Raw genomic sequence first — 144179 nt, 5'->3', positions numbered from 1 at the left:
ACATTGTTGCTGATGTGAGAAAGTGCATAAATAAAAAGACAATATACCTAAATGAAAAGATTCTGTTGCTCTCATCCTAAAACATTCCACATGGTGAGCCAAAATAATAAATACCTAATGCATATTTCATCATATTTGCTAAATATATAAATGTCATTTTCATAAAGATCATTACCAATGAAGGAAGAATAATTGCATTTCATCTCCCAATAGGCCCACAGATTACTATTATGATAATAATTATTATTGGACAGTATGTACCAGGATACTGTACTAAATGTAGTTGTCAGAATCAGGTAGGTTCTGCTGCAGTAACAAATTCGGAAATATCAGGGACTTACTACTATGAAAATTTATTTTTCATTTATGAAAAATTCAAGGCACCTAGGTAGGAATTTCCCTCCATTTCCTGATGTCTGCCTCCCATGGTTTCTAGGATTGCCAAGGCAGGCAAGAGAGAGATGGAAGAGAGGAAGAAACACACTAATTCTTAAATTCCTCAGACTAGAGGTGATATATTATATCCTCTCACACTCCCATTTTCCAGAACACAGTCCTGTGGTCCTCTACTAACTCTGAATTAGGCTCATAAATGTTGTCATTCTATCTGCCCAGAAGTGAAAATAGCCAGCAGAAATTTAGAATTGTTTCACTACATAAATAAAATGTTATCTTTTGAACCCATTCAGATTCATATTAACTTACTTTCATGATTACTAATTGCAAGCAAACTCAGGCTTTTATTCCAAAATCAAGACTACCTTCTCCACCTGCCATCAACTGAGTAATCATGGGATTGTTGGCATAGTTCTAAAATATAATGTGGTTACAGAAACAGATGAGCTAATTAGCCATGATTATGTGACCCAAGTACATTTGGCCCCTCTCCAATATTTGCTTTAAGGAAACTTCTTTCCTTGTTGGAGGGCCACCATGCCCAGAATTAAAAAGGTTATGGTGTTCACAAGTTCAGCAGTCTTTACCATCCATTGGAAATAGGAATAAGTAGCAAAGTTTTAGCAGTCATTATTAGGATAATAATTGTAAAGTGAAGCATAGGGGCTTTTGTAAAATGGAAGTTAAGAAAGAAAACTAAGACAACAGGAATGACAGACAAGAATGCCCGGCCAGTGTGGCTCAGTAATTGAGTATCGACTATGAACCAAGAGGTCAAGGCATATGCCAGGGTTGCAGGCTCGATCCCCAGTAGGGTGCATGTAAGAGGTAGCTGACCAATGTTTCTCTCTTTTCGATGTTTCTATCCCTCTCCCATCCTCTATTTCTAAAATCAATAAAAACTTTTTTTTTAAAAAAGGAAAGACAAAATGAACAATAATAGCTAAAGAAAGAAGTTAATAGATTAACTAAATTGAAGAAAAGCAGAGAGGCCCTCACCATCTCTAACGATACAGAAACTTAGAAGACTTTTTACTGTATCATATTTCTTCCTCTCTTCCTGTCTTTTATCTTGCTTTGTTTTTTCTTTTCTCTTGCTTTAAAAAGCTTTAAAGGGTTAACTCAGTCATCAAATTTAGCAAACTTGCTAGATTAATCTTTAAGAGTTAAAAAAAACTAACAAAAAAATCCAAGTGTCTCTCTATTTCTAGCTTCCTCCTTCATTCTTCCACCATGACCTTCTTTCTTTCAAACACTCTCCCTTTGTCATCTTCATAAAAGCAATCGAATGAACATCAGTCAATGACCTTCCCTTACTGTGAGGGATGAAACACATACATAATCAGGCCTTTAATCTAAGCATCAAAAGAAGGACTGTTCAAGCAAGCATGTGCCAAGCTGCTGCAGGCGGAATGCCAGGCACACCTATGTATCTAGCTATTTTTAGTGACAACATCCAAAGTAATTTCAACAGTTGATAAAAACTAAATGACTTCCCACAAAATTACCATTAGAGAATTTCTTGCTACCATAAAAGAGGCACTAATTACCACAGGAATTCGGGCACAGCTTCATATTTTTCTTCTAAATGACACAAAACACTGTAAGCTCTAGTTAGTATCATTTTGTCATGAGTTCTTTTAAAATTTAAATATAGACCATTTCCAAGCTCATTTTGCAAAGCTCATGTTTGAAGAATCATGAATGGCATATTTACGCCATAAGCAATTCTTAAAAATACATATACGGGGTTTATTTCAGTCCCAAATCAAAGATGTGTGTGCTAAACTTGTGCTGAACAATCACCAGAGAGTTTCATATCCAAGCCTCTGATTTTATACTTGACTTCCTATCAACAACAAAGAAGTTTTTCTGTAAATGGAAAGAATTTAAACATGCAACTTCCAATGGTAGGGCTACAAAGTTGTCTTCCTACTGAAGGCACCAAACTGAATAGAAGAGAAGGAAAGTTTTATTTTATTGGATTATTACAGACTAGGGGCCCAGTGCACAAATGTGTGCACCTTGAAAGGAACTGTGGGCTGTGAGACTGCGATGGGTACAGGGACAGGTCTCAGCCCATCCTCCGTGCCCCTGCCCAGTTCCCTGTCTGCTGACAACCCGGCTCCCGCCACTGCCTTTCCCATGTGCTAACAGCACCAGCCCCACTCGCACCTGCTGAGGGCGTGGAACAATTGCGGCCAGCGCCAGCAGCCAGTGTGAGTGGTGACTGCTGCCCTGATCAACCCTCAGGAGCAGGGGGAGGTGGAGAAGCCCTCAGGGGCAATTGGGGCTGACAGCCACCGCTTGCACCTGACAGCACTGAACAATCAGGGCCAGCGCTGGACACTGGTAGTGGGTGCGAGCACTGGGCGGGACTGTGGCACATGGGAGCAAAGAATTTTCAGTAACCACCAGAGGCTTGCCCTGATGACAGCGACCAGTGCCCTGCCTTGGTCTGGTGTCCCTGCTCACCTGCTCCACCATCCCACAATAGCCAACACCCACCATGTTCTGCACTCTGCCACCTGCTGCCAAAGCCCGTCATGTTCCGTGCATGCCCCCTGGTGGTCAGCACACATCATAGCAACTAGTTCGGTTGTTCCACCATTCGCTCTGTTTGCATATTAGCCTTTTATTATATAGGACTAGGGGCCCGGTGCACGAAATTCGTGCACTGGGTGTGGGGGGGGGAGTGTCCCTCAGCCCAGCCTGCCCCCTCTCACATACTGGGAGCCCTCAGGCGTTGACCTCCATCACCCTCCAATCACAAGATCGGCCCCTTGCCCAGGCCTGACGCCTCTGACAGAGGCGTCAGGCCTGGGCAGGGGACCCTCATTTCCCCCCATCACTGGCTCTGCCCCTTGCCCAGGCCTGATGCCTTGGCCAGAGGCGTAGACCCCCATCACCCTCTGATCACCTGGTCGGCCCCTTGCCCAGGCCTGACGCCTCCGCCAGAGGTGTCAGGCTTGGACAGGGGACCCCCATCTCCCCCCGATTACTGGCTCTGGCCCCCGCCCAGGCCTGAGGCCTCTGGCCCAGGAATCATGCCTAGGCAGGGGACCCCCATCTCCCTCTGATCGCTGGCTCCACCCCCCGCCCAAGCCTGACGCCTCTGACCCAGGCTTCAGGCCTGGGCAAGGGGACCATCATATCCCCCCAATCCCCGGCTCAGCCCCCCGTCCAGGCCTGATGCCTCGGCCAGAGGAGTTGACCCTCATCACCCTCCGATCACCAATCACCGGATCGGCCCCTTGACCAGGCCTGAGGCCTCTGGCAGAGGTGTCAGGCCTGGGCAGGGGACCCCCAGCTCCCCGCGGTTGCAGGCTCCGCCCCTGCCCAGGCCTAACGCCTCTGGCTGAGGCGTCCGGCTCGGGCAGCGGGGACCCGCAGCTGCAGCGGCCCCACGATCGTGGGCTCCACTTTAGGCCCAGGCAAGGGACCCCTAGCTCCCGGGACTGCCAGCTTCGACCGTGTCCAGCTCCCATCGCTGGCTCCACCCCTACTTTTTGCTATCACTGGCCAGGGCAGAAAAGGCACCTGATTCTCCGGTCATGGCTGGGGGGCCGCCTTTGCCCTGCCCCCCAGCTCTTAGCTCCCCCCTGGGTTTCCGATCACTGTCAGTGGCAGGGGGCTTCTTCCTGCTTTCCCTTTCGCCTCCCTGCATTGTGCCTACATATGCAAATTAACCGCCATCTTGTTGGCAGTTAACTGCCAATCTTAGTTGGCAGTTAACTGCCAATCTTAGTTGGCAGTTAACTGCCAATCATAGTTGGCAGTTAACTGCCAATCATAGTTGGCAGTTAACTGCCAATCTTAGTTGGCAGTTAATTTGCATATAGCCCTGATTAGCCAATGAAAAGGGTATCATCGTACGCCAATTACCATTTTTCTCTTTTATTAGTGTAGATTGTTGCCTTGAGATCATGGTATTTCCGAGATATAATAAGATCAAGTTTTCATGTTTTAAAGTGTCCTTTTGCTATATTGTATTTTTAGAATAAAAATGCTATAAGGTCCTTCATATGAGAATACTTCTTATGAGATTAAAAATAGTGAGCACTACAGGCATTCCATTAACATTAACTACAACACTGGCCTTAATTGCAAGGTATGTTAAGTCATGGACTGAATACAATCATACTTTGAATACAGTCTGTTGTTTCTTGGAGTGTTTAATCCTATTATAGGCAATTTCAAATCCATTTTCCTATTTGTAAGCTGAGCTAAAATTTATCCAATTATTATAGTTTGTCACAGAACTATGTTACCAGTGGATATTCAGTAAATACTAGTACAATGATAATAATTGTGAACTGCATTGTATAGAAATTCAACAACTGCAAATGAAAATATATTCTCATATATTTGTAACATAAAGAAATATAACTCTGAGTTTAGAGTCATTAAGTAGCCACTTAATATAATATAAATGGTAATGACTGACATACATAGGATTGACACAATATCTGCACTCAAAGTCCAGGAGTAAAACAGAAGAATATTAAGATCCTTTGCATTAAAAATTTAACTATTAGTTTCAATGGTATTGTAAGGCGAAGTCTTAAAATGGAAGAGTATAGAAAACTCTTCTATGTTTGTTCATTAGAATGAATCAGCATGTTGTATTTAAAAACTTACGTCAATTCCTCTAGTTTTCCTTAAAAAAGTAAAATAGTGAAAAATAAGACATATCACACATTTCTTAAGTGCCAACTACTTGTGAGGCACTGTGCTCTTCTTTTGAAGTTCAAATATGAAATGCATTCTCCTTGCCCTTAAAAATGCTCCTTAAAAAGCATGCTCTGGAGTTAGGCAGAAAACTGTATTCCAATTAAACAAAAAAATTATTATGAAATAGATATGTAAGAAATATAGGCAAGTCTAAATACTTAAGGCTTCCATTTCTACTACCTCACAACAGCTGATTTATATTGCTTTTGAAGATATGAAGATTACAACAAAAGATATAACTTTACTATGAATTATTTAAGTTTTAAACAAGGGAAGATTCGGGGAGGGGCGGGGGGTCAAAAACAGAGTGTCTATGTCTCATTCTGTGAAATTATATTGCCAGTCTCTTCTACTTGGTCTGGACTTGAATGAAAATAGAATAATTAGCAGAAATTGAAAATTGAGTTTAGTAAGTTGTGCACTCTACAAAACTACCTTGTAAAAGGGTATGGCAAGAAAAGATGCAGCCTACATTCCACATGCAGAAACAGGCACCTTGGCATTGGGCCTTATTCATGGGCTTTGTCAAACTCAGGTAAAAGATTTTATGAAATAAAGACAGCTCTGAGTTTTAGGGCCCCTGATACTAGGCATGACATCAAAAGTCTGCTTCTAGAAAGAATCCCCAGAACTCTCTTTAGGAACATAAATATTAAAATTAAAACACTTCAGAAATATTAACATGGCTCCTGTGCAAAAATCACACAAATTTATAAAACATTCCATAATTTATATCCCATATTCATGGATCAGGAGAATATTGTTAAAATGGCCATACTACCCAAAGCCATCTACAGATTGAACACAGTCCCCAACTAGATACCAAAGGCATTCTTTACAGAAATGAAAGGAACAATCCTAAAATTGGTGTGGAACCACAAAAGAACCCAATAGCCAAAGCAATCCTGAGAAAGAAAAGAACAAAACTAGAAGTATCACATTTCCTGATGTTGAACTATATTACAAAGCTAGAGTAATAAAAACAGCATGGTACTGGCACAAAAGTAAACATTTAGACCAGTGGAACAGAATAGAGAGCCCAGAATTAAGTCCTGGCATACACAGTCATCTAACATTTTACCAGGGAGCCAACTACACCCAATGGGGAAAGAATAATCTCTCCAATAAATGATGCTGGGAAAGCTGAAGAAATAGGTGCATGAAAATGAAATTGGATTCCTATCTCATCCTGCACAAAAAGTAACTCAAAATTAATCAAAGACTTAAACATAAGAATTGATACCATAAAAGTCCTGGGAGAACACATAGGGAATAAGCTCATTGATATTGGTCTTGGCAATGATTTTTGGATATGATGCCCAAAACACAAACAACATAAGCAAAAATCAACAAATGGCACTACATCAAACTCAAAAGCTTCTGCAGAGCAAAAGGAACAATCAACAAAATAAAAAGACAACTTACAGAATGGGATAAACATTTTCAAACATATTGGATAAGGGCTTAATATCTAAAATATATTAAGAACTCATACAACTTAATAACATAAAAACAATCCAATTAAAAATTGACATAAAAGCTAAATAGACATTTTCCCAAAGAAGACATCAAAATGGTCACAGGCACATGACAAGATGCTCAACATCACTAGTCATTAGGCTAATCCAGCGGTCGGCAAACTGCGGCTCGTGAGCCACATGCGGCTTTTTGGCCCCTTGACTGTGGCTCTTCCACAAAATACCAACTTCTGCGCAAGGACCACGAAATTTCAATCACACTGTACGTGCATGCCCGCACGTGGTATTTTGTGGAAGAGCCACAGTCAAGGGGCCAAAAAGCTGCATGTGGCTCGCAAGCCGCGGTTTGCCGACCACAGGCTAATCCAAATAAAAACCATGATGAGATATCCCCTCCTACCTGTTAGAATGGCTACCCTTAAGGAACTAAGAGATAATAATATGCTGATGTATGGAAAAAGAGAATCTTTATACACTGTTGGTGGGGTTGCAAACTGGTCCAGTCACTATGGAAAACAATATGGAAGTTCCTAAAAAATTAAAAACAGATTGACCATAAAATCCAGCAATTTTGCTTCTGGATTTATACCAAAGGAAATGAAAACAGGATTTCTATTAAATACATGCACTTAGCACATGTTTATCAGAGCATTATTCACAATCTCCAAAAGATGGAAATAACCCAAATGCCTAACAATGAATTAATTAAAAAATATATGTCATATATATATATATATATATATATATATATATATATATATATACACACACACACACACACACACACACACACACACACACACACACACACACAATAGGATATTATTCAGCCATAAAGAAAGGAGATACCCTGCCATTTGTGACAACATGGATGAACCTTGAACACATTATGCTAAATAAGTCAAATAGAGAAAGACAGGTACTGTATGATATCACTTATATGTAGTTACTTTGGGATGAGGGTGAGAAGATACAACTGACAGTGTTTTAAAAGTATGTATTTTTAATAAATAGTAAATAAGACATAGAGACCTATTGTACAGTATAATGAATATATAATTTGATAAATATTGCTACAATGGCAATCATAGTATTTAAAGGTATCAAAATAACATAATGTGTATTTTACATTTACACAATGTTACATGTCAAGTTTATTTCGTTGGGAAAAAAACAAACAGATAGATCACCAGAACAGAATAGGAGCCCAGAAATCAACCCACACATATATAGTCAATTAATTTACTACAAAGGAGTCAAGAATACACAATGGAGAATGGATAGTCTTTTCAATAAATGGTGTTGGGAAAACAGGATGGCCACACACTAAAAAATGAAACTGGACTCGTTATCTTGTACCATACACAAGAATCAACCCCAATGGATTAAAGATTTTAATTATCAATGTCTACTTAGACTTAGTATCACATCTCTTAGCAAACTATAAGAACCCTGAACAGTATAATCCCATTTATACGTCCAACCGTTATACTACTGTTATCATATATTTTGCATCTAAAAACATAAATCCCACAATGCAATGTTATAAATTTCACTTTTAAAAAAAAGAGATCCTCAAAATGAGGCCAAGCATTCTAAAGAATTCATCCATCCTCAACTCATGAGGGTCACAATCCCGGTAATCAAGTTCAGAATCCCTTGGAGAATATATCTGTTCATTTCACACTTCACTTTTGGATAGGATGTACAGGAAATCTATCTTGCCTAATAAATGTAGCCCGGCTGGTGTGGCTTAGTGGTAGAGCTTTGACCTATGAACCAGGAGGTCACAGGTTCAATTCCCGATCAGGGCTCATACCCTGTTGCAGGGCTTTATCCCCAGTGTGGAGTGTACAGCAGGCAGCCAATCAAAGACGCTCTCTCATCATTGATGTTTCTATCTCTCCCTCTCCCTTCCTCTCTGAAATCAACAAAAATAGATTTTTTAAAGTAATAATAAATGTAACAGGATATTTAAATGTTAATTATTGGGGGGGGGGGGAATTTTCCAGATAGCAAATGTTTACTTATGTCAAAGTAATCCTATGAGTCTTACTTTAACCTTGGGGAATTGCATACATTGTTTTTGTGTGTGTGTGTGTTGTTCTTTTTTTTAATTTCTTTATTGATTAAGGTATTACATATGTGTCCTTATCCCATACATTGTTAAACAGTATTTCCCAAACAGTGAATACTGGAATCCCCTTCCACACACTGTTACACTCTAATCCAATTGGTCTCCAAAGTATCTTCTCTGGATTCCCTAGGTAGTGATTAGACATACTAGAAACTTTTAAAACTAAGTGCACTCCTAACCAGTTTGGCTCAGTGGATAGAGCATCGGCCTGTGGACTCAAGGGTCCCAGGTTCGATTCTGGTCAAGGGCATGTACCTTGGTTACAGGCACATACCCAGTGGGGAGTGTGCAGGAGGCAGCTGATCAATATTTCTCTCTCATCAATATTTCTAACTCTCTATCCCTCTCCCTTCCTCTCTGTAAAAAATCAATAAAATATATTTTTTAAAAGTAAGTGCAAATAACAGAATTTTTTTAGTTATGTATATTTTATTTTTTTAAATTTTATTTTATTGTTTAAAGTATGACAAATAGTAGTACATATGTCTCCTTTTTTTCCCCATTGACCTCCCCCCGGCCTTCCCTAACCCCCAGCATATGCCCTCACACACACCCCCAGTGTCTTGTGTCCATTGGTTATGCTTATACGCATTCATACAAGCCCTTCAGTTGATCTCTTATTCCCTTCTCCTCTCCCCTGCCTTCCCGCTGTAGTTTGACAGTCTGTTCGATGCTTCTTTGCCCCCGCATCTATTTTTGTTCATCAGTTTATAATGTTCTTTGTATTCCACAAATGAATGAGATCATGTGATATTTATCTTTAACTGATTAGCTTATTTTGCTTAGCATAATGTTCTCCAGTTACTACGCTTCTATAAAAGAGAAGGAATTCTTACCATTTGCAACAGATGGATGGAACTGGATAACAGAATTTTTAAACAAAAAACTGCCCTGTTGTCCCAGAGTGTAAAGGCCCTATCTTGTAATTATGTAGTCCTGAGATAGTCAAACACCAGATCCAAAGATTGGCAGGCCCTCAGAAGCAACTTTTCTGGATCTCTCATTTTCTTCCTTTACTTCACCGACTCCTTCTCAGATACTACTTCATATTCCACCATCGAGGGGTCCTCCTTGTGAATATCTATATATATAAAAGGCTAATATGCTAAGTGTCCCTCTGCTCATCCAACTGGTCACTATGATGTACACTGACCACCAGAGAGCAGATGCTCAATGCAGGAGCTGCCGTGATGCACACTGGCCATTTACAGAGAAACAGCAATGTGGACCTGGCACTGACAAAGCAACACTCATCTTCCCCCAAGTAGGACACAGGCCCCGCCGTCACTGCGGAGCAACACCCTACCAAATCGCACCCGATACTGCCGAGACCCCATGGCACAAAATGCGGCCCACAGCCCAGCCCAGCCCAGCCTGGAAACAGTGGCTGTGAGTGCTGGGTAATGACGTCACGTAGCAATGCCTAGCTTCCTCTCCCTAGTGACTAGCCTCCTTGCAGTTTCCTCAGCCCAGGAATACGACTTGCTTTATAGCCAGGTGGAAACATTTACACTTTAACAGAATGTCTGTGAAGCTTTTTCCCATGCCTCATCTCATTTGATCCTTACAGAAGTCCTGGAGTAGGTAGATAGGAGACTCGATGGAATCCTATTTTCTTTTCATTAGTCAGAAAATGGACATTTAAAAAGCTTAGAAACTTGACCCGACTGAAAAGAAGTAAGAAATGGTGGACCTTGAAAATGACTTCACATTTTCTCACTGTGCAGAATATAGTCAAACACTGCTGCAGTTAAATATTTTACCCTTTGTTCTCCCTGCATGGTCTACAATAATAATCTGCTTCATGTTGCTATTTACTGCTGTGTTGCTGACAATTACCTGAAAGAGTTGGGGTGCTTCACTGGGCTGGAAAAACTTTAGCTAAATCAGAAAGCAGGTGTAATTAAGCAAGTTTATTCTAAATGTAGAAAAGGCTAAGTTGACTCGTGCATGTGTGATACATATAAAGCTCTCGCTGGCGCCAATTGCATGCGTGTGTTTCCATCTATCATTATTGATCGTGAATTTGGTTGACACTTCTGTTATAGAGAAAGGGCGAATAGCGATATTAAAATATTTATTCTAATTAATTTCCTTTTAATGTGCACAAATCCATGCACTGGGCCACTAGTTAAATATAAAAATCCTTCGAAGCATGTGCTCAAAAAGACTGAGAGATTTCCATTCTATATTCTACCTAGGCTTTCCCTGGTTTCCCGTTTCTAGCATGAGAAACGTTCCCTGTACTCTCCGCCCACTGTGAGGTAATTGTCGCAGTGATGGATCACCTCAACCATCTGCACATAATCACCACAGGGACTAGACCTTTCCATTCCCACAGAAATCACTTTCATCTTTATCAAGAGGATTTGGGAAGAACATGACTCACAAGGTTTTCCTAGGAGTCCAACTCTAAATGGAAATAATTAGGGAATACCTAAAGTGTCCCTAATTTAGTATCACACCTCTTAGCAAACTGTAAGAACAAAATATATGATAACAGTAGTACAAAAGCTGGGAGTATAAAGTGTCTCTAAAAAGGAAGAAAATACTATGAGAACTTTTCCACCAATAGCTTGAAAACATCTTAAAAACAAACTCAGTTCTTTGTGCTATTAGTCCATTCTCCAAGCTCCAGCCCTGGTGTGTCTGCTAATCCTCCCTGGGCCCTGCCTCAGGACATAATTTGAAGCCTTTCTTAGATCGTATCCTTCTCTGAGAAGCTGATTTTTTTTAATTAATGGTCTCTCCAGAACTCCGACCCTAATCTCTGCTGAACAGACCACATTTCTCACCTCAGTTTTTTGTTAGTTAGCTTGGTTGATTTTTTGGCAATAGCAACAGCTTAACCAAAACCAACATTTCCATACTGGCGAAGGCCATTACAGTACAGCAAATGTATCCCTGAAAGTACTAAAGGGATTTTAAATTCTACAAAGAATTTAATCTAGATATATTCATTAGGCCCACATGTGCAGAGCCCTACATAAGGTTGCTGAATTACAGTCTCACATTGGAATCACAAAAGCGAGGACAGTGACTAGTTAATCTGACAGTTTTTGAAAATAGAACACAAAGAGTCAGCAGGAGAAATCTGTGGACATATTAGCCTTAGATTTGAGACCTCTTTCGATAGAGTACAACCCAGAAAAAAAACTAATCTATAGGGTCAGAAAATAATGTGTGATGAGCATTGGGAACAATCACAGGTAAATATAGGAAGGCAAATAGTTTTTGGCAGTGAAATTGCCTTAAAATGAGTAGAGAATTATTGCCCAGATGGTGATTTAGTTTTAGGAAACTTAACTTTAATACCTAGGGTAAGGATATGGCATGAAATAATAAAATGTGCAACCATGGAATAGTGATACATCAGTGAAAGGTAAAGTAGAATGATTTGAGTAAAATTAATTTGAGCCGAGTTTAGTGATTACTACTATTTAAATCAATACTTATGGAGCAAACATTTCAATAGGAAATATGTTAAGAGTAATACATATAGGATAAGAATGAATAAACCAAGAGAAACTAAGAAATGGGTGTTATCTTTCTTGAATGTTTACAATACAAAGAGATGGTTCTCAGGTATATTTAAGCTTTCTTAATAACCAATATCAGCAAACAAAGGAGTATACATGATTAATATTATCATACTTACCTGGTATAACTTCTGTGCTTTTGAGGAAGTAAGTGAGAAAGAGTTGAAAAGGGAAGAGAATATAAGGAGAAAAGCTACCTCATGTGAATGCCTGCAAAATATCAATTTTACACATGATCATGGCTTTAAAATAGAATCCCAGACTCAATTTTGCAGGGAACCAAGTGGTAATACCAGGAACACGCAATTAATGTCTAATGTCAATTCTACTATATATACGGCCTCTAGAAGCGTTTGTGGGGTATTTTTATGTCACCTTGGGTGAAGACATGCAAATGATGGCTAAGATTAAGCAACTCAAGCCCACTCATCCATTCTGACTCCTGCATGCTCAACAGGCTGCCTCACATGGTCAGAGTTGTACTTAGCTGACAGCTGGGATTTAAAGAAAACTAACAGAGGGCACAAGCTCCAAGTGGCGCAGCTCTGAGACCAGCTCACTGTGCTGCTGGGTCCTGCCTGGCTCTACCTTGGCTTTATCCTCCTCCTTGTGATCAGCCCCCAAACACCACTGAGCAGAGGGTGGGGCAGCAGTCTGTCACCCCTGAGAAAGCCGGGGATTTAAGCTTCTCTGGACCATGAAGCTCTCAAGCGTGTTTTTCTGTGGACAGCTTGATCTCTTCCCCATCTCAGCGAGGCTTTCTGTTTCATTCTGTACTCAGAGACTTTGTACCAAAACCCAGAAAAGGAATCCTTTTAAGAGTCTGAGCTAGATCTTTGTTTTATTTTTCAAACCTAAATGGTCTCTCTGTAGGTGTATTTGATATTTTGTGGTTAGTGTACAGTGTGCCCAAACACCTGTGGTTAACAGATGTCTGGGTGGAATAAAAAACACAGGCTTTCTTACTTCACATAATTCATCAAAACAACCCAATTTTCTTATGAGGGCTAGGATATACTAAATATTTTACATATTATTTACTCCAAATTTTTCTATAGACTTTATGAAAACCAGTACCCTTTCTTATACATAAATAGATTAAATGACTTGTTTTGACACTATTTTTAGGTATCACAAAGAATTTTTTTTTTAAAAAAAATAGGGCCATTTGATATGATTAAAGATGAAATAAAGATTCTGGTCCTCTGAGAATATATTCATGGAAGTGTCCTATTTTTCTTGAACATAGGGAACTGTATCACTCAAGTAAATGTGATCAACCAGCCAGGTTGTTGTTTTCAGCAATGTTTTGGATTAGACTGATCTGCTATGTGTCAAAAATGATCCATGAGTCCACACATGTCTTCCAGCCTGGGAAGCAAAATCAAGTCTTGGAGTGAATCCCTGCTCCATGACACAGAACATCCAGACCCTCCCAGGTCCTAGCCTGATGGTTTCAAACATCATTTATCTCACCCCAACCTCCATACAGACTGGATCCTTGCCCTGAATAGTAAATATCCTTTCTCCTCTAGTGAACCAAGGCACACATTAAGTCAAATCCAGCACATGTCCTCCCTCCTCAATCAAACTCTTTTGACATTTCTAGTAATGGAAGCCTTTCTCCATTATTCATTCTCTAAACTTATTTTGAACTTACTATCTCAAACAACTTGACAATTAAGTATGTATTACTGAATGTTCTGAATCATACATATTTTCTCCAAAGTATTGTGTTTTACTGGAATACATGAACCACAACCTTGTTTCCTAATACACACCAAAGTGACTACCATAAGGCTAAGCACATAGTGAGAGCCCAGCAAATGCCTATTCATTTGATCATTGTAAAGTTGGTAAACAAATGGTGGCTCCATTATCAATAACTTAATGGTCAAGGACTAAATGCTGCTTTAAAAATTCTACTTTAATCTTTATACAGAACTCTCTCTATATATATATGGACCTACCCAAGAACCCTGCCATGTATTAAAAATCTATTTTTATGAATCATCGTAGATGAAATTGTGGATAAATGGCTTTGTGCTCAGTTGTTCTGGGAAATGCTTAACATTTTAAAACAGTGCAATTCACTGTTCCAATTCATAGCAGGCTTTTAAAAAGCTACTGTCAAAAAATTGTTTACATAAAACTGCTTTGTCCTTAAAAAAACATGATGTTCAATCAGAAACACATGTTTCTCTTGGTCTCCATTAGCAGCTCTTAACCCAAAAATGTTCATCTGATTCCTTAAATGTTTGTACTGGGCACTTGACATTCTTCTCCTAAATCATTATTTTATATTCCAAAGATTATAATGACCCCAACCCTCATATTTTAAAATTGTCTTGAATAAATACAGAAATCATATTCTCTCCTCTCTCGACTAAGTGACATGACTGCTGCTAAAAAATTCTGTAGATACATGCAGGTATCATGTCAATTCGATAGCTTAATTTTATTCAATTTCTTGATACTTTAGCATATTGATTGCACAAGTCACTTTGATATCATTCTCAAAGCAACCCTTATTTTTCCTTTGTTATATTTATCTTTTTGTTATATTTAGTGTTTTATATATATGTGTATATATATGTAAAGATTGATTAGATATGTATAATTACTTATTTAAGGTTTTTTTTCAACACTAGGGTCTACAAAGGTACAATTCATGCTTATTTTGTTTCCCTTCACATTCTTAGTGCTTCAGAGTTACATGTACAAAATGGGTTCTCAACAAATATTTTTTGAAAAATGAATAAGAAGAGAAATTCTGGTTTCAGTTTCAACTGTAAAGAGTTTGTAAGTTATTACTACTATCCTTCCAAAAATAAATAGTTGCAGGAATTGAAAATCAATGATTATGGATCCATCAGAAAACTGAGGTCGCGGAGCAAATTGCCACCCAAGTCTGAAGATACATGCACATTCAGACAGATGCACATCCAACCAAGATCTGCTCAGCAGAAGACAGTAAAGTCATAAACTGGTAGGGATATTTAAATGATCATTTTGACAGGTTACTGGAAGCTCAAGACTAGCATAAGAGTGAACTATTTCTAGGGGCTGCACCCTTGGGGCAGGCAGGAGGTGTTCACTTATCTGTGTTTTCCTTCTGAAATCCTACCATGTTTTTACAGTGAGGATTCCCAAGATATTCTCTTTTGGCCCAGGCAGGGAGAGAAGTGTAACCATTGGGCAACATACTTAGACTTATCGGTACAAAAGGACTTCATCAGAATACAATTCTGAACCTTAGCCCAGCTGTAGGAAGGTAACTCTTGCCCTCTGCACCCCCCTTCAGCCTTCCTGTCCTGTTCAAGAGGGCAAAAAAATAAAACAGAAAAACGGGCTTTAAAATAGATTTGGAACACTGTAGGGCAGGGGGAAAAACTATATATCACTGGAGGAATAACAGTAACACTTGTAAAGGCTACAGCTCCAAGACACAGGCCCATTAAATAACAGACTAAATTGAAATATTTTAAAATGTTCATCCTCACCTCCATCCTACCGCCCTACCAACAAGCCTCTAATACAATAACAGTGTATTATGGAAGAGAGTTGCAAGAAACATTCTTTGAGTAACAGTACATTGCAAAGTCCAAAAGCCAAGAAAGTAGGCACAAACAAGGACATGAGAGCAATTTGGAGACTCTGGTACCTATGACTGAAGTAATAATTAAACACAGCCCGGCTCCCTGCCAGATCCTGATTCATGAAAGAATATAGATAAACTGAATTTTATGAAAGTTTTTAAGTTGATATACAAAAGACACTGTTTACAGACTAAAGAGCCACAATCCAAGAGACAATGTTTGCAAATCAGATACCAGAGTAATGATCTGTATCCAATACATGCAAAGAATTCTGAATCTCAACAATAAGAAAACAAAACACCTAACTGAAAAATGGGTAAAAGAAATGCACACACACTCCACCAAAGGATACACAGATGGCAAATAAGTTTATGAAAAGAAGTTTACCATACTTCCTCATTAGGAAATTTCAAATTACCGACACCATTAGATAACACCACACACCTGTTAGCAGGCTAAACCCAAAACACTGACAATAGCAAGTCCCAGAAAGCACATGGTGCAACAGGAACTGTCATTCCTTGCTGGTGGGAATGCAAAATGGCACAGCCACTCTGGAAGACAGTTTGGCGTTTTTTTTTATGAAGATAAACAAAATCTTAACATATGATTCAGCAACTGTGCTTTCAGATATTTATCCAACGTTTTTAAAAATGTAAGTTCATAGAAATACACATTGTAAACTTTATTCATAATCACCAAAAACTGAAAACAACCAAGATATCCTTCAAAAGGTAAATGAACAATAGAATATTATTCAATAATAAAATGAATAAGCTATCAAGCATTGTAGGAACATAGATGAATCTTAAACACATAGTACTAAGTGAAAGAAGTTTGAAAATTTTTATATTGTTTAATTCCATTTGTATGACATTCTGGAAAAGGTAAAACTAAAATGATTGCAAGCAGACCATGATTTTACCAGAAGTTTTGAGAGGTGGCGGTGGAATGAAATCAATGAAAGAGGATTTTTTAGATTGGGTAACTGGTGAACACATGCCACTATGTATTTGTCAGCACCCATGGAACTTTATTGCACATAAAAAAAAATGAATATTATAAGGATGTTTAAATTTATTTAGGAGGTCAAAGGCTCCAAGGATAAAATTTAGACTGTGACAAAACAGTCTAACAATATTACAGGTCTACAGAAAAGCCTTACTAAAGGGATGAGGAAAAGGTGCTGATCTAAGAAACTCTGGAAATGATTGGTGACTGTAAGACCAAGGGAAAAGGAACTGTATGAAAGCAATGTTCTCTAGCTTGTAAAATTCTCCCCCCTCCCCAGGGTTGGTTTAACAATGCTGAAACTACTATACATCTATCTGCATTAAAAATTAATTTAATGCATACTGATGGTGCAAGCCAGGTTGTTCAGTCATGGGAGGTTATAGACAAGCAAGGGGGAAAGGGAAAATTGTCCATATGGTACTGATACAGTGGAAAACAGTAGGAACGCATGTTTAGCTTAATGTAGATTCAGAGAGATACAGAAATATTCATACATCTGTATGTATACATTTATACATATGTATGGGTTAATATGTATACATATCTTCTTGCTCTGTGAACTGAGAGGCTTAGAAGCAATGATATCTAAGTAGTACTAAGCACACCTAGAGTCCAGATCTTGTTTTTTAATACCATCCTCCAATAAGAGAAACCCATGTTCTTTGGAGCAATGCTCAGTCCAGGACTGGGACAAGGGCATATATAAGGTTTGAACATCTTATAGTAGCAGGAAAAATAGAAGTGCTTAAAATGCAAACACAGTGACGATATAGGTATTTCAAAGGAGACAGGAGTCAAATGAAAGAGCTACCAGTAGCCAAATCAAAAACAATTTGGGCAACAAAAATTAATATAAAGTAGCATTAGACAGTAACCCAAAATATAGTGTATATAACCAAAAGTCCAAACTGATATTAGTGACTGAATAAGCAAATAAGTGGGGAGAATAAACTTTTTCAGAGAATTCAAAATAATTCATATAGATACTCATCCCTCAAGGAGGTGAACTATAACTCCTATTCCATAAATATTGGCTACACACAGTGATTTTCTTTCAAAGGTTATAGTAAGAAAGGAGCAGGAGTGGAGGAGAAACCTGATACACATTACTTTGGCCAGGTATCAATGCTTCTTCAACATTAGGACAGCATGCTGGTAGCATATACCCTTCATATGATGTGATGAAAAAGGTGCAATCTTTACTCCTGCGATCTTTTTCATAAAAACCCATAAGCTCAGTCTGATAATAGAAAAACATCAATACATCCCAAATGAAAACCCATTTTACAATACCTGGCCAGTACTTCTCAATGTCATCAAAAACAAAGAAAACCTGAGGACTGTAACAATCTAGAGCAGTGGTTCTCAACCTGTGGGTCGCGACCCCTTTGGGGGTCGAACGACTCTTTCACAGGGGTCGCCTAAATACATCCTGCATATCAAATATTACATTACAATTCATAACAGTGGCAAAATTACAGATATGAAGTAGCAACGAAAATAATTTTATGGTTGGGGTCACCACAACATGAGGAACTGTATTAAAGCAGCCGTGGGCAAACTACGGCCCGCGGGCCGGATCCGGCCCGTTTGAAATGAATAAAACTAAAAAAAAAAAAAAAAAGACCGTACTGTTTTATGTAATGATGTTTACTTTGAATTTATATTAGTTCACACAAACACTCCATCCATGCTTTTGTTCCGGCCCTCCGGTCCAGGTTAAGAACCCATTGTGGCCCTCGAGTCAAAAAGTTTGCCCACCCCTGGAAAGGGTCGCAGCATTAGGAACGTTGAGAACCACTGATCTAGAGAAACCTGAGGAGACATAAATACTAAGGGTAATGTAGTATCTTGCATGGCACTCTCATTAAAAACCTTTTTTAATGATGATTAGATAAAAACTAAGGAAACTTGAATCATGTATGGATTTTAGTTAATGATGTGTCAGTAGTGATTAATTATGTCTGACATATATACTAATATAACAGGTTAACCAGAGGAAAATATGAGAACTCTGTATAATCATCTCAATTTTTATATCATAAAAGTTTATTTTAAAATGAAGTTTGCAAGGCAGTGTTAACTGTAGTTACATTGCTGTACATTAAATCTCCAGAATTTTGTTGATGTCTTTTGACACATGAAAATGGTATAGCATTCCACTTATCTAAGTCTTCTTTAATTTATTTTAGCGTTGTTTTATAGTATTCAAGATATAAGTGTTTTACTCCCTTTTTGGTAGATTTATTTTTAAGTATTTTATTTCTTGATGCTATTTTAAATGGTATTTTTAAATTTTAGTTTCTCATTGTTCCTTCTTAGTATAGAGAAATGCATTTGATTTTTGCATATTAATACTGCAAACTTGCTACACTCACAAAATAGTTTAGAAATTTTGGTTTTTTAAGAACCCATTGGATTTTCTACATAGATGATTGCATGAGGGGGGAAAAGGCAACCTCAAGTCTTACATTCCAATTTAGATGCCTTTTTTTTTCTTCATTGCACTGGATAACATCTCCAGTATAGTGTTTAAAATAAGGGGTGCAATCAGACATCTTTTTGTCTTTTCTGATCTTCAGGAGAAAGCATTTGTTCTTCTACTAGTAAGATGTTAGTTGTAGGATTTTTGTAGATGTTCTTTATCAAGATGGACAAGGTTCTTTATTCCTACTTTGCTGACAGTTTTTATCAAGAATGGTTGTTATAATTTTTCCAGATAGAGGAAGGGGAACAATTAAGAAAATGGCTAAGTGGAAGTAGTGAAATTTTTATGGTTCTTTATGTAGATTTTATAGCTTTGGCTTTCATTGTTTAGTTAAAGTCATAGGAACAGCTTTAATTTAGAACTTCCTAATCATCAATGTCAACAAGTTAATTAGGAAAATGAAAGGCATAAGCAGCTCTATCCAGTAAAGTGTCTGATTTTCAGCAAGTGAAACACTGCTGTTTATTATCCAGAAATGAGACTTAGTCGTGAAACAAAACTAAAGGGAAGAGTAATATCTGGAAATGAAAGTAACTGGAAATATGCCTGCAATGATCAAAAGCACATTTAAAAACTGGAAACAAAATTGGGTCAGTTGGCGCTTTTTTAAACTGTATTATTTTTGTCAGCCTACTTTAATTCTCTTGGAAACAATTCAGAATACAACTTCATTATGTTGAAGACTGGACCAATAGTATAAAAGCTACTGTTCTTAAAGAAAACAAATTTGAGTTGTTGAGTTAGAAGAACTAGCTCAATTTGAGAATTTTTTCACAGTAAAATAGCAGTACTATCATGTCCAACATTTGTGATTGTGGAAAATAACCCCCCCACCAAAAAAAGGAACCCTCGTTTGACAGGCTCTTAATCATAGACCATGAGAGTACTGACAAAATTTTAAATGGCTGTTACACTTACATAGCTGTCTTCCTCAGTCCTATAGTCTAAATTACTTGGGTTTATGTCCTGAGATTTTATTTAGATATCTTGAAGACAGTGTAGAACATTGAGATTAAGCACAGTAAATATCAACACTAAATTTAAATTAGGAAGTATGCTTAAATGACCAGACAGATGTTTGACAAATAGTTTACTGACCCAACAGACTTAATTCTGCTCTCATTGGAAAAGAATTGGTCTTGGTATTTCTGGCTTTATACTGGTTGTAAAAGAAACAGAATGATAGAATTTTCTTCGTTTATTTGAATATAGAACACTAGAGGCCCTGTGCATGAATTCGAGCACAAGTGGGGTCCCTCGGCCTGGCCAGAGATCAAGGTTGGCCAGCCAGCCCTGATTGGGGCCAATCGGGGCTGGCCGGGGGAAGGGACTGCCGGAGGTTGGCCGTGGGAGTGCATGGATCACCAGAGGGCAGCTCCTGCATTGAGCTTCTTCCCCCTGGTGGTCAGTGTGTGTCATAGTGACCTCATTCAGTCATTCAGTCACTTAGGCTTTTATATATAGAGTTAGGTATTATAGATCACTTTTCTCTTTTTGAAATGTTTTCTTTTGAAACTTAAAAAATATGTAAAAAAGAATGAATGTTGTACTTTGTCAAATGTATTTTCTGATTCTACTGAGCTAATTCTGATTCTATTCTTTATTGGTTTGTTGACATAATACATCACATTGAATGACTTTTCAGATAAACTCCATTAATCATCTAGAATTATCTTTTGTTGGATTTACTAAAATTTTATTAGAATTTTTGCATCTATATTCATGGCAGACAGTAAACTATAGTTTTCTTTTCTCATCTCATCATATCTTTGATGGGTTTTAGTATCAGGGTAATACTGACCTCATGGAATAATATGGAACTCTCCTGAGGCAAAAGTTTAAGAAGGGTTAGAGCCACAAATTTTATCAGGATTTAATCACAAATCTACCTACTCAAGAACAACATGTTAAATAGTCTTTAGTAGAAGGTGAAAATTTTACTCTTCCAAATAATTGCACTTGTCCAAATATTTTGTCAGTTGTGTCTCCCTTACCATATGATAGATAACATTTCTTTAGGAATTTCACCTTTTCCCCCATTATTTAGTAATTATAATCTGTTTTACTAGCCAATTACATACAAATTATAAGGATGGCACCATACTATTACAGAATGAGATAGAACCAGAAACTTAAAAAAAACAACTCTCCTATTTGTAATGCAAGGCCCCATTACTGCTGACTCCAAGGTGAGCTTTATTTTAAGTGGGACAAACTTAAGTCAAAGAAAAACTTAAGTCAAGGAAAAGTTAATTAAAGCCTTCTGTAAATTTTTCATTCAATTTATTGAACTTCAACTTCCAATAGAACCAGAAAACTTCTCCATATGTGAATCTCTACAAGTATCTTATAAAATATCTAATATGTATTTGTTTTAACACTAATTAGTGCCTTGCTGGAAACATTAGTTAAAGGTGTACATATTAGAAAGCATTGCCCTAGCTGGGTTGACTCAGGGCTTAGAGCATCGGCCCATGGACTGAAGGGTCATGGGTTCGATTCCCGTCAAGGGCACATACCTTAGTTGTAGGCTCAATCCTCAGCCACATCCAGACATGTTCAGGAGGCAGCCAATACATGTCTCTCACATCTCAATGTTTCTCTCTCTGTCTCTCCCCCTCCCTTTCACTCTCTCTAAAAATCAATAGGAAAAAATATCCCCAGGTGAGGATTAGCAAAAAATCAAATAAAAGAGCACTAGACACAGTGCCTGACTCCATTCTGCTACCCTCTCCCCATTCCATGCACTCATGGCTATGATTCCTAGTCTGACTATTCCTAGGATGTCTATGATTCCTAGACATCCTTCCATGGAGTCTTCTATACACTGTACTTCTTTCTCTATCTCTTCTACGTGCAATCAAATATTCTGGCCACTAGATACTATTTAAAAGGAACTCAAAATTCACATTATGGTATTAACAGTTATAAACATGTAAACTTTTTCAACCCAACAACCATGTAATGAAGTTCTGTAATGAAGTGCTAGTAGTGAAAATTTTTGCATCAACATTAAATAGGAAAGAGATATTTGGGGCCTTTTTATGTCCCTCTAATAAAATTATTTATTTATAAACCAATTAAGTCACTTATTTTTTTCCTTTATTCAACAATTAAATGCCACTCTATAAGCTCTGATGATGAGTAAGAAACAATTTTTTAAAAAAGAAATAGGTTTCCACCATGAGCCTAAAACTAATGGGTAGAGATAGACAATGAGTAATGTATGGAATGAAATATATTATTCATAATGTGATAAATGCTATATACAATAAACAGAGACATGGAAAGAAAGCTGAATTGTGCTAATTAAGATAGAGTGGTAAAGAAAGTTAGTATCCAAGAATGTGATATTTGACCTGAAACAAGAAGTCAGCTAGCTATTCTAGTGGCTTTTCATAAGGTACCCTTCCTTTTTACTTGTAAATTCTACCCAATACACTTCTCTTCCTTCCTTCATTCATTTAAATATCTGTCAAATAGTAACCTGAGTAGAATATAATATTGATGTGAGCCACATAATAGGATGAAAATTTGATTTTACTTTTTAAAAACATATTGACATATAGAAGAAATGAGCCGAGTCTTTGTCTCATTGTCTTAGCGGCTGGTCTTTTCAAGGCTTTATCTCTTCAGAAACAATATAGTTTTCAGACCCTTCTTATGTCCATTATACATTATTAACCAAATTATTAATGCCCTTCTGTTGGTAATAGCAGGAGTACTCAATTTACAGTGTCTCTCAGAATCTTCTAAGGACCTTGTCCAAAAAGAAGACTTTCAGAACCTACCCCTAAAATATTCTAATATAGTTGGTTTTGAGTGTAACCCAAGAAACTGCAGTTTCAACAAACACCTCAGGTGACTCTGATGGAGGGTGTCCTCAGAAATTACATTAATAAAAATGGGTCATGCCATTTTTCACCCAAATGCCATAATTATTCTTTTGCTGTTTTGTTCTGGCAGATATCAAAATTTTAAAGAACTTCTATAAAAAGTCAACCTAGACCTTTATGTATTTATTTCATTACTGTAACTCTTAAGGCTATGCCTCATCTCTAGGTACTTGGGCGGGAGCATGAATCCCCAATGTACACAGTACATTTCCTACATGAGCACCTGAAACCTCTCATCTGAACAAACATACTTCAAGTCTGCACATGTCTGGGTGTTAGTCAATATCATATTCCTTACTTGTTTCTCTTCTTCAGACTTTGCCTTTTCAAATAATGCATTATACATTTCTATTCCTTCATAAAGTGTGGCCTGAGATAACATTTCATGCAATTCCTGTAATTCTAGAGATTAGAAAAATTTTAACATATTGGAATCAGTTGGAGTCTTAGGGATCATTTAGTTTAACCCAAATATTTGAGAAAACTGAGACTCGTGAGATTAAATATGTGGTCCCACATAACTCACTTATGAGTGGCCCATCAGCTATCCTAATTCATGACATAGTGCCTTCTGGAGCAAACCCTACTTACCAACAACGGCTCATGTGTAGAACTAAACAACATATTTCACATTTTTGTAATTTCTTTTTCCTTCCTGACTTACATCTGAAACCAGTTTATAAGCTACTCCAGACCATGGTCAAAACTTCTTTGTAGTCCCCTCAGAGCAACTAGCACATATTGGTTACTCCAAAATGGTGTATGGCAAATTTCTTCTTTTTGCCCTCACTTTTTTCCTTAAAATACATAGGTGAACCCATGTGCATGAGTAGGAAAAGCAATTATTTGGAAAGAGAGAAAGAGAAAGAGAAAGAGAAAGAGAAAGAGAGAGAGAGAGAGAGAGAGAGAGAGAGAGAGAGAGAGAGAGAGAGAGAGAGAGAGAGAAATGAGCATAAGGAAAACCAAGCTAAGCAGGTTGCTTTAGTAACACTAACTAGGTTCAAGGCTTTTGTTCTTTCAGAAGCAATCATTTCTTATAGTCATGAGATACAGAGCACCATCTAGTGGTTTTATTGACTCAAACAATCCACACTTTCATGCTCAATTTCCAGTCAAGCAATATTACAATGATAGTTTTTATAGGATGCAATAATTCAGTTTTTAAATAGATACTTAAAGACTCAGTAACAGAGTCAGAAATTGTTTTGTATGTGCAAATGCATATTGGAAAGGTTTATATTATAATTTGCTTTTTAGAGTTTAAGATAATGATTATTTATAGTTATAAAGGACTAATTATATAGCATTTCTATGAAATATTTGAAGAATAGGAGCATCATATAAAAATAAATTTACATGTAAAATTATAAGTGTATAGAAATCACAAGTTCTATTCATGAAAAGTACTCATTTTGATCAATTTACATTAGAGTAGGAGAGAGAGAAAAGGAAGGAGGGAGGGAGGGAGTGAGGGAAAGAAGGAAACAGAATGAAGGAAAGTGAGAGAAAAACCCTTTATTCTATACAAATCTTGGTGCATTTGTAAGGGAGACAGAGATTCAACTATAGTGGGGCCTTGATTTACGAGTGTCCCGACTAACGAGTTTTTCGAGATACGAGCTGTCTCTCGGCTGATTTTTTGCTTTGAGTTGCGAGCTAAAATTTGGGTTACCAGCCAGCTTCAGCTACCCCACTGCTAGTTGGCGCAGCGAACGTCACAGTGAACGCCACAACATCAGCCCAGCATCACGTGTCTCACTCGTTCACTTTAAGATTTGACATATGAGTAATCTGAGTTACGAGCTCCGTCACAGAACAAATTAAACTTATAAGTCAAGGCCCCACTATACTTAATTACTTGCTTTTTCCTTCAAGCCAATAAAACTCAGACTGGTTTGGAAAAAATATACTCAAAGTAAAAATTATTATATTCCGTGAATATACTCACAATAAAAACTTGGCCATGATTATTCATATTACACATTGGATTTAAACAATACCTATTTTCTGAAACCCACATAAATTATGTGTATGCCAAAAGAATAAAACTTTCTTAAAGTATTGGGGTGAAGATTTTCAGGGATTATATTTTGGGATTCTTACATTTTCAGAAATATTTGTGTTTTTAATTTCAAAACTGTCAATATGTCATGTATTCAGGAATCCCTGCTGGAGAAATACTAACAAGAAATAGAGCAAGAGGCTTGCAAAGATTATTTAGCAACTGGGTATATTTCTATCTCATGATCTTCAATTTTAGGTGCACATTGGAAACACCTATGGTGGGGTGGGGGAGGCGGGGGGGGTGGGGCTTTGAAAAGTACCAAAGGTGTTTTTTTTATTTAGTTGGTTATTTTAAAGCCTGGATATCAGTATTATTAAAAGCTCTTTAGAGATTTCAAAGTAGAGACAATATTAAGTACAACTACTCTGTAATATCCCTTCCATGTTAAACTGAGGTCATGAGTTTATGTGTGAGTCTGTCGCCACTGATTGTAAAGATTTTCAAGGAAGAAATCTGTGGTATTTTACCTACAGCCCTTGGGAGAGTGTTGGTATATATTTAATTATAAATAGTATTGAACTGAATTAACAATCTTGACAGGAATTTAATTTTATATGAGACAAAGAATTCGGAATCAGTGAATCTTAGGGTTGAGGCATCTGGCATAGGGTGTTACTTAGGGAAATGTGGAGGGAGCTAGAAGCTCAGAGATCCTGAAAGTCATACTGGTGAGCTAAGACAAAGGCCAGGAATATCAGTGAGAACTGTAGAGAAAGCAGGACTTCCTAGGCAATTTGTTACATGTTTAAACATCAAGTACAGAGGAGATTGACATTAGATGTTTATCTGTTGCTTTGCCCCACTTAATGCTAATTTGTGCTAAGGGAGGCCTGGCCCCTGACTGCGCCCATTTCTTCCAGGTTCTCTCCCCACAGACCCTGTGGTACAGAGAAGAAAATTAAACGGATCAGGATTATAGATCCAGCAGCCACCCCCTCCTGCAGGTCACCAGCACATGGGGTACTGCGCATGAGAAACGAAATGTTCAGGATGAGACATTTAATCACACTTTATTATAGGAACATGAAATCTGGCACTGTCTCGTGTTACTAAGATGCCTGCTCACTTGACATTTACACAAGCATAGCTAAGATGTACTACTTCTGAAGCTTAGTGCAAATTAAGTTAACACTTTTCCTATTTCTTTTTAAGTGAGAGTTTTCTAAACTATATTAAACATGGGTTTTTTCTTAACATATTTTCTTTATCACTAAAGTTATTAGTATTCTGCAGAACTGTTCTATCATCTCAGAGTGTTTACTAACTTGTGGATGCCAACCTTATGTACCCTAACTGATTTCAGCTTCTTGAGAACAAGATCTAAGTTTTATGTTTCTTTGGCAAAATATGGCCAATTCTACCTCTGAAGCTCATGTCCTTAAATATACTGACATTAGGGACTGAACTCGCAGCTCAGTAGAATGGTTACAGGCACACCTGCTGGGCTGTTCCATAACTACCCCCCTGAAACCATTAACAAGAAATGTAATCAAAAGTTAAAAAAATAATAGTTACACTAATTTCTATAGTGACAGAGTTGGACGAGCATTGGCCTCAAGGTATAGGGCTTTAGAAAAGTAACCCCTACTTTTAAATATTGAGAAGAAAACGGTATCCTAAAGCAAATAACTTAAAAATTATGGTCATTTGTCCTTTCATTTATGCCAAAAATGAAATTGGGTGGTTGTGAATAAAGACCAAGTAAAATAACAGAAGTACAGGCCCTTTGAAAAACTTACAAAATGCTATGAAATTTCCACTGAAATGTGAAGGATCGTTGAAGATGAAGATCTTTCTTCAAGCTGTAATTGATTTATTGAACCTGATATTTCAGATCATTAAAATGATAAATGCTAATTCTATATAGTCATTAAGTCATTTTAGAAAAAAACTAACCTAAAGAAAAATGGCTCCAGTCAGTAGCCAACTAGCCATAGGACTCTTGATGTGTCTAAAAACAATACAATACTAACGCTAACTTTTTTTCAAGTTCCTAATACTTGCCAGGTTGTACTAAACTCTGTATGGCTATCATATAATACCAATAAAATGCCCCAACGTGTAAATATATGGTGTTGGGCTTATATAATACCAATAAAATGCCCCAACGTGTAAATATATGGTGTTGGGCTTTGCATATGTGAGGAATTCCTTTTCGTCGTTTATAATCATTGAGAGGTTACTATGGGCAAAGACTTCTGGAGGGCTAGAGATTCTGTAGTGACTTACTTCCTCTTCATGGAGCTGCTGGGGACAAACAATATAAATAAGCGAACGTGCAGGCCGAGAAGAAAAGTAGCAAATACAGACAAGCTGTTGAGAAATTAGCTTGGCTACACCATGGTGTTATTGCCTCAGCAAGTATTTGGTTTGACCTTCAGGACCATTATTTAACACTAACCCCCAAATGCAAACGCAGCCCCTAGATAACAACCCAAAGTGGCAGGTAAATGTAAGTTTCTCATATGACCTCCCCAATGACCTCTGTGATTAAAAGTCTCCCCACCTCCCAAGGCCATTTGTGCACCCTCAATTAAAGCCTCTTTAGAGCTTGCCAAAACCCAGCTCCCTCTGGTTTGAGTCAACCAATCTGGCCCTCTTAGCCCGAAACCCCAGAACACTCCACTCAGGACCCTAATAAAGCCATGTGCCCCAGACCCTGCCTCTCACTGCCCTCACTTTGCCTTGATCTCCACATGTGGCCCCCCCTGAGGCCTACTGTGGTGTACTTTTTCCAGGACATGTGAGGAACAAACCTCTCTATTTCAGTTTCTTTTATGGCCTTTTGTTGAACTGTAGCTTGCTATCTGACACCCTGGGACTCTACTGGCAAGGCTAATTTAACAAAGTCATACCACAAGTACTATACAAAGAATCAAAATATACAATTAACCTAATTGACAAACGAGGAAGATTTATTTGAGAAAGTGGCCTTTTAACTGAGATGTGAACAACTAGATAAAATAAGACCTGTAGAGGTCAGGAGAAATCAATTTTCAGAGGGGAAGGGGGGGAGAAGCAATTTAAAGGCCACGGCTATAAACTGAGAGAAAAATGCTAAAGTCATGGACTACAGCAGCAGAAATGGAGATGAGAAGAAAACAGATTGAAGATAAATTGTGGATTTAGAAGCAATAGGATCGTGGACAGATGACTCCTGGAGGGAGAGGCAAAGAAGGTCATTGGGAATGACGCTGGAAATGTTGGCTTTGAGCATCTGGGTAGATGGGTTTACCTACTGATTTGTGACGACTAGAAAGAGGGTGGCCTTATGCATTGAAAGTATATTTCACAGCTGGGACTTGAACTCTCTTACCTTTTTATACCAGGGTACACACCACTGATTAATAGGAAGGCCGTGTAAGAGACCAAATATTCTTTTCAAATTTATATAACTTCAGCGAATTTTTAACGCATTAATGTTATGTCTTTTCTTCTCCTCCTGTCTGCATCCAGTTGATCACTCAATTATTCAAAGTACAAAAAATATTTTGTTATTGCAATGCACTGCAAATAATTCATATGTTGAAACCCTAATCCCAAAGTGATGATATTTGGAAGTGGGGCCTTTGGGGAGAAATTGGGTTAGGAGGGTGGAGCCGATATGAATGGGATTAGTGCCCTTAAAAGTGGCCAGAGAGCTAGCTAGCTCTCTTTCCACCATGCGAAGACACAGCAAGAAGACAGCCATCTGTAAACCAGGAAGAGGGCACTCACCAAGGACCCAACCATGCTAGCCCTTCATCTCAGACTTCTAGCTTCCAGAACTGTAAGAAATAGGTATTTGTTGTTTAAACCACAAATCCATGGTAACTTGTCATAGCAATCTGAGCTAGAATAATTCTAATCTCCTTTACAAGCCTATATAATAATTACAACAACAACAACAACAAAAACACACACAAAAAAACACCATAAGAAACATCTCACAATTCTCAAGGAATAAATCAACAAGCATATCTGAAAGCTTAAAGAGCATGAAAACTTCATAAAATGTAATACTTTTGTAAAAATACAGTAAAAGTAAAAGAAGAAGCATACCTTAGCACAATGGTTCTCAACTTTCTGGCCCTTTAAATACAGTTCATGTTGTGACCCAACCATAAAATTATTTTCGTTGCTACTTCATAACTGTAATGTTGCTACTGTTATGAATCGTAATGTAAATATCTGATATGCAGGATGGTCTTAGACGACCCCTGTGAAAGGGTCGTTCGACCGCCAAAGGGGTCGCGACCCACAGGTTGAGAACTGCTGCCTTAGCAGCATGCCTGAAACATATTAAGGATTCAATGACATTTGTAGAATTTAACTAAGAACAAGAGTTACTTGTGTTAGAAAGTAATTATCAGTGTCATCAAAACTGATATTTATTAAAAATGTGAGGTTATAAGCCACCACTTCTCAAAATGTGTAGCAGAGTCCTTGGGCTCTGTAGACCTTATTAGGGAAGACGAGTGTCTACTGGGCTGCTCCAGGTGCCCTGCTGTCTGACACATAATGAATTCCCACGAGAAGTTCATATCTGCAAAAGTTTGTGAAACTTAAAATTAAGGTGTTTTTTTTAAAATATATTTTATTGATTTTTTACAGAGAGGAAGGAAGAGGGATAGAGAGTTAGAAACATCGATGAGAGAGAAACATCCATCAGCTGCCTCCTGCACACCTCCTACTGGGGATGTGCCTGCAACCAAGGTACATGCCCTTGACTGGAATCGAACCTGGGACCCTTCAGTCCACAGGCTGACGCTCTATCCACTGAGCCAAACCGGTTAGGGCTTAAAATTAAGGTTTGAAAACCGTTGCTTTAAGCTAAAATGATAATTTTATTTTTCTTTAAACATTTATTTTTCCAAGTTTGCTACCTCACCCTCCTTATATTGTCATATTTAAAATAAGGAAAATTTACACTGATGCTCATCAATCACTATAATTGTTTATTAGAATCTGCACCATTTAATATTACTGCATATTTTATTGGCTTCAGCAGTTCATCCTTAAAAATTAACCAAATAGAATAAAAGAAAATGTGTATGGGTGTATAACAGGTAGGGGGAGCCAAAAATGGTTTAGGAATGCTTTTTCTCTTTGGGGGGTCACATCTAGGGCTTGAGTAACTTTCCGCCAGAAAAAGATATACCACGGAGTTGCTGAGATTCAATGCTTTTGTAACATTTCTTTACTTAACCAACTGAGTCTTTATCATGACTCCAGCCTATGGCAACTCCTTTTTTATTCCTAATAAAAACAAATGTATTGCTCCTTCTACTCTGGCAATATGACTTTATATTTAGAAAGAGCATAAACAACATGATAGTACATATAAAAATGTGTTTCCCTAATTCATTGTTTCTAATGTAAGTAGAAGATATTTGGGGAAGGAAGATATGTAACTATATAAAGGGGCATGCTGGTCCTAACCCATTAGAAGTAAAGCAAATATGGGCTATCTAGTTAGAATTTATTTTCTGAGTGAAATCATGTAAATTTTAACTAGCAATTAAAATCATACTTTGCTATTACCCATGTAATCAGCATATATTGTCCATCAGTCTCTTTAAATAACAAGGTCACTGATTTCACTGCTTTCATCACCTACCTTATCAAATAGAAAAATTCCACTTGGTAAAACAAGATTCTTAGATAGAAATATAATGGGAAAAATTATTGTACCAAAATCTGTACTAAAATTTATGACCCAGTTATGTCCAGCTAAGTGGTCTTAGTATTACATTATAATTTTATATTCCCTATGCTGAAATTGCTGATTTGGTTTTGAATGTAAATATTGAAGAGTGATGCAGACATAAGTGCTTTGATATCTTATCTGTCTATATGTACTCTCGATCATAGGGCTTTATATATTAGCTATATTTGATGATCCCAAATTTATCTAACTCTCATCTCTCCCCTGAGTGCCAATTCCAGATACCCATCAGCCTATTTGGTATCTCCACTTACATGGCCAATTCAAATATCCAGCTTATCGTGTTCCAAATAAAAGTTAGCCGGCTTCCCCTACAGTTAACCCAAAGTAAACCCAAGTCCTCACAGTAGTTTACAAGGCTGTCCACGCTCAAGTCCCCTGCTACTCCTCTGATCTCATCCCCTTCCAGGCACCCTTCTTTACCCTACTCTAGCCACAATGGCCTCCCTCCTGTCCTGCAGCTTTGCTGTGCAAGCCTTGTCCTTCGCCTTTGCACTTGTTCTTAATTACCTGGAGTGCGTTTTCTCCAATAGGTACATGACTTACTCCTTCACTTCTTTCAAGTCCCTATTCAAATGTTACCTGATCAGAGAGGTTTTCCCCGGCCACAGTATAACATGCTACCCTGCTTTTATTTTTCTTCATAGCATTTATAATTTCCCAACAGATACGCACTGATTACTTCTTTACTGTTTCTCCCCTCCACTACTATAGAGGTCTTGTGAGAGCTGAGTCTTATTATTTCTGGTTTGCTACTTTAATATATACTGCTCCTAGAACACTGCCTGCAACATAATAGGTATTTAATAAATATTTGTTGAGTGAATAAAACCCCCAATATTAAAAATGAAGACACAATTCCTTACATTCATACATCATAAATTCATGAAAAAAATATGTAATTAGAATGATATAGTGTTATGTAGGGACATAGATAGACAAGTAGATTCCAATCCCAAAGAGAAAAAAATGTCTTTTTTAAGTCCCCAACTGTAGTATGTTTTTTTAAACACTATTTTTCTGTTTTGTTAATTCTCACCTGAGAATTTTTTCCATCGATTTTGTTTTTCAAGTGAGTGGGAGGGAGAGAGAGAGAGAGAAACTATCAATGTTAGAGAGACACATGGAACGGTTGCTTCCCCACACACTCCGACCAGGGCTGGGGATGGAACCTCCAACCCAGATACAGGTCCTTGATCGGGAATCGAACCTGTGATCCTTCAGTGCAAGGGGCAATGCTCAGACCACTGACCCACAATGCCCAGGGCTGAAAATGTATTTCTAATATGTCATACACATGTTTCTTTATTTTCTTCCTGAAAATTCAATAAATAGTTTATGTTGGAATGGCATTGACATACATTACTTAATGTAGCTGTATTAATCTCTTCTTTCTCATACACAATGATTCTCAGTGCGAATCATTACTTTTAATCTTTTTGTTTTACATTCTTTTTACACCATGTGGGATAATATTATTCCCATAATATTATTGAAGGCAATAATATTCCCATAAGTACACCAGCAATGCTGTAAAAACAAACAAATTGACTCCACTAAAGCAAAACAGTTGTCTGAAAGGCAATTCCACCATACAACAGCTTTTAATATATTTCATTAGCTGATGTCCACAAGTTCAAGTCTGGTGTATAAAGGAAGTTTTATAAAATCAGTTCAAGTGTGGACTGTAGAAAGTTTTATTGTAAAGAAGGTAGAAAATTGGGGAAAATTGAGCTCACATCATGATATAATGTAATTGTGACCCACTCATTCCCAAGCTCTTCGTCAGCAGTTTTCAAACTTCAACATGTATTGAATTCCCTGGACATTTCTATTAAAACTTCACACCCTTTAGTCTCAACCCAGATAATCTCACACAACAGTCCAAAAATAGTCCACGAAACAGTATTTTTAACCAATACCTCAGGTGAGTCTGGTGTAGCCAATCTGAGGACCACACTTCGAAAAATGATTGTCTAAGTGAAGGGAAGCATCATGGCATCATATACTTCTATATCACTCTTAACCAATTTTTTTGTTTTAGAAATATATACATTTTCTTGAGGCTTTATTTTCCCTCTATTAAATTTTAAGCTTACTGATCTGATGTGAAGACTTCAGCATCTGTTTCATAACTGACTGAAACTATAGTTACACTTAATTTTTGCCTCCTTCATCTTTCTGAAATGAGGCACATGATTAATTTGCTGTCTTACCCATTTTTGGAGAGTGTAGATAATAAGAATTTGTCTAGCACTGACTTTTAAGCCTCAGGCTATTTGGTATCAACATATGACTAAAATTTCAATTATTCTGCCGGAAAATATTGTTCCATCCCAAGGAAAATACCATAATGGCAGTTTCAAAGGATAAATTTTATGTAAGGCTGAGAAAACTACTGCATTTAAAGTATGGGTAAATCTTCTCTTGGCAGGAACTAGAAAAACAATTTCAAGGTCAATGTTAAACCAAGGTTCTACATAGCTATACATTTTTATATAATTAGCATAACTTCACATAAGCGACATTATAATTAATTATTTTTCAAGACAGGTAAAAATATCAAATTAAATTCTCCTTATGGGACATTGGTATGTATATTATTTTCTTTTGATTTACTTTGAAATAATATTAAAGAGAAAACCATGAATACATGTAGCATATGAACAACACACCAAAAGAAATTTAAAAAATAATTGAATACAGAATACTCTTGGAAATTGAGTGTAAAATTTGAATTAGACAACATACAATAAAGATCTTCTAACAAACCATGTTTTTACCATAGACTAAAATTAAACTACTAGACTTATTTTGATTGTATTTTTAAGTAAATGAGTTATTTGAGAAACAAAGGATATTTTATAATCTTATCCTATATAATAAAAGCATAATATGCTAATTGTCCAGTCGTCCATTCAACCAAAGCATAATCTACACTAATAAAAGAGAAACAGGGTAATTGGCATACGACCACTACCCTTCCCATTGGCTAATCAGGGTGATATGCAAATTAACTGCCAGCCAAGATGGCGGCCGGCAGCCAGGCAGCTGATGCGAACAGGGAGGCTTGCTTGCTTCAGTGAAGGAGGACTCCAACGTTCCCCGCCTGACTTGCCAGCCTCTCAGCTGCAACTCTAAGCAACTATGTTGCAAATATAGAAGATAAACAAAACCCCAGAAACCTGCTTTACTCAGCAGGGCTTCAGCCAGCCGGACCGCAACATTGTATCAAATACAGATGGTAAACAAAGGCCAGAAACCTGTTTTCAGAAGCCGAGGCCTCAGAGCTAAAGCTGGCCCAGAATAAAAAAGAAAAAAAGAAAAAAAGGAGCGGTTTGGAGCTTCAGTCACCCGTCAGCCTGAAAAAGGCCTTCAGCCCCTCAGCCAGACACCCCAGTGGGGACTCCCACCCTAAAGGGTGTGTGACCAGCTGCAAACAGCCATCATCCCCTCACCCAGGCTGGCCAGGCACCCAAGCGGGACCCCCACCCTGATCCAGGACACCCTTCAGGGCAAACCAGCCGGCCCCCACCCGTGCACCAGGCCTCTATTCTATATAGTAAAAGGGTAATATGCCTCCCAGCACCGGGATCAGCAGAGCCGAAGCCTCCCGGCACCGGGATCAGCGTGACGGGGGCAGCGCCCAAACCCCCCGATTGCCCTGTGGCTCTGTGTGTGACAGGGGGTGGGGCCACAACCTCCCTATCCACCCTGCTCTGTTCCTGACAGGGGAAGGCGCCCCAACCCCCTGATTGGCCCTGCTCGTGTGTGTGACAGGGTGTAGCGCCCTAACCCCCTGATTGGCCCTGCTCTGTGTGTGACAGGGTGCAGTGCCCCTACCCCGATTGGCACTGCTCTGTGGGTGATAGAGGGCAGTGCCCCAACCCCCCCCCCCACGGGCCCTGCTCTGTGTGTGATGGGGTAGAGCCATAACCTCCCCATCGGCCCTGATCTGTGGGTGATAGAGGGCGGCGCCCCAACCCCCTGATCCGCCCTGCTCTGTGTGTAACGAGGGGCGGTGCCCCAACCCCCCTGATGGGCCCTGCTCTGTGAGTGACAGTGGGGAGCGCCCCAACCCCCTGATCCGCCCTGCTCTGTGTGTGACGGGGGGGGGGGTGCTCCAACTCCCCTATTGGCCCTACTCTGTGTGTGACAGGGGGGAGCTCCTCAACCCCCTGATCGGCCCTGCTCTGTGCGTGACAGGAGGGAGCTCCCCAACCCCCTGATCAACCCTGCTCTGTGTGTGACAGGGTACGCAGCCCCAACCCTCCTGATGGGCCCTGCTCTGTGCATGACAGGGGCAGCGCCCCAACCCCCTGATTCGCCCTGCTCTGTGCGTGACGGGGGTGGCCCCGCAACTTCCCTATCAACCCTGCCTTGAGTGTGACAGGGGGCGGTTCCCCAACCCCCCAATTGGCCGTACCCTGAGCGTGACTAGGGGTGGCATCGCAACCTCCAGATCCGCCCTGCTCTGTTCATGACAGGGGGCGGCGCCCCAACTCCCCAATCGGCCCTGCTCTGAGCCCAACCAGGGGCTGCACCTAGGGATTGGGCCTGCCCTCTGCCACCCGGGAGCAGGCCTAAGCCAGCAGGTCTTTATCTCCCGAGGGGTCCCAGACTGCAAGAGGGCACAGGCCGGGCTGAGGGACCCCCCTCCACCCCGAGTGCACAAATTTTTGTGCACCGGGCCTCTAGTATGCTAATAATATGCTAAGGCCACTCAACCACTCTCTATGACATGCACTGACCACCAGGGGGCAGTCACTATGACATGCACTGACCACCAAGGGGCAGATGCTCAACACAGGAGCTGCCCCCAGGTGGTTAGTGCGCTGCCATAGGGGGAGCACCACTCAGCCAGAAGCCAGATCAGGCTCACAGTTGGCGAGTGCAGCTACAGTAGCAGGAGCCTCTCTCACCTCCACAGCAATGCAAAGAGGGCTCCCGGACTGCGAGAGGGCGCAGGCCAGGCTGAGGGACCCCCCCCCAACTACGTGAATTTCATGCATTAGGCCTCTAGTCCTATATGATAAAAGCTTAATATGCTAATTCAACCAATCAAAGAGTAATATACTAATGATACGCTAAGGCCACTCAACTGCTCGCTACGACATGCTCTGACCACCAGGGGGCAGATGGTTGACCAGTCTCTATGATGTGCACTGACCACAGGGGGCAGATGCTTTGACCAATAAGTTAGCTTGCTGTTGGGGTCCAGCTGATAGGGACTGAGCAAGATGGGCCAGACACTCCCTGGAGCCCTCCCGCGGTCCCTCCCCGGCTGGCCAACCTCCCGTGTCCCTCTCTGGCCCCGATCGTGCACCAGTGGGATCCCTCCACCTGGCCTGCACCCTCTCGCAATCTGGGACCCCTTGGGGGATGTCGGAGAGCCAGTTTTTGCCTGATCCCACAGGCCAGGCCAAGGGACCCCACTGGTGCATGAATTCGTGCACTGGGCCTCTAGTCTACCAGGTGTACCAGTTAATAATGAGGATTTTTTTCAATAGATGGAGTTACACATATGTTGATATATATGCGATTTGATATGTATGCTATTTTGTTGTATTGAAACCAAGCTTCAAAACTTCATATTTCAAATTTTCTGAAGGTGTTAACGTCAGAATTTTTACGCTTAAAAGTGTCAAATTTCATGCCAAAAAAGAGCATTTGCAGGAAGTTTTAATTCATTACTTTATTTTGAAGAAAAGTGCTGCTGAAAGTTATCGTATACTCTGGGAAGCTTATGGTGAACATGCTCCATCTCAAGATACTTGTGAATGCTGGTTTAAATGCTTTAAAAATGATGATTTTGATGTGAAAGATAAAGAACATCCAGGTCAACTGAAAAGTTTGAAGACCAACAATTAGAAGCATTATTGGATGAAGATGTGTGTCAAACTCAAAAACAACTTGCAGGAAGATTAAACGTTGCTCAGCAAACAATTTCTGATCATTTATAAGCAATGGGAAAGATTTTAAAGGAAGCAAAATGGGTGCCACAGCAACTGAAAAAAAAGACAAATGGAAAACCGAAAAGTCATCAGTAAAATGTTGCTTCAGTGGCGTGAAAGAAATTCTGTGCATCGAATTGTGACTGGCAATGAAAAGTGGATTTATTTTGAGATTCCCAAACTCACAAAATCATGGGTTGATCCAGGTCAACCAGCAATATCGACTGTAAGGCCAAATCACTTTGGAAAGAAGACAATGCTCTGCATTTGGTGGGATCCGGAAGGTGTGGTGTATTATGAGCTTCTAAAACCTGGTGAAACTATTAATACTGATCGCTACCGACAACGAATAATCATTTGAACCATGCTTTGATTGCAAAATGACCAGAATAGGCCAGAAGACATGGCAAAGTAATTTTGCTTCATGATGATGCACCATCACACACTTCAAAACCAGTTAGAGACACGTTAAAAGATCTTGCCTGGGAAGTATTAACGCATCCACTGTATTCACCAGACCTTGCTCCTTCAGATTACCACTTGTTCCAATCAATGGCACACGCACTTTCTGAGCAGCACTTCAAAACATATGAAGAAGTGGAAAATTGGGTCTCTAAATGGTTTGCCTCAAAACAAGAAAAGTTCTATTGGGACGGTATCCACAAATTACCTGAAAAATGGGGGAAATGTGTAGCTAACGATGAACATTACTTTGAATAAAGCACTTTTGATGTTTCTCTTGAAATTATTGTGTTTTCTTTGATTACAAAATCCGCATTATTAACTGGTACACCTGGTATTTTATGTATGTACATATTTTGTGTGTTCTCAGTTCACAGCGACATTGGGAAAAATTTAATTTTAACAGCAGTAAGAAAACAATCTCATTCCAATAATCCACAAGTAAAGAAATATGGAGGTAAATAGAGGACAGAATTATATTAGAGTGGAGTTTTCACATGCAAATAATAAGATGCCTGTTTTTAAGTGGCTTAAAGGAAATTTTACTTTTCACTGTAAGTGAGAAGTTCAGTCATGACTGAGCTCTTTTACTCTGTTTTTTCCCATCGGAGATTAAAGGCTGACTCGCCTCCTGGGAAAGGATTTCTGCAGTACCATTGCAGACCGAGATCTTATTCTGTCAGCTACCACATGGCAAAGATAAATGCTGTCTTCACAAAAAGGACCAACAAAATCAAGGCTTTGGGGAAGCTGGCCCACAGTGGGCCAGGAGCCCTCCCTGAAACAGTCCCTGTTCCTAGGGGATCTGCTGATTGGCTTAGCTCTAGCCACAGTTGCACCTTGATGCTGGGTTTGGAGTCAACTGGCAGATAGTGAGTTCAGAGTAGGAAGAATGGCTCCCAGGAAAATCAGGGTTTTGGTCAGTGACAAAGGGAACACAGCAACTGGTAGATAGAAAGAAAAACAAACACAAAAGCTGCTTTACATTATATTTATTAACTATTAGTGAGAAAGTAACTTTGTAGGGTAACTGTTTAAGCAAGAGCAGGGTAAGCTTTCTCGTCCTATGTATAGGGATAACAGAGTAGTTCACACTGTGCTATTTTGATTAAGGCTAGAAATGTTAACTCAGAATGCCTTCAGCACTCTTTTGCTTTATGCTTAGAAAAACGGTATAATGTTTAACCAAGCATCACAGCTGCCTATTATGGTAATGGAGGCCAACGTGCAGGATGTGGAGGAAGACAGAGAGACAGACAGAAACAGACTGACTTCCCTATGCCCACCACTCTCATCTTTTTTGGTCATGCATCATGCATGCCTATTTGGGGATTATAAAACAGAATGAAATTATAAAATATTAACTCAATAAACTTAGTTCTTCCTTTATAAGTTAACATTGGATTTAGTAGCTAAGTCAATAATGAAATTGAGACACATGTAGAAATTGTCATCATTTTCTAATGGGAACTAAGAAAGAAATTTAATCTGAATATTTTACATTTGGAAAAAATATATAAAGCTAGATACATCTAACTATATGTGGGATTGACTTACACATGTTAAAAATCAGCCAGGAAGAGATGAAAAGATCATGACACAAATAAAATGGTGACCAAAATGATTCATTAATCCTCTTATTAATAGATGATGGACTGTTAATATTTAATAAAGTAATCAGTTTTAACATGGTCATAGATTGATGAGTGTAGCTTATTTAAAAATAAAGAAGAAAGTGGACAAATCATCTAGTTTAACTTCTTATTTGATAGATGAGCAGTTAAAGTACATAGCAGCTAATTGATGCATCCAATGTCTTGGCCTTAACTGAAACTATAACAAAATTGAACCTAGAATAAAGATAAGTGGCCATTTGTTATTTTTAATTATTTGTAATAGAATGATGCTCCATGCCAATCAGTAATTATCTTCTGTTATGTTCTTACCATCTTCAAACCTGGCTCAAAATATAATGGTATCCAAACCTTGTAATCCTAAGCAGGTCACAAACACAGAGACAGATGTTCAATGATATGTAAGAAGGTCAGAAAGATGTTATCATTCCAGGTTTTTATTTACTGGGCAAACCCTGCCATTTGTTCTGTGCGATTTCATTATTTTTTTTTTTTAATTAAATTTTATTGTTCAGATTATTACATTTGTTCCCTTTTTTTCCCCCCCATAACTCCCCTCCTCCCAGTTCCCGCCCCACCCTCCACCCTCACTCCCCACCCACTGTCCTCATCCATAGGTGCACGATTTTTGTCCAGTCTCTTCCCACATCTCCCACACCCCTTTCCCCCCCAAGAATAGTCAGTCCATTCCCTTTCTATGTCCCTGATTCTATTATAATCAACAGTTCATCCTGTTCATCAGATTATTTATTCACTTGATTCTTAGATTCACTTGTTGATAGATGCATATTTGTTGTTCATAATTTGTATCTTTACCTTTTTCTTCCTCTTCCTCTTCTTAAAGGATACCTTTCAGCATTTCATATAATCCTGGTTTGGTGGTGATGAACTCCTTTAGCTTTTCCTTATCTGTGAAGCTCTTTATCTGACCTTCAATTCTGAATGATAGCTTTGCTGGATAAAGTAATCTTGGTTGTAGGTTCTTGGTATTCATCACTTTGAATATTTCTTGCCACTCCCTTCTGGCCTGCAAAGTTTCTGTTGAGAAATCAGCTGACAGTCGTATGGGTATTCCCTTGTAGGTAACTGAGTTTCTTTCTCTTGCTGTTTTAAAGATTCTCTCTTTATCTTTTGCTCTTGGCATTTTAATGATGATGTGTCTTGGTGTGGTCCTCTTTGGATTCCTTTTGTTTGGGGTTCTCCGCGCTTCTTGGACCTGTAAGTCCATTTCTTTCACCAGGTGGGGGAAGTTTTCTGTCATTATTTCTTCAAATAGGTTTTCAATATCTTGCTCTCTCTCATCTTCTGGCACCCCTATAATTCTGATGTTGGTACGCTTGAAGCTGTCCCAGAGGCTCCTTACACTATCCTCGCATTTTTGGATTCTTTTTTCATTTTGCTTTTCCGGTTGGATGTTTTTTGCTTCCTCGCATTTCAAATCATTGACTTGATTCTTGCGCTCCTCTGGTCTGCTGTCGGGTGTCTGTATAATATTCGTTATTTCAGTCCGTGTGTGCTTAATTTCTAGTTGGTTCCCCAATATAAGATCGAGGGTCTTATTAGTTTTCGTGTAGATCTCATTAAGTTTATCGGCAGCTTCTAAACAGTTCTTGAGAGACCTTAAAAGTGTGGTTCTGAACTCTATTTCTTCCATTGACAATTTTGTCCTGTTTCTTTGTCTCCGCATTTTGTTATGCTTCCTTGGTGCACCCCCTAGTGGTCTTTGTTCGCAGTCTTATAGATAAATCTTGATTGTTGTAGCTAATTCCAGGGAGGGTTTGACCTCCAGGCCAAGTGGCTATGAGAATCAGCTGTGTCAGCAGTGAGAGAACTTCTGTCCTCTAGGGAGGTGCTAATCTAGCCTTTGCCTGAGGCTATCCGGCAAATGCCTCTGTGCAGAGCTTGGGCGGGGCGGGTCGCACAGGATCAACAGGGTGGGCCGGAGAGAGCAGTTATGGCGGCTCTCAGTCCTGTCCCAAGGGGCTCTGCCTCTCTGAGTCCCAGCACCCGCTGCAAAGCTCGGAGAGAAAGCTGCACTCGCTCTGACCGAAGCCAGACAGTCCCGCTTCTCCCGTTTGAGTCTGGGTCCCTAAAGACTCGCCCGGATCTGGAGCCCAGAGTCTGCGACTCCCTCCCGAATGAAAACGCCAACCGCGCCCTCCGCCGCCAGCCCGCTCCGCGCACTCCGCACCCCAGAATTTGACCTCAGCACTGCGCCTCCTCTGAGTGTCCGTATGCGCCTCTCTTTCCTCCTAGCTGTAGGACTTCCACTCAGCCAGCGTTCCTGTGGCTCTGGGCGATGTCCGTTCCGTGTTTTAGTTTCACTTTTGAAGTAGTTGTTCAAAGCAGCAAACTCCGGCGTTAACCTATGCCGCCATCTTGGTTCTCCCCCTGTGCGATTTCATTATAATTAAATGGAAAAAATTAGTATTCTAATAACTTTAATTTTAATACTTGAAGCTGAAGGTTCTTAATCTCAGAGTACTTTAAAATATGAGGTATGCCTAATATAATGTTAGGTTACATAAGAGTACAATTCTACTGTCCAAATTTTTTAATCTGTTCCAAAAGCTAAAAACTAATCAAGTCTTATTAATTGTGTGCTTAATTATTTTATGGTCAATAATACAGGGACAGTGTCACATATTTGAAATACATACATATTAAATATTTGTGTTGATTTCAGAGAGAGGAAAAGAGAGGGAGAGATAGAAACATCAATGATGAGAAAGAATCATTAATCAGCTGCCTCTTGTACGCCCTACACCGGGGATCGAGCCTGAAACCTGGGTATGTGTCCTAACCTGAAATCGAACCCCAACCTCCTGGTTCATGAGTCAATAGTCAACCACTGAGCCACACCGGCAGGCAGTTTCACAAATTTTAATAAGTACCTCAATTAGACAATAATATAGAGAAACTATCTGAAAAGAAGACAAAGTAGCACACAATAAAAGCTGCACTGTGTTACAAGTGCATGAACCATCTCCAGAAAGTCTTTTTTGCTGTTCTCAGTGCCTCTGGAGAAAACTGGTCCTCCTTTCTTCTGTGCCTGAAAAGTTTCTTTTACCTTCTCTGAATTGAATTGATGAAGCCACTCTGAAGAGGAGGAATGGAGCATCTTGGGCAGGTAAACCCCACTTATCCCCATATAGGAAAGAAGCCTGAGCCTAGGCCAGTGATGGCGAACCTTTTGAGCTTGACATGTCAGCATTTTGAAAAACCCTCACTTAACTCTGGTGCGTGTCACATACAGAAATTTTTTGATATCTGCAACCATAGTAAAACAAAGACTTATATTTTTATATTTGTTTTTATATATTTAAATGCCATTTAACAAAGAAAAATCAACCAAAAAAATGAGTTCGCGTGTCACCTCTGGCACGCGTGTCATAGGTTTGCCATCACTGGCCTAGGTTGTCTAGTGAAGGGGGGAAGTCATCAGAGCAATATATGAAGTAATTACAAGTAGCATGAGCAAGAGGAAAGAGCTAGAATAAAAGCAAGAGAACAACAGAGATGGGGGGATGGGAGGATGTGAAGACAGAGATAAAGGGAGAAAAGAAGGAGAGATATTAGGCCAACTGAACTGTGCCTGTGAACATGATATACACGTGGAAATGGTATAACAGTGGATATAATGGGAATCAGCTCAACAAACTTTCCAATATATATATTTACTTTCCTCTTGGAGACAGGTAGAAATTACACCCATTTGTTGGGTGAGGAACTAAACATCTTTTCTCTCTCTTCAAGGGCCTGGGCAAAGGTCTACTATTTCAGGGAAAGGCACATAAGCAAAGTCCGTCTATCCTTGGGTGACAGAAAGAACAACTCTTGGCTTAGGATCCTGCAGAAGTTTGCTATCGCTGAAGGAGGAGCTAATATTCTCTTCCAGCCAGGATGCATCATACATGTCAGGCAGATATCCTTCCCTAATGGTTGCAGCGTGGCTGAGACACCTTGACCCTTGAGGCCCAGGCTCAGAGAGTCAGTCTGAGACTAAGGCTAAACCAAAAGAATGGAATCCCCCTGAGCCCACTGTGACCTTACCATTTAGTAACTAGCAACAGGAATGTACTCCTGGCCCCGGGCAAGACTGAGGAGAGAGCTATGCTGTGCAACACAGGCAAGACAGGACTGCTACTGCCAGGGAAGCAGAAACACAGAAAAGCCCTCAGGCTCCACAGACAACACAACAGGCAAAAGGGAACAGCGGCTCACCACTGGAAGAATCTGCAGTCTGAGGAAATGAGAGCAACAAAACCCCAATCCATCACAAGCCCCGAATACATTGATTCAATGTCACCAGGTAGCAGCCTGATTGAGGAGGGGGGGAGCACATTTCTGCGTGAAGATTGCTTTGAAAAACAAACCTGAAAATAAGGAAGAATTAATTCTTTTTTTCTGTAAGATTTCTAATGGTACCCAGAGATGGTGAAATATATTTTAAATCCCTTTCAGGTAAATAAACATACAGAATGATTCTGATGAGTTTTTCATAAAAGAGATTTTAATTACATATACTGTACTAAAAATTTAAAAGTGTCTATAGTATAGTTTATTGATCAATATTTCTTCCTGTTTTTAGAGTAACTTTGAAGTGTGATGTTTTATTTCAGGTTGTACTTGCTATTACATAATCTATGAAAATTCTTAAAACAGTGCCTGGTATAGGGTAAGATTTCAATAAATGGTAGATATCTAACCTATTGAATACTCTTTTTTTTAAAGAGAGAGAAAGTGAGAGGGAGGGAGGGGGAGGGACGGAGAGAGAGAGAGAGATTATTGTTCCACTTATCTATGCATTCATTGGTTGCTTTTTGTATGTGCCCTGACTAAATATCAAACCTGCAACCTTAATGTATCAGGACAACACTCTAACCAACTGAGCTACCGAGCCAGGGCCTACCTTATCAATTACTCTTGATTCTATCTCATATTTATGCAAGGTATTGACTGTATATGACTGTGTCAAATTCATGGACAGCACCCCATCCATATTTACCACTGTTGTATCCCCAGCATCTAACACAGCACCTTACACACACAGAGCACTCAACTGCGAGGGGTGAATGCATAAATGAATAACTGCACAGCCGATAACAAAATCTCAACAGTGATTGATCTCTTATTATTAAAGTGGGTAAATCATCTTAAATTCTCAATGCAATATAAAATGAGTAGTAAACATACAGAGCTTTGCATAACCTCTCTATGTTATGACTTGGGACTCCTGCTTCTGCCAAGATGGTACAGCCACCTTTCTCCCAGGTCCTCCCCTTATAACTAAAACTCACGGGCATACAACAAACAAGCATAGGGAATTTCTCAAAGGCAGAGAGAACAGGTGGTCTGCCCAGGGACTGCAGGACTTAAGGAACGAATTGGTGGTGAGTTCCTTGGCTTTTCCTTCTGCCTCCCATATGCACAGGACAGAGCACTGCCTAACATTCAGCCTGCAACTTCACCTGCACAGATACAAAATCTCCAGGGGGGAAATGTTTCCCTCTGGCTAAAGAATCAACACTAAACATCTTTTTGACAATAATCACCCTCCTCCAACAAAATATTAACACAAAAACAACCTCTTCTTCACAGGAGAATATCTTCAAGATCTGGGGTTAGACAAAGATTTCTTAGACTTGACACACAAAAACACAATCCAGAAATGGGGAAAAAATGATACACTGGGCTTATAAAATGTAAAACATTGGCTTTGTGAAAGACTCACTGAAGAGGATGAAAAGACAAAATACAATCTGGTAAGAAGCGCTGGCAATCCAAAAGAGGTCTAGTACTTAGAGTACATGGAGAACTCTCAAAACTCATCATTTCAAAAACAATCAATTCATTTAGAAAATGGGCAAAACACGCGAACAGAGGTTTCACCAAAAAGAATATACAGATGAACAATAAGCACAGACAGGTGCTCCACATTGTTAGGCAATAGGGAAATACCCATCAAAACCTCTTTGTTAATGAGTGTGTTCCACTCTGTGCCCATTTTTTGATTCAGTGTTCTGTTTGTTTATTGTTGCATTGGGAGAGTTTTGGGAGAGCTTTTGATGGTTTTCTTTTCAGAATATTATGTTTTGCAACTATTTTCTCTCAGTCTGTGGCTTGTCCTTTCATTTACTTTAGTGTCCTTTAAAGAACAGAAGTTTTTAAAATTTCTTATAGTCCAATTTATCATTTTTTCTTCATAAAGCTATAATTTGAGAATTCTTGACAATATCACAAGGATTTATTTCTATATTTTGTTATAGATTTTCTATAGGATAAGTCTTGTAGTAAGTCTATTTTGTAGATGATGTGAGGTATGAATCACAGTCTTAAGACATTTTTGTTTATTTCAACATCTGTGTGAAAGAATCATTGGGAGGTTTTATCCAAGAGTATTTAACTTTCTTCTCCAGAAGAAAACCAATTTCCTTTGAATCTTATTGCTGGAAATCCTCACCAGAGAATTTTTTTTTCATTGATTTTAGAGAGAATGGAGAGGAAGGAGGAGGAAGGAAGGAAAGAAAGAGAGAGAGAAACATCAATGTGAGATAGACGCATTGACTGGTTGCTGGTTGCCTCCTGCACACACCCTGACCAGGCTCCAGGGATCCAACCTGCAACCCAGGTACCTGCCCTTGATAAGGAATCAAACCTGAGGCCCTTTGGTGTGAGGGCTGTCACTCTAACCACTGAGAACACTGACCAGGGCTGAGTCTTCATAAATATATAAAATAATCTAAACCTTTGAATGCAATGTACACCCCTTATACTATAACAAGAAAAAATACTTTTTATACTGAAACACCAGGTTCTCCTTCACTACCTTTAACAAACATTTTCAGTATTTATGTACTTAACATCATTAGATTTCCTAAAGATAAATCAGGTTGAATTTCTCTATTCAACAATGTATAGATATTTATATACACAATTTATTAATATTTATCATCCTAAAACACATTGAGTGTTTATGACAAATGTAACTGCTGTCGTGATGTATGCACATTAATTTTGTTTCATGATGTATACATGTTAATTTTGTTGCATAATACTTCCTTATTGTCCTTACTGTAATGCAGCTGACTTAGAACTGGTTCTCTCCGGGGGTATCTTTTTTTTTTTTTTTCTATCATATCAGAGAGCAAATTCTAGGTTTCCTAGACGTAGGACTTTTCTATGATATGTATTTCAGAGAAATAAGCTCAGGAATTCAAGCATGCTCAATTGCCCAAAGCTATCTGGCAGCCAGAAGTAGTAGACAGATAAGGGAGAATGTTGCGAAGATTGACTTTTATTCCAGTTCACATTTCTGAGGCATGCGTTTTCTTGATGTAGCTGGTGTCTTAATCCAGAAAGGCACCTCTTGTACTCTCTGTAGTGAAAATTTTGCTGTTTTTCTCTCTGAGGGCTAATCCACTATCTGAGTGGGGCTGATGAGTGAAACTTGAAGTAGTGCATTAAAAAAGGCACACAGTGCAACATGAAGATCATGTATCAGAAATGTATACTTGAAACCTATATAATATTATTAACTAGTGTCACCCCAATACATTTGATAAAAAAATAACATTTTAAAATAATAAAAAAGCACCTGATATATTTTTACCACTACCAAAAAAATAAAGTATGAAATAAATGGTATAACTTCAAACAGAGTTTAGTACTGATGACACAATCTTTGAAGACCAGCAGTTCATAAAAGATTTAGTGACTAAACTCTGTAATAAAATGAATTTAGTGAATGTTAATAAAATTCTTTTTGTATTCTTTATTTCACTTGATTCTTCTAGTAACAAGGCCTTTAATCAAAGTGCTGATTTGGGTCTATTTCTTTTGTTTCCCCCTCAGCGATTCCACTAAACAAACATTTTGTGATAGGCAACACCAATGACAGACCAGAAAAGTACAAGGACTGCAGAGACTAGTCAGAGGACAATGGCGTTTTCTGCAAGAAGGGCATTGAGTTTGAACTCCAAGGATAGGTTCTGGAATAACTTCCCAGTGTGTTGGCATGAATAAAGACATTCTAGGAAAAGAAAACAGGGCAAAGCCCTGAAAAGTTCTGAAATTTTTTTCGTTATCCTCAACTAAATTATCATAGATTTTTTTTAGCTAAGAAGGATCTTGGAGTCCTTCTTGGGTCACTATTCCATGGCTCATGTGACAGATCCCTGGAGTTGGCAGAAGTGACTCTGGGTCAGGGAAACAAAGGGAGGCAGATTTTGTTTCATAAAAGTATATTAAACTAAAACTAAAACTCAACAGTCTGTCCCAGTCACTTTATTTCACATGTAAAAAAGCAGCACAAGGGTAAATTTAGGAACACAGAGACCCTAAACAGAAGGACTGCATGCTATAAACTCCACTGTTAGGCCACATTTATAGATGTGCTACAATTCTAGGGAAGAAGATCCATTTTCCAGTAATTCTTAAGAAAGGGAAAATTAAAGTCCTCTCAAGGTCAAGTACCACTGTGAGAATAACAAGGAAAGACTAATTCCCCATTTATAAAAGGATAATTATGCTTTATAAAACACACAGTTCAAAATGCTACAATTCCACCATCATAAAGAAAATAAATAATGATTACTGACTAAATTAAAAGTATTCACAATGGGAAAATACATTTCTGAATATAATGAGGGAAATTAATTTATTATACATCCTTTGAAATATACTCATTATCCATCTTTTGAAAGATAATACAGGAATGGGTACTTTTTATTGGAAGTAAAGGATGGAACAACACTTCACAACTAAAGATTGGAAACTGAGAGAAATCTCCTCAGTTCCCAAAAAATTTAAGTTGACCTACATATATGATTCAGGAAATTTTATTATGGAAACATAATGAATTTCTTTTTTCCTCCCTGTGGGAGCTCTAGATTAAGCATTTCAAAAGAATCAGGTACTCAAATCTCTCCAATAAAATATCTGATTTTATTTCCTTCCAGATTTGGTTAGTGGTGGGACTAAATCGATCTTCATCAGATCAAAATAATGCACTCCTTGCTGCTCAGAGTTTCCCCTTCTTGACTCAAGATCTGATTTTGCAGTTATGAAAATGGTAGCTGGAAACAAAAAAAAGTTTAAGTCCATGCTCTCTTACAAATGCTGCAGAAAATATAAAATATTGGCTTTGAATGGTAAACATTCTGCTATGTAGCCAGCTCTGTTGAAAGGAGTGTTTAAGGTTTAACATATATTCCAGTTAGTTCAGAAAACAATAATTATATGTTGAACTGTAAATAACATGTGGGGATCTCTTCATTGTGTTTTTAAAATTTAAAAATTCAGGATATGTGTCAGTTGCTGCAAAATACTGCATTGGAAGATTTTCTCAAAGATATTTTCTTGCCATTTTCAGTTATAAGTTTTTAAAATTAAAATAAAATAAATCATGATTGCTGTGTGAATTTAGCAGAGCACCATTTAAAATCCAATACACATTTTCCTAGTGTAGTAGAAATGCAAAGGCTCCAGGATTTCCTATGTCTTTTAAATCTCAGAGCTTTACTTTCTTACCCTTAATAATACAGTTTTTGATATTTAATTTTCACTGTGTGAGAATTTGATACTTGCACCTGAACTAACATTTCTAACTGGGTTGGTTTCAAATTATAAAAATAAAAAATAAAAACTATAACACTAAATTTAGTTTAATTAGCAAAAAAAAGTTAAGCAAGCTCAAGTGACATTTATTATACCAAAAAATCTTACATATAATACCTGCTCTAATTAGTTGAATTGATTAATTTATTTATTCAGAAAGGAATCTTCCAGAGCTTTAATTAGTGAAAACTAAGTATTTTCAGATTTATGCTCTGTCAGAAAAGGTGAACCTATCTTAACTCAAATATCATCCATTTGCCATGTGCATATATTGACTCATATGGAAATATCTATGCATACTTGAGCCTTAAATATGTTAACTCCGAAAAGAAGCTATTTATAGCTGACACCTAAATTCATGATTAAGATTATTTATAAAAGGGTTGATTTTATCATCAGCTGTGGGAAAAGGGCACAAATGAACTAACTCAGTTCATATCATCGTTACTTCTCTCTCCAGGGATGACTTTTTCTTAGCTTTTCCGTGGCCTTATCAGTTACTGCATATATTTATTAGCTGCTTTGTCTCCTTGTTCTCTACCAAACTAGATATAAACCTATATGAACACAAGAAAGCATCATTATGCTTTAATATCCCATTAGACACACTTTACTCACATTAATAGTATCCAATTTAGCAATGCACCAATCAGGGAGGTAAGTTATTGCCTAATGAAACATTCATCAACTTATTATTTTCTTCCTCATTCACTCTGTTCTGCCATGTGTTTTATTTTATTCATTTGTCTTGTTTTATATATTTTATTATCAAATAATCTTGCTTCAAAACATAAAATTGTAATTAAGTTATATAATTAAATCTTCCTGGAATAGTCCATGACCAAAATGGGGGACACACTGTGATGTACTTAGGATTTATATGTTTAACCACTTATTTGTCCATGAAGAAGGCTTCCTGACTAAGTTGGTTTTCAGACAAATTTGAATTTCTCTATTAGTCTTTCTGATAGTCCTATGTACACCTTTTTGTTAGAAACTAATATTTTGTGTCAGTCAAAAAATAAGTTGTAGCTTAGTAGGAAGGTTTCTGGGGCAAAACACAGCAAAGATGGTGAAAATATATAGGATGGGAAAGATTTTTAAAAAATTATCCTAGATCTGAGTAGATTTTTTTCCCTTATTTATATTTTGAGTGTTTAAATGTTCTTGTTAAAACATTTTGTTTTCTCTCTCATTAAACAAAAATACAGTTTGAAGAGTGAAATAATTATTTCAGAATTATTTCTTCAAAAGTTGTGTCTAAGCCTTGGCTGGTGTGGCTCAGTTGGTAGAGTGTCTTCCCATACACCGAAGAATCATGGGTTAGGTTCCCAGTTAGGGCACATACCCAGGTTGTGGGTTCGATCCCCATTTGGAGCACATCTGGAAGGTAACCAATCGGTACTTCTCTCTCTCATCTATGTTTTTCTCTCTCTCCCCCTCTCCCTTTTTCTCTAGAATTAACTAAAAAACATCCTCAGGTGAGGATTAAAAAAATAAAGCTTATCTAAAATCCAGCATAAAGCAGTGAATCAAAGAACAAACACTTAGAAATTACAAGTTGAAATCCCAATTATGATACCTGCACTGAACACATGCCAGTTTGTGTGAAACTAATTAGTCTTCTATAATGGAAAACAATATAATTGAGTCTATATGGTTATGAGAGATAAAATTGAAATCAATTGCATATTTCCTGACAATTATATTTCTAAATTACAAAACATAGGAGTTTTTTTCTTTTTTTAGGTAATTGACTTGCAATTTTTATAATTTATTGGAATATATTCTTGCTTTGAAATATTGTCATCATCCATATTCCAACATTCATTTCAAAGACTTCAGAATGTGTTATAGTTTTAACCATTGGTTATCAGCAAGGAAATATTTTCTTTTACTAAAAGGGAGACACTTTATGAATAAAATAATATTTCATCACACTTTCTTATGAATGGCAACTACATTTTTATTATGAAATCAATGTAAATATTTCAGAAATATATAAAATGGGGGAGATGGAGCCTTAATTCTACCAATGTGAAATGATACTATGTTATTCTGTTATTGAAACTCTTCTGTGAGTTTTATATAACTGCATATAAAATGTGTATTATATTTGACATTTTCAAGTATGAAAATGCTAAGAAACAAAAAGAACTAGGAGGTGACCATCTATTCAAAGAGAACAAATATTTATTTTGCATTTTCTCTACCCATGTCGTGCATGTCCTGGGGGGCTCTGTCCCACACAATCAAGACTCAGGCTGATTACCACCCAGCCTTGTATTTTCATCTGGAACATGAGGTCACCTAGTTTATTGCAACATGGGAAGAAAAGAGACACTCCTAGAGCTAAAGGTTTTATCCCAGAAGTAAAGCTCACCACTTCTCACAACCTATTGCACAGAATTATCTGTTTCTGGCTTACCATCAAGAAATAGAAAAATATATTCCCTATAGATCTAGAGGAGATAAAATTTATATATTAGAGAGCACTAGTATTTTCCATTGCATAAAAATAGAGAGATTTCTGTTACATTTTAGTTGATTAATTTCTATATCTTAAAAACATTTAACCAGCTTCAAGTAATCAAATTTTAATTAAGATTACTTCATTTTAATGATGCATGCATTTTTTTTTCAGTATTCTATAAGTACTATTTCTTCTTTTTTAAAACAAACTAGAGACCCAGTACATGAAATCTGTGCACAGGAGTGGGAGTCCCTCAGCCTGGCCTGCACCCTCTCTTAATCCAGGACCCCTCAGGGGATGTCTGACTGCCAGTTTAGGCCCAATCCCTGTGGCAGTCAGACATCCCTCTCATAATCTGGGACTGCTGGCTCCTACCTGCTTGCCTGCCTACCTGCCTGATTGTCCCTAACCACTCTGCCTGCCGAATCACCGCTAACTACTCGCCTGCCTGATCGCCTTTAAGTGCTTCTGCCTGCCTCAACGCCCCTAACCAATGCCTGCCTGCCTGATTGCCCCTAACCACTCTGCCTGCCTGCCTGATCACCCCTATCCACTCATCTGCCTGACAGATCACCCCTAACCCCTCTGCCTGCCTGCCTGATTGCCCCTAACCACCTGTCTCGGCCCCTGCCACGGCGGCTTCGTCCAGAAAGACATCCGGAATGACATCCGGAAGGTCGTTTGGCTATCCAGTCTAATTAGCATATTACACTTTTATTATAGATTATGGTAAAAATATTATTGGTAGATATTTTTATTTGAATTTGCTATTTCAAACATAGGTTGTTCATTTAAAGTTGTTGCTTTTCATTTTGTAATTATTCTGGAAGGGACAATTCTCATTGTAAGTCTAAATCAATAAAAAAATCAACTCAGTGTACTATCATATCAAAAAAATTAATAGAAAGAAAAAGTTCAGCATAAATATTTCATTTACTCACTTTAAAAATGATGAAAAACTAATGAAAAGAATAAGAAGTCGTATAAATTATGACTCTACTGAATAAATCCTATTCAGCTATTAAAATTATAATAATAAAAACTTAATGGGAAATATATAATTCATTTAGAGTTAATAAGTTGGAATTAAACAAAATATGTAATTGCATGGTATGGAACAGATTTGAAAAGAAACTCAAAAAAAAAATAAAGGTATTTGATAAGTCAGAATGGTAGAGTTATAGTGAGCTTCAGTGTTTTTTAAGGGTCCTTTTGGTGTGATGCTTGTAAAAGGAAATATACTTAATATTTTTAAAATATATTTTTATTGATATTAGAGAGAAGGAAGAGGGAGAGATAGAAACATCAATGATGAGAGAGAATCATTGATCAGCTGCCTCCTGTACACACCACACTGGGGTTCAAGCCCGTAACCCAGGCATGTGCCCTGACCGGGAATCAAACCATGACCTCCTGGCTCAGGTCCATATGCAACCACTGAGCATATCAGCCAGGCTTAATAACATTTTGTTATCTCTGAGTGTATTTGCTAGGCACTGATGACAAGTCTATCAACCTTACCAGCACTTTCTTGGAAGAATAATGATGAAACCAATCTACACTAATAAAAGAGAAAAATGGTAATTGGCATACGACGATACCCTTTTCATTGGCTAATCAGGGCTATATGCAAATTAACTGCCAACTATGATTGGCAGTTAACTGCCAACTAAGATTGGCGGTTAATTTGCATATGTAGGCACAATGCAGGGAGGCGAAAGGGAAAGCAGGAAGAAGCCCCCTGCCACTGACAGTGATCGGAAACCCAGGGGGGAGCTAAGAGCTGGGGGGCAGGGCAAAGGCGGCCCTGGGGCCGCCTTTGCCCTGCCCCCCAGCCATGATCAGAGAATCAGGTGCCTTTTCTGCCCTGGCCAGTGATAGCAGGAAGTAGGGGTGGAGCCAGCGATGGGAGCTGGGCACGGTCGAAACTGGCAGTCCCAGAAGCTAGGGGTCTCTTGCCTGGGCCTAAAGCAAAGCCCACGATCGCGGGGCCGCTGCAACTGTGGGTCCCCGCTGCCCGGGCCAGACGCCTCAGCCAGAGGCATCCTGCAGAGGCAGGGGCGGAGCCCACGTGATCGCGCCCCGCCCCCCCCTGCTGCACTGCAGGTCCCTGCTGCCCGGGCCAGACGCCTAGGCCAGAGGCGTCAGGCCTGGGCAAGGGGCCGGTCCTGTGATTGGAGGGTGACGGGGGTCAACGCCTGAGGGCTCCCAGTATGTGAGAGGGGGCAGGCTGGGCTGAGGGACACTCCCCCCACACACACACACAGTGCACGAATTTCGTGCACCGGTCCCCTAGTACTATATAATACAAGTCTATGCTAAGTGTCCAGTTGTCTGGTTGTCCGTTCAACCAATCAAAGCATAATATGCTAATGATATGCTAAGGCCACTCAGCCGCTTGCTATGAAGTACACTGACGACCAGGGGGCAGTCAGTCAACTGGTCAACCAGTCGCTATTATGTGCACTGACCACCAGGGGGCATATTCTCCGATTGGTACTGTAGCTTGCTGCTGAGGTCTGGCCAATTGAGACTGAACTAGATGGGCCAGACATGCCCTGGAGCCCTCCCATGGTCTCTCCTTTGCTGGCCAACCTCTCACGTCCCACTTCAGCCCCAGTCATACACTGGTGGGGTCCCTCAGTCTGGCCTATGCCCTCTCACAATCTGGGACCCCTCAGGGGATGTTGGAGAGCCGGTTTCAGCCTGACAGCAGAACAACCAGTTGCTATGACACACAGGAGCTGCCCCCTGGTGGTCAGTGTGCTCCCACAGGGGGAGCGCCACTCAGCCAGAAGCCAAGCTCATGGCTGGAAAACACAGCAGTGGTGGGCGGGAGCCTCTCCCACCTCTGTGGCAGCACTAAGGATGTCCAACTGATGGCTTAGGCCCGCTCCTACCAGGGCTCCCGGACTGAGAAAGGTCACAGGCCGGGCTGAGGGATTTCCGTCCCCCCGCCTCGTGCATGAATTTTGTGCACCAGGCCTCTAGTTAATTATAATTACTGCATGATTACTGTCCTAAGCACTTTAAATATAGAAGCAAATATTTTTAAATTATACATTCTTTTTCCTGCCTTCTTTCTCATATATAATCAATTTTCTCACCTTATTATTAAGTCTCCTACCTGCCAAATAACAAACTAAAACAAAGCTGTCTTTGAGCCAATCTCTCACCAATGGAACTGTACTTGATGATAGAAAAGATACTGGCAAATTGTTACAAAGTATTTAGGGTTATAATTTAACCATTTAATTAAATTAATAAACTACAGCAATTTAAAAAATTAAAAATATAGAATCTTAAATATATTAACATATATTTAATATAGTGTAGTAAACTTAGCTAAATTATTACTTTCTTCATACAAATGAGAAAACAGCTACAGAGAGCTTTGCTAACATGTCTAAATTTACCAAGTTGATAGGTGCTGGATCTGGACAGAAACTCTGAATCTAGACTCTTCACCACTTTGTACACTACACTATTTCCCACAGCTTACAAAAACAGGGTGAAAGAGGAAACCAAGATGGCTACATAGGTAAACACCGGAAATGGCTGCCTCGCACAACCACTTCAAAAATACAACTAAAAGACAAAACAGACATCATCCAGAACCACAGGAAGGCTGGCTGAGTGGAAATTCTACAAATAGAAGGAAAGAGAAAAGCACACTGAGACTCAGAGGAGGTGCGGAGGTAAAGTGCATGGGTACAGAGGCGTACGTGGGAAGGGCTGGCAACTGAGGACACAGCTGTCTTTTTCAATCTGGAGGGAGTCTCAAGCTCCCGACTGCTCTGAACTCCAGTTCCGGGCGAGTCTCTGGGGACCCAGACTTATACGGGGAGAAACTGGAATGTCTGGCATTGGTTGGAACTCGAGGGCAGCTTTCTCTCAAAGGTGCTTGCAGCGATTACCAGGACACAGACGTAGGCCTCTTAGGGGAGGGCTGAGGATCAACCATAGCTGTTTGCTCCACCCTGTTGATTCCCTGAGACCCCGTCCCACCCAAGCTGTGCACAGAGGCTTTTGCATATGAAAGGCCTGGCCCTTTGCAATCTGAAAATTACCTAACAAACTGCAGCTGGGTCAGAGAGACCCAGAACTTCCAAAATAAGGCCCAAGGCCCCACAGCAGCTTGCATTGCTTCACAGCTGGGCCTCATCTAGGCACCTCCAAACCCCAAACAAAGAAGAGGAATCTGCAGATCTCTCCATAGCTCCTGCTGAGTAGCCTCAGGAAGAGGCTAAATTAGCACCTCCTTAGAGATCCAAGAGCCAGAGTACCCAGTGGTCAGAGTGGGACCATCCAGATTACAACTCCTCAGATCCATAAGGGACACACTCAGGGGGCAGACTCAGTGAGCACCAAAGCCCCACTGAAGCAAGTCTTGCCCCAGAAGGGTGTCTCCAGCACAGAAGTTCTCACACCTTAGACACAGCTGATTCTCACAGCCCATTGGCCGGGAGGTCAATTCCTCCCAGTGATACCTACAATAATCAAGGCTTAACTACAACAAGACTGTGCACAAAGCTCACAAAGGGGTGCACCAAGAGTGTCCACCTCAGGTAATTGGGAAGGCTGAGCCACTGGGCCCTATAGGACACCTAGCACAGAAAACCGCTTTATCAACACAGGGAAGCATAAAAAATGCGGAGACAAAGAAACAGGTCACAAATGACGGAAATGGAGGAAAGCAAATGACTGGATATAGAGTTCAAAACCACACTTACAAGGTTTTTCAAGAATTTTCTACAAACCACCGATAAATTTAGTGAAACTCTCAGGAAGTCTAGTGAGACCCTCAAGGATATGAAAAAGACCAACTAGAAATTCAGCATACACTGACTGAAATAAAGAATATTATACAGAGTTCCAACAGCAGGCTAGAGCAGGGGTGGGCAAACTTTTTGACTTGAGGGCCACAATGGGTTCTTAAACTGGACCGGAGGGCCGGAACAAAAGCATGGATGGAGTGTTTGTGTGAACTAATATAAATTCAAAATAAACATCAACACTAATAAAAGAGAAAAATGGTAATTGGCGTACGACGATACCCTTTTCATTGGCTAATCAGGGCTATATGCAAATTAACTGCCAACTATGATTGGCAGTTAACTGCCAACTAAGATTGGCAGTTAACTGCCAACAAGATGGCGGTTAATTTGCATATGTAGGCACAATGCAGGGAGGCGAAAGGGAAAGCAGGAAGAAGCCCCCTGCCACTGACAGTGACCGGAAACCCAGGGGGGAGCTAAGAGCTGGGGGGCAGGGCAAAGGCGGCCCTGGGGCCGCCTTTGCCCTGCCCCTCAGCCATGATCGGAGAATCAGGTGCCTTTTCTGCCCTGGCCAGTGATAGCAGGAAGTAGGGGTAGAGCCAGCGATGGGAGCTGGGCACGGTCGAAGCTGGCAGTCCCGGGAGCTAGGGGTCCCTTGCCTGGGCCTAAAGCGGAGCCCACGATCGTGGGGCTGCTGTAGCTGTGGGTCCCCGCTGCCCGGGCCGGACGCCTAGGCCAGAGGTGTTGGGCCTGGGAAGGGGCGGAGCCTGCAACCTCGGGGAGCTGGGGGTCCCCTGCCCAGGCCTGACACCTCTGCTGGAGGCCTCAGGCCTGGTCAAGGGGCCAATCCGGTGATTGGTGATCGGAGGGTGATGAGGGTCAACTCCTCTGGCCGAGGCATCAGGCCTGGGTGGGGGGCAGAGCCGGGGGTTGGGGGGATATGATGGTCCCCTTGCCCAGGCCTGAAGCCTGGGTCAGAGGCGTCAGGCTTGGGTGGGGGGTGGAGCAAGCGATCAGAGGGAGATGGGGGTCCCCTGCCCAGGCATGATTCCTGGGCCAGAGGCCTCAGGCCTGGGCAGGGGCCAGAGCCAGTGATCGGGGGGAGATGGGGGTCCCCTGTCCAAGCCTGACACCTCTGGCGGAGGCGTCAGGCCTGGGCAAGGGGCTGATCCTGCGATTGGAGGGTGATGGGGGGCAACGCCTGAGGGCTCCCAGTATGTGAGAGGGGGCAGGCTGGGCTGAGGGACACCCCCCCCCCACACACACACACACACCCAGTGCACGAATTTCATGCACCGGGCCCCTAGTCATTACATAAAAGGGTACGGTCTTTTTTTTTTTTTTTAGTTTTATTCATTTCAAACGGGCCGGATCCGGCCCGCGGGCCGTAGTTTGCCCACGGCTGGCCTAGAGGATCGCAATAATCAAGTCAAAGATTTGAAATACGAAGAAGCAGAAAACACCCAATCGGAAAAACAAAAAGAAAAAAGAATCCAAAAATATGAAGATAGTGTAAGGAGCCTCTGGGACAACTTCAAGCGTACCAACATCTGAATTATGGGGGTGCCAGAAGAAGAGAGAGAGCAAGATATTGAAAATCTATTTGAAGAAATAATGACAGAAAACTTCCCCTACCTGGTCAAAGAAATAGACTTACAAGTCCAGGAAGTGCAGAGAACCCCAAACAAAAGAAATCCAAAGAGGACCACACCAAGATACATCATAATTAAAATGCCAAAAGCAAAAGACAAAGAGAGAATCTTAAAAGCAGCAAGAGCAAAACAGTAAGTTACCTACAAGGGAGTACCCATACGACTGTCAGCAGATTTCTCAACAGAAACTTTGCAGGCAAGAAGTGAGTGGCAAGAAATATTCAAAGTGATGAATACCAAGAACCTACAACCAAGATTACTTTATCCAGCAAAGCTATCATTCAGAATTGAAGGTCAGATAAAGAGCTTCACAGATAAGAAAAAGCTAAAGGAGTTCATCACCACCAAACCAGTATTATATGAAATGCTGAAAGGTATCCTTTAAGAAGAGGAAGAAGAAGAAAAAGGTAAAGATACAAATTATGAACAACAAATACACATCTATCAACAAGTGAATCTAAAAATTAAGTGAATAAATAATCTGATGAACAGAATAAACTGGTGAATATAATAGAATCAGGGGCATAGAAAAGGAATGGACTGACTATTCTCAGGGGGAAAAGGGGTGTGCGGGTGCGGGAAGAGACTGGACAAAAATCATACACCTATGGATGAGGACAGGGCGGGTAAGGGCAGAGGGTGGCGTGGGAACCTGGTGGAGGGGAGCTATGGGGGGAAAAAAGAGGAACAACTGTAATAATCTGAACAATAATGATTTAATTTAAAAAAAATAAAAAAATAAAAACTCAAAAAAAACAAACAAAACAGGGTGACAAAACTCCATTTTGGAGACAAAAATGATGCAAAATAAAAATTTAAGCAAATAGTGACAAGTAATACTTTATAAGTATGTCAGATTTTGTCTTTTTTTATTTTAAAGAATATCAAATTTAAAAAATACATTGTTATATTAATTAGCTATTTATTTATACCAAATGACCCCAAAACTTAGTGGTTTAAAATAACAAGCATTTAAATTATCTCATAATTTTGCATTTAATTGGGGGGTTTTATAATCTACATGATCTTGGTTCTATTGTACCCTTTCATATGTACAGGATGGAGCAAAAATACATTTACATTGTGAGTACATGAAACAGTTTATTCTATTATTATTTAATAGAGGCCCAGCACGCAAAATCATGCAAGACCCTGACCCAGCGTGCGGTGGGATCCAGCATTAAATCCTGCCAGGACCCATCAATGCACCTCCTGGTGGCTGGTCTTTGGTTGTTATGGCGTTACAACCACTGGGTTTTTATTATATAGATTAATTATTGTATTATTTTTCATATGAACAACTGTAAACCTTCCCTGTATATATTATCAGCTGCTGGGTCATGAGTTCACTGGATGATTTCATGTGTCTTTTTTCTCATGTATGGCAGTTGTCAAACTTATTATTGTCCAATATGCATTAGTTTTCCTCCACTTGTCTTCTCACTCTCTATCAGGCCCTAGATTTTTCACATGATGGTCTAAGTTTTCTATATCCAACAACAACAAAGCAGCCTCAATGTGCAACATTTTTCAGGTATCTGCCTTCTCACTCTTACTGAAGTCCTTTTGGTCTAATAGGCAAATCGCATGGCCAATCCAGATTCACAGGCTAGTGAAGTAAGATTCACCTCTAGATGGAAGAGATTATGTCTGCCATTTCATCTAGGTTGTCAATTTTTCGTATGAAGATGTTCATAATAATACTTTATAATATTGGCACTATTATTATGGTGATGTATTATCCAACATCTCTACTTCAAAGATTGGTATTATCTTTATGGAAAAAAAAATTACATATAATTAATCCCATTTAGTATATTGACTGAACTTACACTGTGGGACATAAAACAAAAAAAGTTTGTTAATAGAAAGAATGCACACATGTAATAAAGACAGATAAGTTTGAGTACAAAAATACACCTTATCACCCAGCCAGTGTTAGTCAGTGGTCAATCATCAACCTATGAACCAGGAGGTCACATGCCAGGGTTTCAGGCTCAATCCCCAGTAGGGGGCATGCAGGAGGCAGTCAAGCAATGATTCTCATCATTGATGTTTCTATCTCTCTTTCCCTCTTCCTTGCTCTTTGAAATCAATTTTTTTAAAGTACACCTTATTTACAGATATAACTACCAACAGGTTCACTATCCTATATAGTAAAAGCCTAATATGCAAATTGACCAAACGGCGGAATGACCAGTCGCTATGACGCACACTGACCACCAGGGGGCAGACTCTGAACACAGGAGCTTCCCCCAGCCTGCAGGCCCCAGGCCAGCCAAGGCAGGTGCCAGCAGGGGGGCCCCTTATCACCCCACAGATCATCCCTGATCACTGAACAGGCCTAGGGACACTACCCATGCACAAATTTGGTACACCGGGCCTCTAGTGTGGTTAATAATATCGGGACTGATTCTTTAAGAGGCACCAGATAAAAATTGAAATCTGATTATGGTAATTCTCTGCTCTCTCTGAGACTACATGCTGAATGCTAAGCACATAAAAAGACAGATATGACTGCTTCAGTGAAGCAGAGCTCTCTACCTGTAGCCCACAACCAAAAATCTTTTATTAATGAATCCTCCACCTATTGTGAATCATTATTTATGTCCATATACTGTTAGGAATGAAGAATAATATTCAGTTCAAGGTGATAGTAAGCTTAATGATTTTCTAAACCAGAATAAGAACACATGGGGTTCTTACAATAAAGTCTGGCCAGTTTTATCATATTCATCTCTATTTTATAATAAGACTAGGTGTCCAGTGCACAAATCCATGCACCTTGAAGGGAACTGTGGGCTGTGAGGCTGTGGTGGGCAAAGGGATGGGTCTCAGCCCATCCTCCATGCCCCCACCAGCCCCTCCCACCACAGCCCCCAGTCCCCTCTCTGCCTGCAGCCCTGCCACCAATCCCACATGCTGACATCACAGGCCCCACTCACACCTGCTGAGGGTGCAGAGTGATTGGGGCCAGCGCCAGGAGCAGGTGTGAGTGGGGCTGGTGCCGTCAGTGGGTGCGAGCTGCAGCTGCTGCTCTGATCACCCCTCAGGAGCAGGGGGAGGTGGAGAAAGCCCTCAGGGGCGATCAAGGCTGGCAGCCACGACTCGCACCTGCTGATGGTGCCAAGCGATTGGGACCGGTACCAGGCACTGGCTGCAGGTGCGAGGGCCAAGTCCCTTGCACAAATTTCATGCATCAGGCCTCTAGTGATTCTATGAAACACTAAGATAACATGATAGCAAAGTAACCTTAACTAAATACTTAATCTTTTGGTTTATTGAGCCCTGATTACTGTAAAAAATAGATATGGTCTGAATATATATATACATATATATACTAGAGGCCTGGTGCATAAATTCATGCACAGGTGGGGTCCCTCAGCCTGGCCGGTGATTGGGGCCTATCAGGGCCATCTCACCCAGTCCCAATCCAGGCCGATAGGGGCCAGCTGGGGAGGGACCGTGGGAGGGATCTAGGGCATGTCTGGCCCTCTCGCCCAGTCCCAATCAGCCAGACCCCAGCAGCAAGCTAACCTACTGGTTTGAGCATCTGCCCCCTGGTGGTCAGTGCACATCATAGCCACTGGTCAAGCAGTCAAACGGTCGACTGATCAGTCGGACACTTACCATATGACACTTTTATTATATAGGATGGAGGATAAGGGGATGAGTGGGTATACATGTATAAAACATTTGCATATCCATTAATACAATGAAGCAATTTTGTTTGATGAATTCCGTCTAGCTGAAAACAAAGGATGTTATGTTTATATCCATACTTCATTTCCTTAAAAATAAATTATTATTGCAATTTTTAAAGGTATTTGTTATAGTGGCTCTAAAAAACTGGACTTCTGTATGATATCTATTCAGAGAAAAGTGTTTCAGTGAATCACATGAGTAAATTGACATAAAGATGCACTCTATTAGAAAAAAATCAACACTCTAGTTAAAATCATTCACAAAATATAATTCTGAATCTTCCTTGCCCAGTTCTATCTATAGTTGATAGCCATCCCCCTTAAGTTTAATGCTCATGTTACTATTTTAACTTATCTTTTGGTCATCTCTTGGGAATATCAAATTCAAACTATAAAAAGTACACTCTTCTAACCTACAAACACTACCTCACCTATTCCCAAGAATTTGTGTCAATGGCTTCACTATCTGTCTTCTCACTGAAGGTAGAAACCTCAGATGTTTAAAATCATCTGAGATCCTTCTCTATTTGAACAATAAAGTACAAAGTCCTTAAAATCTACTCCAACTATTATCTTCATTCCTATACACACACACACCCATTTTCTTCATTTCAATCAGCTAATACTACCTAAAATGATTGTATGAAGCCAGATGCTTTGTTTTGGTAGACAAAGAATATATTCATTTATTTATTGAAGGCCTACCATGCTACAGACACTGTTCAAGCAAATAAATTTAAAAAAGATTTGTGTTTAAATGACAGTAACCATTAATACCTTGTAAGGTTAATAACTTTCTAGGAAAAGTGATCTGCTAAGATTTTACCTAAGTGAATCCATCTAGGGACAAAGTACAGGAATGCTGAATTCCAGAGTGGAAAAAAGTATCCTACTCGATAACAACATTGAGTGTACTCTCTTTCTAGATAGAATGTAAACCAGATTCATTAATAATTTCAATAGGAATTAACTTTATGACTTTAGAATTTTTTACATTTAGGTTAAAGAAAAAATATTTTATAAAAATAAAACATTTTTGTATTCATAAATATATATGTGTATTTTTCCTTTTCTTTTATTACCCTAGGATATTTTTCCATTGACTTTTAAAGAGATTGGAAGTGAAGGGGAGAGACACAGAGAAGGAAACATGGATGTGAGAGAGACACATCAATTAGTTGCCTCCCGCATGCCCCCCGACCGGGGCCAGGGATCGAGCCTGCAACCAAACATGCCCTTGACCAGAATTGAACCCAGGACTCTTCAGTCCACAATCCAATGCTCCATCTACTGAGTTAAACTGACTAGAGCTATAGGAGTATTTCTACATCAATTTTAATTCAATTGGAGTATAATAAAATCAGAAAGGGTACGATGTCAAGCCGTTTATCCTTTTATGATTAAAAAACACATTTTATATATTTGTTTACAAATTTTAAGACACATGCACTGATGAAAATTTCACTGAGGTAACACCACATTATTAACATATCTTTAGCACTGTCTTAACTTGTTAATCATTACATTTCTATTAACTAGGACACAAGGGTTTTATGTCCTTTCTAATTTAATTGGTAAGCTCTTCAGAGCTTTTAGAGTCTATTTGATGTTTCCATACTTCCTATTTGTAGAATAAACCTAGTTAAAGCTTTATCTCTACTTACAACATAGAAAAATCATAAAACATTAAGTAATTAGAAATACGCATTGGTAATGGAAACCAAAATCCTTTACTCATTTTATTTAATTAAATTTGATGGATGGATTTTATAATTAATACTATGGTTTATTATTTCCTTGCTTTTTTATATGATTTTCAAAGTAGAGATATTTACAATCCCCATTAGGAAAACTAATGAAGATGAAACCTGTCTCCACACTTCCTTTCTTTCATTTAGGAGGAGAAAGTGCCTCTCCATATCTTGAACAAACTTCAGTACCTGGGCTTCAACAATCTCTCACTCCTGAAAGATGGTACAACCATACTCATTTCCTCCTTTAAATTATTCCGGAGACCTTCTGGTCAAGATGCTGCTGTAGGCAAACACTGTACTTATGTGGGAACCCTAATCAGAGAACGCCAGATGTTCAAGGCCAATTTGCCATATGCAAGTGCAAAAGCAAGGACACAGCAATCTCACTGTACACATTGCGCAGCCATACCCTTCTATAATTCAAAATATTGATGTCACTATTTGGCAAGAAGCCTCTTTTGTCTGAGTTGGTATAAGAATATGTTACTGACCAGCAGGTGGCTGGCTCCTATGTTTTCGCGGCAACTGCTTTATGAGGCTACTTTGAAGAACTGTTTTATCTGATGGCTCTTGTTAGCAATGGCTACTTGGTTTGCAATAAAGACTCTCCTATATGCCTCTGACTTCTCATATCTCCTCTGTGTAACACCCAGCATCCGAGAAGGCCTGTGCTCCCACAGTTGGCACAGTGAGCAGGGTCAAGGAGTAAGTGCTTTGACAACTTGCCTACTCCCACAACCACATCAAAATTAAACTAAATGATAGCCCAACCAGCATGGCTCAGTGGTTGAGCATTAACCTATGAACCAGGAGGTCACGGTTCAATTCCAGGTCAGGACACATGCCCAGGTTGTGGGCTTGATCCTTAGGGTGGGGCATGCAGGAGGCAGCTGATCAATGAATCTCTCTCTCCATCTCTCTTCCTGTCTGAAATCAATAAAAAAAATATTTTTTTAAAAAAATTAAACTAAATTAAAGAATAACCATCATTGAGGACCACATAATGACTAGCTGAACAGAAGTCCTATAACTAAGGATATAAAGAAGCCACATCAAGACTGGTAGGAGGAGTGGAGAAGCAGAATGAGCAGGCCCCACACATGGTGTGCTGATCAAAAATCAGGAGGGTATGTCAGCTGTGGAGGTCCACACTGAGGAGTGAGGGGTCCCAGCCCCACAGCAGGCTCCACAGCCTCAGGCAACAATGCTGGGAAGAAGAGTCCCCATAGGATCTTCCTGTGAAAACCAGTGGGGATTGTGACCAGGTGAGACAGGCAGCTGCAGGAGTCTCTAGCCTTGACTGGCCCACTCAGAAACTCAATTATTCTCAGCCTTGACAGGGGCAGGAGCTCAAAAATGCCATGACATAGGGGGAGGAACTAAATTAGCTAGCTGGAGGGGCAGATGTTGGGTACCTCTCCCCTGGGACAAAATGCTGGCGGGCTCCATTGCTCCTTTGTGAAGCCCTGCCCAAACAGAGCAGGTCCAGCATACACAGTCAGCAAATCTCTGCTCTCCACTCACCTGGCGAACACCATCTGCCCCATCCTGGTGATTTGCTGCGACCCTGCCCCACCCAACGCATGTTAAAACTCTCAGTAAAGTGGAGATAGAAGGAACCTGTATCAACATGCTAAAGGCCACAGATTACAAACCAACAGCTAATATCGTACTTAACAGTAAAAACCTGAAAGCTTTTTGTTTAATATCAGGAACAACACAAGGATGTCCGCTTTCACCACTATATTATACTATAAGGTTTTATTAATCAAAACAGCAGGAGGTCACTGTTCGATTCCCAGTCAGGGCACATGTCCGGGTTGTGGGTCATCATTGATGTTTTGCTCTCTCCCTCTCTTCCTCTCTGAAATCAGGAAAAATATATATATTTTTTAAAGTTTAAATATATATTTTTAATATATATACTTTAAAATTTGTTTTCAATTGTAGCCTCTGAACTGGAACAATGCACCTATTGATTTCATTAAACTTCATTATTGAAATAAATCATATTATGAAAGATGCTATTAAAAAAGGTATGTGACTTAAAAATATACTCTTCTAAAATCAGCAATCAACTTAATAGTTGCAAAAATACTTGAAAATCTCTCATTTTAATAAGGATTATATGGTGTACTGCCTTTAAGAACTAGTGACAGTTCTATTCATTATTTTATTAGACATGTCAAAATATATATATATTTCCCTCAAATGTCACTAGAGTCATGTTATGTCTTCCTATTATTAAAAGGAATTCAGGATAAAATAGCTATGCCTTGTCAGAAAAAAAAGAATTGAATACTCTAATGTATCAAATGATATGTATTATTATATAATCTAGATACTTTCATGGTAATGCATGTGTCTGATAGAAATTTGAAGAGTCACATACATAAATAATAGATAAAACAATACTGTAAATAACATACCTATAAATGTCCAAAAATAGAAAAGAAAACCTGAAGAGCAGTGGATAATTTAATTATTTTTTGTTCTTTATAGGAGCCTGTCAACAATGGCATTATAGAGACAAGACTCTAACTCCACAGAACTAACACAAGCTGACTGACACAAACATCCCTAATACAACTACAACAAAAAACTCCTGACAAATTTGTACAATAGCTCAGATGTCTATTTTGTGCCTTTTCAGCTTTTATCTTCTGTACACTAAATGCTAGAACAAAGATCCCACTACTATATTTCCAATTCAACAAACAAACCACAGGAAACAGGGTTCATTTTTTAAAATAAAAGAGAACAAAATTAAGCAAACCAAAGAGTCCTATGATTTTAGATAGTAGTCGCTGTAGAGTTGCAAATGCAGCTGGTAAATACAATGAGTATTAAAATTTTTTAGATATAAATATTTCCCAGCAACTTGATGCAGGCGAACCTCAGGCATTGCTAGCCATTTGATGTTCTTTGAGGTCTGGAACCCTACAAAATCTCTCTGGAGCAACACATTTAAGATTCTGGTTATTGAAGTGCATGGATCTGGGTCACATTCCCGAGAAACGTTTGCACACACATATCACTATGTTTGATATAGTTAACATTCAAGCTCCTTCTCCAACTTTTGCTACAATTCTTTTCAGCAAACTTCATTCCACTCCCCATGCTAATCTGTTTTCTCATCCAAACTTATTCAAAAGGAACGTACTCCCTACTTAAACTCTTCCAAGGTAAATTCAGTTGTGCCTATATTGTATTCTTTCGTATTTCCTCATGAAACTCATTATTAGGGGTTCTAAGTGGGTTTATTCAGAGGAAGGAAATGAGTTCAGAAAAGTGCCAGAGGAAGGTAAAGGTCTAGACAGAGTGGTCTTCAGTAAGGGCATCATCATCTGGGTATTTGAAGAAATGAGAAATCCAGGCTCTAAGCCAGACCTTCTGAATCAAAATCTCCACATCTAGTTCCTAGATGACACCAGAGTAGCACAGGCCCAAAATACAGAGATGTGCAGTCAGCCTTTTTGCTAGAAAGCTATTGAAGCAAAATCTATAATATAAACTAGAGGCCCAGTGAACAAAATTCATGCACCAGAGGGGAGGTGGTCCCTCAGCCCAGCCTGCACCCTCTCACAATCCAGGACCCCTTGGGGGATATACAACTGCCGGTTTAGGCCCAATCCCTGTGGACCTAAACCAGCAGTCAGATATCTCTCTCGCAATCCGGGACCACTGACTCCTAACTGCTTTCCTGCTGATCGCCCCTAACCACTCTGCCTGCCTTCCTAATCACCCCTAACTGCTTGCCTCCCTGCCTGATCACCCCTAACCACCTCTGTCTGCCTGCCTGATTGCCCCTAACCACTCTGTCTGTCTTCCTGATCGCCCCTATCTGCCTCTGCCTGCCTGCCTGATCACCCCTAACTGCTTGCCTGCCTAATCACCCCTAACTGCCTCTGCCTGCCTGCCTAATCACCCCTAACCACCACTGCCTCAGGCCCCCCGCCACAGCTTCATCCAGAAGGCTGTCCAGATGTCTGGAAGGTCGTCCAGCTGTCCAGTCTAATTAGTATATTACATGTTTATTATTATAGAAGGCTAAGCGACCTGCCCACTTGCAAACTGAGTGGCCAGTAGGTATGACACACACTAACCACCAGGGGGCAGACGCTCAACATAGAAGCTGCAGAGCAACAGCAACTTTGCAGAGTACCCTCTTGCAATTCCGGACCCCTCAGGGGATGTCAGACTGCCAGTTTCAGCCCAATCCCTGCAGGCTAGGCCCAGTGACCCCACCTGCTGGAGGGACCCCCGCTCACTCCACAGACGCCCTTCAAGCCCCGGTGCTGCCCCATGTGCGGCTGGCCTGGGAGGGACTGTGGGAGGTTGGTTCCAGGGCATGTCCGGCTCGTCTTGCCCAATTCTGCTCTGCTGGCCACCTTCTAACTAATTTCCTTTCAATGTGCACAAATCTGTGCACTGGACCTCTTGTGAATACATAATAATATAAAAGTATTCTTTATGTGAATACAGACAGAAACCTATTAACCTGAAAGATAATTAGGAATGTGGGGATGAGATGTTTCATAGATATATAACTGAAAGCAAAATAATAGTTTATAGAGATAACTGTAGTAGGTATATTTTAACTAATATAATACTGTTAAATAAACAAGTTTAGGTATTCCTTTTCTAATCAAACGAATAGATAGCCACAGAGCATTATATACATATGTATGATTGTATGTGTGTATACATATATGCATAGAGTTAACTAGACAGATACTTTTATAACTAAGAGCTCATTGAAGATATTATATCACTTGATCCATAAATACATGTGGCTTAAGAATGATGGTGTTCTCTTATATAACTACTAGTGGCCATTATAATAGCAAAACCCAACACATTTTGGCAGAAATAATGTTCACATAAAAGCTCCCAATATTACCTACTGACTCAAGCACATAATAGCTTTGTGACATTGGCCAACTAACCGCTCTAGGTGTCAGATGTCTCATGTAAAAGATGCTTGTGCACCCTAGCCATTTTGGCTCAATGGATAGAGCATCCACCTGTGGACTGAAAGATCCCTGCAACCGAGGGCATGTACCTCAGTTGCAGGCTCAATCGATCCCTGGCCCCCGGGTCGGGACCCATGTGGGAGGCAACTAATGGATGTGTCTCTCTCACATCGATATTTCTCTCTGTCTCTCTCCCTCCCTTCCATGCTCTCTAAAAATTAATTAAAACATATTCTTGAGTAAGGATTAACAAAACAATAAAAAGATGTGTGCGAAGTGATTAGCATGAATTTGCTATGTTGTGACTGCCTAATAAATATGATTGTTACTAATACCTGTAATACATCTAACAGCATTCTCTTTAACAACAAAACTTAAGAAGTTCTTTGTGTTTCATTCTCGAGTGTGATTTTCTTTCATCTTAAGGTTGGCACTCTTCTCAGTAAATTAAATGTAATTTCATAATCATAAAACAAATAGTATTTTAGGCATATGCTTTTGCTGCCAACTTTTTAGTAACACCTTTACTTCACTTTTTACACAGTATTTTTAAAGATGACATTCTCTTCACTCTACAAAGCTACCAACATTTTTGTAAGTATCCAGAAGAACTTCTGTTTTCATTTAACTTACAATACATGTTATCAATAATGCTATTAATGATGGCTTCTTGCATTGATATAAAACCTGCTATAAATCAGTAAAAGACTTTTCCATGTTTGCAGCAATTCTGGGACATACGTGAATTTGCAAAGCTCTCTCCTTCTTTCATATAACAGGGAGACAAGGTTACTGCTGACATGGAATGAAAGCTGATGAAGCAAATGCAAAGCTTAAAAACTGATGGAAATATTTCAAACCATTTCCTGAGGAAAAAGTCTAAAATCCAACTAAGAAAGTTACACATTCCCATTTCAAATCTAATAAATATAAAAAGCAATTTGCAAAAAATAAATAAATAAATAAGTTGCTCAGGTAATTTAAATGCAAAGACTTGTGTTCATGCAGGAAATTAAATATTTTGCTTTACATTCTTACCATGCACTATAAAACCTGATGATTTTCTACTTGAAATTTATGGAATTTCAAACCATTAGATAAACTCTACACAATAATTCACTATTATTATTAATACTTTGTGTTTTCTATGAATTATTACCACTACTCAGTTTGTTCTGGGAACAAGCAATACTATGAAAAATATCCAAGTGTGTTATAATCATTTATTATTGAAATAGAAATGTCATCCTCAGCAAACTTATTCTGGAATATCTCTATTCACGAGTTCAGTTCATCACGAAGAGAGATCCATAGATCAGACAGTAAAGACTTCAGTTTAAAACAGTTTGGCATAATATAATATAACTTATATGTGGAATCTAAATAACAAAATACAGAAAAATAAAATAGATGCAGATAACAAACTATGGAGACCAGAGGGGTGGGGGGAGGAGGTGTTAGGGATGGGTTGAAAAAAAAAGGTGATGAGATTAAGAAGTAGTAACTGGTAGTTACAAAAATAGTCAGGGGATGGGTAAAGCATAGAGGATATCCTATATAATAAAAGCCTAATATACTAAGTGTCCAGTCGTTTGGTTGTCCATTCAACCAATCAAAATGTAATATGCTAATGATATGCTAAAGCCACTCAACCACTCACTATGACATGCACTGACTACCAGGGGGCAGACAGCATATTCGTACACTTGGGGAGGGGGTCCCTCAGCCCAGCCTGTGCCCTCTTGTGGTTCAGGATCCCTCGGGGGATGTCTGACTGATGGCTGAGTCAGACATCCTTAGCGCTGCCATGGAGGCAGGAGAGGCTCCTGCCACCACTGCTGCACTCGCCAGCTGTGAGCCCGGCTTCTGGCTGGGCAGCGTTTCCCCTGTTTGAGCATGCTGACCACCCCCTGAGGCCTTCTGAGGGACATCCTCCAAGGGCTCCCAGATCACAAGAGGGCACAGGCTAGGCTGAGGGACCCCCCAAGTGTACAAATTTCATGCACCAGGGCTCTAGTAGTTAATATTGTAATAACTATTTAAAGTGCCATATGGGCACTTGAATTATTGAAGAGAATACTTTGTAATCTATATGAATGTCTATCTTCTGTGCTGTGCACCTGAATCTAATATTTTAAAAAAGTGTTGAATGTAAACTGTAATTGAAGATTAAAATTTTAAAAATTATTAGCAAAAAATCTAATCTTAGTTTGGCATAGATCTCTTGAACAAAGTAATCGTACACATACACACACCCCTGTACATATTGTTTTCTAATAAGGCACATATTTTTCTTTTTTACAGTTATTACAAATTATTTCATGTCCTTGTATATTAACTTATGTACTGATCAAAGTTCTCATTAGAATATAAATTCTAAGATGGTAAAAATCTTGTGTACTGTATTCATTAATGTTTTCACCCACCTAGCACAGTGTCCTGGCACATTTTTGGTATTCATAGTTTTTTCAATGAATTTATTAAAGTCAAATCAAAATTTTTTGTGGAAAAATGTAGATTAACTCTCTAAACCATGCAAAACTAGCTTCAGCACATTTGCTCACAGGTCTAATCCTTTTAAATTACTTAGGTCAGCCCTGACCGGTTTGGCTCAGTGGATAGAGCGTCGGTCTGCAGATATATATATATTTAACAGCCATAAATTCTGGGGAGGGAAAAAAGGAGTGCTTCCTTGAGACCCCATGGTGCTACATGGTCCCACCTGCCATCACTCCTGTTACTGGCCAAGAATAATACAAGCTGAAATAAAATAATATTGAGCACAACTTAATTGTAATAAGGTCTATCATAGCCATAACTGAACCACCCATGGATCCTCAGCTACACCTTATTATAAAATTTTGATAGTATTAAAGTCAGTTAAAATAATTTTAGTATTCATTAAAGCATTCCTTTAATTGTTTAATCATTCATTCTTTCTTGGCTGAATCGATGTTGAGAGAGGCACTTTCTAGTCATTCAGCATTTTTCTCTGGTTCTGAAATATCTAGCCTGTTGTTATACTTTCTGGTGCCCCTGAATGTTTGCACCAACAGTGATCTGCACTCAAACTTGTGAATTATTTTGAATCCATCTCCATTTGTTGTTTCAAATTTCCTTATACTCCATCAGTGTCCTTCATTTTATTTTATTTTTCTGCCTCAGATTCCTCTTTACATTGTGATTAGGAAAAAATAGACTCTTCACCATGAACTGAAGTGGAACTCCCCTAGCCTCCTGCTTCTGGTAGGTTTCACTCAACTACAGATTCTGCAGGGCAAGAGTTGCCCAACTTTGTCCTTAGCCTGCTCCTCCAGAAAGCTGAGCTGGCTGGAGTCACAGGGCCAACCTTCAGGTTAATACTAATAGATTTAAGTGTGAACAGTAAATCAAAGGTTTACATTCAAACTATGTTTTAACAAATATCTAAAAATGGAAATAGTTGATTAGTAAGTTATTTTCTATACTTCAAAAAATTTATCAGAAATTCAATTATTGGTACTTAATATTTTATGCTAGGTATTTAGTAATCTAAGCCTTAATGAAATAAACATGGGGAAATGAACTACTACAGGAAAATGCAGGTTGTTAAAGAAATAACAGCATGATATATTACAGTTTTTAAAAGAAAATTATAAAGAACAGTGAAGAGAGTTGGTATCTCTAAAAAGCAAAAATAGATTAAAGAAAGTTTACTAGTAGTACAGGAAAGGAAATGTTGTAATTTCGATTACAATAATAGATATCTACCTAAAATCCTGACCTTTTAAAAATTATCTGTTTCTTGCCTAGCCTGTGCATCTCAGTAGATGGAGCGTCATCCTATGACCGAGGTCTCTGGTTCAATTTCCAACCAGGGTACATGCCAAGGATTGTGGGCTCAATCCTTAGCAGGGGGTATGCAGGAGGCGGCCAATTGATGTTTCTACCTCTCTCTCCCCCTCTCCCTTCCTCTCTCTAAAATCAATATAAATATATATATTTTTAAATTATGTTTCTAAAGAGGCCTGGAAGCACCCTTCCCACCACCACTACTCACATAAAGCTCCCACAGCACCTAAATATGGAATTCTGTCTTCAGTCACCAAAGCTAACAGATTTAGAGAGTTTGCAGCAATATTAAAGTCTGCTATTAAAAATACCTATGTTGCTTTTTAAAATTAAATAAAAATATAAAATGCATGGAACCATTTATTAGCTAGTGCAAAAAATGTAGACACCCATTAGGTGTAAAGAAATGTATAAAAAAGCAAATACCAAACCATCAAAATTAAGGTGTCATAAAATCAAGCAAAACAAAATTCCTCAGTGTGAATTTCTAAAAGGTTCTATAAATTATAATTTTATAGAATTAAGATATAATGTTTGACTGTTTCAAGAACCAAAATATATGAATCAAAATGATGGCGGACATTTATTTAAATACTATGTTTTAGTTTTATGTCCTCCCAGGTAATAAAATTTTAGCTGTAAACATTTTATGTGTTTAGATGAGACTATATATATGTTAAATAAACTTATGTGGTAATCTGTTCACAATATCTATAAGTCAAATCATTATGCTGTACAACTTAAACTTATACAGTGCTGAGTATCAATTACATCTTAATAAAACTAGAGGGCAAATCTCAGTAGTGAAGCAGATGCTTATAATAAAGGGCATTTCCAAACAATTTGGAGCTTCATGGATTTGATCCATCACCCACAGCATGCTCAGTCTCCACTTGAGCTCGTACCACTTATACCCAACACTCATTGTCCAACATTGCTGACCCCTTCTGTCAGCTTATAGTGAGATTTCTAGTTTCTCAGAATCCAGCCCCTTACTTGGTTGGTGCACACCAACAGGTATGATGTGCTCTCCACACTCTAAGTCTTTTCTCAGTTCCTTCCCAGGAACTTAGACTAAATCGCACCCTCCCCCACAGACAATACCCTTCCGGTGTTACCTGTATGCTCAATGAAATGGAATGAGGCCCAGGACTACTAGTGGTAGCAGTGGTTATGGGATACTCCCTGAATCCACACTGGGGAATTGGCTGAAGGGACAAAGTGACCAAGTACAACTGTGTCATTTCTTGATGGTCCATTTCTACTTCAACACTTGTATTTATTTGTCTTGCATAAGTTACTCGATTGTTTTATATTTTAGAGCCTTACTTCTGAATACAATAGGCTTATTGTATGGCTTGTATGTCAAGTAAGAGAGGTAAAAATTATAAAACATTGTCATCTAACTTTCAGTTATTTCTCTACATCTTACTGGAAAATTTAATACAGTAGTCCCCCAACCCCCATCCATGGTTTCACTTTCTGACATTTGAGTTTCCTGTGGTCAAACAAGGACCCAAAATATCAAATGGAAAATAGCAGAAATTATAAATACTTGGTAACTTTTAAATTGTGCTGTTCTGAGTAGCATACTGACTTCTCAGACTGCCCTGTGCCATCCTGCATAGGTCATGAATCATTCCTTTGTCCAGCATCTCCACACTGTATACACTTTCTGTCCACTAGTCAGTAGCCATCTCGGTTATAAAATCGACTGTGATTAGATTACACTGCTTGTGTTCAAGCAACCTTTATTTTACCCAAAGTGCAAGAGTAGTGTTTAAGTGAAAAGATGAAAGTTCTCTATTTAACAAGGAAAGTGAAAAATATAGTGTGGGGTTACTAAGATCTACATAAGAATGTATCCTTTGTCTTTCAAATTATGAAGAAAGAAAAAATAATGTGTATTAGTTTTGCTGTCACACCTCAAACTGCAAACGTTACAGCTCCAGTGCCTGATAAGTTCTTTGTTTAGATGAAGAAGGCACTAAGCTTTATCATAAATATATATGTACAGGAAAAACATAGTATATGTACAGTTTGGTACTATTCATAATTTCAGGCATCCACTGAGAGTCTTGAAAGTATCTCCCAAGGATAAAGGAGGGATTACTAAAACTAACTGTGTGACAAAATTAAACACTTTATACTAAAGAAAGCAAGAGGGAAGTGTTCTATGATTCACTTAGAAAATGAGAGTGAAATAGCAATTAGAGTATGGTTCATCCCACTAAAATTTGAAATTCATATATTAAATATTTAACATAACAATGTCCCAAATATTGCATGGAACATACTAAAATTAATTATTTATTGCTTATCCGAAATCCAAATTTGACCGGGTGGCATACTAGTATATTTTATCTGGCAACCCTAAATTAGTGTAAAGACTGGAGAGAAAAATTGATATGACTATATTCTATAGAAATGTTACACTTATACTGAGGAATACAGGAAATCTAATAAACACATTCAAAAATTTATTTTCCTGAGCAGAAATAGGAGCTCTATGCATTTATTCTGGCATTTGAAAACCTGATATTTTGACTCCTGAAATGTTAAAATTGCCTTGAGAAAATATCACTGAAAAATTATTACTAACCAGATCTGTGTTATGATGAAGATTCAGTAAGGCATAGTAGTTAGTGTATTTTGTTGATTTCTGTTTTTATATTCATATATTTATAAATAATTTTAATGTGTTTTCATTAGTGATGAAAATGTACTTGGGTTACTAATGAGAATCCAGTAGTTTGAAAAACATGTAGCAAAGAAAAGGATTATAATCCTTGTGGTTTGTGATGGATATCATTATAAATTTCTCAGACCCCAAAATAAAAATGTGAGTAACATTATACATATTGAATATAACTTTTACAATAATTCTTATTCAAGAAAAGCAATTACCTCCACACAATGTCTACCACCATCACCAGAACCATCACTCCCACTGCCTGTATCACTGGACATTTCTTGAAGTCGTTTGTGCTCCAGAAGGTCAGGATTTCATTCATCTTCAAAGCCCACACTGTCCAGCACTCTGCCTCTCACTGCACTTTGCTCATTGGATAATGTCAGTAAATAATCAACTTATTACATTCACATTAATTATACTAAACCCTGACCAAAGCATACCAGTTGATGTTATTCACAAGGGGCAAGAGTACTTGGCACAATCTTGTTGAAAGATAAACAGAAAGACTGAACCACAAATCACAGATATTACTTCATGTTCTTAGATTCTAGTAACTGCAGAATGAAATATCATATCTATGCTTATCATATGTGTCTGTTAAGCATTTTTTATCAGAAAGTAATAGAAAATGGCAAATCCTATCTAATAAAGAGGGAATATGCTAATTGACTGTCACACCCTCAAAGATGGCAGCGCCACAACCACAAGATGGCGGTGCCCAGTCCCCTCAGCCCCGCCGGGTAGATAGGCACGTGGTATGGCCAGGCTCACCCCCAGGCTGGTCTGGCCGCTCCGCGCGCCTGCCTCCGGAGTTCCCTCAGCCCCCCAGCCACCCAGGGCCAGCCTGAGGCACAGGCAAGCCTTGGATGGCAGCTGCCCAGCCTCTCAGGGCCGCCAGAGGCTCAGGTAACCAGGGCCGGCTGAGGCTTGTGCTGCCAGCAGTGGCAGCAGTAGAGGTGTGATGGGGCGTCGCCTTCCCCTGATCGCCAGGGCACCTCCCGCCCCTGAGGGCTCCCGGACTGTGAGAGGGTGCAGGCCGAGCTGAGGGACCTCTCTCCAGTGCATGTATTTTCATGCACTGGGCCTCTAGTAAAGACATAATTTATGACTTCATGATAGTAGCCTGTCTTCCTGATGTGATTTTAAGAGTCAGGATTTAGAATTAGCATTGGGCCACTAAACACACTCCTTAAAAATAAGTCCCTCCTATATTAAAAAAATTATCTTTATGTATTATTTATACTTAAAGATGATTTTGACTATCCTCCCAAATGGGAAAAAAACTTCTTTTTAAACCAGATATTTAATTTAAACTATAGTATTTTATACTTTTACAAGGAAGTCCATCTTTTTTATACCTTTATTTCCACTGAGTATAACAAAATATTTAGCTAGAATATTAGAAAGATATCAATTCTTCATATCTCTTGTTTATGACAATTACAATGAATTATTTTCCATAACAATTCTGATTCTATTGTTCAAATTTATGGGTTGAGAAAGTATCTTCAAAGATTTATTAGACTGAAGTGTTCATGTGAAGTGTTATGTTTGGAATTTAGATATGTCTAAAATGCGGATTATTTTTTATAAAAGGTAAAGTACTGTTCAAGGCTCTATTGCGCTTAACCCAATAAGGACTTCACCTTTCAGCTTGACAGGACAACAAACCTTTAATGTAAAGTTCAGAACCTTTATATGAGGTCCTTTGGGAGCAAAAGGAAATACCAAACCTTCAGAACACATTTCTTTAATATTAGAGTATCAAAGGCAATGACCACTGTGTAAATACTGACTGTATTCAACCATTTAGTTATGTAACTGCAGGCAAGGTTGCAACCTTGCTAACCCATCAGGCATTACTGTAATCACAAGAATGGCAAATCTTGTTAAATTACAATTCATATTTAAGTACTTTGAAATATTAAATTACCTTACTTAGCTTTTTACACATCAGAGTGCATGTGTAAATCCATGCAACAGGAAAGAGAAAACTTCAATGTGCACAACTGAAAGCAGAATTTCTGTAGCAAAAGATCACTGATGGCAGGGTCTCCTGTCTCTCAGGGGGTTGAGCACAAAAGGTATTAATTTTCTATTGTTGTCATAACAAATTATAATAAATAGTGGCTTAAACAATGCAAATTTATTATCTTCTAGTTCTGTAAGTTAGAAATCCAACATGGGTCTCATGGTGTGGGCAGAGCTGTGTTCTCCGGAAGTCCTAGTGGAAGATCCATTTCCTGTTTATTTGGGTCATTAATTGTCAGGATAGGGCCTTCCCCACTTCTAGAAGCTGTCCGTATTTTTGCTTTATGGTTCCATTTCATAATTTCTAAGCCAACAATAGCAAGTCTAGTGCCTCAAATTCCACCTCCTTCTTTTTCCATCTCAGGTTTGTAGCCAGTGAGGAAAAGTGCTCTGCTTCAAGGACTGGGAGATTAAACTGGGACCACACAGATAATCCAGAGTAACCTCCCCATCTCAAGGTCAGTACCCTTAATCACATTTGAGAAGTCCCTCTTGCCATATAAGGTAATATTCACACTTTCTGGGGTTTAGGGCACGGAAATCTTTGTGAGAGAGGACATTATTCTGCTGATGACAACGATCATACAAATAAACATTTTGAGAGGCTGTCTCATAATCCTATATAATAAGAGGCTAATATGCAAATAGACCGAACGGCTGAACAACCAAACAACTGGTCGCTATGAAGTGCGCTGGCCACCAGGGGGTGCGCACGAAACATGGTGGACATCGGCTGAAGCGGGATGGTGGAACAGGTGAGCAGGAGCACCAGATCAAGGTGGGACGCCAGTCACTGTCATCAGGGCAAGCCTCTTGTGGTTACTGAAAATTCTTTGCTCCTGCACCCCACAGTCCCACCCAATGCTTGCACCTGCTGCCACTCGCACCCACAGCCAGCACCAGAGCTACCGCTTGCACCAGCTGCAGGCACCCGGCACTGGTGCCAATCGCTCAGTGCCATCAGCAGGTGCGAGCAGCAGCTGCTGGCCCTGATCGCCCCTGAGGGCTTCTCCACCTCTCCCTGCTCCTGAGGGGCAATTACAATAGCAGCCAGCACTCGCACCTGCTGCTGGTGCCAGCCCCAATTGCTCCGTGCTGTCAGTGGGTGTGAGCTGGGCCAGCACTGTCAGTGCGTGGGAGCGGCGGGGAGAGCGGGGCTGCTGGAAGACAGGTGATCAGGAGCTGTAGTGGGAGGGGCCAGGCGGAGGGCGCAGAGGATGGGCCGAGACCTGCCCCTGTGCCCACAGCAGCCTCACAGCCCACAATTCCTTTAAGGTGCACAAATTCGTGCACTGGGCCCCTAGTTTATACATAGTTGTATAAAATAAACAACTAAAATTTTCAGAATAAGCAAATTTAATATGTTTATCCTATGAAAATAGATTTAGGGATCCTATAAAATGCCATAAATTTGGCACAGGCAATGATACCTAATGGTGTTGATTAAAAAGGAAAAAAATATATATTATTACTCAAATATTTTTTTGAGATTCTGAGTAGGGAAGATTGTAAAAGGTGGTCTTAGTAAAATACTCCAATAGCAATTATACAGAAAAGTCTCTAATTGTCACCTTTAGGAATATTACAATAGTGCTTGGCAAAGTCTGTTGAATTTCAGTGTATTAGTCATCTACGAATCATATCTACTAGTATGAGCTAAACCCTGTTCTGTAGCATTTTCACCACATACTCATTGGGTTCTTTCCATGTCACACTCGGATAGGCAACTAATTGTTATACAGAGGTTTCAGGGTTAGCATCAAACTTCTCAGGGAGGCTGTCAGTGTAGAGGGCATGAACTATGACAGATGTATCTGGTATACCTTTTTCACAATCTCCCACTCACAGCCTGACACAAAGATCAGCACACGCTATGCAATAAATATATTGATTTTGCTTTCTCCAATACTGAGGTACATGTATCCATTGAATTTCTGTTACATATTACTCCTGCCTATTAGGCCTTTATTTAGAAATTTTTTTCTCTGAGTAATGAAGCTCCATATCCTTGGTATGCATGGATCACCAACACTGCTAACTGGGTTTGAAATTTGAAAACATTAGGATCAGTGACATGTTTATACATGCCTGGTGAATATAATTGCCATGTCTGAAGCACCTATTTTTAAAACACCTTGGCATTTAGTAGAGAGTAGGTGTGAAATTCAAATAACATATTGGTATCCTTAGTTACATATTTCACCTGAAACTATTAACAGCAGGGTGTGAGTGTGAACAGATTTGATTATAAAACCATCTGTTATAGATGGTTTGGCTAAAAAGTTTGACATCCATTTGAAAGATAGCTTTAATGGGAAGGTGGGAGGGGAAGGAGACAGGGGGAGAGGAGGAGAAAGAATGAGAAACATCAATGTGAGAGAGACACACCAACTGGGAAAATTTGGCTAAAAAGTTTGACATCCATTTGAAAGATAGCTTTAATACATTCTATTACCTTTATACTGTTTACCTTCTTCACTGCATGATTGAAATAAAAATGCTAAATGTCTTATTTGGAGAGTAAGATGTAAAATTTCTTCTTGTTTAAAGAGAGAACAAGACTAGAAAGCCATGAAGGTTATTCATAGTTGCCAAGCTGATAAATGAGACTAAAGAGAAAATAGATCCCAAGTATAAGAATCAATTGAGGATTCCTACAAAGACATTTGCTATAATTATAATGTCATTCTTGATAGATTGACTCTTTAATTCTCATCTATAACCTATCATGTTTTCCCCAAAAAACACAAAATTGCTAATTGAACAGTACAATTTGCTTAGAAAATCAGTTGTCCAAATAAATCTGTAATGTAACATCTATTTTACACATGTAAATATGTTATTTAAAGAATGCATTGCCCTGTATGGTGTTGTTCAGTGGTTAGAGCATCATCCCATGCACCAAAGGGTCGCAGGTCCGATTGCCAGTCAGGGCACATCCTAGGTTGCGGGTTTGATCCCTGGCCAGGGTTGTCTCCAATTGATGTTTCTTTCTCACAGCAGTTTCTCTCTTTCTCCCTCTCCTTTCCTCTCTCTCTCTAGAATCAATGAAAAACATATCCTCAGGTGAGGATTAAAAATAAGTAAATAAAAATACATTATAGTAATGATATTTTTATATTCACCAATAGTTTTTATACTATTTTAAACATTTCACAACAAATCTCATACATGTTTGCCTACTATCCTATCTAATAATAGACAAACATGGTAATTGACTGTACCTTCGCTATGCCTCCCATTGGCTAATCAGCGTGACATGCAAATTAACCCAACCAAGATGGCGGCCAGCAGCCACACAGCTGAAGTGAGCAGCAGGCTTGCTTGCTCCAGTGATGGAGGAAGCCAAGGTGACCCGCCTGCCGTGGCCCGGCTCTGAGCTCCACTGAAAGCAACAAAGTTTCAATTATAGAAGCTAAACAGACCCCAGATACCTGCTTTCAGCCAGCCATGGCCCCGGAGCTGGAGCGAGCAGGAGCCGGTTCTGAGCTCCACTGAAAGCAACAAAGTTTCAATTATAGAAGCTAAACAAAGCCCAGATACCTGCTTTCAGTCGGCCGTGGCCACGGAGCTGGAGCGAGCAGGAGCCGGCTGTTAGCTCCAGTGACGGCAACAAAGTTTCAATTATAGAAGCTAAACAAAGCCCAGATACCTGCTTTCAGCAGGCCATGGCCTCAGAGCTGGAGTGAGTAGGAGCCGGCTCTCAGCTCCAGTGACGACAACAAAGTTTCAATTATAGAAGCTAAATAAAGCCCAGAATTAAAAAAAAGAAAAAAAGGAGAGGCTAGGACAGGGGTGGGCAAACTTTTTGACTCGAGGGCCACAATGGGTTCTTAAACTGGACCGGAGGGCCAGAACAAAAGCATGGATGGAGTGTTTGTGTGAACTAATATAAATTCAAAGTAAACATCATTACATAAAAGGGTACGGTCTTTTTTTTTTTTAGTTTTATTCATTTCAAATGGGCCGGATCCGGCCCACCGGCCGTAGTTTGCCCACGGCTGGGCTAGGAGCTTCAGTTGCTGGCCAGCCTGAAAACGGCCCTCAGCCCCTCACCCAGACTGGCCAGGCACCCCAGTGGGGACCCCCACCCTAAAGGGGGTGTGACCAGCTGCAAACAGCCATCAGCCCCTCACCCAGGCTGGCCAGACACCCAAGCGGGACCCCCACCCTGATCCGGGACACCCTTCAGGGCAAACCAGCCGGCCCCCACCCATGCACCAGGCCTCTATCCTATATAGTAGAAGGGTAATATGCAAACTGACCCCAACAGCAGAAAGACTGGGAATGACTGGTCACTATGACACACACTGACCACCAGGGGGCAGACGCTCAATGCAGGAGCTGCCCTCTGGTGGTCAGTGCGCTCCCACATCGGGGAGCTCTGCTCAGCCACAAGCCAGGCTGATGGCTGCCAGTACAGCATTGGTAGCGGGAGCCTCTCCCACCTCCTCAGGAGCACTAAGGATGTCCGACTGCAGCTTAGGTCTGCTCCCCGCTGGCAAGTGGATATTCCCCAAGGGCTGCCAGGCTGCCAGAGGGATGTCTGATTGCCAGCTTAGGTTCAATCCCCCGGGGAGCAGGCCTAAGCCAGCAGGTGGTCATCCCCCGAGGGGTCCCAGACTGTGAGAGGGCACAGGCCGGGCTGAGGGGCCCCCACCCCCAAGTGCACAAATTTTTGTGCACCGGGCCTTTAGTTTTTTTATAAATCAAAGAGGATGCTGTTTTCTTTTAATAACTATTTTAAAGTATCACAATTAACATTTTATAGTGAATTACTAACCTCTCCGTATCATAAAAAAATCACATTTGTTAATATCACCAACAAATCTCATCAGAAAAGTTATTGAAGGGAAGTTGTCATGCTCAGGGTGACAGATTCAAGTTTTCCAAAATTCTAATTTTCCCTTGAAAGACTCCCTCCCCCTCTTTGGCTACAGTACTGTCCGTAATATTCCCTTTCCGTGATAGGCTGACTGTTCATTTTCAAGGAAATCCAGTACTGATGTGTGAATAACTGTAGTGTGCTTGTCAACTACTCTTTCAGAAAAACATAGTATACCATGAAATAAGTGGGTACTTCATATTACCACTCAGACAATTTCACGAGTGTTTTTCTTAGAGATATCACTATACTTGGTGTGCAGCACGAGTGCTTTATTAAGAGGATGGATATTCTTGCCCTGGCCAGTGTGGCTCATTGAGTTGGAGCATCAGCCTGTGCACTTGTCAAGGGTATATACCTCAGTTGTGGGTTCACTCCGCGCCCACAGTTGGGACATGTTCAGCAGGCAACCAGTTGGTGTGTCTCTCTCACATTGATGTTTCTCACTCTTTCTCCTCTCCCCCTGTCTCCTTCTCCCTCCCACCTTCCCTCCATCTCTCCATCCTTTCTACTCTCACTGAAAAGTAATGGAAAAAATATCCTCAGGTGAGGATTAACAACAACAAAAAGTAAAATGGATATTCTTATTCTTAATAAAGAATATTTATTGAATAGTTGAGGAAATATTTATATTTATTAAATGGAGCAATAGATTCAGTAACTAAAAGGCTTCCAAACAAGTGTGCTGTTCTTATAAATATTTCCATTTGTACATCGCTGATGCTCTTGCCATTTTCCAATTGTGAAACAAAGTGTAAGTTACTTAACTTCTTGTGCTTTAGTTTCTTCTTCTTTGTATAATGAAGACAAAAGTCTCTTTCTCACTGTTTTATGGAAATTAAATTATTTCATAAAATATTTAAAATGTTGTTCCCAATACAACATGTGTGCTTATGAGTATCAGACAAAATGGTTATTGTTAGTAGCAGTAATATTCTAAATAATGCTGTTGAGGGTTCTCATACATTTTTTTTTAGTATTTCCTATAATGCTTTAATGATCAGGGGTTGTTTTACATATTTTTGTTCACTTCTTTATCCCATTTTTTCAAAATTCTCAGTCTATGCTCCACTGGCTTGATTAGCATACGTTCCAGCATTAGTTGGTATAGTTGTGTTCTATTTCTTTTTTATAGCCTCATGCTAATTAGATCTAGTGTCTCTTTTACTCCTAATTTCTTTTAAAAAAATGAGTTCCATCTAATTTTTTCCTGAGTATGAATTTTAATAGTGTGCATCCTACACCTCCTAAAATTGAATATAAAAAAATTTTAAACATGATAAATTCCATTATTTTGACAAAATCATTTCTAAAATTAAATGGGCATAGGAATAACCATCGCATTGTACATAGTCTTTTCATGCACTCTCTATCCAATGTTTTCAGTACTGCCCAACATATTTTTAACTCCCTGGCTACTTATACCACTTCAACACTTATGGTAGGCCATGAATATATGAAAGATGCAAAATAAATAATAACTCTGCTTTGACTATTTCATTCGAGAGAGGAAAACAAGATCTGACAAGACAAAAACTCAATAGTCATGCTTAGCAAATAAAATAAAGTGAAAATATTTCCTATTGAAATAAATCATAAAATACCATAATTGAAAGGGATAACCAAGATGACCTATAAATTAAGAAACTTTAAGACAGATAGTAGAATCTGAAATCTAAAATCTTAGGATAGCCTGCATTTTTTTCTGGAAAGAAAATGTGTAAATATGACTTGTGTCCTGAAATAGTTAACACACTTCCAACTTCAATCAATGAGCAGTTTCAGTTCCAATCAATGCACTTTAAATTGTGTGGAACAAAAGTTTTATAATTCTCAGACATGAGCAGCAGCAACAGCATTATGAAACATGTTTTGTAAGCGGTATTGCAAATATACATCATCATAAGCCACAAATATACATGCAAACACACACACATGGATGAAATATAGAAGCATTAGCATTCTTAAATGAGCATGTGGGGAAATCACAGGAAATTTTGGAATGTTTAGGGCTCTGGAATCCTGTTATAGTTGGTATCCAGCTGTGACACACTGGTGCCTGCTTTTCATAGTAAGATGTCACGCACAGCAGGAGAACTAGACAAAAAGGGCTTAATAATCAGTAATGGCCCCAATTCAAAGATGTTAGGTTCTGCAGATCCTGGAAACATTGTTTCCCCTGGGATTTTTGTTTATTCTCAGTTTTATAAAATATTTGTTAGAAGGCAACTGATGTATTAATGGCTAATTTCCAATCAGTCAGAAGGCACAGAGCATTTAATTTTAATTTTATTTTATTTGTTTAATCCTCACCAAGGGACAGAGAGAGAAACATTAATGTGAGAGTAAAACATTGATTGGTTGTCTCCCTTGGGCACCTCAACTGGGATTAATCAGGGGTGGGCAAACTTTTTGACTCGAGGGCCACAATGGGTTCTTAAACTGGACCGGAGGGCCGGAACAAAAGCATGGATGGAGTGTTTGTGTGAACTAATATAAATTCAAAGTAAACATCATTACATAAAAGGGTATGGTCTTTTTTTTTTTTTTAGTTTTATTCATTTCAAACGGGCCGACCCGCGGGTCATCGTTTGCCCACGGCTGGATTAAACCCACAACCTCTGTATGTGCCCTGACTGGGAATAGAACCAGTGATCTTTCTGTATATGGGATGACACTCCAACCAACTGAGTCACCCCAGCCAGGGTTGTTGTTTTTTTTGTTTTTTTGTGGAGTTTTTTTCAACACAAAATATTTTAAATGAGCCTTACTTCTTAATATTAGCAGCACCCATTGTGTATTACAGGGGAATAGAAGAGGTGGTAGACAGTTTGACAGTTTAGGCTATTCCTCCAAATACAGGCTCTTCCTTACATTATTTTTCACAAACATGAAAGAATCTATGCAGAGAGATAGGGGGGAAAGCTAGTTTCTCTATATCTGTAAAATATATTTTGAAACAAAGATTTTAATTGGGTGCATTTCAGGTTACAGATAACAAAATAGTATATAACACTGCAGAAATTACAGAGAGTACACTACTACTACTGTGAACTCTATCAGCATTTGCCCTTCAAATATATTGCTTAAAGAAATAAAAAATAAATTCAGCATATATGTATACATATTATATACATATATGTCAGAATTAAAGAAATTTTATAAACACTTAACAATTAAAGAAGAGGTTACTTTTCCATGCTAAATTTTGAAATAACAATGTAGAAAATGGAACTAAAGTTTTTAAAACTATTGGTGTCAACTAGAAAAGAAATTAAAAACAGTATCAAAGTACCGAAAATGCATGTAAAATTTCATTTCTTAAAGGAGTCACAAAAAAATCACCTAGTTTTATGAAATCTGGAAGTTGGAGATAACTTCAATCTCATTGAATTCAACTGAAAATTTACTTGATTTCTCCCTATAACATCTTATCAAAATGATGGTCTAGTTTCTATTTAAGGAAGTCTCATCACAGAAATCTTACTACTAATTAGGCAATCAAAAAGCCAATAGAGACTGTAAGAGATGTGGACTCCACACATCTCTGACTATCAACTTTCCAAGGAAATTACTCTGCGCAGCAGAAAAGACAGCAAGAGCTTGCCTTCTGAGCAGGAACGCATTGCCCCAGGCATCTTTTCAAAAGCCCAAGTATCTTTGAGGGCCTGAGGTTTATTTTTTTAAATCAAAGGCATTTCACATTCTACTTCAAAATGTGTCTATTTGTGATAGTATAATGCTCACTGTCACTCTCTAAAGAAATATGATTAGTCTCTCAATTTCTAAAACTCTGTACTAAGTTGAAGAGCAACAATCATACCAGCTTGGTTCAGTATTTTATCTTTGCTTGGTGTCATGGTGCTTTCAGTCTTACACAATAGCATGTATACAGAAGCAAAATATATGTGTATGCATGAATCATAAAGATTCTATAAAGGACTGTGAACCCTGAGAAAGGACTGTGAACCCTACTAAGAAGAGCTCCTGGTGGCTAATTGGACTCACATAAAAATAAATGAAATGACAACAAAAAAGACAACCAAAAAAGAAAAACAGAGCCTGGCAGCCATCCACACAGGGCCTATCACACAAACCACTGCAGGGAGAAGCCAGCACTGAACTGCCTGCCTCTGCACTGAACTGCCTGCCTCTGCACTGAACTGCCTGCCTGCACTGCCTTTCCGCCACCTGATGTGGCCCGTGTAAAGGAGTTCCTGGGAGGCAATGGACATGTGAATTGGCTTGATTGTGGTAATCATCTCACACTATATAAATATATCAAATCATCATGTTGTACATCTTAAATATATTCAATTTTATTTGTCAAGTATACCTCAACAAAACTAGGGGGGAAATTGTAAGGCTGAAAAAAGAAAAGAAAGGAGGGCCCAGCAACTCCACTTCTGTGTACTTATCCAAAGAAACACAAAAACTAAATTGAAAAGACATGTATACATCCACATGCTTATTGCAGTATTTTTTACAATACCCGGGATATGGAAGCAATCTAAGTATCCATAAATAGATGAATGGATAAGAAGTTGTGCATATATATATACAATGGAATATAGCTTAGCCATAAAAAATAAAAGAATGAAATCTTGCCATCTACAGTGATATGGATGGACCTAGAGGGTGTTTTGCTAAGAGGAATAAGTCAGAGAACAACAAATGCCAGTTGATTTCACTAATACATGGAATCTAAAAAACATAATAAACAAATAAGCAGAACAGAAACAGACTCATCAAAACAGAGAACATTTTGACAGTTGCCAGATGTGAGAGAGATTGGGGAAATGGGTGAAAAATGTAGTTACAGAATAGTCATGAGGATGTAAAGTACAGCATAGGGAATACTGTCAACAATATTGAGACAACTATATTGGTGTAAGATGGGTACTAGATTTATCAGAGTGATCATTTTGTAAGTGAGATAAATGTCTAATGACTGAGTTGTACACCTGAAACTAATATAATATTGTACATCAACTGTAATTTGAAAATAAAAAGACATTCTCTGTAAAAAAAAAAGATTATGGTTTGTCATATCATTTTTATCTACATGATAATTTTTGGAACAAGTAATTTTTATTCAGTTCATAAAATTCTAAAAAGCAATTGCTCAAATCAAGGCAGAATAAAGCACATCTCATTCAAAACTTTTAAAATTGTGTATTCAAAAACTTTTTCTTACATTAATTTAGCAATTCACTGTTCATGAGAATTCAAAAAAAAGTCAAGAGAACGGTCTTTAAAAACACTCGTAAATAAGTGGTGGCAGCAGATGCTTTGAGGGAGCTCAGTGACCTGCAGTTTGCATTTTTACCCCCAACGAATCCTTTGCTCACAGACACACACAAACTTATTTTCTCAGAAATGTCTTCATTAATTATTTTATCATCCAATACATTGAAAAATTAGCATGTATTCATCGACATTATTATTAACATGGTTACAAAAAGATAGACCAGCCGTATTCTTCATATATAATTTCGTCCAATTCTTAGAAAAATAACTTTAGACTTTCAACTGAATTTTCAAGTTTATCTAAAAATGCATTGTTTAATATTTTTGTACAATAAGGAATCATTTGGGGCTTGAATGCCCTTTTTTGACACAAAAAGATGTTTACCAAGCTACAGGGCTTCCAAATTTTCATCCACTACATGAGATATTTGTCTCAAGGCAATTCTAGAACAGACCATAAATAATGTTTCAAACAACTTTTTACTTGCTGTTTATATGTTCTATTTATTGCAGTAGCTCCTAACTAGGACTTCTCTATTACTGAGAGCAGAAAAAAATGATATTTTCTTTGAAAATGCACCAATTACTTTTTAAATATATACAATGGAATATTTTTTAAATATATACAATTTTAAATGTAACTGCAAGAATTCCAATGTCATGCAAAGGGGCGTTCTCCTACTGATATCAAGAATTAGGCTAATTTATAGCTTCACAAAACAATCCCACAATTTTTTAATTTGTATCTGAAATCAGCCCTATTCTTTTTAGATTTGTTATTCTTCACTGCTCCTTTCACTGTGGGGAACCTCAGGATTCAATCCACCTAAGACAGCCCTTAACCTTTACAAGTTATTTTAAAATACCATCTCAGCCCTAACTGGTTTGGTTCAGTGGATAGAGCGTTGGCCTGCGGACTGAAGGGTGTCAGGTTCAATTCCGGTCAAGGGCACATGCCCAGGTTGTGGGCTCGATCCCCAGTAAGCAAGCAGGAGGCAGCCGACCAGTGATTCTCTCTGATCACTGATGTTTCTATCTCTCTCACTTCTCCCTTCCTCTCTGAAATCAATAAAAATATTTAAAATAAATAAATAAAATACTGTCTCAATCCTAAATGTTCTGCATGTTTTTGTTAGAGACCAGGTCCCACCTCCCCTGGGAAACCTCTCTCCACCCACAGGGTAAGGAACTGCTTCAGAATTACACTGGGGATTTTATTCCCACAGTGATCACATCAGACTCTGAAGACAGCTTCCCTCCTTAGATATGCCTCCAAATGATATGCCTCCTTGGGGGCATTAAAGCAGCAGGTCCTTTGGGCTGAAAGCTCATTTCTCCAGTCTAATTCCTCAGACAGCCATCTGTTAAATATAGAGATTCATGATTTAATAGTCAATGTCGGTTCTGTCCCTCAAATCACCTCTTTGGAGTAAAATAATCTCTATTTCATTACACAAGGAAAATAGCTTGAAATTATTCCAATTCAACACTTTCTTATGGAGATGGCAAAGACTTATTTGTGGCAATAGGAAATATAGCAGTAAATAAATTATAGGACTACATGGCAGTGATAAAAGACTCATTCTCCATTCCCATATGTGAAGTATTAGCATAATAAAAATAATTGTTACATCTCAACTATATATTACTCATCCACATTTCCCTACATTTAATTTGGTAAGTCTTTCTTAACTATCATTAGTTTTTAGAGTTATCAGAAAAAAGCCTTGGATAGCCTATGGCACTTGCCCATGAAAAATGTGCCCATAAACAGTATCTAGTAGCTAAAATTTATTTCATATTGGCAGGTGCTGGCATGAGCAAACATTGCTATGCTCTTCCTGTCTTGAGCAGCATTAAAGATCATCAATCTTGACAATGGGAATTGCACCTGCTTCCTGCAATTCCATAGTGTGTGTTTTACTAAATGCTCAGTGTGCTTGTTGTTGAAACTTTAAGTATTAAGTCACCATTCAGAAAACCCAACCAGGCAGGCATGATGAGCTCAGGCTGCAAAATTCAAAGTGGAGATAAATTAAAGCACAAGATAGTTACTATTTAGGACACATGTTTTAATCTAACAGCTGATATCTCTCTCTCTCTCTCTCTCTCTCTCTCTCTCTCTCTCTCTCTCTCTCTCTCTCTCATCCATCCTGAAAAGTCTGTACAAGGCAATTCAAGGGCACAAAGAAGAAAATTACAATGAAAAATGCAAGGTCAACTAACTTAGAATGTGTATATTACTTCCTGAGGAAGTCCTGAACTAACATTAAAAGCAAGAGTTCTAGGGGCTTACTTCAAGGGTGTCTATGTGAAGGGCTGCCAATTTTGAACTAGATGTTATGAAAAAACAGCAATGATACTTTTTGGATGCTCAGAAATTATCAAAGTAAAAAGTCACTTAGAATTTCCTCCAAACTGTTTTATGAAGCAAACAAAACCAAAAGTGTAAGAGGGAAGAAAGCAGACTGATATCAGAGTTGAAACTATTCTGGGACTCAGCAATAGAAAAAGGGAGGGCTTAATGGAAAGAAGGGCAGTGAGTGAGTCATCAATCACAATCTCCTTTGGAAAAAGAGAGTCTGTATATTAAATAGAATGGAGTATTATTGTTTCTAAAAAAAAAAAAAGTATGAGATATAGCTAGGAGGAGCCAGAGACTATATATATCCCTGCATTTCACTACAACCACCAGAGATCATTATATTTTTAACAAGTGCAATGTGATTCAACATTACGATTTTGTTTCTAGTGTATAATTTCATCTTCCATTAATCAATAAGAAATATAATCACTCTCTGAATCACCAATGAATAGCATGATATCATCAGTTCCCCCAAGTTATTAATAAAAGAACATACGCAAGAAACTCTGCTGTCTTGCTATTATTATAGCTAAAGGTTTATGACAGTTATTAATGAACAATGTTCAGAAGATCATTTTCTATATTAGCAACAACAAAGAAAATAAGGATTCTATTTAAGGTAATTACTAAATGTATTTTAAGCCACTGGAAACTATACATTGAAAATGAAATAATAGGATGGGATAATAATTCTATCTGGGATGTGCTATGAGGCCAAAACTGTGGTCACCATAGTGAGCTGATCATTCTCTTGGCGTTGGAATCAACATAACACTTGGCAAGATGGTATTTATTTTCCCATTTGGGAAGGTTATATATTCAGATCATTTTTCGTCCTAAATATCTCACCCTTTATTTTCTGTGTGTGTATGTGTTTAAATTTACAGGATTCAAAGTTTAATAAAAAAAGGAAATATAACACTTAGGAGCTATCAATAAATTCTGTAGGTTATACACTAGCTAAAAATCTTGGTTAACTACCTTAGTCACCTATAAATTAGAAGGATAAATCTTTATTTCCACATTGATCACAAATGTTTTTGTGTTTTGTCTAAGTTGTTTGTTGTGGTGGTTGTTGTGTTGTTTTGCTCTTGGCTTAGATTTTGCTTTCTGTACTGATTTTTTTGTTTTATTCTATTTTGTTTTACTAGCTTCATTACTATTTCTGATAACACATGTTTTTTGTTTTGGAGGAGGAATAATTCCTCTTAATTCTCATTTCATATGGCTGGGAAGGGACAGGGCTGACATATACCACCTCTCTATCCCTCAATTTTCTCACCTCCATCAAGTACAGGGTTTATAACACAGACTTGATCAATCACTATCTTCCAATTTCTGGGCTAAAGAAATTAGCTCACTGAAGGGTTGAAGCCTCAATTGGCCCAATAATAGTGAAACTTGGGGCTTTTGCTGGAATGTTGAAAAGCAGCATTCTCCTTATATAGACATAACTAGCTAGTAGAATATATACATGAACCTCTCAGTGACCTTATCATATAGTCATGGGAGGAGCCTACATGCCCATAAAAAACAACAAAGACAGAGCAGAGCAATGGAGAGAAACAGTTGAACAATTTCAAATGATACTATTATTTGACATTTTATATCTAGTCATGCCTTAAACAAATGAGATTTACTCCCTTGAACTTCCTAGTTTCATGAGCCAAAATATTCCCCTTTGAATATGTAAATTGAGTTAAGGTTTTATCACCTGTAACTGTAATAGTTCTAACTGATCCACTCTTCAAAACTTGGATAAATTAATTCCATTAATTCCATTCATGCATTTCTTAGTTGTCTGACACACAAAAAAGAAGTGATACTATGAAATAGTCCACTCTTATTTTTAAAAAACAAAACTTAAAAAAAAACTTTGTGTAGATGAAAATGAATTTATTCCTATACTTTAAATTTATTCATTTTAATATAATTTTATTTGTAAGTCTTTAAAGGCTTGGCCTTGCAATAAGTTACCACGTTAAAACCTTGCCACTCCTTAACTCAACTGCACACTACACACACAAAAATACTAAGTATTCTTTTTCCTAGTATACAACACTATGATTGGCATTTTTATTTTAAGCTCTAATGAGCTTTCTATGTTGTCTCAGTTACACATCACTCTCTCTTCATATAACATTCAGGCTTATTATTTGTTTACCCAGTTTTCTTTGTATGGAGTTCTCGCATGCATCCATCACAATATTCCATTGGTGTCACTTTTTTAAAGTTCCAGCTCAAGATTTACCTTTCTAAAAATTATTTAACCTTTCCAGTGATTATTATTTTGATTTACACAGAAGTAGAATTCATCAGGAAAATAAAAGGTCCACATAATTCAAATTCAACCAGAGATTAAACAATTTTATGTGATTTTTGTTTATTCTGTTTTGCTTTATATTAGAATGGCCACGTAGAGGCTTGATTTTAAGAGTGAGTAGGGACCCTAACGAAACTAAAAATGTGAAAAAGAGATATTCAATTGTTTACAAAATAAAAGTACAATGGAATTAGATTTAGAAATACATATAGAGAGTTATTTTTCAAAGATCAGATAAAAGGAGATGCTGATAAAGAGAATCTGGATAAATGTGTAGGAAAAGGTTAGTGGAAGTTGAAGGTGTGCATTTGATGAACTCTTTTAAAAAAATTACTACTTTATACATGAGAGAAGTGAGATTTTAAAAATTAAAACTAATTTCTAAGGCCATAGAATTGGTACCTAGCAGAAGAATGATACCAATCCAGTTTCTATTTCCCCAAACTACACTACCTCTTTGAAAATAAAGGCACAGAAGTAAAGGGTTGGAGAAACAGGATGTTTTAAAAACAGAAGGTGCCCTGTAGTATTGCAAGTAGGAAATAAAGAAAAGATTCATTCAACAATGATTAAACATGTGTCTTATCAGCATTGAGGGACACTAAGATTATATTTGAAAATATAGATATAATTCAGGCTTCCTATCAAGATGGTGGGACAGATAAATGCAGTACTGGCATCCTCACACAACCACATCAAAATTAAAACTAAATTCCAGACCAATCATCATTCATAACTAAAATATAGTTGAACAGAAGTACTACAACTAAGAATATATATAAAGAAGAAGCCGCCCTGACCGGTTTGGCTCAGTGGATAGAGTGTTGGCCTGCGGACTCAAGGGTCCTGGGTTCGATTCCGGCCAAGGGCATGTACCTTGGTTGCGGGCACATCCCCAGTCGGGGGTATGCAAGAGGCAGCTGATCGATGTTTCTCTCTCATCAACATTTCTAACTCTTGATCCCTCCCCCTTCCTCTCTGTAAAAAATCAATAAAACATTTAAAAAAAAAAAGAAGAAGAAGAAGCCACATCAATACTGGTAGAGGGGTAGAGATGCAGAATGGGCTTGTCCCACACCCAGGAGTGGTGAATAAAAATCAGGAGGGTCCTGACCCAGTGGCTCTGTTGATTGGAGCATCATTGTATCCACCAAAAGGTTGTAGGTTCAATTCCAAGTTAGGGCCCATACCTAGGCTGCAAGAGATCAATGTTTCTTTCTAACATCAATGTTTCTCTCTCTCTCTCTCTCTCTCTCTCTCTCTCTCTCTCTCTCTCTCTCTCTCTCTCTCTGAAATCAATGGAAACATATCACATATCATTCGGTGAGATTTTTTTATTAATTGGGAGGAATATCTTGGTTGAGGAGTCCACCACTCCCCCACTACCACCCCCCACCCCAAACACACACACACATACACACACACACACAAACACGCGCACACACACACATATACACTGAGGAGCAAGGAATCCCAGCTCCACATAAAAACTAGCAAGGATTGTGGCTGAGTGAATGGAGGGCTTCTTGAGTCCCAGGCAGTTCCTATTAAAGGGCCCTGGCACAGATTTACTTGGATTCACTCCCTCTGAGCTCCAGCACTAGGATAGAAGCTCAAAAGCAACACGGCCATATGGGGATGAACTTGTGGGCCCATCTAAGCTGTTTCTAGTGGCTTTTCCACACCAATGACCTGTCTGGATCTTGCGCCAGACTTTTCTAAAATCTCCCAAATGAATAGCATACAGCCTTGACATGCCTTGCACCTCTCACTAAGTGGCCCCAGGCCCAGCACTGCTAACTGGCTATGGTTCACAGCTTGGCTTCACCTGGGCAACTCCAAGCCCAGCACAAGTAGCAGCATCTGCAGATCACTTTGTAGTTCATGCTGGGTGGCAACCAACCTTGGCCTGCACCTCCCAGGGGGACCCAGAACCAACACATACGGTGGACAGCCCCAGACCACGTCAAAGCATAGCCACAAGCGACACACTCAAGTGGCAGACTCAGTGGCACAAGAGCCCTGCTGAAGTAAGTCCTGTTCTGTTAGGTAAGGCCCTGCATGGCTTATCCCCCCCAGTTATGCAGCCAGTCCTTACAGTTGACCAGTAACAACGATATAACGAGTCTCCAGTGAAAACCTGGTGAATTCCTTCAGCACATGATACCAGAATAAGGAAACCTACTATTATACCTGGTATTATCACATACAATCTCTACCCTTAGATAAGCATTTATGGGTGACTTGAGTGGGTTTCTGTTTTTTTGAAGTGTTAACCTCAAACATGTATCATAGTAAAAAAAAAAAAAAAAGTATTAAGACCACTGAATGTCTGCATATTTACTATAAAAGTAAGTTCTAAATCAAAGTTTCAATATGATGAACCTGCTAAGAAAACCTGCCACTTTCAGGAGCAAGGTAAGGATGTCTCATGTCACTTCTCCTTTTTAAGACCACACTGGGAGTCCTAGCTAACAATCAAACAAACAGAAATAAAGGGTATATAAATTGGGAAGAGAAAAAATAAAACTGTCTTTGTTTACAGATAACATGACTGTCTATATCAAAAACCCAAAATCATAAAAAAAAAAATCTTATGGCCCTGGACAGTGTGGGCCAGCAGTTAGAGTGTCAACCCAAACACCAAAGGATCTTGGGTTACATTTCCAGGCATGCACCTGGGTTGTGGGGCCCATGCAAAGCCACCAATCAATGTGTCTCTCTCACATTGCCATTTCTCTCTCTCTCCTCTGTATCTCTTCCCCTCTCCTCCCTCCTTACCACTCTCTTTGAAAAGCAATGGAAAAAATATCCTCGGGTGAGAATTAAAAACCACTAAAAACTTCTGAAACTAATAAGCAATTACAGAAAGATTTCAGGATACAAGGTTAATATGCAAAAGTCAATCATTTTCCTAAATGCCAGCAAAAAAAGAAATGGATTTGACATTAAAAACACAAAGCATTTAGCCCTAGCCAGTTTGATTCAGGGGATAGAATGTCAGCCTGCGGACTGAAGGGTCCCGGGTTCAATTCTGGTCAAGGGCACATGCCCTGCTTGTGGGCTCAATTCCCAGCAGGGGGCATGCAGGAGGCAGCTGATCAATGATTTTCATCATTGATGTTTCAATCTCTCTCTCCCTCTCCCTCCTCTCTGAAATCAATAAAAATCTATTAAAAACACACACACACACACCAGTACTCCAAGGAGAATAATTCTATTCACAAAACAAAACTCTTCTACATGGGCATTTTAACTTAACCTTGCAGATCAAGTGAGTCCCCTTAGTCTATAGTCTAGATGGCTTATGCTATTTTAATGAATTTATTCAAGTACACTTTAAGATTCCTCTACCTAGCAAATATACTAATTCAGAGTTATTATACAAACAAATACCATAATACTTGCACTTAATGTAATAGAGCCAGCTGTTGTTATGGTTAAATATTTTAGTGAGAAAACATGAAATTAGATTTGAACAGAAGCTCAAAATCATAATAACCACCTTAATAGTACAAAGTGTAGATTATCAACTCTCGGTTTACTGGTTTTTGTTATTTTTCTCCTCTGCATTTGGACACCAAAGTTTCTTCATGAATATTCATAAGGATTGTTCCCAAAATCTTATCTGTCCACTCAGGTAGCTGACCAAAGAGAATGTTAGATTCTGGTCACTTACTGGTCATGCTCAAATTCAACATGGCCTGTGTGAGTATATAATAACTCTGAATAAAGGCAGGCATCGGCTCTGAGTATTCCAAAATCTGAAATTTGTACACTGATTGACTTATCAAATCTTTATAAGCTCCTAACTATGTATTAAGTTGCAAAGCTATGGACTGATGATAAAAAAAATGAATAATGCATTTTTATTGTTAATTTCCTTGTCCTCCAGTAAATTAGACTGTGTCAGTGACCAGCATGTAAATAGACATCAGTAACAGTGCCCTGTTACTATAACATGTTCCAGCAAAGGCATGGGTGGGAGGTGTCAGCCTGTCTATGGAGGAGATATTTGAATTGGTTTTTCATGTATATGTAAGAGCTCACCAGGCAAATAAGGGGAACCTACTTACAAGAAATAATAAGTACAAAAAGCCCTAAAACAACTTCAAGAATTCAACGGATTGCCAGAAGTTTGGTCGATATGTAGTGAGGTGCTAAGACACAGGACATGAGGTAGAAGAAGTGGAAGCAAGGTCATCAGGGGAGCCTCGGAACGGAAACTGCCTTTGACTCACAGGGACCCCCAGCAGATCACTCAAGGAGTCGGTGACAATCAGGTAAGCATTTTAAAATCAGCTAACCTATGCTTCACAGTGTTTACAGCAAAAAGAAGGTCAAGGAGAACAACTGTGAAGCTTTCCCATAATCTTGGGGCAAGATGTTGAGAGTCTAAGCTGGCACAGTGGCTGATATCAAAATAGGCAACAGATAAGAGAGACATCAATCCAAACTAATTTCCATCTTTTCAATAGACCAAGTATCTCAAAAATTACAGATGTATCAATTTGAGGAAAACAAAAGGGGGAAAAAAAAACTCTTGAGAATTCTAAGAGGGTATAACTGCAAGACTGAAGGTATGAAATGTAGCATTGTCCATTGGCACTACTGCAAGCCCTGAAAGAGAATATGTGTGCTCCCTCTGACCCTACTCTCAATGTTCTGAAAAGGGGCAGTAACTTCCCTCTAGGTGCCTCCATCATTCCTGCCACAATTAAAGTGAAATCTACAAGGTAATAAAATAGAAAAAATAAAAGAAAATACTATTATCATTCAGGTTTCTTCCCAGTTTTTTTTTTTTTCCAATGTGTGAATGCGCCACAGCTTTTTATTTTTATTTTTATTTTTTTCAATTTTTTTTATTTTTATTTTTATTTTTTTATTGCTTAAAGTATTACAAAGGGTATTACATATGTGTCCATTTTTTCCCCCCGCCCTAGACAGTCCCCTAGCCTCCCCTATCCCCCAGTGTCTTATGTCCATTGGTTATGCTTATATGCATGCATACAAGTCCTTTAGTTGATCTCTTACCCCCCTACCTCCTGCCCCCCAACCCTCCCCGGCCTTCCCGCTGCAGTTTGACAATCTGTTTGAGGCAGCTCTGCCTCTGTATCTATTATTGTTCAAAAGTTAATAATTGGCATCACTGTATGACTTTAAGGCACACAGTATGATGGTCTTATTTGCAAACATTGTGAAATGAGTACCACAATAAGTTCAGCCAACATCCATCTTCTCATTCAGGATTTCACCTGGTGATTAGATTATTCACAAACATCCCACATATTTATAACACAAAGTTGTCTACATACACTGTATGTTGAATATTAAGTTGTTTACATTTTAATATCAGAATTAAATATTCCTTCTGAGTTACACCATTTTTTGGTCACATTCATCTTGTTCTCTTGAGAAGGAAAAGACTGCTTTTCAGAAGTAAATGGCTTTTGAATTTGCAGACCATTTTATTTTTTTCCCATCTTTTCTGCCATCTTATAGAAATCATTTAAATAAGCTGCAATCTGTAATGGAAACTGCCAATCAGGGTTAAAGTAGTTTAGCCACCAGTTTACAGAAATTTACAATCTACCAACCAAAGCTAAATATCCAGTTTAATGGAATTCAAGCTGTCTCAGACTATAATTGAAAGAGTGTGAAGGCTATTCACTGAGAAATCAAAAGTGCATTTCTTGTGAGCCGAGTTAAATATGATTATAAATCTGCATTTCAGAAACTGGAAAAGTCTCTCTCTGTGTCAATGCTGTGACACTGAGTATAGACATCTGCAATAGCCCAGGTGTTATATGGGAATAATTTAGGCAGGATAGCAATGTGAATACTGTATCCTATTTCATAATGTTGTCACTCTTGAATGCTCAGCTTTCATAATTGCATGTAGTGGTTTAGCTTTTGAAAATCTAATATTCACTGACATTTTAAGTATTTCATTGTCTCTTAAACCAAATGCATTTTTAAATATTCAAATGATTAAAAGATTTTTCTATCAGTGTCACATTCACTGCTACGACTAGCCTGTCTGATTTTTTTTCTATCACTGTTTTATTTTCTAAAGCAAGTACCTGAGTTTGTTTAAAATATATGGAGGCTGGGGGAGGGCTGTGCTTGAATCTTTGGTGTGTGCATCCCTATGAGTTCACATTAAGAACCCTCTAAAACATACTGGTAGAAGAGTAAAAAATTCAGAAGTCTGTCATAATATCTTTTACTTGTATTAGCATATAAAATATACTATTCTGCAGTCACAGAAATTTTAAGTTTTTGCCCAGATATGTTTGTCATTTTCTAGTAGAAATCACAACTTGTAGTATTTACTTTAAACATATTTAAAAGCAACTGACTTGATTTAACTGCTCTTAGAATCTAAGTACTAACAGTGGACTATCAGACCTCACAAATACACAGGATTTGGAGTTCTTCTGGTGGGGCAAAACAAATGGAAATTCCTTTTCTCCCTTCTATTAAGGGAGAAATTTGGGAATCAGAGGAAATGACTGGTGGGTAGGAATCCATTTCAAATTTACTCCAACAGAAACATTTGCATCTAATATGGAGCCCCTTCCGAGGAAAATCTACTCAGGAAAGAATCAAAAGATAATCAGCACAATGATGCCAGAGTAATTTTTTAATAAGGTGGAGCACAGAGAGAAGTTCGAATAAAGAATATGATTTTCTTTTACAACTCGACTGGGTTTACTCTGGGGAAAAAATAATACACTATATTTTGAGTATAGGACTTGTTTGCTATTAGGAAAGCAGAAAATCAGCCAATGTCTTGCTGCTGGAGATTTTGAACTGGAATTGGAACAATCACTATTATTCCACCTCTCTATTCGGAATCGGATGAATCCTCAACCAGGAAAAGCCTGCATTACTAACGGGTCAAAGCTTGCTACTTTAGGATTTACAGAAGAGATAAAAGTCAGAAGCATCTTCCTGTGGGAGGAGAAGTGAAGTTTCCTAAATGAGAGAGGTGACATACTAGTACATAGAGAGGCTAAGGAAGAAGAGCCGATTGAATGAAGGGGATAGACAGGGACATCAAAATTAAATGGTAGTGCAAATGCTGAGGCTGTCCCTTCCTTGCTCCTTTCCTCACAAGCAAACATATTTATCAGTTAGTCTAATTCCTACTCTGTAATGCCTCGGGTTGCTTCCCTGTCAAGTAAAGAATGCTAAAGATCCAGTGAGGCTCACCCCGCTGTCAGAGTTGGGAAGACAATGCCACAGCACTCAGATGGCAGCACTCAATTCCTGTTGATCTGGTCAAGTCCAAGTGAGCCATGGAGCCACTTATTTGGACCACTAGGCCAAGTGAACTGCAGACCAGCAGGCCAGGTCCCCAAGCATGCTAGGCCACAGGTCCAATTCTCTTTCCCTTCCCCAATGGCCTACCCTGTATCATGGAACAATCTATCCACCTTACCACCAGGTCAGAAAGGATCGAGGTTGTTCCTCTTGAATTATCCAGGTCTCGCCTGGAAAATAGAAACACTAATTTTATCCTTAGCATCTTTCTTCATCTCTTTGAGAGGTTAAACATTTAAACCTGGATGAGAAAGTGTGAACTTGATTCCTTCTAAACTCTAGTTAATTATTTTCCCCTCTGTTCATTCTCTTTACCTGATTTTGTGTATTTTCATTAAAAAGAACAAAGTCTTGTTGAAGGAGCATATATTTTCACAAGTGCCCTATCTGTCTAAGAAAGGAAAGAACAGCACCCCTCAGAAAATTTTTCATGAGGACTATTTTTTGTATAAAACTCCTTCTGATACAATGGCTCCTTAGTCACACCATTGATAAATCCAGGTCAGATATGTACACACTACCAGCATATTATGTCAACAAAACAGACAATAGGATCCTTCTCCCTTTCTAGATACACAACACTATGAGTTCCAAGTAGCATCATTCATAAGTGTTCTATTTTAAAATGTGTTCTAAATTCAAATAAGTGAATACTCATGAAAGATAAAAGTACTTTAATGAAATATTTATCTGATTCCTTACTATGCCAATATGTAGTGTGATGCTTCAAAAGAGACAAATGGTATTGAAGTAGTTCCCAAATGTATTTTACCCTAGAATCCTGTTTGGGGTGGGTGATGAAATATAGTTTACTAGTATATCTGTGAAGAACTGGAGAAAACAGTAATGTTTCATAAAACCTAGTTTGGATAAAATAATCCTGGGAGAAAGATTGAAAGAGATGCATGTCTGTTCTAGAAATAACAGAAAGATCTGACCCTGGTAAAGAGTCCATAAAATAAAATAAGAATCAACCCAGTGAGGTAAACTCTAGTGTACCAAGTTGTATTTTCATATGTTGTGAGAGATTAGCCCAATCTGCCTGATTCTTTGGAGTCCGGAAATGACTGACAATGTTAATAACTAAATGTCGCCGAAATGAGGGTGGAACTTGTTTTAGGTGTAGAGTTTAAGGGACATTACTACCGAGGACAATTATTATTGCCGGATGAGAAGAGTAAAACACAAGTTCTGCTTCAAATCTCAAATCATGCCTGATGACCATAGTAAACACTACAGGAAAGACCAGAGATTTTGCTACAAATGGACAACGACGAAGCAGATATGGGCTTAGCAGTCACAACAAGATAATTCTGGATGAAAAGCCAGAATCCTCCAACAAGCCCCTCTGCTAAAACCAGGCAGCCACACTTTGTATAGAAGCTCTACTTCACACGACCTACTCTGGGAGGAGGCATGGCGAGGGATCCCTTGGGTATAACTGCACTGAGGATGGATAGATAAATTAACCCTCGCCCTATCCAGTTGGCTCAGTGGATAGAGCGTTAGCCTGCAGACCGAAGGATCCTGGGTTCGATTCCAGTCAAGGGCAGGTACCTTGGTTGCAGGCTCCTCCCTGGCCCGGGCTCTGGTCAGGGCTCCTGTAGGAGGCAACCAACTAATGTGTTTCTCTCACATCGATGTTTCTCTCTGTCTTTCCCTCTCTCTTCCATTCTCTCTAAAAAAAAAATCAATGGAAAAATATCATAGGGTGAGGATTAACAAAAACAGATAAACAATAAATAGATAAATCAACCCTCTCCCAAAGGATTCAAAGAACTGGGAGATGCCCACTTGGCCCTGTGGAAACCCCAGCATCATGACATTCCTAATTACAATGAGTGTGATGACATTACGCTAGGTGAAATAAATCAGACCGAAAAAAAGGATAAATATGTGTGATCTCATTTATCTGTGAAATCTTAAAACATACAAACCAGCATCAGAAGCCCTGAACTGCATGGCCCTTTGACTGTGCCTGTCAGTGACAGAAACAACCCCAAGTATTGAGTCCAGCTTCCAGACAAGGGTTTCCATTCCTAACACCCCTGCTTTCCTCAGACATCTATTTTACCCAGCACTCCCCCTACCCCTACATTGCTTCTCAGTTGTTCCCTTTCATTCTCAACACATCACCAAAATAAACATAGTATTGATCTTAATTTCTGTGTAGCATCCCCTTATTGCTGTCCAGTAGGCTTTGTGTTTCCTCCCCAGCAGCCTTTCTCTTTAAAGGAGTAAAAGTCAGGTTTGAGACTATAAATTTAAAAAAATTAAATAGACTATAACAATTTCCAAACATGGGAAAATGGGATTTTTGTGATAATGAATAAAATTGAAGGCCTGACAACTAAGCACAAAAATATTTTGAACAATCCTTGTAGTACAGTCACTGAACTTTTCATCAGCAAATTACAGCTCCTTTATTTTTCTGTAAACACCTTTGTGCCTCTGTTTCCATGGAACAGATACCCCTGCTGTTTTCAGAGATTTAGTGTAATTCTGTGGGTTTGGAAAACAATATGTTTGAAGGGCATCCGCATGAAAGCAGGGATAGAAATATGTCACAAATAAGATTATTTCTCAAACTTGCTTTCTCATATGAGACTGATAATTGCTCTTGAGCAACAAGCTATGATTTTCTCTCTTAAGAGTCTCAGGATCACTCAGGCAGCCGTCAAGAATAAACAGACCCAGGTATGGAGAACACTCTCAGAGCCCCCCAACAGAAAAAATTACAACCTTTATTTCTAAAATATGCCGCAAAGCTTTTGAACACATCCTTCTCAACACTGTTATGACTCATGCTAAGATATGAATCTAGAAGGTGATATCACAACTCAATTTTGCTCAATTTAATTTTGGCTTTATAATTTTAAACCAAAGCACCAACTGCCTTGATTATAAAATCAATATAAAGCAAAAAGAAAATGTTCAAAAAGAAAAGAAAATATACCCATATACCATATAGCAGTCAGAGCCCAACCAAGTAGGGAGTATATTTGAATCCCATCATTTTGGGAGACAAGTTAACTTTTCCCTTTTTTGTTTGTTTGTTTTGTAATGAGAACTTTTAAGATTTACTTTTTCAGCAACTTTCAAATATACAATAAAAAATTATTAAGTAAAGTCGCCATGCTGTACATTACATCCCCATGACATTTTGTAACAGGAAATTTGCACATTTTCACCACCTTCACCCATTTCACTCATCCTCCACCTCTCGTCTCTGACAACCACCAATCTGCTCTATGAGTTTAAGGTTTTGTTCCTATGTTTTAAGATTTCACATGTAAATAAGATCATTCAGTATTTGTCTTTTTCTGTCTGACTTATTTAACTTAGCATAATGCCCTTAAAGTCCATGTATGTTGTCACAAATGGCAAGAAATCATTTTTATGGATGAATAATATTCCATTTTTTACACACACACACACACACACACACACACACACACACCATGTTTTCTTTATCCATTCATCTACTGATGCACACTTGGGCTGCTTTCAAGTGTTGGCTATTGTAAATAATGCATCAGGACACCCAGCTGAAATATGAGGAGCGCAATTTCACCTGCATTCCACTCACCTAGTGAAGCACTCTTGCGTAAACGTACATCCCTAGGGAGGCAGCTGGATATTGTGACTTTGACATACACACACACACACACACACACACACACTTGTACTAGGCAACCCATACTTGTGTATGGATTCATCTATCCTCTAAGAATAACTATCTCCTAATTTTCACAAAGGTTCATTGAGGCTAGCAGAGACCTTAAAACTTGATAAGATGCCCTGAGGTCCTTCTGATACCAAAATTCTAGGGTTAGCATTGGTGCAGTATAGGTGCAACTGGTTCTGCAGCAACAATTTGATAAACACTTAAAATTAGTCACTTAGATATGAGTTCTGGTTTCCCTTCCATCACCGCTAACCACTTAACCTTCTCATCAACACAGAGATGTTGCCTTTTTACCTACCATAAACGGTGGCGTATGCCTCAAATAAGCTGAAATACTCACTTCATAAACTGTAAAGTACTACAAACTTTAATAAATAGATTTTATAAAAGGAGAAATAAACTAGGAAGAGTAGAAACAGCATTTACTTGGGTACTATTTATGAGTAAACATAACCTATATATATAAAAAAAGCCTAAGCAACCAGTCGACTGGCCGCTATAATGCACACTGACCACCAGGGAGCAGACATGAGCTGCCCCCTGGTAGTCAACACACTCCCACAGCGGGAGCGCTGACTAGGATGAGTGTGGGCTCCTCCCAGGCCACCTGCCGCTTTGCACACTACTACATCCCTGGGGGATGTTTTTTGTTTGCTTTTTTAAAATATATTTTTATTGATTTTTTTACAGAGAGGAAGGGGAAGGGATAGAGAGCTAGAAATGTCGATGAGAGAGAAACATCAATCAGCTGCCTCCTGCACACCCCCTATTGGAGATGTGCCTGCAACCAAGGTACATGCCCTTGAGCGGAATCAAACCTGGGACCCTTCAGTCCGCAGGCTGATGCTCTATCCACTGAGCCAAACCAGTCAGGGCCCTGGGGGATGTTTGATGCCAGTTTCAGCCCAATCCCGCAGGCCATGCCGAGGGGCCTCTAGTAAAAAGATAAAAAGCTGGAGCAAAGCAAATGCTTTTAACTCCACACATCCCCAAACTTCAAAGATTCAAAACCAGAAACTGATTATCAACAGTCTTTAAGAATATTTGATGCAAAAAAAGACTACTTAAGTTAAAATGTTGTTTCCTTCTTAGGCATATCAGTTCTCATATCATGTATAATATATTAAACTTAATGAGCCCTTGAGAAAAAGAACAATGAAGAAAAGCAACAGAGAAGAATTTAAAGGATGTGGGGAAACCTCTGACTGTCACAGTGAACACAGGCTCCAAGGTGAGCAGCTGTCCTCAGTCCCAATGTATTTCTCTTAGTTAAGCACCTAAAGATTTAAAGTTGCAAATGGCAACTACTTATCTGATGCTCAAAAGAACCAATGATATATTCAAAGGCACAGCCAAAAAATGTTTCTGTTGAACTCGGTACTGCAATATGTGAAGGGCCTGAGAATATTCTAGAGTAATATTTATTATACTTTAATTACAACTTTCCCATTTTAGAATTTAAATCATACATAAAATTTGATTCCACTCTGTTATATTGAATATTGGAAGGACATCCTAATGAATCTTCCCTGGTTCTAACCTTGACCCCTTTCAACTGACTCTTTAAGAGCTACCACAGTGATCTTTCTAAAATGGAACTCAGATCATCTGTCTCCCCTGATTAAAAGCTTTCCCAATGAAGTTTTATTACCAAGAGGAAATGCCAAGTTATTTAGTCTGGCATAAAAGTCTCCCCTTGACTTGCCCCCCTAACTGTTCATTTTCGTCTCATTGCCCTAACATTCCAAACTCACTGAATGCTCCAGCCAAACTGAAGAACTTATGATTTGTTCTAGACAACAATTATTTACACGTGTTCTTCTGTATGCCTGCAATAACTCCCACCTTCTTTTCTTTCAAAACCTAGCTCAGGTATTACCTTGCTTACAAAATCTCCCACAAGCACCAACAAAATTAATTTTTTTTTCTTTTATCTGTGCTTCATTTATACTTTTGCATACGTGTATTCTAGTGTTTTTAGCCCTGTGCTATCACTTTACTAGGTTGTGAATTTCTTAAAGGGAACACTGTAACTTTTCCAGTGTCTGGCACAATGCTTGACTCATTAAAGGTGCTCCATAAATTGCTTATAAATGAATCAATAAGGGGCACGGCATTAGCTTCTCACTTTGCATCCCAGTGCCAGCTAAAGCCCTTCACCATTTTCCTCTCCCCTAAATTCAGAATACATACACTTCTTCTCACTCTTGGTTCAAGACTGTCCGTAATTTCTCCCTGAAACCTAATCCCTGTCAAGGAGATTTACTGATTCCCTTGAACTGACTCTATTATTGCCTGATCTTCTAAACATGTCATCTTTGGTTACAGTAATGAACCTTACAGTCTAAGTGGCTCACAACAACAAAATGTATTTCTCACTCACATTAAAGGACTGAAGTGGATAGGAAAGCGATCGGCTCCATCTCTCTCCAAAGTGCAGGATTTAGGCAGAAGGGCAGCCCTTATCTGGAGAGTTCTTTTCTCTCCGGGATGAGCCGAGGTAGAGATAATAAAGCAACTACACAATCACACTCTAAGTTTCTGCTTAAATCCACTGGAGAAGCATTTCATCTGTCCTACCCTGATGACAGGGCAGGGAAATATCCTGCCCTCCACCTACAAGGAAGCATGGAAAACTGGAAAACACTCAGACATAGAAGGGAACAGAGAATACAATAATACAGTCTACTAGAGAATCCTTATACCATGTCATCCCTTCCACTACAATTAGACCAGATCATGAGACATCAACTGACAATCCAAGTAAAACCACCCAATTATTTGGCCTCCAAACCTCTAACTGGCCCCACCAATGTATAGATGGAATAGGCCAATGACTGAGGCACGTTCTTCTGCCTGATTATGGCATATATGGCATCAAACCTAAGGGAAAAGAAAGCACCAGAAAACTAAACTTTATAAATTCTCAACCAGGAGAGTTTTTAAAATTTCTATTCATATATTTGACCTCAATAATTGTCAATAAAATTGACAATAATCAATATCAAATGGTCTCTTCTTGACAGTGTATGTATTACACAGGAACTTTAATTTTTAAAAACTGTGCTTTCATATAATTGTAACAAATAAAATGGTCTCAATTGCACTTGTGCAAGGAGAGTGCTGTCTCCCTGTCTTTGCAAAAGGGAGAGGGGCAACACCAAGACATAACATTTCTAAAACTTACTTTCCTCACTAAGGAGAGCTTTGCGTAACCCCAGCATCTTATTTAGCTATAAAGCCTTTATTCCCATGTAAATATTATCCACATCAACAAAATCTAATTAAAATTACTATGCTATAAGCAAGCTTGTTATAATAAAGAACTTCCGCTCACTAAATCACACATTTTAATCACACATCTAGAATAAACCAACAGATAAGGCACACACTGGCCATCTAAGCTTGAATGGCAAGGGTCATCACATCTAGTAGTAAATTCTGAGAGGGTATAAAATGTGCATTTTTATTAGATATGTCTCCTTGTTGTTATATGAACCTGAAATTGTCCTCCTTTCCTATGTAACATAACCAACTAATTTAGCAAAACCTCCTGTGCCACTAGATAGACTTTTCCTGTGATGGCATCTCAGGAATATTATACTAAGATTCAGGCACTAGCAGATTATCAGTTATTTAAGTGTATTTCTACATATTTTTAGAATTTACAACCTAGGTGATTAAACATTTCTGTACTCCTCATATGGGTTACACTTGGCCCGCTGGCTCAGAATAAAGGTGTGTAGTGTTCACTCTAATCAATTTAACTGGCTTTATACCCTAGTATCATGGTGAAGAGGAGAAAAAGAAGAAATAGTACCTATTTACTGAGTGCCCATGAGAGGTCCACTTTCTTCTTTATGTTGATATCACCATTGAACGAGACTCAGTGACACTTAAATCACAGGCAACTACCCCAAGCAAGATTGTGTCTTCAAGATAATTCTTTCAAACCATCCTCCCAAACACCCGAACCTCAGCCTCACAAAGCACCCTCCTTCGTATGTGCACTTCCTTGTTCTGCTGTTGTGGTGAGTCCCGGCTACTGCTTTATTTACCATCTATTGTGCCAACACAGTGAAATTCATCTGTCATAGTCCTTCAGACCAAGAACTCAAGGGGTGGTCTCCACACCCTCAGCACCTGGCCTTGGTCACATCGGCTACGCTGGTATCTTTCCAGGGTTTTTTTCTCTAGTTCTAGGTAAGGGGGATACGGACAAGTCCACTAAGCAAGCAGATATGCAGTAGAGGAAAGAACCCAGTCTTCCTTTCTGGCATACACACAACAATTTTATAAACAGTGCCAATCCAACCCTATTCCTTTATCTTTGGTGAAGAGATATACTTCGGTATCTCTGGTATGCCTTTCTACCCTTTCCCAAAAGTAAGAGAAAGGAATAGGTGTTGACTTCCTTAAACTGTATACTCCATAAAAGTGATCTGCCTTACCTCCAGGTGCTACTTCTTTGTCTCCCATGGTTTTAAAAAAGTTATTTTGACATATTTTACAACTGAGGCATCATCAACTCACTCCAAAAACTTGGCCTCCTTTAAAACAGCTTTTGAGGAATTTAGTAACTGCTTCCATCAGGCATTTCCACTATAATCCCTAAGCAATTTGGTAATTTAAGTGAATGAATAAACTCTTCACCAGTGATTTATATCATACTGTTATGTGACAGTCACCTCACATAGAGACATTCTACAAATAATCAAATATCAATTTAAATATACACAGTGTACCCTAGATATATTCATCCTCTTGGCAAAAAAGCTATTTTACCACAATGTTTAAAATTTCTATAGCTTCTTAAATTCCTCTTGTAATTTTATCTCAAATGCAGGGTCAGGTTTATCAATAACATGACCTCGGTGCAATAGTTGCAAATCCAGAGGAAAGTAATGATGCCATTGAAGCAATTAGAATTTACCCCTTCTTAGATATTTCCACAAATTCTTTTATACACAAAAGCTGCCAGGGAATCCCATAAAAAGTAAAATATTAGTGGCTAGATATGTAGTTGTGATAGAATATGAGTCATATCTCTATTCAGTAGTAGTAATATAAAGCATGTGTCAGTATTATAGAGCCATTTCAAATCAAGAAGGTGACTGCGGGATAGAGAGCCATTCATCATTGCCATGATTTGCAGTAACAAGTGAAGTGCCCAGAGGCCATGGTTTTAGAGACGCTCAGAATGGTGCATAACAACAGATTTATAGTCACTCTTGTAACCTTTAAATCAAGGCTTGATTACTAGAAGCTCTGCGGGAAGTACTTATAGAATATTCACAAAGCATTTAGGATTTTTTATAGCAAAAAAAAAATCCATGTGTATTTTCAAACATAAACAATATTCAGACCCAAATTTAAATGAGAACATGTTCATGCATAACACAGTTACAGTATTATATTCTGGGAACATTCTCTATGCACTAAGTTGTTTTATTTTCTATTCCCCACTGAAATTAAATGCTGATCATTTCCCTGAATTGCAGCTCGTAACTGCAAGCCTAGAAACCAGTCAGCATATTTACTGCCCTATGAGGTCTCAGGAAAAATGGGTACACCCAGAATATACACATGTGGAGGCACTTGTGTTAGAGCTAAGTAGAATCTATGTGTGTGTGTGTGTGTGTGTGTGTGTGTGTGTGTGTGTGTGTGTATGTACGTATGTATGTAGCCTAAGCAACCAAATGACAAACGACCAGTTGACCGGTTGCTAGGATGTGCACTGACCACCAGGGGGCAGATGCTCAATGCAGGAGATGCCCCTGGTAGTCAGTACGCTCCCACAGCCAACTTTCCGCAGCTGGCCAACCTCCCTCAGCCAGCCAGCCAACCTCCCACGGTACCTATCCCCCCACCCCCCGCCAACCTTCCACTGTCCCTCCCCCAGGCCAGCCAACCTCCCACAGCCACCCCCCAACCAGCCCCAATCGCCAGGCAGGCCAAGGGACTCCACCCATACATGAATTTGTGCACCGGGCCTCTAGTTTAATAATGAAACAAATAAACAAATCTACCTAATGAGACCACATACTCAAGATAATCTTCATCCCATGTTCTTTTATTACCTGTGTAGGGGAGTACTCAGTATCACAACCTCCCAAATGCTAACCCACAAAACTTGACAGCAGATCATACAGAAAAATCAAAGCACCATACATGGGTTATGTGTTAGAGTTTTCCCAGAGTCTGAGGGCCATGGGCATTACGGTAGCTTTGCATCATTCTTAGAAACACCTTTAAAAATTAGACTCTTTCTTCAGTCTTCCACATGGGAAGTTTTTCTTAAAATTTTCAATCATGGTTCTAATATGATTCTTTTAAAAAATAAATGTTATTGATTTATAAGTAACTTTCTAGTTTGTTCCCTCTCCCGCACCTTTGTTGTCAGGTTTTGATTTATAGCCTTTCAAGTTCTGTGATTAGTGAATTTCGATTTGTTATGTCTTCCTAACAAAATTATCCCTTTTATCATTATAAAACATCACACTTTATTGTATGTAATACTTTTATCTTAAAATCGACTGTGTCTGGTAGTAATACAGTTATTCTAGTTCACTCAGACTTTCAGGGGAGGGAAGGCCTTCAGAGGAGAATAGAAGACTAGGACTGCCTGGTCTCTGACTTGCCATGGAGAGCAGTTACTGCATGAGGTCCGATATATCCTTCACACAGAGTCTTTTCTTACATGACTTTCTCCTGTAACAAATTGGTTTGAAAGAAGAAATAGTGAAGAAAGATGTTCTGTAGTGTTTTTTGGATATTTAGAGATAAATGCATGTTTTCCTTCCTTCTGATTACAACCAGAGTGTACCCAAGTAATCACCAGGATCCAAGCAGAAACTGAAGTGATGACTAAGATGATGACATAGGCAAGTTTTATTACAGCTTATCCTTTATCTTCTGGTTATCAACTATCAATTTAAATGAAATGAAAATAGCCACATATACTAGTAAATCACGAACAACTGCAAAGCATAGGTAGAGTGTGTGCTCTTTGTCTTTGTAACTCCCATAACTCTCTGGTGTTTGGAAGAGAGGCCAATATACTGTGTATTGAAAAAAAAATCATTGGATTAGAATAAACCAAATTGAACTATATGCTACTTTCATAAAGTCATCACTGCCCCAAGTACTTTAAACTAAGAACTTGACAGAAATGTCTAAATTCTATCATTATCAATTTCTACTTCTCTGGCGGGGTGGGGGGGGGGAGGCAGTATAACCATCCTCTGTTCAACTATATGACTTTTTACCTTCCTTATAACTGATTTTTTAATACCTCAAGCACATGTCACCTCACTTCTGTGTGTTTGACACTAAACATGGTGTTTCAATTACAACAAGGTTTTGATAAACTACTTTTAAACATAAATGCATATCTTTCCTCATCCTAGCCTTCCTAAGATCCTGACAAAATATTATTGCTTAAAATGACGTGCTTTAGACTACCGACCTTGAACAAATTGAATTTTTTTTGGTTATATCTGATTTAATTTTAAAATCACTTTAGAAGTGAAATAGTCTGGAGGGTTATTTATGATTATGTTGAATGGCAACGTTCACCACCCTCTTTCATTCTCACTTAGGTAATAGGTCTTGCTGGATTCTCAGTGGTGAAAGGACAAATGGAAAAAATACAACATACTTAAGGTATTAAAGATTTGCAAGACACCTCAGAACAAATTCAAACTCAGCTTTCACCTAATGATAATTATCACTACATATTTTTTAAATGCTTGTATCATGCTGAAGACTTAATGGAATCTCAGCAGGCACAGGCTCTGCTTGTAGTAATTCCGCCAAAACCTTCCTAACTGCAAACATTGATTGCATCGCTATATTTACTGACAAAACTTGTTTACCTCATACAAAAACATCTAAATGATTTGTGTGTATGTTGTCCAATGGAGTATAAAGTTTCACTTATGCTAGGTGAATTACTTCTCAGATCTGTTTTGCATATATCCAAACTCAAATTGTTCAGATTAAATATGTTCAGATTTGTGTATATCAATTACTAGTATACCTCAACATAGATGTTAAAAATAATAATTGGTGTATTCCTCTGGGAGAGACAGAGAGAAACATCAATGTGAGAGAGACACATCGATTGGTTGCCTCCTGCATGCATCCCGATCAGGACTGGGGGCTTGCAACCAAGGCACATGCCCTTGACTGGAATAGAACCCCAGACTCTTCAGTCCGCAGACCGACATTCTGTCCACTGAGTCAAACAGGCTAGGCTTAGATATATTTTTTACTCCATGATAAACACTTCCATTGCATTATACAATAAATGGAACACTCTAGCAATGAGCAGAGAGCTGAAATGATCGGGCTCATTAGCATGGATCAATATTCTAAATGATTTCCTTTCCAGAACACTTGTGTTCAGAAGTGGGAAAAAGTAGATGTACAGTTGTGAGTAGACAATACACACAGTTCATTCTTGTATTATTTATTTGTATTACCACTGTAAACCTACTTTTGCCCAGCTCATATTTGCTGCTAAATTCTCCGTGTCATACCTCCTTGAGGAGGCAGGAAGGAATAAAATAGAACTATTTTTGACATGCTCCTAGGGAAAGCAGAGGTAGAAAATTGTGCTTTATGATAAAAAGAAAGGATTAAAATAATGAATAAGTTACATTGTAAATACTCATACTCGAGCAACAGTGAATTTACAATGCCTAACACTTAAAAGTTGATCTCTAGGGGGCAAAAGATTTAATTGGGAATTTGGGAGTTTTCAGCCAAGGACCATCTTTGGGTTTACTGAGTAATTCTGCTCCTGGTCCATTGTCTGAGGTCACTAATACGACTGTGTTGAGTGTGTGACCGAGGAAAACTCAGTCCTACATATATTTTCTCCCTTCCTCCCTTCACATGACTTCTCTTTTCTCTTCTCCAACAGGCCCTTCCAAGTAGCCTGAACTTCCTTAGGGGATGGAGGATGTATTTCACAGCCCTGCAGCACAACCAAGGTGAATGTTCAGCGATGTCCTCAAACGGATGCTTCCATTAGAAAATCCTGGTTTGTGTGAGGACTAGAAAACTATTATCAAAAGACACTGCTTTTTCTAAAATATAAGCACAATGTCAACATATGTCATGACATGCTAAGACATGTAAGTTATCTCATTTATTCTGATCCACTGAAAATTTACTGAATTGCCTATATTTTTAAATATTTTTACTGTGGTAAAATATATAAAACATAAAATTTGTCATTTTTATCATATTTAAGTGCACAATTTGGTGTCATTAATTACATTCAAAACTATGTGTAACCATCACCATAATTTGTTTCCAAAACTTTTCATCACCCAAAGACACTCTCTAACCAAGTAAGCAATAACCATATTTCCTCCTACTCCCAGTCCTTGGTTACCTCCAATCTACTTTCTCAGTCCATAAACTAGCCCATTCTAGTTGCTGCATATAAGTGGAATCATACAGTATGCACCCTTTTGTGTCTAATTTACTTTTCTTAGCATAATATTTTCAAGGTTTTTCCATGTTGCAAAATGTATCAGAACTTAATTCCTTTTTATGGATGAATAAAATTTTATTGTACATAGTTACCACACTGTGTTTAACCGCACATTTGGCTACTGTGAATAATGCTCCAATGAACATGGTGTACATGTAACTGTTTGAATGCCTCTTTTCCTTTTTTAATTAAGTTTTTTTAAGTACCACTTTTCATTTCTTTTTGGCATATACCTAGAAGCAGATTTTCTGGGTCATAGAGTAATCCTGTTTAACGTTGGAAGTGGAGTGACTGTTTTATATTACATACATGAGTAGGCACAAAAATCCATTAGTCTTTCCACTTAAAGACATTTGAATGTAAGTTTCGTGTGTGTGTGTGTTTTTCATTTTAAACATTTGTTTGCATTTTTCATCCATACACATACAGTTAGCCATAGACATTTTCTGTTTTCTGCTGTGCTTTTTTTAAACTTATTATTGATTGATTTATGCATTTTATTGTTCAGTTGAGAATACATACATATATATTTTAATTTGACTGTCTTCACCCATGGCTGGTATGTTTAAGACACCTTTTCTCTCCATCTATTCCTAAAACTACTCTGCCGTTTTACCCTGCAACCTGTTGCATGTAGCCACATAAACTCCTTAAAGAGGAAAGTAGCTTTGATACTCAAGTTATTGCACCTAAACTGAGGTCTCTCTGGACTAACATAAAATGATAGCAGTATTTTACTATTCCTTAAAGGAAGGGGAAGACTATTTTTAAACTCAATTTTAAAATATTTATTAACTTTTAATTTTTCTATATTGCTCTTAAATAGCTGGAAGCCACTGCCACTTGCTTATTAATAAATGCAAGCAAATGGCAAACTAGTGAGTATCAAAAGAACAAAGCAGAAAACTCAGAGGAGAGAATCTATTTCTATTTTATTTGTACTTACTTTTACTGATGTGTGTGCTGAGTGCTTGCTTTTACAGAGACATATAATGTAGAGTAATTTGCCAATAACTAATTAAGTTCATGTGCATATGCTAAAATTGAATCAAACCATGTTTCACCCAGAGCTTCGTGACTTCCAGCACTCCACAGCTGCACATACCTCACAGCCTTGAACTTAGAATGTTACAATCATTATAACTGTCAACTGTTTGGCAATTCATAAGATCAGGGGAAATGCCATCGGAGAATGATTGGAGAGCAGGAAGGCAATGAATCAGCCTAGCAAATCCATATGCCAAATGCAGAGTCACTCTCAGCAACCCAAAGCCCAGACATTCAAGCAAAGTGTTATGGGACAATAGATTTTGGGGGGTGGGGCTTTGTTACATCTTAAGAGACACCTTAATGAAAGGGAAATGATTAATGGGCAGCCTAACAAGACCTGTACTAGGATTAATAAATGGGAAATCTCTATCACCAACCCCATCTTAGGAGGTACCGATCATAACTTGTCATCTTAATAACATTTTAATGCCAGCTCCAGATTCATTACATTTTTATGGAAATTTAAATCAGACCCAAGTGTGGAACACCTCCAATAATGAGCATGAAAATGCAAAGAGATTTGTATTAACATCAGCTACTGAGGAGCTGGAAATGTTTCATGAGGAGCTGAGGGGCTTCCCAAACTCTTTGGGAGTCTTTTAATGATGTAAGTTCAGTTATTATATTTACAGTATGTGTGTGCATTCGGATTGTATCTATGAATATTACTTTTTAAACTAAGATTTAAGGGAAGAAATTTTTCTCACTATGAACAGTTCCTGTCACAGACCATCCTAAGAAGCTTTATTCATCAATGCACTTCACACAGATAGAAATTTTCTATTCACAATTTTACTCCCAGAGCTGCACAAAGTGGAATACAGCACAAACCTTCCCAACTTGATTATAGAAATATATATATATATGGTAATTTTACTTCAGAAATCACATCAGAATGTGTACTTAAGATAACTTCAGAACCTGCCCTCCAAATTACAGGACTATCTTTGGGACACACCTCAATATGGTATTGCCAAAAAAGTTACATCACACTGACACTTCGATACAGTGGAAGTCATGAAAATCCTCAATGTTTTGCAAAGCTACAATGTCGGAAAGTAAATGAGGTTTGTTGGCATCTCTGAAGCGGAATGGATACATACCATCCACTCCACAGATGAAAGAATCTAGGTAATAACTTAAGTGATATTTTGATGGCAACAATACCCTTTTCCCTTCTTTCAGCATAAATATATGGGAACCTTGCTAATACATTTTTAAAACTATACTAACCTTAGATTTATATTTAGGTATCAAATGAAAAGATTATGGGTTAATTTTAAAACTAAAACATTCTCACTTCTGAGCCACTATTATTTATATGTAACACTTACACATTATTAAATAATTTACAGTGTCAATAAAAAGGCCAAACATGCTTTTACTTAATGGCATAAATGTCAGGTGCAAGGGCACAAACTATCTCTTCCACTTTCCAGCAATGCTATCATCAGGACTCCACCCCCCACTCCAGCCACATCAGCCCTCTTCCTTCTCCTTCCTCACCTCATTAAATATTGCATGCCTTCATGAATCCACTTACTGGTTTACTTTTAAATTAAGCATACACTTGTGCAAGGCAAAAGGCTAAAGGCATAAATGACCACTATCATTATTTACAATGTATAATCCACTTAAAAATATTTCCACATATTTTTGCACATGATTTTTCTTTCTTTGGCATATCCCCTTCCTTTCTCTCCAGTCTACTCATCATCGCCACCCAGCCAATGTAATGACTTTCTTAGAAGCCTTCCCTTACTCATCCACCAAGAAATACTAAATTTCCTCTCTTCAATACTCTCAGTACCTCTTGTACATGACAGTATATATGAGTAGGAAATATGTGTTTACATATTTATCCCCTACCAAACTGTGAACTTTGTGTGAACAGGAACCAGAGCTAATTCATCACAGTGCTTGGAGTATAGTCAGTATTTAATACATCAATTGGTTTGATGACTGAATGAATAAAAATGAAGCAGCTTCTTTCATTTACCATCTCTCCCAACAATGCTTGGCATTTGTTCTGTATCTACATATATTTTTTTCCTACCCATCAGTACATATTTAACTTATCTTGATATGGGAAAAGAATTTCTAAATTGTGGAAAATATCACAAAAAAAGATAGATTTTACTATAGAAATACTAAGAAAATTATAAGAAAACATCACCAAAATTTTTTTTTTTTAAATATATTTTATTGATTTTTCACAGAGAGGAAGGGAGAGAGAGATAGAGAGTTAGAAACATCGATGAGAGAGAAACATCGATCAGCTGCCTCCTGCACATCTCCCACTGGGGATGTGCCCGCAACCCAGGTACATGCCCTTGACCGGAATCGAACCTGGGACCCCTCAGTCCGCAGGCCGACGCTCTATCCACTGAGCCAAACCGGTCTCGGCAACATCACCAAAATTTTAAGATAAATAAGTGGAAAAGTTGTCCTCCTTAAATATGACAAATATCTAATTTCACTAGTCAGCATTAAGCTAATCAATGGAATGTCAGCTAAAACAATAATGAGATTTGTATTAGAGAGAACTTTCCCTTTATACAACAAATACAAATAATACTTGTATTTTCTGCAAAAAAAAAAATCTAACCCTATTAATCCATCTTCTGAGTAGAGATTTTTTTTATTCAGTGCCATTGAGAATGTAGCAAGTGGGCACTTGCATATGCAACTGGTAGAAGTATACTTTCTGCATATTCTAACCACATTCAGCTGGCCTATCAAAACCTTCCCTTTATACAACAAATACAAAGCATACTTATATTTTCTGCAAAGGTTAAGTTGTGGTTAGAGTTGAGTTGTAATCTAGCAAACATCAGTTGACTGTAATCACTAGGAACAAATCATTGTAATATGTTTTTGGTCTGTCCCCCGCACCCCTTAAGGCAGTAAAACATTTACTAAAGGCCAACAATATGTGTATTTACCCATTGTTTTAAGAAAATCAGAACACCAGATTACAACTCTTCACTTCCATAAGTGACACACTCAAGGGGCAGACTCATTGAGCACCAAAGCCCCACTGAAGCAAGTCCTGCTCCATAAGGGTGTCTCCTGCACAGCAGCTCTCCCTCTGTAGTTGCAGCTGGTCCCCACAGCCAATTGGCCTGGAGGTCAATTTCTCCCAGTGACACCAACAGCAATCAAGGCTCAACTACAATGAAACTCTGCACACAGCCCACAAGGGGTGCACCAAAAGTGTCCACCTCAGATGATGGGGGAGGCTGAGCCACTGGGCCCTATAGGACACCTACTACACAAGACCACTCTTTCAACTCAAGGAGACTTAGCAGCTACCCAATACATAGAAACAAACACAGGGAAGCAGCCAAAATGCGGAGACAAAGAAACATGCCACAAATGAAAGAAATGGAAGAAAGCAAACTACTGGATATAGAGTTCAAAACCACAGTTATAAGGTTACTCAAGAATTTTCTAGAAACCTCTGAGGAACTTAGTGAGAATTTCAAGAATCTTAGTGAGAATGCCAAAAAAAAAACAAATGGAAAAGAACCAGACAGAAATTAAGCATATACTGACTGAAATAAAAAAATAATTTACAGGGATTCAACAATACACTAGAGGATCCCAAGAATCAAACCAATGATTTGAAATATGAGGAAGCAAAAAACACCTAACCAGAAGAGCAAAAAGAAAAAAGTATAAAAAATATGAAGATAATGTAAGGAGCCTCTGGGACAACTTCAAGCGAACCAACATCCGAATTATGCGGGTACCAGAAGAAGAGAGAGCGCAAGATATTGAAAACCTACTTGAAGAAAAATGACAGAAAACTTCTCCTACCTGGTGAAATAAACTTACAAGTCCAGGAAGCTCAGAGAAACCCAAACAAGGAGTTTGGGTCCAAAGAGGACCACACCAAGATATATCATAATTAAAATGCCAAAAGCAAAAGACGAAGAGAATCTTAAAAGCAGCAAGAGAAAAACAGTTAGTTACCTACAAGGGCATGCCCATACGACTGTCATCTGATTTCTCAACAGAAACTATGCAGGCCAGAAGGGAGTGGCAAGAAATATTCAAAGTGATAAATAGGAAGAACCTACAACCAAGATTACTCTACCCAGCAAAGCGATCATTTAGAATTGAAGGTCAGATAAACAGCTTTACAGATAAGGAAAAGCTAAAGGAGTTCATCACTGCTAAACCAGTATTATATGAAATGCTGAAGGGTATTCTTTAAGAAGAGGAAGAAGAAGAAAAAGGTAAAGATAAAAAATATGAACAACAAATATATATCTATCAACAATTGAATCTAAAAATCAAATTAATAAAAAAAACCTGATGCCCTAGCCGGTTTGGCTCAGTGGATAGAGCATCAGCCTTCGATTCCGGTCAAGGGCATGTACCTTGGTTGCGGGCACATCCCCAGTGGGGGGGGGGGGAGGGGGGCGCGCAGGAGGCAGCTGATCAATGTTTCTAACTCTCTCTTCCTCTCCCTCTCTGTAAAAAATCAATAAAATATTAAAAAAAAACAAAACCTGATGAACAGAATAAACCAGTGAATGGAATAGAATCAGGAGCATGGAAGTGGAATGGACTGACGATTCTCAGAAGGAAGGGAGGGGGGTGTTTGCGGGGAGAGATTAGACAAAGATCTTATATGCATGTATGCATTACCTGTGGACATGAAAAATGGGGTGGTGAGGGCCTGAGGTGGGGTGGGAACCAGGTGGAGGGAAGCTATATGGGGGAAAAAGAGGGACATCTGTGATAATCTCAACAATAAAGGTTAATTTTAAAAAATTATAAATTCTAGGCCCTATGTAAATCCTAAGAGCTTTGATATACTTAGAGAAATGAGTAATAACACAAAAACAAACATAGTGATGCTTTTTAAAAATGTAATATGATAATAAATTATCAGATAGAAAATGTATTTTATTACACTGGAACACAACTTTTGTATTAATTCCTTGAATTGAATAATTTTGGTAAACTAGTTTATTCTTCTGATATGTTACTTAATTTACTATCATTCATGTTTTAATAAAATTATTACTGTAGTAGACCTAAGGAAGGAATAACTTTGGCTGGGCTTGGATGAACTCAATTAAAGTCATTGCCATTTAACAGTAGAAAATTAATTTGGATAAGAATTTCTTCTCCTTGCACACATTCTATCAAAAGCAATCTCATTTACTACAACTGCCACAATCTTCATCCATGTTTGTGATTTTTTAAAATATACTTTTATTAATCTCAGGGAGAAGGAGAGAGAGAGAGATAGAAACATCAATTATGAGAGATAATCACTGATTGGCTGCCTCCTGCACACCCACTACTGGGGATCGAGCCTGCAATCCAGGCACCTGCCCTGACTGGGAATGAACCATGACCTGCAGGTTCATAGGTCGATGCTCAACCACTGAACCACACCAGCAGGTCATGTCTGTGATTTTTAAATCAATTGCTAGCCTATATCTTCCTCTTGGATTTTAGACCTTATATCCAACTGCATACTGGAAATTTCTATGTATAGGATTAATAATTCAAATGTATCGTATACAAAACTAAATACATAATCTATACCCTCCCACTCAACCCCACCCTCATTGCCTCTTTTTTGTTCCCTGTTCCAATGAACAGCATCCCCTATATGCAAATTTCCACATCAGAAACCTGGACCTAGTGTTGCCTTATTCATGGCCTTTATCCAAGTAACAGAAGAGTCTTGAGGATTTTATTTAACACACATCTCTACAACCCTTCTTTTTATCCCCATTATCCCTATGAATTACTTACGCCCCATCCTTATCACTAATTCTGGCTTACTGCAACAGTCCTGTAACTGATCTCCGGACTTCCACTTCTGCTCATCTATAATTCACTGCCATATACTGACTTATCTAAATTAAAAATAACAGGTCAGTCCCTATTTGAATTTTTTAAAAGCCTTCACCATGGACCACATAATAAAATCAGAAATCCTTTATAAGACTTACAAACAGCCGAAACTGGTTTGGCTCAGTGGATAGAGTGTCGGCCTGCGGACTGGAGGGTCCCCGGTTCGATTCCGGTCAAGGGCATGTACCTGAGTGGTGGGCACATCCCCAGTGGGGGATGTGCAGGAGGCAGCTGATCGATGTTTCTCTCTCATCAATGTTTCTGGCTCTCTATCTCTCTCCCTTCCTCTCTGTAAAAAATCAATAAAATATATTAAAAAAAAAAAAAGATTCTCTCTTTGTCTTTAAAAAAAAAAAAAACTTACAAACCCTTCATGCTCTAGTTCTCTGATTAACTCTTCAGTCATATCCATCACCATTTCTCTCCTGCTCTTCCTTTGCTCCTAAACCACCACTCATCCTATCATTTGTTCTTTTTAAAACACACAATTTGGTTTTGTTTGGCTTTTTCCTCTAAGCTTCTGCACATACCTTCTCCTTTACAAGAAATTATCTTCCCCCGCTACTCTTTCCCTAGTTAGCTCCTAGTCTTTCTTCTGATTTAGCTAAGACATGTCTTTTTCACTTCTTTTTTCCAAGAATTCTTCTCTGACTAGGTCAGAAACTCTAGCTGTGCCCTCATCACAGTTCCTTAATTATACTGTAAATGTCCATTCATTGCCTTTATTCCCTATTGTATGAGAGCTCTGTGTTGGACAAGAATCTGTTTTCCTTGACTTTATCATCTCTAACCCACGGGGGAGTACATGGTAGATTTTTTAATAGGTATTGAATTAAGTACTTAATGTTCACATACTGGCATTAATTTCTTAGCAATCCAAGGGCCATCCTGTGATTACACACAAAATAGTAAATGGTTATAGACCTCTGAATTGATTATAGGCCTCTGAATATGAAATGAATATCTTCTTCCAAGCAGCTCAATAGATTTAAAGGGGAGTCTTAAACTTGTAGAGCAGTTCTAGCCACAGAACTGAGAAGCAAAGAAGAAACTTCAAGCATATCTCAGTTAAGATTTTATAGTTCATTCTGTCACAAATCATTTCTGAAGGCATACCTCTGTGTGTTCGTAGTATAGTTCCCTTCATCCACAAAGTGATCATCTGCCATTATGGGTCTTTTTCAAGGAAAAGCCCCACAAAGACTCAAAATTTTATTTCTGAAAAGGACACATTGATATTTCTCAAATGAAGATAATCTATGGAATAAAACTATATTTCAAAATAAACACAACCAGTTTGATTCTGTGTTATCAAAACAGCTGACAATACTCACTAAAAAAACCTGCTTCCATTCACTTTGGTAAGGGCTCATTGGCAGAAACAGCTAAATGTCTTTAAATAGCCTCCTCAGGATTACAGTTTTCATTGGGATCCCAGACTATCATGGTAATAAATTTAATTGACACATCCTCCCATCTTCCTCCACTCCTCTAAATTCTTCCCAAGCTACTATTTTCCTCTCAAGATTAGTTAGAAAGATAGACAGATGATAAAGGATGGATGCATGGATGGATGCATAGATGGATGAGACAGATGATAGATAAGATAGATTGGATGGCTGGATAGATGGACAGATACATCGATACATAGATGCATAGGCAGAATAGATAGAAAAATGGTAGGTAAATAAAGTAAAAAAAAAAATGTAGGCAGAGAAACCAGTAAAAAGAAGACACTTCAATGATACAAATTACTTCATAAAATACTCTTGAACTACTTCAAAATGTCACTGGATCCATCCCACTTTGCTAATAGCAACATGAGGTGCAATGACTCACAGTTACTTTTTTCCTTTCCAGACAAATTATGATATTGTCTACACCCTACTGAGAAATAAATACCCAGAGTATATAGTATATTGACATAAAGATTTCCAAAAAAATATTTATAGTTGCATAGAAGATTATGGGCATAGATTTCTAGATGTCACAACTATAATTTAAATACTATATGGTTAATCATGGTGAAGTATTACATATTATACAACAAAACACCACCAGAGAAGAGACAAATGTCAACAGTCATTTCCCTTTGGTGTCATTTTTTAAGACCTTGCAGAGAGAAAACAGATTCTGAGTGGTAATTTGAAATTCTCTTATAAAGACAGTCATCTGGATGGCTTTGTCTTTTATCTTATCAACAGCAAACTCCTATGCCATCACTGATGAAGGCAAGGCAGTAAGAATGTTGGCAGTAGGTGGTGTTCCTTGCCTGCCTGCATTTATGGATGGTCCCTGGCTCTGTGTAATCCCCCTCTCAGTATCCAGAATGCTAACTACAACTAGTCTTTCAGTGACTGACACATATATACTAAGAAGTTCTCAAATATTATCACATTCCGTCTTCACAACCTGGAAAGTATTATCCCCATGTTACAGAGAAGGAAACAGAGGCTTGGGCAGGTTAAAGATCTTCCCCATCAAAACACAGATAGTAAGTAATGGGACACGGATTAAAACATTTCTTCCTGAATCCAAACCCCGGTTTCCTTCTCAGAACAATCTTAGCTTCAGGAGCTTCTAGAAAGCAGAAGCTTCTGGAATAAAGGAGTTGACACAAGGAGGCCACACTGGAGCTACCCAAGTCCAGTCAACAACCTGCTATCTAGGAAATGTCCAGTAACAAAATGTTTTAAGAGGCCATTTTTATTAATGGTCATCCATTTTTTAAAAGTACATAACTGTTTTCATTGCAGAAGTCTCTGCCACAATCTACAGTGCTGGTGGACACTTGATCCTTCTGGTTACAAATTACCATTTGAAGATGTCACAGTGGCTTATCCTTAAATACAGGCCATCAGCTGCCCTTAGGACAACTTCTAGAAACTTCAAATGATTGAGGTTTTGTATAATTATTACCTTACCTGCTTTGGGTTTTTCACTGGGAATAAGATCCAAAGAGTTTCTTAAGCTGCCATTTTGAAATTTGCAGTCCTCATGTTTTGTTTTGTTTTTATTCAAAGGTTTAATAATATTTTGTATAGAAATATCAATTTTTCAGATTAATCATTTCAGATCATTGATTATTGAAGTAAAATTTCCATGCAATAAGATGCAAAGAACTTAAATGTTTGGTGTAATGGATTTTTACAGCTGTATTATACCTGTGTAACCACCACACAAAATAAAATAAAAGTCATTATCATCACCTTAGGAAGCTCCCTCATGTCCCCCCTGCCCCAGCAATCTATGACCCCTGCTGCCATACTCCACCCCCTCCAAAATAAAATACATCCTCATATCTATTGCCATAGGTTAGTAGGGAATTGATTTCTTTTGCTCAGCAAAATAGTTGTAAAATTTGTCCAAGTTGTTGTATGCTCAGTGACATTTTAATCTGACTTTTTCAATTTATTGGAGAGGAAATGAACTTCATGTTGTTACTCAGAGAACAATAAGTATTTCTCTGGAAAGATTATATATTATTCTTTTTGGGTGAACTAGAAGCATCTATATTTAACTAACTGATTCCAAAGCACATAAAATGCTCTGGGAGAAACAGCATCAATACAGGACAAACAGGCCAGTTATTGGCATCAATTGTGTCTAACAGACTAAAGTTTGTAAAACATTCAGACTTCATGAAATCTTATAGTTTAGGATGTTCAGTGAGGCACTTAATTTTTTACTCCATAAGAAACCAGTGCTACTCCAATGCAATACAGAGCATTAATTTACCTCTGCCATGGAAAAATGATCAGAAGCATTACACTGTACCCATACAGACACAATTTAAGGACTGAGCTCTGTGACCTGCCGAACAATGTATTTCTCCCATCACTTGCTGCAGTCACCCACCCACAATTCCCACTATAACATATGTATTTTTTAATACAAAGTATTAAGAAGCACAGAAAACTCCATTTCACTTAAATCAACCAAGGACGCTTTAAGACCTTGACTACCACTGTAGCACTGGCATAAGTAGCTGAAAATGCATTGGTGTGATAATGTAAAATATGTCAAGAGTTACAGAGAGGATCATCCCCTTGAAATATGTTGTCTTTTAGGTATAAAACTATCAAAAGCAAGTTGATATAAAGCCCAGTGGCTGCCGTAAGGTATGCATACACTATTTCTCATTTTTAAAAGTAGCAAAATATATTTTAAAGCAAGTGTACTCCTAAGGATTCAGCGTTCAGCTCAGGCTTGAATCCTTTGCTGAGGGTCATGGTAGAATCACAGTGTTGGACTGCAAAGTGCCTTATTATTGTGCCGGTGAGTAAATCGAGTCCTCAAGCCCATGCTGCTGTTCAGTGGCAGAGCCTACAGTTGAACTCTCGTGATCCCACTCCTCTGCTTTTGCCATGATCCTATATTACATTCCTCTGACAATCCTTCTACCACTACTCATGCTTACAAAGCTAATGTCGAACCTCACTCCTATTTCTTTTCAGATTGTAATAACTGTCTTAGGCTTTTTATTTTTTCGATTAGAGAATTATAGTTAAAACCCTTCTCAGAGGAAAACAAGAGAGGATTTCTTTTTTATTGATTTTGGAGAGAGGGAAAAGGAGAAGTAGAGAGTGACAGATACATCAATGAGAGAGAGGTATCAATCGGCTGCATCCTGCATGCTCCCTCCTCTCCCCACCGGGAATCACGCCCGCAATCCAGGCATGCGCCCTGACCAGGAATTGATCCAGTGACCTCTTGGTTCATGGATCAGTGCTCAACCACTGAGCCATACTGGCCAGGCAAGACAGCCTTTTGTGTTGAGCCCAAAACAATAAAATTGTAAAATCTCCAGCCCATTACCATCTTCTCAGTCCCCAGCCAATGCTATTTTTGAGACTACAACCTTAAGGTACAGAAAAGAAAAAAAGAGGTGGGGATAGAGAATGGTGAATTCAAAGAACTATTACTAGATATTGTAAACTGTTCATTTGTCCCCTGCCATTACCCTGGACCCAAAGATGGACTGGAGTCGTTACGCTAAATGTCAACACTAATGCTATAGGGCAAGGCTTCTATCTTCACTGCCCTACTGCTGCCAAAGCTAATATCATACTGCTGCTTTAATAGCATAAATGAAGTTCCTTACATATGTGTTCCAGAGCCTCTGGGATTCCAGATGAGTCTGGCGAATGTACACAAGGCCCCTGTCCCTGGCTGCAGACATGGTATCATTGTGAATTTTTTTGTTTCTGTTTTTGCCTTCTTGGTAATAGTGACCACCTTACAAAGACTCCTGTTTACTAATGTGCTCATATGCCTCTATGTTTGTCAAGATCTCAACTTTTAACTAGCATCCATGGTTTTTAAGGAGCTCTGAGTTCACATCTCCTGTGTATGATATACTTCTTAGAATGACAGTAATAGACTGTGTCAACTAGCAACTCAAAGAACAAATCCATTATTACACTACATGCAAACAACACAACAAAGTCACCTACTTTGCCACTGAAAAATTCACCTTCAACAAATTATTACATGCTCATCTCTGGATTCAATGATTCCCCAAAACCATGGCTTATATACCTCACAAATACAACAGTTTTTCAAACCTTTATAGGGCAGGATCCTCTTTTAATCTGCTTCAAATAAAGCAGACATCTATTGAGCGTCTATTCTAGGGCCAGACCTAGAGCCAGGAATTACCACACAAAGCCAAAAGGGCAAACTGAATCTGTGGAAACAATCTAAGACTACAGATCTGACCCATTAGCCATAAATGTTTTCATAAAATGATTTTCAAATTAAAAATCACACCAAATTAAAGACTGTGAGGATACTATCTAATATTGCAAGAAAGAAATAATATTGACAATGAGAGCACAAGCTAATATAGAAAATAAATGTCTTTCAGACATTCAATACAATCAAAATGAAATTTTTGAAGTCAATATGAAAAATTAAATTTTGCTGAAAATGGCATTTTCTAGAACAGATTAAGCTAGTCATTGCAAACTGTATTTTAAGAAAGAGAAACAGGTTTTCTTTAAAGATTATTTCATATTAGACCTTTATTGTTGTGCTGCTCTTTTGCACTCAGATAATTTTCAATGTCGGCCTAAACAAAAATACTGCCTTCACATGGATCCATCTGATTTGACAGCATAATCCTTTTCACAATAACAATCAAGTTGGAGTTTGATTTCACCACTTAATTGGAAACTGTTTCCTAATGGAAAAATACATTAAAATTGTGTCAATATAATTGTGGGGCAAAGTCATTTAACAATACAAGATTCAACACCAACTCTGTATTTGCAGAATTCCTCTGCAAATTGTTTCTCAGGACACCAAGCATTCTGTTTTCATTTTTTACTTATTTGGTTGTTTATTTTTTCTATTTTTTGTTTTATTTTATTCCCTATTATCTTGTTAGTCCATTTCAGAAATCTGGCTATTCAATGCAAAGATGAGCCCTTGGTAATGGGAAAATGAATGCCACAATTTATTTTTAACATTTCTTTTTTGAAAAAAAAAGCTTATACTTTAACATTAAAGAACATGTTCACTCTGGCAAAGCTAAATATGTGGCAACTAAGCACCAAAGTCATTGATAATTTTAAAGAATTCTCAAGGAAGACACTTTGGAGTCTCTTTTGCTTTTTAAAAAAATTTTTATGTCTATGCAATTCCATATTTTAGGTACCTGAGAGCTTGCACAGAAAATCAAAAGCATCACAAACTCATGTTTTACATTTTCTTAATTGTATATCAAGCAAGGCCTGCTTATACCCTGTTATCTACAATATCATTTAAAAATACTGAACAGAACATTGGCCTGTGGACCAAAGGGTCCCAGGTTCATTTCCAGTCAAAGGCACGTACTGTGGTTGCAGGTTCCTGCCTGGCCTGGGGCCCTGGTCAGGGAGCTTGCAGGAGACAACCAATCGATGATGTTTCTGTCTTTCCCTCTCTCCTCCACTCTCCCTAAAAATCAATGGAAACATATCCTTAGGTGAGGGTTAACAACAACAAAATACTGAATAGAAAAGGATCTCATTAATCAGCTAATAATTGGAGTTACTGTGTGTGTTGTTGTTGTTTTTAAGGTGTATAGCAAGGGAAATTTTTTACAGAAACAACAGTACTCTAGAAATGATATGACAAAGAAGGTCAGGGTTAACTGAGATTCAGTGGCCCAGAATTATTTCTGAGAAATATTAAGTTCTTTATAAAGTTTTAGAAACACCAATAGATTCATTAAATTAAGGGAAACCAGTTCCACCTTATGAGGCACTTCTCTGAGCCATGGGAGACAGCTCATTCTATCATCCTAACAAGGTGTTTGAAAGTCTACATGCTATGAATTCTTATCCCCACAGTTTTTGAAATCTGAAGGGATAAAAACTATAACAAAAAAAATTTTGAACATCTATTTTACTGTTAAGAGGAAAAATGATTCCCCATCTTAAAGGAAGATGGCTTTACATAGACTTACATGCAGTCAATATTCTGGAAAATGTTCACCAAAGAGAATAAGGGGGGGCCCTTGATTTGCAGTATTTGCCAGTTTCCATGGAGTGAATATTCCCATTGTGGCCAATGACTCACTGACGTGACTCTGCTCAGTGAAAAGTTAGAAAGAGGTGAGCAGATACGTAGTAATTTGCCACCAGCCATTAATCCATGTGTTTTCTGACTTTGAGAAACTCTACACAAATTGGATGGCCAAGCACATTCCCAAAGCTCTGCCCATTTTGAGAGTTTTGCATCTTTACTTCTCCCTATTCTCTACCAAAGTCACCACTAACTGGGGCTTTAGTGTGACTATCTTCTATTTTGAGTTCACACTCACAAATTCAGCCAACTCATTCACAAGCAAAGCTTGGACTTTATACTCTCCTAACAGCTATCCTTAAGAGCAGTGGTTCTCAACCTTCCTGATGCCGCGACCCTTTAATACAGTTTCTCATGTTGTGGTGACCCCAATTTCATTGTTACAAATTGAACAAAATTAAAGCATAGTGATTAATCACAAAAACAATATTTAATTATATATGTGTTTTCCGATGGTCTTAGGCAACCCCTGTGAAAGGATCGTTCGGCCCCCAAAGGGGTCGCGACCCACAGGTTGAGAACCGCTGCTTAAGAGCGTTCCCAAATGGCCATAAGTTTGAATTGAGGGAGAATCGGTGTCTGCGACACTGGGGAAGCCAAGTGACCAAAAGCCTAAAACTTTATAACTAGCAACCATACAGTACAGGAAAGAAAGCTACAGCTTTAATTACATAGTAGCAGATTAGGTCATTTAGTTGAGTAGAGGCAGGACTCGGATTAAACAGGTAAGTATAAAGAGGGGATAAATTAGGCTCAATAACTGGGAGTTCCAAAGGAATGAATGGACTTCAGATATTTAGTGGAATCTGATGTCCCCAAATATATGAGAAACCACCAAGGGTATAAGTCTACTTGCATCTTCAAAGAAACCAAAGATGGCCAGGAAGATGAAGTTAATTGCCCAGTAAAAGTTCCTGCCCAGCTTACATACCAGACTCAGTTTCCAGACTTGAACCTATGAGCGAAGGAGAGGTTGGTTCCTCAGTAGGAAGAAGCCAGCAAAACCATGGTAAATGCTTGTTACAATAATATTCCAGGTCCTTCCTCAAAGAGACCTATGGTCATTAACTTGGGAAATTGTGCACTTTGTAAGATAAGGAAACTGCACTTTGTAAGGTAAGTACCCAAACATTTTGAGAATTGTTGAATATAGGACTCAAACTGAGATTTATATATTGGTGGACAGATCTAATCCCAGAAATCTGCTCTTACCATTACCCCATATGGTCCTTTGCCAAATCAGACAAGAAACCTCCCTCATTTCTTGCCTTTTCCTCTCCCTCTTATTTTCTCTGCTTCCTAAGAAATACTTTTTTTTTTGCATCTTAATGTTGTTCTATTTAAGCCTGGATTAAATGGATGTGTGTAGAGGTAGAGAAATTAGCAGTTTTGGGTAGTGATTTTGGTTCCAGCACTGTATTGAGTCTTTTGCATATATTTTACTATTTATATCTCATCAGATGTAATGAAAGTGGAATATGCAAATCCACCAAATGGCCAAACAGCGGAACGACCATCCGGACGACCATCTGGGACCATGCTATGGTACCCACGAGCACCAGGCCAGCCAAGGCAGGTGTGATGTGATTGGTCAGGGGCCCAGCCATCACCCCATGATTGCCCGGCAGAGGGAGGCCCAGGCCACTGACCAGTGGGCTGTGGCAGGTGGGTGGGCCTCCCTCTGTGAGGGAAGCCTGGGTCCTGGATGCCAGAGGAAGGAAGGCCTACTCTTACATGAATTTTGTGCATCAGGCCTCTAGTATTATATAAGCAACCTAAGTGTTCATCAATAGGTGAATGGATAAAGATGTGATACACACACAATGAAATACTACTCAGCCATAAAAAATGAAGTCTTGCCATTTATGACATGGTTGAAACTTGAGTGTATCATGCTAAGTGAAATAAGTCAGACAGAGAAAGACAAATACCATATGATTTCACTTATACATGAACCTAAAAAACAAAACAAACAAACAAACAAATCAAAATTCAGACTCATAGATACAAAGAACAGAATGATGGTTGAGAGAGAGAAAGGTAGCTTGGGATTGAATTGATTGAAAGGGAACAAGGGGTACAAAGTTTCAGTCATAACTTAAGTCATAGGGATGTAATGTACAGCATGAGGAATACAGTCAATAATATGTTAACTTTGTACAATGACGGATGATAACCAGACTTATTCTGGTGATCACTTTGCAATGTAAACAAAGGTTAAATCACTGTGTTGTACACATGAAACTAGTGTATTTGTGTCCATTACTTTGCAATGAGAATAGCTGTCATGTGCATCCATTTACATCTGTGTACTTAATGGCTCTTTAATTCAGTTGTGGAGAAGAATCAGTTTCATACTACATACTTCTGCCCAACTTGCTTAGAAGAAAGGTTTTCAGCTATTCTTTTAAAGCTGTCAAGGTTTCAATGCATAAAAAACCTGAAGCATTCTTTAAAATAATTTTTAAAATACGAAACCTTAGGTTCATTTTAAACTAACCTAAATAGCTGCTTACCAATTATATAAAGTTATTGCAAACACGCTAATGATACCAGGAAGCACTGCGATATGCATGAAGACATTTATTAGCCATTTACCATTATTCTAGCTTGTGCTATACTCTGATTTTTTTCAGGTTTAATAGCCTTCTGCTGCCCTGATAGGAATGTATCCAATTGTACAGTCACAGAATAAGTCTTGGATCATTAAAGGGAGAAGCCCTTATTCTAGCAAGTTTTTGTGTATTCTCTACTCCATTTCAAGTAAAGCTAAAGAATATGCATAAACACAATTTTGTTCATGTGGGAGCTTTTTTGTTATTGTTATTAAGGTCTCTAGACATAACCTCTTTAGACTCGATGGTCTTTTTAAAAATTCTCTTCTGCAATTTGTGTGTGTGTGTGTGTGTGTCATTGTTATAACAAGTTGAAAATAAATCATGACACAGTGCATAGAATCTTCCTTCTGTTAATTAAAAAACCAGTTTCATTAAAACAGCTCCTCTGAAAAAAAAAAACCCTGCCAATATTTGTACTAATTATCCTTTGATTCTTTTAAAACTAGAAAAAATCACATTCAATAGGGAAAAAAATTTTACATTGTCCATTTTTACTTTTTATGCATATGTTCTTAAATTATTTCAAAATGTTATAATAAAATTTTATTTATAGCACAGGAAACAGGGAAAATCTTTTAGAAGCAATTTTTAAGTGTAGGTCTTAAAGACCAAGTAGGATTTCAGCAGATGGAGATGAGAAAACTACAGAACACAGCTTTTGAAACGATGATCATGATAATAGTTGCTATTTACTGATTACTTACTTTGTTCCAGTAGTGCTTTTGCTTTTCATTATAGTTATATTTTTAGAACACAAAAGTCAGGTAAAATTATATCCATTTTACTAATTAGGAAACTATAGTTATGATATAAGAAACTGCCAGAGGACCACCCATTATGTATTTGAATTGTACATAATTGTACATATAACATCATTGTCACCAGTTTCTGGTATGGTGATTTTTTTTTTTTTTTGGCAGGAAAGATATAGTGCAATAGTGATATAAAGTCTCCCTTTTAAATAAAAATTTTTAAATATAAAAATGAATCTAAGCATCCCTGACCCCTTGATATTCTATGTTCGGCACTAATCAGTTATCTTAAAGCCTAAGGTAGTGCCTGGCCTTAGAGAATGAGGCACTTCAGCATCACAGTCAACTTCACTTTAATATTAACTCCTGACGTTCCTTGAGAGAAGAAAATCCTTTGAAAAACTAAATGTGTCCAGTTTATAAATCGTTGTTCATGACGCTACCACAGATGTTCAAAGAGATCCAACTCTGTCCTATCGTTTGGTATTTCTGTGGACTTTGAAATTTTTATCAGTTTTTGGAGACCCAGCCTTCAGAGGAGAGACACTATATTATTCTGCATTTTGACAGTGTTCTAAATCATGGAATTTAGATCATAGGTCTTCATCATAAAAAAAAAAAAACTAAGAAAAATAGATGATTTTCTCATGAAAAGGAGTTTGTGAACTGTTTTGATAAGTATGATACTGATATATCAATTTACCTTCACAGACTACTTTGGATATGGTATTAGAATACATACCAGACCTGCTCAAAAAAATCAAAGTCTTCAGGACTTCCTAGGGTTACTCAGTTTTTTTGTATAGTTGTTTCACAAAATGCAGAAACTGCTGGGCCTTTTTGTTGCTCACTAAGGAATATACTCTACTGCTCTGAATGCAACTATGTGAGGAATTTTCTAAATGTAAAGTATAAAGTTATTCATAACAAGCACAACAATTCAGCTATCACCAATGGGGTATGCTTATTGAGTACCTAAGGAATTACCTGTACAAATCAGGTCTCTTAGACTGAATATTTGCATCTGAATGTCCCCTAAAAGTCCTCCTTAGTCACAAATTGGTCTGGGATATCAACAATTAAATCTTATATTACTTGCTTAAATTATGGGTCCAGGAATCTTGGATGTTTAAAAAGAACCCATACTGCCCAGCTGGTATGGCTCAGTGGTTGAGCATCAACCTATGAACCAGGCTCAATTCCTAATCAAGGCACATGCCCAGGTTGCAGGCTTGATCTCCAGTGGGGGGAATGCAGGAGGCAGACAATCAATGATTCTCTCTCATCATTGATGTTTCTCTCTCTCTTCCTCTCTGAAATCAATATATATATAATCAACCCATACCATCATAAATGGATATCATAAGTAAAAATAATTTACAAGGAAGGTGGAAGAGAGTATAGTGAGGATAAATGGTGATGGAAGAAGACTTGACTTGGGTGGTGAATACACAATATAATATACAGATGTTTTGTTGTAGAATTGTGCACCTGAAATCTGTATAATCCTGTTAACTAGTGTCACCCCAATAAATTCAATTTAAAAAAAAAAAGAAAATAATAACAATTTCACTCATGCTCTCTCTTTCCATCTCTCCCTCCCTCCATCTTTCTCTTTCTCAAGCACACACACTCCTGGAAGAAATAGCTTCTAAAAGACCAACAGAAGAAAATCTGATCTCTGAGCAACCAGGGTTCAAATAGTTCATTTTCAGAGGTTAAGTAATTGACACCATTTAGTAAGCTGTGACATCCAAGTTTCAAATGCTAAATTCAGATTCAAAGAAGCAACAAATCGACAAAGCATGGAGTTTTCTTCCATAGATTCAGTGAGTACTGCAGTAAAACCTTATGTAATGGCTAGCCATACAAATATAATATGACATCCCTGAGATTAACTTGATTATGTAAGACAGGAGGTTCAGAAACCACTAAAAAGATTAAAAGGAAACTGATGATGTAATCTATACAAATAAAATAATTTCCATCTCTAAGTGACTGTTTTTTAATTTGGAAAGAGTACTGCCAAGACCTTAAAGGGATGAGATAACTTTTGTCTTGCTTTCCTTATTTCATGACAAGTCTTCAATGATTAAATCTGAATAACAGTTGGAGATAGACATGTCATTGGTTTTTAATGAGGCCTAAAAACTAAAGATGTTCTTTCATCTAGAACTAAATTTGTCATTTATAATCATAATCTTACTATGAAGAAATATGTTCAAGTCAAATTTTTAATAAATTTCCATAGTCTACCTTTGTAATAAAATATTTTAATTACTCTAGAACATAATATGAATATAATATAGTGTTTTAATTTCTGGGAACTTACTACCTTGAATCTCAATGCAATATGTAAAATTTAATTTTTTATTAAATAACCTCTGAAAAATCTTTAACCAATATTACTAATTTAATTGGCTTCAAAGTTTGTATCAATCACTTCATTATAGCAAGAATAAAAAGATATGAAATGTAAATTACAAATTAAAACTGTCAAAAGTATTTTTTTAATCTGAAACATAACAGGAAATTTGTAAGAACACCTCAGAAATGTATTTGAGTGCGAGCTGTGGAGATGATGCTACTCCTCACCAAATACACTAGTCTGTGTTCCTTACAAATGAAGAGTCTTGTACATAATCCAACATAGAAACTGAAATAAGGAAATTAATATACATTACTGAGACTATGTCCTTTGCTTTGCATCCCCTCAGGAGTCTCAGGATTTAAACTGTTCCATTATTGATAATGTTCACTTTGATTGGTAATTAAAGTAGTGGTTGCCAGGTTTACTAAAAAGTCATGTTTTTCCCTTTGTAACAAATGAGTACTTTGTTGGAAGTTGTTTTGAGACTCTAAAAATCTCCTTCCTATTCCAAAATTCACTTTCTTTGTTTAAAGCATTATGAACATAGGACACCTATGTCATGATCCATTACTATCATTTTTTTTCAAAATTTGATCCTTGGAAACCCCACCAAAGCTGGCTCCTTTCAACACATACACATTATTTTTGAACACTTCCTTACTCACAGTCCAAAAAGAAGTTCTAGTCTCATTGGTACATTCTCTGTCCCAGCCCTGCCTGGCATTTCCTTATGGAACCATATTCCATCTTTTGGGATCACTTTTATACATGTTGTAACACCAAAGTGCATTGCTGGGACAGCAACTTTTGGTGGTGGGTTTGGGGGGGCGGGGGGCGAGGCGGGGAGGCACTTTAAGAGCAAAAAAAATTTACATCACTGCCAACAGTTGGTTTTGTCAGATTTTTGCCATACAAATAAGTGTGTAACGATATCTCACTACTGTTTGAATTTGAATTTCTCTAATGACAATGTTGAGCATCTTTTAATAAGCATAATATTTATCATGCATTGAATTCTTTGAAGCGTGTTAAAACCCTTTGCCTATTTCGTTAAACTGTGCTGTTTTCTTCCATATGTTTGAGTTTTAGAAGCTCTTAATATATTCTGGTTGGTGAATCCTTTAACAGGGAGGTGATTTACAAATCTTTTCATAGTCTTTTGTCAGTCACTTCGATCGCAGTGTGTTTTCCAGAGCAAAAGGTTTAATTTTGATAAAGTCCGATTACCCTTTTTTACTTTCTCAGGGATAACACATTTTGATTTTGTGGTTAAAATGGATCTTCACTTGTGTTCCACAGGGTTTGCTGCTCTTCTCTCAGAGACTAAGGCTTTCGTTTCTTAGGTAAGTGGGGACCCTAAAGCCTTTCCCACATTGCTGGGGGCTCCTCTTCTCCCGGACTCCACCGGGGAGACTGGGATTTCCCTTGCTCCCCATCCCTCCTCCGCCCTTTCCTGTGGGTGCACATTAGAAGTTCCTGGAGAACATCCTGAGAATGAGTGCAAATTCCCCTTTTGCCTGTGGAATGAGGGAGGGGTAATCTCGCCATAGTCCACGTTCAGCCTTCAGCAATTTGTTACAAAGTTTAACTGGATTCTTACATGCCCAGCATCTCATCCTCCCATTAGGCATAGTTGAGACTGTGTGTAAAGTAAAGGACTGTCTTGGGTTCTATACCCTTAGAGCAGCGGTTCTCAACCTGTGGGTCGCGAGCCCTTTGGGGGTCGAACGATCCTTTCACAGGGGTCGCCTAAGACCATCAGAAAACACATATATAATTACATATTGTTTTTGTGATTAATCACTATGCTTTAATTATGTTCAATTTGTAACAATGAAAATACATCCTGCATATCAGATATTTACATTATGATTCATAACAGTAGCAAAATTACAGAGTAGCAACAAAAATAATTTTATGGTTGGGGGTCACCACAACATGAGGAACTGTATTAAAGGATCGCGGCATTAGGGAGGTTGAGAACCACTGCCTTAGAGGGACCTGGTTTTCATTACATGTTGGTAACTTGCTTGTCCTAAACTTCAGCTCTCTTGTGGATAAAAAAAAGTTACAATTTTTTAGTTTATTTCTTCTGTTCTTGTGTTTGGTTGACAGTGACAGACTTTTTCCAATTGTCTATACCCCAGGCAGAAGCAGGACTCTGAATAATGTTTTTAATTGTTTCTGCATTAAAAACTCCAGAGGCTCTGAGCAGACTTTTTTCCAAAATAAAACTCCATAGTAAACGCCTCAAATAATGAACCAAACTTGCTAGGTATGCATTTGTGTGTGAGCACTCACATACATGAAAGTAAAAAGAGGTAATTTTCCATTTTATTCTAATAAGTAAAGTTACAAAGAAGTTAATGAAGATTTCCAAAAACTGTAATGTGTGACACAATTTATTATACGATTTAGCCTAATTTTATAGTTGATTTATACACTGGCATTTTATATTAGATGCCAGTGAACATAATGAGATATAAAATTATGAGACTGCAAAAGCTTGTAAAGAAGACAAGAATATATATCAAATGGCAGTTACTGTTGAAGGAAATTGCTGATTACCTTCCCTTTACCCTGGGTTATTAAAGACCAATGTTTTCAAACATAATCTGAGAATACAGTCTGGGGTCCCATCTCTGCTGCCTCTATGGGTTATACAAATAAGTATCAGTACTTTATGAATTTGACTCTTCAAAGAGTCCGCATTGTTTTTGGTATTTTTACCTCATAATATAAATTTTATAGCTTTGCCCTAGCCAACTACCAAAATAATGTCTCCGTCCAGAAACAGGTTTTGTAGAAACTAACCCAAAACCCCTAAAAGAAATCAAAAGGAACCAAATTATGGTGTCACCTTCACTGAAAATGCAGCCAATCTATGCAGCACTGGCTCTGGACAGCAGGCCAAGAACATGGCAGTGCAAACCACTTTACCTGCCAATTAAAAAACCTGCTGAGAAAGACTGACCTGTCAGGATGGGGGAAGGTGAAAGATAAGAATCGGGGGAGCACCCAGGCTTCCTAGGAGACGACTGCAACAGCATGGAGGGCACGCCAATGGTGTCTTTGTGGACGAAAGCAGTCACATGCTAACCTGACAGGCTCAGGGAAGGACTGCATGGTGGTCTTGCAAACTCAGAGACCTAAAGTAATAACAAAGGATGGTCTGGAATATAACTTTAACTAAAAGCAGTTATGGCGGGTCATTAAGTCTGAGCTCTGTATCTTCACTGACAAGGTCAACCTTTACCTTAACTGAGCCAATCTGTCTTTTCGCATCTATGATAACATATCCTTGAAATGTCTGGGTAACTTGTATCTTCCTTTTTCTGGACCCCTTGGGGCACAACCTAATTGCCAGGACAGATACCACAAATTCCTTCATTACTATCATGTTCATTGTTCCTACACCCACCTAAGTATGTGTCTATCATTTTACTTTTTATCCAATCCCAGAGGTTTCCCTGCTTTGCTTTCTCCTGCCTCTCTAGTCTATCGCCAATGGATTTCATGTAACCCACCTACGCCTCTTCCTTTGATTGCAATATATATAAATACAGATGTAACCCGCCATTCTCTGGAACATTCTCTCAATTTGTTCAGGTTCTGCTTCCCAGCATATGTGGACAGTTTGGCTCAAATAAACTCACAAAAATTCTTTACAGGTTTCAATGTTTTTTTTATGTTAATATCTTGAATCATTCACCAAGCTGGTGGATGGGAGGGATCCAAGCCATGCTTACAGTGGTAGCTTGGTGTAATACATTTATTTGGCTAAAATAAGTTTTTCATCAGATCTATTCTGGGAACTTATAAGTCTTCACTCTAAACATCTCCAGGTTTTGTGGGAAATGCAAGAAAAATGAGCATCCTGTCTAGTCACCAAGAACTTTAAACTTAAAATGACATGAGCACGTGGAAAGCATTCTGATTTCTTTAGGGTTATGCAGCAATGTGTCCAGGATGACGTGGATCCAAGAACACTGCTCTCACCAAATTCAAAGAAAACAGAATTTCATTGTTTGCCCTCTTAAATTACATAGATAGAATTCACAAAATTTGCCGTTTTGTTTTCCTATTTTAGTTCCTATCAATCCTGTGCTTTTCCCTTTGCCTCAAGAAGAAAAAAATTTCTTTTTGTCTATTATATTTTCTAAACTTTCCCACATTTCAAACCCTCTTTACAGTCCTTCACTAAACCCACTAATCCTTAAACTTATCTTTTCTTGCTGGTGTCAGTGAAACAGGAATTTTTAGGGCTGAAAAAGACAGGTTTTAGTAAATTTTAGAAATTAAGGGGACCATGGAGGAAGCACAGGGCTGCAGAGCAGCAGAAGGTATATTTCCATAGACTGGGGGAGCGGGAAAAGCCGCAACAGGTACATTTCCATAGAATGAGGGAGCTGGGAACAGCAAAAGGTCTATATTTACAAAATAAAGAGAAGGAAGCCCTTCATCCAGAAGGAGAAGAAGAAGGCCCAAAGGGAATAGGAAAACAATAAGGAAGGAGGGGGGAGAAACTCACAGGTCCCATATGAGGTTGGACCTTTGAGCCCAGGAGTTACTACAGTAACCAGTCTAAGGGAATAGTGACCAATCGGAGAAGATATTAAGGCACCAGGATCTGCAGCCTGTATAAGCCATAGGGAAAGGAACTCAGTGGGACCCTTTCCCCGTCCCCACGGGGGGGTCCGTTCTGTGGGACTCCTTCCCCCTCCCCACGTGGGAGTCTGTACTTGTTCTTCAATAAATCATCACCTTTGCTATACCACCTTCTGTCCGTGGATTCATTCTTCGACTCCAGTGGACAAAGAATCAGGGTCCAAAAATTCTGTATCAGTTCTTTCTTTTCAGAAAGAGGAAACTTTTTTTCCCTCCCAGTGCCACAGATTCTCATTTGTCTACCTCTTTTGCATATCTGTCTAAAGATTCTGTGTTTGAAACTGGCATGAAGCACTGTCGAGATCATTGCTGGGTCAGTCTTAATGAAAACTCTCCCAGAAGTTAAAGAGTTAAGTACCAGAAGCGAAAGGTAGCAGCTGTGGAGACCAAGACAGTGATTTGGTTTCCTCTGGTCATTTTTTACTCAAACCAAATGATTTCAATCTGCTTATAACATTACTAATGAAATAAAATCTTTCAGAAAACCTGGTGTTCATGAGTTAGGCTATTGTGGGTTCAAATTCAACATGAAGAAAATCCTATGCCAATAACATAACTGGACCAGGGTGTCACTTTATTTGTTTACCAAACTTGCCTTCAAACACACTCTGTCACACTCTGTTCTCATTTCCCTGGTCACATTTCAAACATATCACATGACTTTTGAGTCATTTGAAGGGCTCAAAACCCACGTTCAACTAGATTCACATTCAGGTACTAAAAAAATTCATCCACTCTAAATCAGAACTTTAATCTCATTCCCAATCCAAAGGTTTCCTCCTCCATTACACGCCTGCACCATTACTCAGGATCTACAGTGGGAGAGGTAAAACATGTGCTTTCATTTTTACTTGACTTCTTCCCGCCGCCCCCCCCCCCCCCCGGTGTTTTCTGGGTTTTCCAGAACCTGTGAGAAATTTAGAGAAACAGGGTGAGGTTTTATATTTGCATTTCTCTCTCCCTGCCTCGCACTGGCTGACTTCCAACGTCCCTCAGTTTGGCAGGTATAAAAATGTAGGCTTTTTGTGCAGCACAGATAGTGCTCCTTGGAGGCCCTGGAGGGCTCGGCCTTTCACATTTTCTAAATATGGGCCATTACCCTTGAACTGCAGCCTTGCAATCCATCCCTACTCAGTTCACAGTCTCCAAAGTACTCATCTCCTGGCCTGATCCTCCTGCCTATCTGCTCTCCCTTCCTCTCCGCGCCCTTCGGACCCCAGGCGCAGCTGTGCTGAGAGCTTACTTTGGGATTCTCCCTGCCCCAGCATGCTGAGGTATTGCTTTCCATTTACTGTCTTGGCCAGTGAGAGTGGAGGACAGAGGTAGTCCTTTTCCACTGTGGCATATGATTCCAGTGGCTTTTCCTGTGGCGTTTATTTATTTATTTATGTTTGGGATTCTCCCATGGGGGTAAACAGTGTACTAAAGATAAACACTAGCATAAACACTAAAGACCAAACACTGGTGTAGTCTAAAGAATTAAAAATTAATCACTCCGGGACACATCATTGCAGTAAATATCTGCAGTTAATCAGACATCCTCCTTTCCTATCTTTATGAAAGCATTTTATTTATGTCCACTAGGGGCAGGGGTCCCTCAGCCCGGCCTGTACCCTCTCCAATCTGGGACCCCTCTTGCAATCTGGAACCACTGGCTCCTAACTGCTCACCTGCCTGCCTTCCTGATGCTCCTAACTGTTCCCGGGCCAGCCTAATTGCCCAACTGTGCTCCCCTCCTGTCCTGATCACCCTAACTGCTCTCCCCTCCTGGCCTGATCCCCCTGCCTATCTGCTCTCCCTTCCTCTCCGTGCCCTTTGGACCCCCAGCACAGCTGTGCTGAGAGCTCTCTGCCACAGCCCTGCCCCCATCCTGATTGGTCATTATGTGACCGTGTCCTAGACAATTTGCATATTCTTCTATTACTAGTATAGATTTGCAAGATATCTAGAAATAAGATTAAAGTCTCCAACTCCTTTTCATCTAAATCTATTCTTCTGGGATACTGAGAATGCTAACAATGTCAAAAAGTTTCCTTTGACAATATCAAATGTAAATACACAGCCACAAATTCCCCTTACCTAGGCAAACTTACTCTGCTTGTCGATAGCACATCTTTTACTTTGTAACAGACTAGCTAAGAACCTGAATGTCAGTTCTGTTCAGAATAATGAATTTAAAATTGCCAGTGACAGAAACTACTTATTGACTATTTACATAGGAAAATGTAATGGAGGACAGTGGCTCTTACAGCCTGGACATGGAAGTTTTTCATCACTGCATATCCAAAACATTGTAGAAAGTAAAAATGCCTAATAATTCACAAATAGGCTAACATAGGTCACAGCAAGAAGCAGCAAAGTCTGTGCATTTAATGCATTCCTTTGCACATGCTGGAGTTTGCCTAAAGTGCCATATATCACAGAACTAGATAAGTACACAAATTTCATGTACACACTACACTGGGTACACTGTTAACAAACATTTCGCTTTGTATATATCACCTGTTCTTCCCTAGAGCAGTCTTGGACCATATCCCCTTCTTCAAGACAGCCTTCTCTTTGAACTGACATAGGGGAAACCAGAGTGTACTAATTCTTCTGCCCTACCTGCACCATTCCTCAAGGCCGAGGCCAAGTTGAAACAAACATTAGATACAGTCTTGAAAAACTAAACTTATGCACACATACTCAGGGAGTTTCCTGGAATTCTCTATACCTTTTGTTTGCTCCTCCAGTTAACTCTCCAAATTTCTGCACTGCATCTTTTACTCCACAATGAGGACCTGAACAGAAAAATTTACAGACCCCAACCCCAAGCCTTTTGCCCTTCTACGTGATTGGACCAACTGAGAGCCCAGCTGGATTTTGGAGGGGAGGACAGTGACAAAAGGGTAGTCGTGGTATTTATCCTCCAGTTCCCTCTAAGAGAGGTCACCTTGGGTTGGCAACTCCCTTCACCCCAACTGAAGGTCACAGCTGCTCTCAAGGTGACTCCCCTCCACAAGGTTGTCTTCCTCCAAGTTCTAGAAACCACTCCCTTCTTTGGTTTCTTCAGGTAAAGAGTGGTAACAGCTGATACTGTCCCAGGATACAACCTTCTACCACTTCTTAAATATGCCCTTTATTAAACCGTTCTTGATTTATGTAATTTGGTGTGTGACATTGTTTCCTTCTGGTTTCTTGGCTGATAGACATGAGGGTGGACAATATACTTGCTTCATTCTCTGCCATACACTAAGTAGCTCGAATAATGCATGACAAGGGCGCATAATAAACATTTAATTCAATAAAGGAGGGAGGGAGGAAATCTGCCTACAGGACAGATTTGTATTACTTCCTTTGGTGATTATCTGGGAGGGGCTTTATGCTAATTGTAGTAAGTCTCTACCTTAGGTCTCTCCTCCAACATCTCAACAGAACTCTTTAAAAAGCTTTAGCAATTTTACTTTTAGGTATTTGATTTCTCTAAAAATGCATGCTTCAGCCAGTAGCTCCCAAGCTTCTCACAGGCTTGTAGGTTAAGCCCAAACTCTTGAACATGGCACATAAAATTTGCTGTCTCTAGTTCCCACCATACTCTTTAGACTCATTTATCATTCTGACAACTCAAATATCCTAAAGACTCTTCACTCTGACAATAATTTGGCATGTCCCCTCTAAAATAAAGAACTTTCAGCAGAATGGAAACATGTTCTTAGGTCCAACATATTATGGAAGCATATATAGACAAAATATTCTAAGAGTAGTTTAGTGATTGTGGAGGAAAATGAGTAAGATATTCATCAAATGACAAAGTTCAAAACTCCTTGTCTATACACTTTAGATATAATAGTTCCCTATTTCATATCCCGTATGTTGTTGGAATCAATCAGAAATTTTGCATTTATTGCTTCAACATAAAGTGATTGATGAACATGATCCGAAAGGGAATTTATTAGAAAACTGTCAGGTAAATCAGAGATTAGAGAGAAGAACAAAAGATCTAAATTGGGTCAAAGGACAAGAGCAGAGACTCTGCTAAGGTGGAAATGGTGATGCTGCTAAACATTCTCATGCAGGCCGCCACCACCACTGGAATGCATAGATTCCAATTTATTTTTCTCTTTTCTCTGTCTATTAATTATATGAAGAGCATCAGGATATACACCTAAGACTTTGACTATGGGGGGAGGCATAGTTTTCTAAAAGGACATCAAGTGCCATTATAAACAGAATGGAGACTAGATGCTGTGGTAAGGACAAAAAGCCACTATGTGAGACAGAAAATGTTCAGTGAAATGAGATTGTCTTTTTTTTATTATTTGGGAAATGAAAAAAAAATTATATATATATATATATATATATATATGTGTGTGTGTGTGTGTGTGTGTGTGTGTGTGTATAATATGCTAATTAGACTGGACAGCCAAATGACCTTCTGGATGAAGCCAGGGCTGTGAGGGCTGAGCCCGTTGCACAAATTTCATGCACTGAGCCATATATATATATATATATATATGATAATGATGGACTTTGATGGACTTTTAAATGTAGGCCATAGAAATAAAGTAAGTATGATGAACTAACAGAATGATTTAAAAATGTGTTTTGGATCATAATATTCCATTAATCTATATCTAAGTTACTATACCAAATTAAGAGTAAAAACTCCCCTGAATATTTAAATTTATTTTTAATGACTTGTTTGTAATATAAGATACTTTAACTTTTTAAAATATTAAAATATTTTTTTATTGATTTTTAGAGAAAGAGGAAGGAGACAGGAGAGATAGAAACATGGATGAGAAAGAAATAAACATCGATTGGCTGCCTCCTACACGCCCCCTGCTGGGGATCCAGCCTGCAACCCAGGCATGTGCCCTCACTGGGAATCAAACCAGTGACCTCTTGGTCCATGGGTTGATGCTCAACCACTGAGACATACCAGCCAGGTGACATTTTAACTTTTTAAATGATTTTTCTTTTACTGAAACATTTTAAGGCTTCTTTTTCCTTTCTCCCCCCACACCCCCCTAAGAAATTGTTTCAGTGGAGAACATGGCTAATCTAAGGGGAAGCTCAATGCAATAAACAGATTTGATACATCAAAGAAATATCACATTACCAGAATAGGAACTGTTTAGAAAAGCAATCAATCAGTAGAGTAGGATGCACTTAATCTGTGTTATTCCTATCATGATGTGCAAACTAAACACCATGCTTTTTGTTGCCACTTCACTTAGCTTGCAGAACATAATTACAGAATTATCGGCTGTCTACCCAGGATGGATGTCTAATCTCAAAAGAAGCCAATCGCACACAGCTTGTCCCATTTGTTTTGGTCCCCTTTAATATCAATTGCAATGACTGCCGGTTTGACACAATTTTAGCACAAAGATTATAAGATTATACCTGGTTATATATCACCCATGGAAGGAAAATTAAATGTTTTTCAGCTCTGTTACACTAGCCTTTTTCCATCTGCCTTCAATATTTATAGCCTTCTAAGGAAAGGAGGCATCAAAGTGATAAGGCCCCATCAGTAAAGATACAATAAAGCAGCTACATATTTTCATGCATAAGCTCCTCATCTACTGGTTACATTTAGGACTCTCTTGGTTATAAACCAACTCACAGAAACTTAAGTCAAAAAGGCAATTGTTTAGTGCAGCAATTTCAACACATGTGCCACAAGAATTTTTTTAAATATATTTTATTGATTTTTTACAGAGAGAAAGTGAGAGGAATAGAGAGTTAGAAACATCGATGAGCGAGAAACATCGATCAGCTGCCTCCTGCACACCCCCTACTGGGGATGTGCCCGCAACCAAGGTACATGCCCTTGACCAGAATCGAACCTGGGACCCTTTAGTCCGCAGGCCAACGCTTTATCCACTGAGCCAAACCGGTTAGGGTCACAAGAATTTTTAAAACATGCAATACCTGACTATTCAGTCAGGGCACTGACCTCTTTTCCCTTAGACTGTCAAAAAAAATTACAATAGCAATCCAATGTAAATGAATCAAAAATTATACCTTTTTTGTGCATAGATTGGCAAAAAATATATTTTTTGGTGTGCCCCGGAACTTTAGTAATTAATTTATGTGTGCCAGGAGATGAAAAAGGTTGAAAATCACTGAAAAAGGTTGAAAAATGCTGAGTTAGTACAACACAATGTTGAATATGACTTTGCATTTTGTCATGAAATTGGTGACTAGGACCCAAAATGAAAATGGAGTCCTCAGACATTCTCCATTTTAATGAGACTAGTGGCCCAGTGCACAGATTCGTGCACCGGTGGTGTCCCTTGACCTGGCCTGCAGGGATCAAGCCAAAACCGGCAGTCCGACATCCCCCGAGGGGTCCCGGAGTGGGAGAGGGCACTCTGCAAAGTTGCTGTCGCTCGGCAGGTCCTGTATTGAGTGTCTGCCCCCTGGTGGTCAGTGCGTGTCATAGCTACATCCAGTTGTCCAGTCAGCTGGTTGGCCGGTTGCTTAGGCATTTATATATATAGATTCTCCTAATCATCAGTGAATGAGACAGGTAAAAATTCCAGAAAGCAGGCTCTGAGACAAAGTTTAGAGCCCCAGGTGTTTACTATGTGTACCGGTTAATAGTGGTGAATTTTGTAATCAAAGAAAACACAATAATCTCAAGAGAAACATCAAAAGTGCTTTAATCAAAGTAATGTCCTTCGTTAGCTACACATTTCCCCCATCTTTCAGGTAATTTGTGGATACCATCCCAATAGAACTTTTCTTGTTTTGAGGCAAACCATTCAGAGACATAATTTTCCACTTCTTCATATGTTTTGAAGCGCTGCTCAGAAAGTGTGTGTGCCATCGATTGGAACAAGTGGTAATCTGAAGGAGCAAGGTCTGGTGAATACAGCGGGTGGGTTAATACTTCCCAGGAAAAATCTTTTAACGTGTCTTTAACTGGTTTTGAAGTGTGTGATGGTGTGTCATCATGAAGCAAAATTACTTTGCTATGTCTTCTGGCACATTCTGGTCATTTCACGATCAAAGCATGGTTCAAATTGATTATTTGTTGTCAGTAAAGATCAGTATTAACAGTTTCACCTGGTTTTAGAAGCTCATAATACACCACACCTTCCTGATCCCACCAAATGCAGAGCATTGTCTTCTTTCTGAAGCGCTTTGGCCTTGCAGTCGATGTTGCTGGTTGACCTGGATCAACCCATGATTTTGTGCATTTGGGATTCTCAAAATAAATCCACTTTTCATCGCCAGTCACAATTTGATGCAAAAAAAGACTTTATTTCATGCCTTTGAAGCAACATTTTACTGATGACTTTT

Source organism: Myotis daubentonii, chromosome 4 (genome assembly GCF_963259705.1).
Source record: "Myotis daubentonii chromosome 4, mMyoDau2.1, whole genome shotgun sequence".
Taxonomy (NCBI): Eukaryota; Metazoa; Chordata; class Mammalia; order Chiroptera; family Vespertilionidae; genus Myotis; species Myotis daubentonii.
Note: the sequence above shows the minus strand (reverse complement) of the source record.